At 38.4% G+C, this 144,179-nt stretch overlaps 1 protein-coding gene and 1 long non-coding RNA gene across 5 annotated transcripts; one reads left to right on the plus strand and one right to left on the minus strand.

The window, feature by feature from the left end:
• Positions 1-36,944: 36,944 nt before the first annotated feature.
• Positions 36,945-98,802, minus strand: LOC109148557 (proteinase inhibitor PSI-1.2-like). 4 transcript variants are annotated; one of them, XR_002048833.1, is made up of 2 exons: positions 98,754-98,802; positions 36,945-37,317 (listed from the first exon to the last, which is right to left on the minus strand). XR_002048833.1 is itself a non-coding variant. In XM_019296292.1 (2 exons), the coding sequence occupies exons 1-2, from the start codon at positions 81,968-81,970 to the stop codon at positions 37,121-37,123; spliced, it is 246 nt and encodes an 81-aa protein (XP_019151837.1). In that variant the 5' UTR covers positions 81,971-82,000; the 3' UTR covers positions 36,945-37,120. The 4 variants fall into 4 exon arrangements, 3 of the variants coding, with proteins under 3 accessions (XP_019151837.1, XP_019151838.1, XP_019151836.1); XM_019296292.1 differs by lacking the exon at positions 98,754-98,802 and adding an exon at positions 81,922-82,000; XM_019296293.1 differs by lacking the exon at positions 98,754-98,802 and adding an exon at positions 37,654-37,719.
• On the plus strand, positions 48,855-49,253 carry LOC109148558. Its single transcript, XR_002048834.1, has 3 exons — positions 48,855-48,899; positions 48,994-49,092; positions 49,182-49,253. It is a non-coding gene; the product is annotated as an uncharacterized LOC109148558 (long non-coding RNA).
• Positions 98,803-144,179: the final 45,377 nt, after the last annotated feature.

The raw sequence follows: 144,179 nt of genomic DNA on the forward strand, positions 1-144,179 counted from the left end.
GCATCAGAGGCTAGACCAGGTTGAGGCCAGTTCGAGCCGCAGAGACGAAGATGAGGAGGAGTCTGAAGAGGCCGAGGAGTCGGAGAGTGAGGAGTTCTAGCTAGTGTTGTGGTAATCCCGTTTGCCTTTTCCTTGTTGTTTCCTTTTAGCCGTTATTTGTTTGGTGGTAGTTTGTTGCTTGCCTTGTGTGTTTTCTTGCTTTGCTTGTTACCTTGTTGTTAGCTAGCTTAGTAGTTGGTGTTTGGAGTTAGTTGTCTAGTTCTTGGTTGTTGTCTAGAAGTCGGTGTTGGTGTTAAATCTAGAGTTCGTGATGCTCAATTTAACCCTTTGTTAAACTCTTGCCAATTCTTGATTTGATATAAGCCTTCCTTCTTGTTTGGAATTCTTGTGAAACCTTTTGAGCTTTGACCCAAAGAACTCGTTCTTAAACCTCTTGTCACAATGATGTTTCCTATCACCGTTTGTTTCTAATTCGTCGTACCCAAGCTTTGGGGACGAAGCTTCTTTGAAGGGGGAGAGGATGTGACACCCCAAAAATCCAAATTCAATTCATGGATTAATTGAGTAATTAATCCTATCTCAATTGAAGAATTAATTTCTACAATCTTGAAATTTAATAGTTGGGGACTAGTATTTGACTAGTCAACTCCAAAGTCAAGTTGTACCTTGAGCTTTGAAGGGAGTTTCCTTGTTCCTTACACTTCCTAAAGTTAGTAAGGGTATTCTTGACCTTTCACCAAGTGTTAGTATTGTAACCTAACCTAGAAGACATCTTCATTTCACCCCTTACACTTTCTAAAATATTAGCTCTACCTTCTCTCTAGAAAGGTGAGTAGCTTTTCCTTCAAGCTAAGTTGAGACCTTGCCAAGACTTCAAGATTTGTTTCCAAGATTCAACCTTTCACCTATTTGGGCATCTAGGAGGGTAAGATCTAAGTTCATCTTGTGTTTTTGGTTCCATCTTAGATGTCTTTTTCTTAAAAGTAGGATCTTTATGATCTTTTGGTTTGTTCTTGAAGTGGGTTTGGAAAGTGAGCCTTGTGGGGAGCTTGTTGAGGTGTAAAGTGAAGTCTTTTAGTCTACAAGAGGTAACCCATGCTCTACAAAATCTATTTTTCTTACCTATATGTGATTTCTTGGATTCTACATGTGTTTTGCTATGAAATGTGAGTGTTTATGCATTTGTCTTGTGAAAATGCATATCTTGAGCTTGTGTTTAGGGTTCTTTTGTGCCATTGCTTGGCATTTCCTATGATTCAAGTCATTTTATTGTATTTGGTGAGATTTGGCATGTTTTGGACTTGAATTTGAGCTTGGAGTTGAAAATCCCCGAAGGGATTATTTTTGGACACAGGGATGTACCCGCGGGCGGAACGACGGGCAGAGCCCTACCCGCCGCCCACCCGCAGGTACATGGCCTCGTCAGTGTTGTGATGGGATTTGTTCCCCGTGATTCTTTTGACTCGGTATTTGATCATTTGACTTCCCGATGTTCTTTTGTGGAACTATTTGAGTGTCTTCTTGATGTTTCGTATGTCTAGAACTATATGGTAGGTATCCATGTAGGACTTTGGTGTCTTGAATCGTGCTAAGTGTTCAACATTGTGTTCGTTGAACCGTGGTGAGTCTTGTGTGTTCTTCGAAACTACGTTTGGTTTACCCGTTTGATAAGCATGCTAGTTCGGTGTCTAAATGCTAGCGTGCGTGTTGTTTGTACCTTCCGATTGGTTGATGATAACTTGTGTTATTCATCGTTGTTGTTGTTGGGCTGTGACCCATTCCTTGATTGAGTATGTTTCATACCTTCGTTGCAACCCGTTGATTGATTCTTGTTGAAGTGTGATGCGTGTGTGGCTTTACCTGGATTGCACAATTAGTGGTATGGGACACTAGTCACCAAGGTATTGCAGCGGTCCTCGTGGTGGCCGTGACGTGATTATGGAGTTGTGGCCTAAGTGATGGGTCCACGTATTTCTTGGGAAGGCATGTGTTGCCTTGTGTGTGTACGGTACCTTGTGTACTATGAAATTGGTGGTCTCGTTGGTGGTCGTTGGTGGGGGACGACGGTCCCGGAGGGAAAAGGTTGGACTAAGAAGTACAGGGGTCCTGGAGGTAATGGTTGGAATGAAGATACAAGGTTGGGGGTAGCCATAAGGTTGGAACAGGGCATAAGGCAGGCATACCAACTCGTGATGGGTGATGTCGCGAGGGCTATTGTAGCCGGTGTTGTGTGTTCTTCTCTTGTGACGTGTGTAGTCACAAAGGCATGTGTGGCCTTGGCATGTGTTTCCGGTTGTGTGAGTCTTATTCTTTCGCGTTGTACTTGTCGGGTTTTGATCTATTGAGTGATGATAGATCATGCTTGACTCTTTTGTAAGTCGTGTTGTTCTTGTGGTCTTGGGATGTGTTCCCGTGTTGATGGTTGAGAGTGTTGAGTCTTATGTTGGCTTTGACTATTGGGTTTTGACTTATATATATGTATTCCGTTTCGAAAATGGTTTGACAATTTATATCTTACCTATTTATGTTATTTCACATGTATTGGTGGGTTACCAGCATTATTCGCTGACCAAGCGTCGTCCCATGTTTATTTGTGATCTTTCAGGTGATGTCTAGACGAGAGCGGAGTCTAGTGCCCGATAGTATAGTACCTTTGGTTGGTTTTACGGCCTGTGAGCCGATGTAGTGATAGACCTATGAATTTGGGATAGTTTTATGCCATGCAGATTTGGCCGTAGCATTTATCATTGTTGGTAAACGTGGCATAACACCCCCGTTTTGGATTTACTTTTATCCAGTTCCCTTTTATCTTCCGATGTGCCAGTGTTTTGTTGTGATATCTGCATGTGTTAAGGCTTTTTATATAGCATGTTTTGGGGGGGTGTTACAGTCTGGGCGACCTGAGTCAGTTGCTATAGGTTCTGAGCTAGTGATTCGTGGGCAGAGTGTTCAGGGGTCCTTGATTGACTCCTTGTTGGCGCCATTCTGGTGTTCTACAGGACCAACACCGGTTGTAATGGTAAGTTAGGGGTTCGCATCCTTACCTTGATGCTATAATTATGGGGAATTCTTAAGCCAAGCACAGAATAGAGTAAGGAGAAGTTAAGAAGATAATGATAGGTAACTCACAGTCTCACCGCGCGTCCTAAGATTCCTAAGTTCTAGGTATTTAAACACCTAGAGTTAAAGCTTAGCATCCTAAAGTCTCAAACTTAGAGTACTATCCTAGCTGCAGCCTAGATTATTAAAGTCTAACTCTTAACATCCCAAGTATGTAAGTACCTAGAGTTCAAGCTTAATGTCCCGAAGTCTTATCCTAAAGGCATTGTCCTAGGGTCGAACTTAGTCTCTGATACCAACTGTAAAAACCCTAAATCTTGAGATATTTAAAACTTATAAAATAAAGCGAATCTATCAATTAAATCCCAAATAGAGCATAAAGCTATCCATAAGTGTCGGGGTGCTATGCCACACCTAGGTTTGAGAACCTAGGTGCACAGGCTAAACTAACCAAGCATAATGAATCCTCAAATCAATATTGAAATACAATCCCAAGGCACGCAAGCCAACTACAATACTAAGGCTAATTAAGCTAAGTCCAAGGTCCTGACTAGCGTGCTCCGAAGCTACTGCTCATTACCTGAAAAACATTCGGTATAACAACAGTCAGCGAATAATGCTGGTAACCCACTCCAACGCGTTAAGTACAATATATATAGATATAAGAAACTCATTTTGAAACTGGAATACATATATACTTACGAGACTCTAATTTAAATCCAAATTGAGACTCAAGACATGTTAACGCACTCAACAATATATAATAAACATAAAGACTAACATGCATCCTAGGAACGCAATACAAGGCATAACAGACAGATAAGCATACAAATAACAAGTAGAGGCAACGAAGGCATTCAATACAATCAATTAGCAAGTACTCATCAAAGCACACAATTCATCATCCAACCTTATACAAAGTTAAAACCTTGTAGCTCCCCTCTGTCCTTATATCAGTTCCAACCTATACCTCTAGGCCACCCTTATATCACCACCCCTTATGCCTCCGGGCAACTACATGCCCCCACCGACAAACCGCCTATCAACCACCAACATATAAAGATGGTGCCGCAGTGCCATTCAATGATCCGCACCTCTAGTGTCAATATCAAGGGGTTAGCGCATATAGCTCTAACATTACACCACAACACTTATAACCTGACCCATGCTCAACAGCAAGCAAGTCTAAGGTGAGTGTGTACCTTCAGCACAGTCACCGCTATGGCCTGTACCTTTAGTACAATGACCGGGCACAAGTGGTGCCAATCTCCAACAATTCAACACCACCAACCACAATCTCATCATCATCATTATCAGTCGCACCGGCCATTGTGCAACGACCACGATATTCATCATCACCCAATCAATTAACAAATAATCAAGTAACAATCAAGACACAACAACAACAACACACATTACACATAAATTCCTAGAACGATACCTAAAACACCGAACGAGACTCATACACGACAAATGGGGTACAACAGGACACAACGGGACACGGGGAAACAACAAACGGGGGAAAAGATCACGAACCACGACTGATTTCCAGCGTGTAGGTTGCGGATGGATGACCACCCGCCAGCCACTCGCCATTCCAACGGGTGGTCAGCGGGCAAACCACCGCCCGCCGGCTGCCCGCTGGAATAGTGAACGCAGGCAGCGGGTAGGTGGCCGGTGGTCAGTCCCCCCACCTACCCCCCCCCCCCCCCCCACCACTGATACACAGCCAACTTTCGGTCCCGGGATCACTCGTGGAACCGGAAACCATGTCCAGACACATTCAAACACATAACGACAACACCACGTATTCAATTAACGGAAACAAACCAAAAATCATACAAAATACGTTCTAACACGATTCCTAGACATGCCAAGACTCAATACAAATCATATAACGGTTCAAGAGCACCCTGAACCACAGGAATATCAAGAAATCTATATGCAAAGTTCTAAACACAAGTCCTAGGCTAGACTTAACACCCGATCATGCATAAACCCACCCAAATATACTAAGCGCACCTTAATACGAAATTCACGTTATAAACCCTAGGGCTCTAGACATAATCAAAATACAATATCATTCATATAATCAATCATAATATCAAGAACATCAAGATCATCACATAAACACGATATAAACCCTAAGCAAGGTTCTATCAAGACTCAATCACAGAATCACACATACGATTATCAAAGGAGCCAATGAATAAGATATATCAAGGAAAATAGGTTTTGTTGAGACACGGGTTACCTCTTAGCCCAAATCAATATCCTTGGCTAGAAAGGTTCTTCTCTAAGATTTCCCTCCAGTGGATTCCTCTACGTTGGGTGGCAGGGGATCCCTTTGTAGGTTTCTCTTCGGGAATATCTTGTGTGGTAGGATTAAATGTGGTAGGGTTTCTAAATGCTTCCTAAGTACCTATATATAGATTCAGGAGTCCCAACTAGGGTCTGAATGGTAAAGGTCCACTTATCCTATTCCGTATAGGATTAAGGACTTGGTTAAGGATGAGGGTCCATGGTCCATTGTGGACCACGCTGATTAATTGATGAGGATTCTAGTCTAATTAAATCATTCTTAATTATATGGTAACGTGATTAATTAAATAATTAATCCAGATTCAGAGGCCGTAACACGGGGTGTTACAAAAACCCCCTGAAACCTATTTGCTACAACCTTCGCAAGAATGCGATACACAACATTACTCAAAGAAATAGGCACAAAATCAGTCATCACGTCAGGGTTTTTTTTTTCTTGGGTATCATTTTTACAATCAGACAAATGACTAGTGATCAAGAAAGATTGACAACGAGGACTACCTCATTGCCAACAGTTTCCTAGTGAGTTTGGAAGAAAGCCAGGGATAGCCCATCGGGTCCCGGAAACTTGTTTGGATGCATTCCAAAAAAATAAAAAAAGCTCGCTTGACCTCATCGGGTGAAATAGGCCAAATTAGCTCCCTGTTTTGATCATATGAAATTCGATTGCCCAAGCAAGCTAAGACCGGTCGATTATCTCCCTCCTCTGTAGAAAATAAACTCTGGAAATAATCAACTGTTATTGTTGCTTTGGCCTCCTCCCCATATTCTGGTTCACCCTTGGAGTTTCGGCGCTTGCAATTTACAAAAGCATGGAAGAAACGTGTGTTGCTATCCCCACCCGAGTACCATAATTGTTTCGCCATTTGCTTCCAACGATCACTCTGAGATTGAACTAAGGCTAGGTACGGCTTATGAACTTCACCAAACACCCTTACACTTGCTTCATCGCTCAGCCCCCGGAGACAACCCAACCGCTGAGTACAATGCTGCAACTCCACATTCTCATCCCTATATCTCCGACTACCCCAACCCCAAACATCCCTTCCACACATCTCCAATCTCTCCCCAATAGGCACAGTTGAAAACTGCACCCATGCATCCCATACTACCACCTTATAGTCGGGTATTCTTCCCCAAGCATTCTCGTACCTATGTCGCCTAACAAAAAACCCTAATCCCCACTGCCTCAGTAACCAAAAATAGTGATATATGGTCACTATAACTACCCTCCACCAACCAAGCTTTTGCATCTGGGAACATATCATGCCAAGGACCTGACATTAAACTTCTATCCAGCTTCTCACGGACCCAATTTCTAGAACCCCTTCCCCTTTCCCAAGTGAATTGACAACCTTTAAACGCAAAATCAAACAATCCACTCTCTCTAATCGCCTCGCAGAAACCCCTTCGTAACCATTCGGGATGCAACACTCTCCAGTGTTCTCCCTCTCACTCATTATATCGTTCATACCCCCCATTAATACCCACTCTCTCTAATCACCTCGCAGAAACCCTTCGCAGCCATTCGGGTTGCGAAACTCTCCAGTCTTCTCCCTCTCACTCATTATATCGTTCATACCCCCCATTAATACCCAAGGTAAGCTATTTAAAGAAGATAAGTACTTAAGAGGTCCCATGAATTTCGGCGACGAGACCACTCCAGGTAGCCGTAATAGCCCGTAAACCTCCATTGCGGAGCTGATCCCCGGGGCGTAAACACCGTATCTATGTAGTGATTCGAGTACCCCATTACCTCGACGTCAACTCCCCCATTCCATAGAAGAGCCAGACCTCTACCTCTGCCTACTGCGTCTACTATAAAGTAATTGTCGTATTTGAGACGGATCCGAACCCGCTCCATTCTAGATGCATTACTCAAAGTCTTAGATAAGAATAATATGTTAGGCTATTTTCGAAGGACAATGCCAAACAAGACTTGAACTGCAAATAGGTTTCCAAGCCCACGACAATTCCAACTAAAACAATTCATTGGGCCCGGTGGGCTTGGGGAACAGGACCCACTTCTTTAGAAAAATTTTGGTGATCATTTTCAACCACCATTGGCATGTTCCCCTCACTCGGCCCACAGTCCTCACTTCCCTCACTACCTACCCGCCTTCTTTTCTGATCCACATAAACCACCCCTTCTCCCTCATCAATAGCATTGAATACACCCGTCTTCCCTTCTTACCCCACTACACGACCACTCAACTCAATCCCCCAAGCAATGGACTTAGCTCATCCTCTTGCATTAAGTTTCCCATCATTACAATCTGTTATTCCGCCCTTCCCTCTACCGAACGGTGGCATAGCCACCACCGGATTGTCTAACACCAACCACCTATTCGTCGGCACCAGCACACTCTGCCGGCCCCCTACTCTCATCCATGAGCGAAACAGTTTCTCACTTCCTGCCACCGGCTTATCAATATCCACCAGAAAAAACTTATTGGCATGACCGATAATACCACAGGAGAAACAAAACGAGGGCAATCTCTCATACCTGAGATCGATCCAAAACCATTCCCCCCCCCCCCCCCGGCTTTTTCATTTTCATCTTTGCCTTCAAAGGCTTCTCAATATTGATATTCGTTCGAACTCGAATAAAATTTTGGCCAGTACCATCAGAATTTCGTTGGTCCGCCTGTTCAAATTCACCAACGTGATTTCCAACAACTTTAGCTACCTTTTTTGACATAAATCCCCCTGGGAGATTATGAACTTGTATCCAAAAAGAAGCTCTATCCAAGGGAACGGCCACCCGGTCTTCCCCCTCAGGTCCAAGGGCCGTCCATCAAAGCCCTCGAAGTATCTCTCTCACACTCACAATAGAAGAGAAATAAAAACCAATTAGAGCCCAAGTCCTGAACCATAACTCCCTTGACCGGCCGCCAAGCAATAGCCATGATATCCCGAAAAACCACATAATTCACCGACCCGTCCGTAACAACACGGCCTACTGCTGCAAACCGATAATCAAAAGTGTGAGGAACATCGTCAACTTCCACAATCACACCGTCATCTCCATCAACAATGGTCAAGGCTTCAATTCGCAAGCCTCGGTCAAGGCTTCGCAAGCCTCAGTCAAGGCACTCGTACTCCCTTTCTCCATAACTCAGACAAACAGAACACAACCACAACAAACACTCACAAGGAGAGAGGGAAAAGAAAGAAACTCTTCACGCTAAGACGGAGAGAGGAAAATTGAAAAACTGTGTTATAATTCAGTTACAGACTTTCCTAAAAAGAGTGACTGAGAGGTTTTAATGGTCTTAGAAACATCTTTTTACAAGTCATTCACCTAAAGAAATTATTGAGAACCAAAGCATACATTAGCCATGTATAGGCTTTAATTTCCAAGATAAAATTGCACTTTTTTTTTTTTTTGGGTACTAGCGACAGATTTTGTTGTAATTGATTGTTTACAACAGCTTATTCAAATACTGCCATTATTTTGCACACAAAAGTTTTGTAAAGCCCAAAATAGCGTTACATATAAGTTTTTTTTTTTTCTTTTTTCTTATTTCCCTGTACAGATTAGTGATCCACTAGCACGATAGAGTTTGCAGCCCTTTTTCACGGTACAACAGTTAACGCAGGATGGACGAATCTTTTTGAAGTTTGGTGGGCATTTGGTGTAAGCCACTTCCATACACTGTTGGATGCAAACCTTGGCTTCTACCATGCTTCCCACCACAATAATTCCTATCATTTATCAAATAAAAAAATAATATGTTTCAGTCCCTCAATTATATATCTTTAATTGGGTTTTTTTTTGACCTTATTACAGTATCTGTTCAAATGTGCTTTCTCAACCTATGGAAACCTACATAACAAGTCAATACCGCTTCCACTGAAGCTTGAACTCATGGCCTCTTATTTGGAAGAATCACTTCATGACGCTTAACTACAAGATATTTAACTCTGTAATTAGGTTAATTATTGTCTTTTAGTCGTTACAAAATTCATGCATCCATAATATTATTAAATAATTTCAATTTTTGTTATTTGAATAATAGAATTTAATTTATATCACAATTGCAATTTCATTCTCTCTCCTTCTCTATATAGTGTATGGGCATAGCTCAATGGTTCAATAGGCAGTATTTGAGACAAGAGACCAAAGTTCTTCGGTGACGACAGTGTGGGGATTATTATGCCTATTGTGGCAGATCCCTTCTGTGCACCGGCATTTGGTCCTGTTTGCTGAGTCATTGAGTCACCGTGATTTACATCCTCCAACATGCTCTGTCGGTTGGGCGTGGGAGGCCCTTGGGGTTGGGGATTCAACCTTTTTTGGGAGAAGCATGTGTTTTTGGTAAAAATAACACATGAATCTAATGATTTTTTATTATTATTATTATTTTTTTGTTAATGAAGATTTATAGTTTTGTTGCTTGCTGGATGAAAATTGAAACTTTAAAAAAAAAAAATTAATGATGTGTTTTGCAATGGTTAAAAGACAAGTCTTAAAACGAATTTTTTTTTTACAATGTAATTGAAATACTAAAAATATGTCTTTCGCAATCAAATATTATAGAAATCGCTTTGCTTAGCAATTCAAAGGATTTGGCCTTAAATGTTACATTATGATAATTATTTGATATGCGTATGATATTAACTTTTTATGCGGTTATAAAGGTGTTTGAATCATTTGTTTAAGGAGCCTTAAGTTCAAACTCAGATTTAGTTTATAAATATAAGGAATAAGGGTCAAATAAGCCATCGAACTGCACAAGATAATGCAATTAGGTCATTGAACCTAAAAAATCAACAACCGGGTCCCTAAACTAACCAATTTCAAACAATTCTTCTAATTTGTAGGTTTCCAACAAGTTAACAGGTCATCCTCCCAAATTAATTATTTTTTTAAAAATAAAATTCAAACATTAATTATTTAAGTAATTTAAAAAAAAAATAGAAACGGCCGGAGACGAAGAAAATTCTTCGTCTCCGGCCGGTTTCTTCGTCTCCATGGTTGGAGACGAAGAAACTCTTCGTCTCCATGGCCGACTCTTCGTCTCCACGGCCGGAGACGAAGAGTTTCTTCGTCTCCGGCCATGGAGACGAAGAGTTTCTTCGTCTCCAGCCATGGGGACGAAGAAACCTTCTTCGTCCCCATGGCCGGAGACGAAGAAACTCTTCGTCTCCGGCCGTGGAGACGAAGAAACTCTTCGTCTCCGGCCGTGGAGACGAAGAAACAGGCCGGAGACGAAGGTTTCTTCGTCTCCGGCCGGAATCTGTTTTTTTTTATTTATTTTTTTATTTATTTATTTTTTAAATTTTAATAATTAATTTTAAAATTTTATTTTTTTAAAAATAATTAATTTGGTTGTTGACCTGTTAGAAACCTTCAAATTGGATGAATTGTTAGGAATTGGTTAGTTTAGGGACTCAATTGTTGATTTTTTGAGTTCAGTGGCCTAATTGTATTATCATGTGCTGTTGGATGGCCTATTTGACTCTTATTCCTAAATATAATAAAGTCTCTTATTGTGTATTATACGATTTATTGCCCATGAATCGAAGTATGAAATGAATTCGGAAGAAGTTTTCAAAAAAATGAATTCGGAAGAAGATGATTAATTTGTAGTTTTATAAATTTTAAAAACTTCTAAGTTTCATTATTTTAATTTGAAAACAATAACAATAAAATTATTTTAAAAAGAAAAGAAAAGAAAAGAAAAAGACTTACCACACAGAAGCAAAGTTAGGAGCCATACTTTGCTTATAGCACCCATAATCCTTAGCATGTATGGTTTTGCTTGGCGAAGTGTGTGTTTATGCGCAAAATGAAACAATTTAATTTATAGGCATTCATCAAATAAAAGCAAATATCGATCAACTTGGGTTAGTGATGGTCGATGGGACGACGACTTTGTGCACAATTCATTATGATATTCTAATATATATATTAATAAAGTGGCAAATCACGATCCATACAATTGTGTAGATCACGGTCCAAAACGAGGTCGTTTTAATGTTAAAAAAAAATATTTTCTTGCTCCGTGCGCGTGTTAGAATAATGAGCATTCTGAGTTAAGATAATGTATTTTATGAGTTAGAATAATGTAATTTATATGTGTTAATTAGAATAATGAAATTTATGTGTTAAAATAATGAAATTTATGGGATAAAATAATCAATATTATGACTTAAAATAATGTACTTTATGTGTTAGAATAATGTATTTTATGAGTTAGAATAATGCATAATGTATTTTATGTGCTAGAATAATAAAATTTCTGGGTAAAATAATGAATTTTATAAGTTAAAATAATATACTTTATGTGTTAAAATAATGTATTTTATGAGTTAGAATATTGTACTTTATATATTTTTGGACCATAATCTATACAGCTGTGTACGGACCACAGTCCACGCAACAATGATTGTAAATAAAGTTGAGGAACAGTTTTGCCATTTACTCAAAAACAATATTTTGGAAAATTCTAGGTTGGCGCCACCTATTAAATCAACTAACTCGGTTTTTTTTTTCTCTCTTTCTTTTTTTTTTTTTTTTCTTTGAGATACAAAGGATATGATATACAATATTGTAGATGATCGACGTGACATTTTAAATGGAAATCAATATCATATCATTTAAATTGTGAAAAAGAATTTAGTGGCCGAAATATTTTTTGAGTACACTCAGGCCTATTAATAGTATATCAGTTAAACAGGCCTAAGTATGGGATCGACTCAACACTGAAACTTGAGGCAATTTATATCGTGCACCAGGGCGCACATTGCATTGTGCGTCCTGATGCAAAACGACGTTTTATATAATTATATAAAAAAATACATATAATTGTATAAACAAATACACATAACTGTATAAAAATACATATAATTGTATGAACAAATACACATAATGATATAAACAAATACACATAATCACTTCGACTCCTTTTTGCGCATTCCAAAACGACGTCGTTTTGGGAGGCGCGAGACGCACAGTGCTACGCGCGCCGTGGTGCAGGGTATAACGATTGGAAACTTTCTATACGGAGAGCAACACTGATGTCATCAAAGTACAAGTATTTAGCAATTTAATGAACAAAATATTAAATAACAATTATTGGACATGCTTAGTCGAGTTGATTGGCATATTATGGCCTTCTTAGTTTAAACTCATCAATTATGAACAATTTAGGCTAATAAATCTAAGGCTGGTCCTAGCCATTTGCGGAGAGTGCGACAACATAGGGCTTCCAATTTTTGGGGACCCAACTTAAAGAGAAAAATTATATACGATCAATTATTTTTATACTTGTTAATTACGTTTCTAGAATTCATATATTGGTTTTAATTACAATTGAAAATAAAATTTTAGAAAAAATTGACATCAAAATTTTAGTGAATAATTTTGCATCTAAATATGCATCAAGATGCCAAATACCTTATGCTCAGTTGACAGCTCTATGACAATCGTATTGAACAGATACTAAGTTGTAATAGAGTCAATAATACTAAAAAAAATATGCATAAAGAGTTTTTATGTTATATTTGTACTCAAATAATAATAATAATAATAATAATAATAATAATAATAATAATAATAACAATAATAATAATAATAACAATAATAACAATAACAACAACAACAACAATAACAACAATAACAACAACAACAACAATAACAACAATAACAACAATAACAACAACAACAACAACAACAACAATAATAATAATAATAATAATAATAATAATAATAATAATAATAGAAGTTCCAAATTTAACTATTAGATATGACCCCTATTTTTTTTTTACGGAATGGCCCTGAATATTAAAAAAAAAAAAAAAATAGATACTCTCAAAGCTAAGTATGCTCGTATTAGTGTTATTATAATTAGCTATTACCTCAACTTAAAAAATCAAGATCAAGACTCAAGGCACAACAACGAGTTGACTTCACAAAGATACTAGCATGCATCCTAAGCTCGCACGATAAGATAATAACAATGCTCAATAATAACAAATAACGGCAACAATGGGGTTCAACAACAATCAATATAATCAAACAATCAACAGAGGGCACATCCACTGTAACACTCTGTGTTACGACCTTCAAATCCGAATTAATTATTAAATTAATTCCGCTAACTAAAATAATTAAAAGGGGATTTAATCCAATTATAATTCTCTCAATTAACCTGAGTGGTCCACGATGAATCGTGGACCCTTATCTGAACAAGGAACCTTAAACCCATATGGAATGGGGAAAGCAAGCTTTATTACTCAGACCTTGAATAGGTTTCTCTTAGACATATAAATAGGAGATTAAGAAGCAAATAGAACCCTTCCTCTCCTCTCCCTCACACGAAATCACTCGCAGGAGCCCCAGCCAAGGAATTCCCCCACCAACTAGCCTAGGAAGATCAATTGGGAGACGAATCTTAGAGAAGGACCTTAGTAGCCAAGGATATTAATTAGGGCTAAGAGGTAACCCATGTCTCGACAAAACCTATTTTCATTGCTATATCTTATTCATTGGCTCCTTTGATATATGATTTTGTGCTTGAGTCTTGATAGAGCCTTGCCTAGGGTTTATATTGTGTTTATGTGATAATCTTGATGTTTATGTGTTAATCTTGATGTTTATGCGATAATCTTGATGTTCTTGATACTATGATAAATTATATGAATGATCTTGTATTTTGACTATGTCTAAAGTCCTAGGGTTATAACGTGGATTTTGTATTATGGTGTTCTTGGTATATTTGGGTGGGATCACTACTACAGAATTGAATATATAAGTAGTACTTTGCACTACACCTTCAAGGTGAAGGTGTCTTGGATAGAAAAAGGGAGAACTTTTCGAGGCACCAATTATAAAGAGGTGCCTCGGATATTTTATTATTATAATAATAACATGCGAATCTGCGGCACCCACCCGGAATGGGTGCTGCGGATATAATATTATAATAATAATAATAATATTAGAATCCGCGGCACACCCCTAAACGGTTGCCGCGGATATGATATTATTATTATTATAATAATAATATCGGAATCTGCGGCACCATCTAGGAAAGGGTGCCGCGAATTCCAATATTATTATTATAATAATATTGGAATCCGAGGCACCTACTTAGACCGTAGCCTCGGTTTCCCACCCAAAAATAACCCCAACTGGTCAAAATTTCAACCTAAGTAAAAAAAAAACACCATCGCGATCGATCTATTTTCCCTAAGCTTCAATTCATCGCCGCCACAGATCTGGAAACTCCATCGCCGGCCATCGCCTAAGCTCTCCATCGCCGGCCACGCCGTCCGGCTCTCCACCTCGCCGCCTCCGGTGCGTCCCTCGTCTCCCTCGATCTGTAGACAGCAGCGACGGCCAACCGCCTCATCGCTCGACGGACAACAGCAGCAACCTTCGCCGCCTCGCTGCTTCGCCGGTTCGCCCCTCGCGGTAAGTTGTGCTCTGTCTTTTCTTTTTTTTTTTTTTTAAATTTATTTCAAATTTTTATGCTCGATTAAAGGACACAAGGGCAAATCTGCACAAGCTTTGTCATGTTGTCATGTTGAAGGTAGGTGAATAAAAGAAATGTTACAAATTGTTCTTTGATCAACGACCTAATGTCTAAGCAGGAGTTCGGTCTCCTTAAATAAGGTCTTGGTTTGAACTTTGTAAATAGATGTAGGGAAGTTTACTAAACTAGAAGAAATGGTAAAATGACAAATACCTTGATTGATGATTGAACAACAAATTGCAAACCACGAACACCAGAATCATACCTACAGTAAAGGAAGTTTAGCTTCATATGAATTAAGTGGATGAAATTTCTGACAGATATACAACAAATTTCACTGAATGGGAAAGGTTTAACGGTCCAGGGAGAAAAAACAAGAACAGTATCCACATACATCCTATTCACAATCTTTTGTCTAAACTTGTCTGTATTGAAAGTTTGGAGTTGTATGAATGTGAAGCAGTAGACCAAATTAAGATCTCAAGTCCATGCCTCAAGGGACTATCTTTAAGCTATTCCAGTAGCTTTTTTCCTGGTGCTATTATAGACCTTCCAAATTTACTTGAGCTATACTTGAATGCTTCCGGTGAATGTAACTCAGATTTTAAGTTCAGTTCTTTGAATATCCCAAAGGTTGAAAAATTTCACATTTCGTTTTCTTCTAAAAGCTTCTGGAGTTTTTAATTTTGTTAGGATCTAGGAGTCTAGGTTCTTTTAATTTTGTAGGAAAGTCCATTTTATCGTATCTATAAATACTCAGACCACCAGACATCAATGACCACTTAGAGATATTATAACAATTGTCTTTCTACTTGCAAATTTAATGTGTACTTATTCCATTTCATTTTGGCACCATATCATCAAAAGTAAGTATTTTACTTAACTAATTTATTATGTAACTTAATAACTTTATTTGAAGTGGTTGATATTAGAATTTTAACATATATATATATATATATATATATATATATATATATATATATGTTTTGTAAATGTAGTAATCATTGGATATTGCTTGTGATTTGCGCATCTTCAAAAGCGGTGTATGTGTTTGATCTTTTGAAAAATACAAAGCACTTTGAAGTCAAAATTTATTTGAATATGTAAGTAAAATCTTAGCACAAATACTATGTATATATTTTAAATGATATTATATGTTATTTTTACATCGATATAAATGTTTATTACTAATATAGGGCATTTCGATCTCTTTCTACAATTGGAGGAAGAACTAAAGCGATTGATTGGAAGCAATGCAAAGTATGAAGTTAAAATTAAAGTTTTAATATGATATTAACCTTTATTTTTATTTATTAATATGATATTAACCTTTGTTTGTATTTTGTAGTGTCCACAAAAGCCGGGGGGCACTGAATGTGGATATTATGTACTAAGATACATGTTAGAGATCGTTACTAAGTATTCAAAGGTTGATTGTCTACATGGGGTAAGTAATTTAATTAAAATTATATGTATATTTGAATTATAATTTATTAATTAATATGTTTACTAATTTGAATAATTAAAATTATTATGTAGATATTTGATAATGAAGCACCCTACTCCTTGAACGACATAGATGAAGTTCGAGAGTTGTGGGCAGAATATTTTCTAGAAGAGTGCGTGTAAATTTATTTAGTTTAAACAGTAACTTATGCTTAGTTTAGGTTTGAATGTAGTGTTGATTGTTATTATATATTGTGTTGATATTATAAGTGTATTGTGGTATTTTATTGCGTTGATATTATATATAAGTGTATTGTGGTATTTTATTGTGTTGATATTATAAGTGTATTGTGGTATTTTATTGTGTTGATTATTACATGTGAATTATATATATTGTTGTGTTTGGGTTTATAGTTATTAGTGTTACTTATTAGTTGATTTTAATTTAATTATTGTTGAATATTCATAGATAGTTTAATTAATTGTTATTCTTTTTTGATAAAATTTTGTGTGCATTTGGTGAATTTAGAAAATTCGGTACAGGTTGAATCAATAAAATTGGGTAATATTCAATTTTTAAATAAAATATTAAAAATATATATATATAAAACCGTGTCACCCTCTCGGAGTAGGGTGACGCGGAAAGTAATAATAATAATAATAAAAAAATAAAAGCTTTTCGCGGCACCCTTCATGTCAGAGGTGCCGCGGAAAAGCAATATTATAATATTAATAAATGAGTATCCGAGGCACCTGCTCCGCTCCGCTGCAGGTGCCTCGGATACTCTGTATTAAAAAATTAAAAAAAAACATCCTCTGCTTTTCGAGTCACACTTTACGGGTGACTCGGAAAGCGGAGGAGAATCACAGTCTCCAAGATCCGAGGCACCTGTATAGGTGACTCGGAAAGTGTTTTATGGGTGACTCTAAAAGTTTTTTTTGTACTACTGTCGATTTTGCATGATAGGGTGCTGAGTCTAGCCTAGGACTTGCGTTTAGGACTTTGCATATAGATTTCTTGCGATTCCGGATATCCCTGGATCGTTATATGGTTTATGTTGAGTCTTGGCATGTCTAGGAGTCGTGTTAGGATGTATTTGGTGTGATTCTTGGTTTAATTCCGTTAATTGAATACGTGGTGTTGTCGTTATGTGTTTGAATGTGTTTGGACATGGTTTCGGGTTCCACGAGAGATCCCGGAACAGAAATATTACCTAGGAGTCAGTGGGGGGTAGGTGGGGGAAGGGGTGCCCGCCACCTACCCGCTGCCCTTGCCCGATCTCCAGCGGGCAGGCGACTGCCCGCCGGGCACCCGCTGGATGGTGGACCGCCGCCAACGGGTGGCACTCCACCCGCCGCCCACCCGCTGGAAATTGGCAGTGCGTCGTGATGTTTTCCCCCCTTTGTTGTTTCCCCGTGTCCCGTTGTGTCCAGTTATACCTCGTTTTTCGTGTATGAGTCTCGTTTGATGTTTTAGGCATCGTTCTAGGATTTTATGTGTGATACGTGTCGTTGTTGTTGTGTCTTGCTTGTTATGTGTTTATGTGTTAATTGATTGGATGATGATGAGTATCGTGGTCATTGCGCACTATCCAGTGTAACTGATTATGATGATGAGATTGTGATTGATGGAAAATAAACTGTTGGCGGTTGACACCACTTGTGCCCAGTCATTGTACTAAAGGTACAAGCCATAGCGGTGACTGTGCTAAAGGCACACACCCACCTTCAACTAGCTTGCCGTTGAGCATGGGTCAGGTTATAAGTGTTGCGGTGTCAAGTTAGAGCTACATGCGCTAACCCGATGATATTGGCACTAGAGGTGCTGATCATTGAATGGCACTGCGGCACCATCTTGATATGTTGGTGGTTGAAAGGTGGTTTGTCGGTGGGGGCATGTAGTTGCCCGGAGGCATAAGGGATGGGGATATAAGTGTGGCCAGGTAGTATAGGTTGGAACTGATATAAGGACGGAGGGGAGCTACAAGGTTGGAACTTGGTATAAGGTTGGAGGATGATTTGTGTTCTTTGTTGACTACTTGCTAATTAATTGTAATGATTGCCTCCGGTTCCAATACTTTGTTATTTGTATGCATATCTGCCTGTCATGTCTTGAATTTCATACTTAGGATGCCTATTAGTTCGTATGATTATTCTATGATATCAAGTCTGTGAATATACCTTGAGTCTTGATCTTGGATTTAAACTAGAGTCTCGTAAGTATATATGTATTCCAGTTTCAAAATGAGTTTCTTATATCTACCTACATTGTACTTAACGCGTTGGAGTGGGTTACCAGCATTATTCGCTGACGGTTGTTATACAGAATGTTTTTCAGGTGATGAGCATTAGCTTCGAAGCACGCTAGTCAGAGTCTTGGACTTACCTTAGTTAGTCTTAGCTCAGTAGTTGGCCTGCGTGCCTTGGGATTGTATTGAATATCAATTTGAGGATTTCTTATGCTTGATTAGTTTAGCTTGTGCACCTAGGTTCTCAAGCCTAGGTGTGGCATAGCACCCCGACACTTATGGATAGCTGTATGCCCTGTTTGGGGATTTAATCAATGGATTCACCTTCATTTTATAAGTTTTAAATATTTCAAAATTTAGGGGTGTTACATCCACGAACCAACCTTATACCAAGTTCCAATCTTTACTCCTCTCCATCCTTATTTCAGTACCATCCTGTACCTCCATGACACCCTTATAACGCCTCCCTTATCCCTCCGGAGCTCGCATGCTCCCCACCGACATACCACCAACAAATCCACCAACATGGTAGCACCGCAGTACTATTCGCATGACCCATGCCTATAACACTATAGTCAAGGGGTCAGTGCCTGTATCACTGACATGGCACCGCAGCGCTTATAACGTTATCCATGCCTTTAGCAAGCAAATCAAGGTTGGTCTGTGCCTATTGCACAATGACCGAGCACTCGTTGTGCAAACCGCCAACAAATCTTTTCCACCAATCACATCACAGTGCCCATCATGGCTAAATCAATCACAACAACCGGTGCACCGCGATAACAACCAACAACACTCAATCAACAACGATAATCAATGTTCAACAACAACAAGTTTTAAATATCTCAAAATTTAGGGGTGTTACAGTTGGTATCAGAGCCTAAGTTCGACCCTAGGATAAGACCCCTAAGGACACGACTTTAGGGCATTAAGTTCGGAGTCTATGTACTTCAGTACATAGGATCTAGGAAGTTTAGGACACGCGGTGAGGCTGTGAGTTTATCTGACATTATCTGCTTAACTTCTCCCTAATCTATTCTGTGCTTAGCTTGAAAGTCCCCCATAAACTATAGCATCAAGGTAAGGATGTGAGTCCCTAACTTACCGTTACGATCGGTGTTGATCCTGTAGACACCGGAATGGCACCATCAAGAGATCAACCAGAACACCACACACACGATCTCCTGACTCAAAACCTGCAGTGATTAACCCAGATCGTTCAAACAATGAACCACGCCTTAGCAACCAATAATGATCCAACCCCGATGGGTGGAAACCACGCCTTAGTACGCCGAATCAAGGAATATGACCCCCCTTGGTCCGCCGGCGAAGAGGATCCTGAGACACTCGAGGAATGGGATCGGACTTTCAATAAGATCTTCGAAATAACGGATTGTCCAGGGGAAAGACGAGCCCAGATAGCCTCATTCTACCTTCGGCATGAGGCCGACGAATGGTGGGCCCAGACAGAGCTAGATATGAGCTGGCTGGCCTTGCAAACCAAACTGAGAGAGCCTTTCCATCCCCAACGCATCCGTACGGCCAAGGGCGAAGAACTCCTACGCCTGAGACAGGGAAACTCCACCGTAGAAGAATACCATAAGAAATTCCTAGAACTGATCCGCCTCGCCAACGGGTTGGTCCCTACCGAAGCCTTCAGAGTGGAAAGGTTCGTGGCCGGACTCAACTTCGAAAGCTAAAAGGCCTTGATCATGCACAAACCAAAGACACTCGAGGAAGCCTACGCTAAGGCAGCCAAACTCCAACAAATACCACGCAACCCACGGGGGACACACGAGGGACACAAAAGGAAAGTCGAAGGAAGTCACGCAACCCCCCCACGGAAAACAAAGGTTGACAGGGCCACCCTGCCCCAAGACCGGGAAAAAGCAATGGCGCAAGTCCCAGAGGAGGGGGCGAAGGTCACCCAGGGAAGGATCCTTGCCATGAGTAGAGCCCGAATCGGAGACAACGACGTAGTCACCGGAACCTTCCTCGTGCACACCGTTCCTGCCGTCGTGCTATTTGATTCAGGAGCCACCAATTCATTCATAGCAGACGAATTCGCCATAAGCCTCGATTTAACCACAAGCACAGGGGTACAACTAAGAGTCAAAGTGGCATCGGGCGAAGTAATGAAGTGTGATCGCATGTACATGGACATAATGATCACCATCGGTGGAATAGAATTCCCCAGCAACCTAATCCAGTTCAAGTTGGACGGAATACAAGTAATCTTGGGGATGGACTGGCTAGGGAAATTCAAGGCACAGATCCTATGCGACGAACAGAAAGTGGTCTTAAGGGGACCAACGGGAAACGGGTGTCCTACCGCGGATCCCCCAAGAATTCAGAAATCAAACTAGTGAACATGATGAAAATGAAGAAGTACTTAACCAAAGGGCACGAAGCCTTTCTGTGCTCAATCGAGGATTTGGATGCCAAAAATAACGAACCACAGATAATTCCGGTAGTGGACGAATTCACAGACGTTTTTCCAAGTGAGATCCCCGGAGTACCTCTGCACAGGGAAGTAGAATTCACCATAGACTTGGTGCCAGGCACTGCCCCTATCTCAAAAGCCACCCTATAGGCTGGCCCCAAAGGAAATGCAAGAACTGAAAACACAATTACAGGACTTGTTAGATAAAGGGTACATACGCCCTAGCACCTCACCATGGGGAGCACCGGTACTGTTCGTCAAAAATAAAGATGAAAGCATGCGATTATGCATTGATTATCGGGAACTAAATCAGGTTACTATAGAGAACAAGTATCCCCTCCCTCGGATAGACGACTTGTTCGACCAACTCAAGGGAGTAGGGGTGTTCTCGAAAATCGATTTGAGATCCGGATACCATCAAATAAAAGTGGTCGACCCCGATATTCCAAAGACAGCCTTCCAAACCCGCTCCGGCCACTATGAGTTCACAGTAATGCCATTCGGGCTAACCAATGCACCCGCAGTATTCATGGATCTCATGAACCGTGTATTTCGACCCCACCTGGATGACTTCGTGATTGTATTTATTGACGACATCCTGGTCTACTCGCAAGACAAGGAGGAACACGAGAAGCACCTCTGCACAACCTTACAAACCCTGAGGGAAAATCAGTTATACGCCAAACTCTCCAAATGCGAATTCTGGAAGGACAACGTGGCATTTCTGGGCCACGTGATAACCAAGGATGGGATCAGGGTAGATCCAACCAAGATCCGCGCAGTCAAGGAATGGCCCACACCAAAGGTAGTTCCAGAGGTTAGGAGCTTCCTTGGGCTGGCCGGTTACTATCGAAGATTTGTACCCGATTTTACCAAAATAGCCCAACCCCTGACAAGGCTCATGAAGAAGGAAATCCCCTTCCAATGGGACGTCAATTGTGCTTCGGCTTTCCAGAAACTGAAGGAGAGGCTGACCACAGCCCCAGTATTAGCACTACCCTCGGGAATAGAAGGATTCGAAGTTTTCAACGACGCTTCTAAAAAGGGGCTGGCATGCGTGCTAATGCAAAATGACAAGTTAATAGCATACGCGTCCAGACAACTCAAAACCCATGAGGAAAATTACCCCACACACGATCTAGAACTAGCCGCCATTGTATTTGCCCTAAAAATCTGGAGGCATTATCTATACGGGGTGCAATGAAAGATCTACACGGATCATAAAAGCCTGAAATACATCTTCACTCAAAAGGATCTGAACATGCGACAGCGACGGTGGTTAGAACTCATAAAAGATTATGGCTTGGATATTCAATACCACGAATGGAAAGCTAACGTTGTGGCAGACGCACTAAGTCGAAAAACGAGCCACTCCCTCAACAACACGTGGGTACTATCAGATGAACTATGTAAAGAATTCCAAAGGTTAAAATTGGAAATAGTGGAGCAAGGACGAACAGATTTGGAAATCCAACTATTTAATCTCAGAATCATACCCACACTATTCGAAGAAATCAAAGCCGGACAACAACAGGATCCCGAATTGGATAAAATCTGACTCGACCTGACTCAGGGAAAGGACGGGCCATTCAAACTATCTAATGATGGCAGCATCCGCTATAAGGAAAGATGGTGCGTCCCTACAACACACCCCCACCTAAAACGACAAATCCTAAAAAAAGGGCATAGTTCACCTTACTCCGTGCACCCCGGAGGCGATAAACTGTACCAAGATGTGAAGAAGTTGTTTTGGTGGCCCAACATGAAGAATGAAGTAGTAGACTTTGTGAGCAAATGCCTTAATTGCCAAAAGGTGAAAGCTGAACGATGCAAACCCAAGGGACTCGTACAACCCTTCAAGATACCCCAAGGGAAGTGGGATTCTATCTCAATGGACTTCGTAGGAGGTTTTCCCATGACACCAACGGGAAAAGACAATCTGGGTAATAGTGGATCGGTTAACCAAAATAGTGCGGTTCATTGCCATGAAAGAAACTTGGACAATGACACAGCTAGCCAAAGCCTACATAAGTCGGGTAGTCAAATATCACGGGATTCCACGAAACATCGTTTTTGATAGGGATCCCAGGTTTCTCTCGCAATTCTGGAGGGCCTTACAATCGGCCATGGGGACGAGACTGAAATTGAGCACCGCCTTCCACCCCACCACCGACGGACCGACTGAAAGGACGATCCAAACCCTCGAAGATATGTTGAGAGCCTGCATGCTAGACTTCCAAGGAACAAGGGAAGAACACCTAGATCTGATCGAGTTCTCCTACAACAATAGTTATCACGCGAGCATCCGGATGACACCCTACGAAGGACTATACGGCTAGAAATATAGAACCCTCGTACGTTGGGAAGACATGGTCAACCCAGTGACCCTGGGACCCCAGTACCTACAAGACACCATAACGAAGGTCAAGCACATACAAGAGAGAATGAAGCAAGCCGATCTAGGGAGGAAGCAAGCCGAATTTTCTGCAGGAGAGAAGGTCTGGCTAAAGATCTCGCCAACCAGAGGGGTGATGAGATTTGGAAAGAAAGGAAATTTAAGCCCTAGATTCCTCGGCCCCTACGAAATCCTGGAAAAAGTCGGGAACCTAGACTATCGCCTCGCATTGCCAGCCGAACTAGAGCGAGTGCACAATGTATTCCATGTGGCGCAACTAAAGAAATATATACATGATGCAACCCACATATTACAACCTGAAGTCGTGAGCTTAGACGACGCCCTATCCTACGAGGAAAGGCCCGTAAAAATCCTGGACACGAAGACAAGAGCAACCCGCCAGAAGACCATAGAAATGGTTAAAATCCTCTAGTCCAATCACGGGACCGAGGAGACAACATGGGAGCTCGAAAACGCCATGAGGGAACGCTACCCCGAACTATTCGCACAAGGTAACTTAGACTGAACCTTAGGCCAAGGGAGGATGTCCGACCCCATCACGTCTAAGCTTCAGGGACGAAGCTTTCTGTTAGGGGGGAGGGTGTAACACCCTGTGTTACGACCTTCAAATCCGAATTAATTATTAAATTAATTCCGCTAACTAAAATAATTAAAAGGGGATTTAATCCAATTATAATTCTCTCAATTAACCTGAGTGGTCCACGATGAATCGTGGACCCTTACCTGAACAAAGAACCTTAAACCCATAGGGAATGTGGAAAGCAGGCTTTATTACTCAAACCTTGACTAGGTTTCTCTTAGACATATAAATAGGAGATTAGGAAGCAAATAGAACCCTCCATCTCCCCTCCCTCACATGAAATCACTCGCAAGAGCCCCAACCAAAGAATTCCGCCACCAACTAGCCTAGGAAGATCAATTGGGAGAAGAATCTTCCATCTCCCCTCCCTCACATGAAATCACTCGCAAGAGCCCCAACCAAAGAATTCCGCCACCAACTAGCCTAGGAAGATCAATTGGGAGAAGAATCTTAGAGAAGGACCTTAGTAGCCAAGGATATTAATTAGGGCTAAGAGGTAACAAAACCTATTTTCCTTGCTATATCTTATTCATTGGCTCCTTTGATATATGATTCTGTGCTTGAGTCTTGATAGAGCCTGATCTTCTTGATACTATGTTGGATCTCAGCGCTGGACTATGCTTACTTCCTAGGGGGTCACCCATCCCGGGATTGCCGGAAGTCAAGCACGCTTAACCACAGAGTTCTATGGTACCTGGTTGCCATATCCTACTTAAAACCAATTGGTGATAAGTAGGTGGACATTAACCATTTAACCACATCTCTCCATGGTAAGCCACAGCGCCACGTCTCGAATCAAGCAGAGGCTGAACTCGGCCAACCCGGCCGACGCCCAACATACTATGATAAATTATATGAATGATCTTGTATATTGACTATGTCTAGAGCCCTAGGGTTATAACGTGGATTTCGTATTATGGTGTTCTTGGTATATTTGGGTGGGATTTCGCATGATCGGGTGCTGAGTCTAGCCTAGGACTTGTGTTTAGGACTTTGCATATAGATTTCTTGATGTTCTTGCGATTCCGGATATCCCTGGATCGTTATATGGTTTATGTTGAGTCTTGGCATGTTTACGAGTCGTGTTAGGATGTATTTGGAGTGATTCTTGGTTTAATTCCGTTAATTGAATACATGGTGTTGTCGTTATGTGTTTGAATGTGTTTGGACATAGTTTCGGGTTCCACGAGAGATCCCGGGACCGAAATATTACCTAGGAGTCAGTGGGGGGTAGGTGGGGGCAGGGGTGTCCGCCACCTACCCGTTGCACTTGCCCGATCTCAGGCGGGCAGGCGACTGCCCGCCGGGCACCCGCTAGATGGTGGACCGCCGCCGGCGGGTAGTCCTCCACCCGCCGCCCACCCGTTGGAAATTGGCGGTGTGTCGTGATGTATTCCCCATGTCCCGTTGTGTTCCGTTGTACCCTGTTTGTCGTGTATGAGTCTCGTTTGGTGTTTTAGGCAACGTTCTAGGATTTTATGTGTGATACGTGTCGTTGTTGTTGTGTCTTGCATGTCATGTGTTTATGTGTTAATTGATTGGATGATAATGAGTATCGTGGTCATTGCGCAATGGCCAGGGTAACTGATGATGATGATAATGATGATGATGAGATTGTGATTGGTGGAAATAAACTGTTGGCGGTTGGCACCACTTGTGCTCGGTCATTGTACTAAAGGTACAGGCCATAGCGGTGATTGTGCTAAAGGCACACACCCACCTTCGACTAGCCTGCCGTTAAGCATGGGTCAGGTTATAAGTGCTGCGGTGTCATGTTAGAGCTACATGCGCTAACCCCTTGATATTGGCACTAGAGGTGCGGATCATTTAATGGCATTGCGGCACCATCTTGATATGTTATTGGTTGAAAGGTGGTTTGTCGGTGGGGGCATGAAGTTGCCCGGAGGCATAATGGGTGGGGATATAAGGGTGGCTTGGAGGTATAGGTTGGAACTAATACAAGGACGGAGGGGAGCTACAAGGTTGGAACTTGGTATAAGGTTGGAGGATGATTTGTGTGCTTGGTTGACTACTTGCTAATTGATTGTAATGATTGCCTTCGTTGCCTCTACTTTGTTATTTGTATTCATATCTGCCTATCATGTCTTGAATTGCATACTTAGGATGCCTATTAGTTCGTATGATTATTCTATGATATCGAGTCTGTGAATATGCCTTGAGTCTTGATCTTGGATTTAAACTAGAGTCTCGTAAGTATATATATGTATTCCAGTTTCAAAATGAGTTTCTTATATCTACCTATATTGTACTTAACGCGTTGGAGTGGGTTACCAGCATTATTCGCTGACGGTTGTTATACAGAATGTTTTTCAGGTGATGAGCATTAGCTTCGGAGCGCGCTAGTCAGAGCCTTGGACTTAGCTTAGTTAGTCTTAGCTCAGTAGTTGGCTGCGTGCCTTAGGATTGTACTGAATATCGATTTGAGGATTTCTTATGCTTGTATAGTTTAGCCTGTGCACCTAGGTTCTCAAGCCTAGGTGTGGCATAGCACCCCGACACTTACGGATTGTTGTATGCCCTGTTTGGGGATTTAATCAATGGATTCACCTTTATTTTATAAGTTTTAAATATTTCAAAATTTAGGGGTGTAACATCTACGATCCAACCTTATACCAAGTTCCAACCTTTACTCCCCTCCATCCTTATTTCAGTACCAACCTGTATCTCCATGCCACCCTTATAACGCCTCCCTTATCCCTCCGGAACACGCATGCTCCCCACCGACATACCACCAACAAATCCACCTACATGGTAGCACCGCAGTACCAATCGCATGACCCATGCCTATAGCACTATAATCAAGGGGTCAGTGCCTGTAGCACTGACATGACACCGCAGCGCTTATAACTTGATCCATGCCTTTAGCAAGCAAATCAAGGTTGGTCTGTGCCTATTGCACAATGACCGAGCACTCGTTGTGCAAACCGCCAACAAATCTTTTCCACCAATCACATCACAGTGCCCATCATGGCCAAATCAATCACAACAACCGGTGCACTGCGATAACAACCAACAACACTCAATCAACAACGATAATCAATGTTCAACAACAACAAACAAACAAAGCTCAACCACAATAATGACCACGACATATAACTCGTAAAACGGTACTCAGAAACACCCCATGAGGCACATAAACACCAAACAGGGCACAACGGGGCACGGGGAAACAACAAACGGGGTAAAACAGTACCCCGCCCCGCCCGTACCAGTGGGTGGTACTGTGGGTGGTCAACCACCCGCCGGCTGGCGGCACTGTACCAGTGGGTACACGGCGGTTGGTCGTCCACCCGCCGTTCACCCGCTGGTACGGGGACGGTACCGGCGGGTGATCAGGTGGGGGTTCGTCGCCCGACCGACCCCCCACTGGTACGATGGTAATCCGGCATTTTCCCCTTCGGGAATTCATCAATTAAACCCGAAATCAAGTCTAAACACATCCCAAAACATATCAACAACGACATGGATTCGAACAACAAGAATTAAACCAAGAAACACCACAATTATACCCTAAACACAATCCCTAAACATGCCAAGACTCGAGATAAAACACATAATGGTCCAAGAGCATCAAGAACCTCAATATCATCAAGAAATATATATATATATATATATATATATATATATATATATATATATATATATATATATATATATATATATATATATATATATATATATATATATATATATATGCAAAGCCCTAAAAACAATCCCTAATCTTGAATCAACATCCGAGTATGCATAAACCCACCGAAGAACATCACAACAACAAGATTTACAATATAAACCCTAAGGACAAGCTCTAAACATAATTAAATATAAGAACATACCAAGACCACACACGGCCACCAAGAATATCAAGAATAACAATAATCCACATCACAAATTCCTAACGACAAGCTCTAACAAAGCACAAATACAAAATCATACATTCAATCATTCAATAGACCCAATCAATAAACAATAGCAAGGAAAATATGTTTTGTAAGACATGGGTTACCTCTTAGCTTTAACTAATCCTCCCTTGGCTATTAAGGTTCTTCTCTAAGATTCTCCTTCGATTGATCTTCCTAGGCTCGGTGGTGGGGAATCCCTTTTTGCTAGGTTTCTTGGGCAAATTCGTGTAACAGAGTTAAGAGAAGTGAGAGGGTTCTAATTGCTTTCCAATCCCCTATTTATAGAGTTAGGAAGTCCTAGTTAGAGTTTGAATGGTAGAAGGTGTACACTCATTGTTCTTATCCAACTTAAAGTCTTTAATACAGACGAGAGTCCACGATCCATGGTGGACCGCACTAACTAATTAGGGGGGTCCTAACCAAATTAAATTCTTTTTAACCATTTGTTAACGGAATTAATTTAACAATTAATCTGGATTTGAAGGCCGTAACACGTGGTGTTACAAAGAGCATCAAGAACCTCAATATCATCAAGAAATCTATATGCAAAGTCCTAAAATCATGCCCTAACCTTGAATCAACACCCGAGCATGCATAAACCCACCCAAGAACACCAAGAACATCACAACAACAAGATTTACAATATAAACCCTAAGGACAAGCTCGAAACATAATTAAATACGAGAACATACCAAGACCACACAGGACCACCAAGAATATCAAGAATAACAATAATCCATATCACCAATTTCTAAAGACAAGCTCTAACAAAGCACAAATACAAAATCATACATTCAATCGTTCAACGGAGCCAATCAATAAACAATAGCAAGGAAAATATGTTTTGTAAGACATGGATTACCTCTTAGCCTTAATCAATTTTCCCTTGGCTACTAAGATCCTTCTCTAAGATTCTCCTCCGATTGTTCTTCCTAGGCTTGGTGGCGGGGAATCCCTTTTGCTAGGATTCTTTAGGGAATTTCGAGTAATAAAGTTATGAGAGGTGAGAGGGTTCTAATTGCTTCCTAATCCCCTATTTATAGAGTTAGGGAATCTTAATTAGAATCTGGATGGTAGAAGGTATACTCTCCTTATTCTTATCCAGCTTAAAGTCTTTAATATAGACAAGGGTCCACGATCCATGGTAAGCCGTACTAATTAATTAGGGGAATCCTAACCAAATTAAATTCCTTTTTAACCATTTGTTAACGGGATTAATTCAATAATTAATCTGGATTTGAAGGTCGTAACACGGGGTGTTACACCTTCCCCCCCCCCCTTACGGAATGTTTTGTCCCCGAAGCTTGGGTACAGTTTATTCCCCTAGTCCCCGGACACAACGTAGGTTCACAAGCAATTTTGGAAATCGTCATACATGTTCATTTTCTAATAGGCATAAGGTAAAGATTTGATCAAGTCGGAAGGCAAGTAAGGTTTGAGATTTAGGTTTACCTTGGTTTCCCGCTCTCGAGCTTGAAGCTCTGCGTGTGCCTAGCATGGTCTCGATCGCCAACACCCTTCAGCCCAAAGAGCTTGTCGCGAAGATCAATGACGAGAATCCTTCTTCCATAATCCTGTTTTGCCTCATGAGTTGCGCGAGGATGCGTTCATTGGTCGATCTCTCATCCTGGTCCTCCTCGGTCCTCCTCCCCCTTGCGGGTTCCGGGTGGTTCAGCTCATCCTCCTCATCTTCCTGCTCCTCTTGCTCCTCGTTTTCTTAAGCGGCTTGCTTCATCTTTTTGTTTGAAATGCCCAACTGCTCCACTAGCAATCTCTGTTTGGTTGGGGGCTTCAAGCATACCTCCTCGAGGGTGATGCATTGTCCATCTCCGACATTGTAAATGTCGTTGCGGCGGAGGTTTTGGGCGTTGAAGATCATCCCACCTATGGGCTTGGCTTCGGTCTGGCCTATGTCTACCCCTTTTCTTTCCATAATCCAACTTAGGATCATCCCATAGGGTAGGCTGAGCCGATTGCTAGACTAGCAAAACTCCATGTGTTTTAGCATAAGGGCGAGTAAGTTGAATTTGGCCTTATGCTTAAGGAAATAGGCAAAGGTGCACTCAAGGCTTCCTACATCCTTGCTTTTGTTGTTGTTGGGCAACAGACTGTCTGTCACAATCATGACAAGGAGTTTCTGTTCAGCGGTTAATAACTTCTCAATTAGCCTCGTGGCCGAAGTGAAACCGTCCTCCCTTCCCAACAAATAACTCAGATAGTCTTTGTACCCCACGTTTTGAGAACCAATCCAAGCCTTCCGGTCATACTCCGATACGCCCGTGGCGGTCAGTTTTAGGAGTTTGGTCAGACGGGTTTCAAACAGTACTATTTCTTTATCCCGAACTTTGGAGGTGATCTCCAATTTGTCCCCATGCCTTGTGGCTACCAAGTGGTGGTAGAACTCTTTTACCAACTCGGGGTATGCATCGTTCTTTATTCTAAGAACATTCCCAACAATCCTTGAAACTTAAGCATATCGACCATTTCTTGAGAGAATTGGTTGGGTTCGAGCGCTTTACCTCCCAATACCGTGTAATTGGCATTGTTCCATTCCGGGATTCGGACATTGGCGGGTCTCCTCGGCATTGTCTGGGTGAACGGGGAACCGGTTGCGTCTCGAGCTTGGTTTTTCCGGTGATTTTTCCGGCGAGCACAGCGGCGGCGTGTTACGGGAAGGGGACATCGACGACAGTGGGGCGTGGTCCTCGGCTTCACGTCGGCTGGAGGGGGCAGCGGCGGTGAGCGGCTAGGAGATTGGCGGGCGTTTGGCGGTGAGTGGTTGGGTGGGGTACGGCCGAGAAAGCAAGAGAGAGAGAGAGAGAAGAAGAAGAAGAAGAAGAAGAAGAAGAAGAAGAAGAAGAAGAAAGAAGAACGAAGAAGGGTTTTTGATTTGGGAATTTTGGGATTTTGGGATTTTAGGGATTTGAAATGGGGTTAAGAAGGTTTTGTCTCCTTTAGGTTTCAAGAAATGATTATGGTTTAATGGTTAAAGAATAGTTTTGGGAGTGGGGGTGTATGGTTCGAATTCCACTAGTGACATTAAAGTTTTTGGTGCACTCCTTTTATGTTGTTGAGGGCTTTTTACCATTCGTTTGTCTCAAGATGGGAAAAATACCGAGTTTAGGCTTTCTAATCGCGGAAATGGGAATTAATTCCCATTTACGCCAGCCTCATGGCGTGAGCATGAGCATGAGAGTACATGCAAATACAAGGGATAATTATCACCCATTTACGAAGCCCGTGTGTAAATCGGATTTAATGAAGCCGGACGAAGCGCAACATGGAAGGAGAATTATTTCCAATTTACGCCGGCGTCACAGTGTGACACCGTGCGTAAATGGGAGGCTGAAGGAAATGCTCTATTTAAGGGCTAAAATTCTGATTTGAGAGGAGTTCCACAAATTTTGAGAGAGCGTTTTTATAGGGTTTAGACAGTTTTTAGAGAAAGATTTTTATACCTAGATTAGATCTATCTTTCCTTTCACTAGATTTTAGCCAAAATTGCTTGATTGTACAAGAGATTTGGAGATTTGAAATCAAAAGCTTTTGGATCTTCATCATCTTCTTGGCATTGAAGGGATCTAGCTTGCAAAGTGGGTAAAATCTATCCATTGTTCTTCTTTGATAATATTTACTTTTGCAATTGGGTGTCTTGATTTTAATGATGATTGGCTAGAATTCTAAGGATTAGGATTGTTGTATAGATTGCTATTGTGTTGATGAGTATGATTTGATTGATTATATTGTGATGATTGGTTGATGTTGTTATGTTGATCTCGTTGTTGAGGATTGATCTTTGTGACTTCTTTGGAGTAGGGCCCGACTACTTGGGAGGTTTGGATTCATTGATTTAGGCAAGAGATTGCTAAATCAAGGTAGGCCCCTTCATCCTCTACATTCCCCACCGTAGATCCGAGAGGATAATGGTCTGGGAAGGAATGTAGGTAAGGTGTTCGTGAGTTTGCCCCTTAGGAAATATGAACACCTGGGTGTCATACTTCGCTAAGGGAGGCATTTATACCGATATGGCGACGCACTAGCAATGTTTCTCTTGACTCGTAACCCATCAATCAAACCCCCACAACCTCTCAATTGCGGGAACAACCCATCACACAAAGCAATTGAAGTACAATCCTAATCCGCCTTTCTCTCTCTTGTTTCTTGTATCTTTCTAGTTTGTTATCTCCCCTTTTCCCAATCAATTTTCACTCAATATCTCTTGAATCGAGTCGATTAAAGCCTTTTCAACCTCACCGTAGCTTTTGCTGAACTTCCAAGTTGTCATTCATTGAGTACGACACTCGGGGTGGTTCTCACTCCCCGTTTTATCATGTCATCCACATTTTCATATACGACCCTTGCAAACTTAATCTTTTGACGCCACTTCATAAGGAGAACCATAAGCTAAAAGCGGTTCGATCAATAAACATGGCTAGTAATGTTATATGTGATTGGGAAACTTAAATATCATTTCCTCGAAAGATATCTATAAGTCCCTCTTGAAAATATCCTAAATATATCCTCTAGTACATTAATTTCCGTCCAAATATCTCGAAATAGCTAGAGAAAAGACCATCTAGATAATGAGGATATTTTTTGGACTAGAAGTCCATTACTTCATTGCTAAGTGGATATATTTGAAGGATAATAGATATTCGACCCACGTATGCTCTAGAAGAGTCACGAGATAATAGTATAAAATGATAATTTCTAACGACAATCCTGAAGATTGTACTATATCCCCTCTGTACACCTTTTGAAACAATGACTTTACTTTAAGCCATGTAGAACTTGAAGATTGTTATCTTCAGGTGGAGACGGGAAGTACATTCATTCGAATCAATCCTGGAGATTGGGTCTTAAAAGACTAACAATTGTACTTATTTACAACATATACATACCATGTACTCTTTTCCTCAGATCACTAGGTTTTTTTTCATTGGGTTTTTCTAGTGTGGTTTTTAACGAGACATGAGTATGATATAGCAATGTCAATGGGGAAATTGCAAGTAAATACTTAAATAGACAAACCCCAAAATCCTGAAGATTATGCCTTGAAGGCTTATAGTTGTACTCTTTTTCCCCTTAACTATGTTTTTTCCACGGGGTTTTCTTAAGTTAAGGTTTTTAATGAGGCAACAAATAAATATATGATTCCTACATATATTATGTACTCTTTTCTTCAACTAGGTTTTTCCCCACGTGGTTTTCCTAGTGAAGTTTTTAACGAGGCATGAATATATTTTTTTTTTTGAGCAAAAGGCATGAATATATTTAAATGTACTATCCATAGTACTCTCTTCTTGTCTAGGTTTTTCCCACAGGATTTTCCTAGCAAGTTTTTAATGAGGCAAGATCGTGGCTAAATAATGTCCAAGGGGGGGGGGGGGTTATAAATAATATATTTAGTGTGGCCATTATTATTATTGATTATGTAACGGTTAGGAGATTAATGACTACATTATGTCTTCCCTTATATTTAATTTATATATTATATATGTTGTGGTTGTATGTAATATGAAGAGTAAATACCCAAAATGGTCCCTCGACTATAACTAAATTCACAAATTGGTCCTCGACTTTCAATTTCAACCAATTAAGTCCTTAACTTTGCAATTTTGACACGATTTGGTCCTCCATCTATTTGACCGTTTGTTGACTGCGATCTTTGAGGATATATATGTAGTTTCACGTGCAAAGCTCAAGAGAACGCTCTTGGAGGTGACATCGTTGTTTCGGATGGGGAAGTGCTTCTCCGCTTGCTGCTTGGGGATCACAAGCCGGTTCAGCTTAGAGAACGCACTTGGAGGTGACATCGCCGTTTCAGAGGGGGGAACTGCTTCTCCGCTTGCTGCTTGGGGATCCCGAGCCGGTTCAGCTTGCCTACATCGCTTGGAGTCATGGCTTTCTCGAAGAGCCACTCCAGGGACTTCAGCGATCTATCTATCAAAAGCTATAATCTCTCCGGCATGGGGTGCAGCGCCAGCAGTGGATTCAAATGTAACAGTGCGGTCTAGAAATGCAACCGGAACCTTAAAAAACCGATGATGGACCATGAAATTACATATATATCCTAAAAAAGCGCAGTCAACAAACGGTCAAATAGACAAAGGACCAAATTGTGTTAAAATTGCAAAGTTAAGGACTTAATTGGTTGAAATTAAAAGTCGAGGACCAATTTGAGAATTTAGCTATAGTCGAGGGACCATTTTGGGTATTTACTCTAATATGAATGACACAGATGAATAATAAGATGATCTTCTTGCCTTGTCTCTTACTTTCCCTTTTCTGTAATTCCTTTGATCATGACATATATGAATAATATGACATATATACAACCACACGTGCACTATTTTTTCTTTTTCAGTAAGTCGCATAGGCGTCCGCCTAGGCGCTACCTTACCACCCGACTAGCGCCTAACGCCTACTGCAACCATGTTTATGATTGAATCATAATTTAGAATGAGATTTTAGAGGCGGAGAGTTAGAGTTTGGTAATTATATATACTTGGGGTTATATTGTGAATATAAAAATATATTAGGTATGTATGTATGTATGTATCTATATAAATAGGCCAGACTTGTAGGCTTGAAGGTCGAGTCTGGTATATATAGGTCTAACCTGTTTAGTTTAATAGGCTTTCAAATTGGTCTAAGCCTGGCCTATGTACTAAACAAGCTAGACCTTAATTATGCCAGGACATAGGCCCCTACAAGGGGTCTGGCCTATTCCCACCCTCAGTTGTAGTTTAAGTTAAAAGGGTAAAATAAAAAAAATAGAAATGTAATGATGTTCAATTTAAGAAATCGGACAATATTTTGAGATGGATGAAAAAGTAAAGTAAGACAAACAAAATGGGACGGAGGGAATACTAATAAGGAATAAAATGTCTGTTACTTATTATAAGGAGAAATGTAATACTTTTACATTTTTTATGTAAAAGTATTATATTTTCCGTCTAAAGCATTACATTTTCCTTAATAAGAAATGTTACGATGGCAAGTGTTTGTTACTTATAAGGAAAAAATATAATACTTTCGCTGAAAAAATGTAATACTTTTAAGTCAAAATGTAAAAGTATTACAATTTCACTTAAAAGTATTATATTTTTCTCATATAGGTAATAAAGATTTTATTCATAATTAATATTGCATTTGTGTGTATAAGTATTACATTTTTATCTTGACTTGATCGATCCATCTCACAGACTCACAGTGAGACGAATTCACATAAGTTTTTTTTCAAAGTAAAAAGGAATAAGGGTCAAATAGGCCACTGAACTACACACGAGAATGCAATTAGGCCATCGAACTTAAAAAACCTACAATTGGGTCCCTAAACTAATCAATTTCATTCAATTTGTCCATTTTTCAAGTTTCTCAAGTTGCTAACAAGTTACCCCTCCACCTAAGATGCATATGTGTCATTTTTTTTAAAATAATTTATTTTTAAATTAGTTTTTTTAATATTTAATAAATAAAAACTAAAATAATTTATTTTTAAATTAGTTTTTTTTAATGTTTAATAATTAAAAACTAAAATAATTTTTTTTTGAAAATAAAATAATTTGTTAAGACGTCGTACATGGCTTGGATTTTATTTTTTTTTTAAATTATTTTAGTTTTTATTTATTAAACATTAAAAAAATTTAATCTAAAAATAAATTATTTTAATTTTTATTTATAAAACATTAAAAAAACTAATTTAAGGTTTTCAAAAAAAAAAATTTTTAAAAAAAAATTTTTTAAAATGCCACACATGCATTCTAGGTGGAGGGGTAACTTGTTTGCAACTTGAGAAACCTGAAAAATAGGCAAATTGAATGAAATTGGTTAGTTTAGGGACCCAATTGTAGGTTTTTTAAATTCAGTGGCCTAATTGCATTTTTGTGTGCAGTTCAATGGCTTATTTGACCCTTATTCCAAGTAAAAATATATGCACCATCGTGACAACTAGCTCAAGAACATTCAAGTGATTGAAAGTGAGCGACATTTCGTGGGCACGTGTCTCACAGGGATGCACCTTTGTAGTTACCACTCAGAGTTGACCAAAGACCTATCCCCACAATCAAAGTACGTAGTTGACCTTCCCAAATCCCAACCTCTTTTGCTCTCTCTACCATCGTCTTACCTAACAATATAATATCTCATGCAATTTAATTGAGTCAAATATATAGACAGTGTTACGTTACTAATTTTCAAATTAAATTTTGTACTTTTTGAAGCAATGTTATTTATATAATTTAAAAATTTATTCCAAATACCATTAACACTGTATTTGTATAGTATGTGTAGGGTCTTGTCTATTTGTCATCATATATCTCCTTAATTATTTTATATTGTTCCGTACAATGAGAGTAATATATTATTACAATTTAAACCAAATGATAAGAGACCAAGTCCTCCTTAAATGGTTGAAAATTCCACAAGTATAATAAAATTGTTAAAGCATGAAACAAAATTCCTGCTTAATGCACCAATCAACTATTGTTTTATATATAATATGTTCCTTTCTTTCTATAAGTAATTATCAATGACAAAAGTTAGAGAGATCGAAATTTTTCATTAAATATTTTGTCATATATATAGCATGATAATAAAATAAAATAAAAATATTATTTTTTGATTACCATGAATTCATTAACTCTACCCACCTTTTAAAAATAAATTTTCTTATTAATTGAATACGAATTATATATTATCATGTTTGGTGAAAAATTTTGATTCATTTAACTTAATCAATTATCAACCAATGTGTTATAGAAGAATTTCTCCATCAATATGCTTGTACGGGTTTAGCTCACTGGTTCAGTAGATACTATTTGAGACAAGAGACCAATGTTTGAAACTCGACAGTCACAATGTGAGGATTATGTCCAAAGTGAACAGATCGGTGCACTGACATTTGGCAATGTTTGTTGAGCCACTGACTTACCCAGATTTACGTCCTCTTGGGGACAAGAATTTCTCCGTCAATATGTTACGAAGTACTTTGGATAGATAAATTACAATTAATTCAAGAGTTGATAATAATATGGTTTTTATTAACTGAAGAAGCCCGTATACTTAAACACACGAATTAAGCCTTTAATGTACTGAAAGTACAAGCATGTAATGTAACATGAATACTAAGAGTGAGAAATAGATATTCTGTTGGCATATGTTTTTGAAAGATCAATTTCTTGAAGTAAACGGAGTCCATCTAAGTTCCAGTGCAGAGTAGAGATCCATCAGATCTGAAGAGTTTGCAGCCCGTTCCGGCAGTGCAGCAGTTGACACACAATGGACGAGTTGGCTTGTTTCCTGGTGGGCACTTCATCGTCGCCACTCGTTGCTCGCAGACTTGGGCGCACACTTTGCCGCCATCATACTGCCCATCCACCCTAATCAAAACAATTCCTAGTATCCAAAAAAATAAAAAAAAAAAAGTAAATTAAAGTTATATATACTCCAAAAATCAATAATTCACAAGTAGAAAATCTCAAATTTTCGATCATAGAAACATCAATCTGGGTTGGGTATTCAAAAACATGTTCATCCATATCTCCCAACACCAACCAAATGTGGTGGGTAACACCAATCGTCAATAAAAGTTCATTAGAAAAAATTTCAAATAAGAAGATTACAACTTTAACGATTAAAATGTGTTTGAAGCTTTTCATCTATACGACCCATAAAATAAACAAAATAGCGTTCTAAATTAAACAAAGGAAAGTTTGAGATAAAACAGCTTACCGTACACAAGAAGAAAAGCCAGGAGGATCCCAACTTTGTTGACTGCCATGTTTCTTTGTTCTTTGATGACTTTTGGGGAGTTGTTAGCCCTCTCATTTATAGCATACAAATGCTACTACAAGACAAGAAAATATCGAAATATGATAATTAGAGAACCAATTCAAGCTGGCCGGATATATGACTACTTTTCGTATCACATTAATTAATTAATTAATTAATTAACTATGACTACCTTTGTCCATTTGTAATTTAGTAACAAGCTGGATATAGACCAAGCTTAACTTCTGGACTCATATGGAAGGATTGTTTGGATCACATTGGCATTCGTCTATGACAAATTATGCTGTGGAACTGTGTCCACCTTACCTTGCAAGCTAAACACGATTTCAAAAATGTTCATAATTATAGATATATAGTTCAATAATTATGAACATATAGTTCAATTCTATAATTATGAACATAGAATTGTGAACATAATTATGAACATATAATTATGTAATTATGAATATAGAGATTCAATAATTGTGAATATAAAAGTTCAAAAATTATGAATATATAGCTTTATAATTATGAACATATAGTTCAGTAATTATGAACATAGAGTTCTGTAATTGTAAATATAGAGTTCAATAATTATGAATATGAAGTTCAAAAAGAGTTCATACCATTTGAGGTCATCCGAGTATAGTGATTTTGCCACGTTTAGTCCTAAACTTTCAAATTGACCATCTGTAGTCCTTCGACTTTTAAATTTAACCATTCGTGGTCCAAGTTAACCACCCATGGTCCTTCAAGTTTTGAAATTTAACTAGTCGTAGTGCTATTGAAAGGACCTTGGTTGGTTAAAATTTAATAGTTGAAGGACCATGTGTGGTTATCTTGGACCACAAATGGTTAAATTTGAAAGTCGAAGGACCACATATGGTCAATTTGAAAGCTTAGGACTAAACGTGGTAAAACCACTATACTCAGAGGACCCAATGTGGCATTATCTCAGTTCAAAATTTATGAATATATAGTTTTATAATTATGAACATATAGTTTAGTAATTTTGAACATAGAACCGTGTCCATCTTGCAAGGTGGACATGGTTCCACAGCATAACGATTGTTCATTCATCTAATAATATTATTATTTGCTTTTATCATAATTTATTAACATTTTGTACATATAATGCGCAAAAATTCATACGCAATTATTAAAATATTCATAATTTATTTCTCTCACTACCGTTCGCGAGCTCTCTAACCCTACTTTTCTAGGGTTCCGGCGTCTTCGAAGAAGTCATGGCTTCTGACAATGTTAACGACATCTTGCACCTGTGTACGAATTTGACTCTAGCTGATGTTGATGATGATGATATGGCTATGCAAGTTCCGAATGTCCAAGTCGAAAGAGAGAACCAGGGAGCAAGCTTTTACGCGGTTGGCAGAGTCGTCACTAACAAGCAGGTTAAGTTTCTGTTTTTCCAAGATACTATGGCATCAGTATGGCAACCAACGATAGGGGTGACCATGAGACAACTACAGCATCAACGCTTTCTCACCCAGTTCTATCATGAAACGGATCTGGCTAGGTTTTAAGGGATGGGCCGTGGACTTATGAGCAGAATCTACTTGTCATGAAGAAGGTCGAGCCGGATGATGACACTGAGACTATCCCTCTTAACCATGCTGAGTTCTAGGTACAAATACATACTTTGCCGGCCGGACTCTGTTCGAATGCAGTGGTCTCTGCAATTGGATCATTCCTGGGCACTCAAATATATATTGATGAGAAGAATTTCGGTGGATCGATGAGGACTTATTACTGTGTGCAAAAGGCAATAGACATCACCAAGCTGTTGAAAGAAGCCAAGAAGGGCATTAAGGACAAGAGTCAAGAGGGGCACTAAAGTCCTTTTTCATTTGTATTCTGTTTCAACCGTTCTTCCCCATGTGCATCTTGTATATAGCTATAGTTTTTTTTCCTTCTAGCTGTATTCTTTTTTTACGCAAAACAGATGAAACAATGCAGTAAGTTTTTCCTTTTTTCACGTTCAGTTTTTCCCTTTCCGTCATGGTATCAGGGCCTCCACGGCGCAGTAGTTGCGCCGGCGCCGTCTCCGATGAGCCAAGTCAAGACAGGCATGCAGCATCGCCAGTCAATCGCTCGCCGGCGTGGCCTTCTTTTACGATAATTCCGCAGCGGAATCTGATCTCTCAACCAAGAAACTATAGCCTGGAAAATCCTCTTCTCCTAAATGCGAATGACAACACTAATCTTTTTCTCGTCAATCCTCCGGGATGGATTCCGGGATACAAATCGAAAGGGAAGCAAACTACAGCTGTGAGCTCATCTTCTAGCACTGTTAAGCCCTCAGGAACGCCCTCTGATCAGTTGGAGAGACTGATCTCTCTTCTCCAAGCCCAGATCGAACAGTCTTCGAATCAGAAATCGAATCAGAAAACCATGGGGGCTGTCTCACTGGTTCCCAACTTCAACGAAAATAGTTCTGGAGGTAACGACAAGTATTCTTCCTATCTTATCACCTTCTACTTGGATCCTTGACTCTGGAGCTACAGACCATATAGTCTGTTCTATTGATTTCTTTCACGATTATCACATCACTGATAACACTGAAGTGAACTTGCCTACTGGAGAGTCTATCAAAGTAAGACATCTGGGTAATATTAGACTCAATGAACAATTATGGTTAAAGGATGTGCTTCATATTCCAACCTTCAGATTCAATTTGATATCTGTGAGTAAGCTTTTGCAAGATACATGCCATAAACTTGTTTTCTCATCTGGACATTGCTTGATTCAGAACACCCTTGGGAAGACAATTGGTTTGGCTAAACATGTGAATGGTTTATACTTACTGTTGGATTCACCAAAGATGTAGGATGTTGTTCATAGAAGTGTTGCAGCAACTTGTAATAATGCTGAAATTTGGCATCAAAGACTAGGTCATTTTCCAATGAATAAACTACACTTCTTGAATGATATTAAAGCTTCTGTCATCAAAAATTTTGCTTGTGATGCATGTCATTTTTCCAAACACAAAAGATCTCCTTTCCCGTTGAGTGTCACAACCACAAAAGGATGTTTCGATTTAATACATGCATATATATGGGGGGCTTTCCCGGTTTGTTCATTGCAAGGAGAACATTATTTTCTAACATTAGTTGACGATTACTCCCAGTTCACTTGGCTTCATTTAATGAAAAGAAAGACTGAAGTTAGACAACATATAATGAATTTTCATGCTATGGTCTTTACTCAGTTTGGGGCTTTGATCAAAGTAATCCGAACTGACAATGGAGCAGAGTTTAGTATAGAGGAATTCTATGCCAAGAAAGGGATCATCCATCAAAAATCTTGTGCCTACACACCACAGCATATAGTGAATATTTTTATTACAAAGAAGAGTTGAAAAGATGATAAGCTGAATAGACTGGAATGGCCTCATATTTAACGTCATTTAAAAAGATTTGCTGTTGGAAGATAAAAAAAAATAAAAAATGATCACGCTATAATAGTAATACGACCAATGAAAAATATTTTGAAATTTTTTTTTTTTAAGTATAATAATGCATATAAATTTAGGACAAAAAATATAATTAACTCTAAACAAAATATGCATAGTCAATCCCATGATGTTTGTTGCACAATACTTCTCCAAACGTCTGTCGCATTAACTGGTAAACATATGTTTGACAGTTTCTAAATTTGACATTTTTTGAGAGCAGCCGGCGAACGGTTGTAACTCTTTTCCTGGCCGGATACCCTCTTTCAATTTAATTATAACCCGGTTGTTAGCTGTTAGCTGATTAGGTTAATTAGATGATATAATTAAGTAGTTGATAATATTAGTTGATTGTAGGGAGATGTTTTGTAAAATAGCTGTTAGCTGATAGCTTTTTGATATAATTTCTTTTCTCAAAAAGCTAATTTGATCAGCTTTTTGAATTTTAACATTTTGGAGTTGATTTTTTAATCAAGTTAAACAATTAATAGTGGTCAAATAAGCTAAAATTAATTTAATGGCTAACATTTTACCAACCACGACCTATATCATCAATTTGAGCTTACTAATTTGTAATATCTGATTGCCCATTTGCACATACGTGGATAACTAATTTTCTATTTAGAAACATTTTTCCAAATTCATTATTAATTATTTTAAAATGTATGATTGTAATTACTAAAATGTCAATCGAGTTATTATTATTATTATTATTATTATTATTATTATTATTATTATTATTATTATTTTAGTTTAGTCATTAATTTTCTTAAATGGACGAATGAGATTAACACATTCCTACCGGGAATATTTCTTATTTTAATCACAATCTCATATATTTCATTTGATTTCAATCCTATATATATGAGAGGATTGATGTGAAAACAGGTTTTCATGTGTAAAATGTGAAAATTGATTTGATCGAACCATTTTTGTAGATCAACAATTGAATGTTGTTGAAAAATAAAGGAAAAAAATGATGCGATCAATTTTATAAATATTACAAACTTAAAAAAAATATAAAATAGACCTTGTATTTTTATTTTAAATTTTTTACTTAAAACCTCAACCATTGATCCAACCATTTTCATAGAACACAATCCTCAAGTAAAAAGTGAGAACTGAACTTAGCCGACAGCCGCCCTCGAGATTCATAATGGTTGACAATTTTAACAAAAAAAAAAAAAAAAATTCTTTAAAAAAAAAAAACAAAGTTAATTTTATAATTATTAAAAACTTTCAAGTTTTCAATATTTATAAAGAGAACTCCACAAATTTTCCTTATATTCTAGCAATTTTCAATCATTAATTTACCCAGATTAATGGATTAAGGGATCAAATCAATCGTCACTTTTCATGTTCTCAATTTTACCCTCTCCTATATATATATATATATATATATATATATATATATATATATAGAATCGCACTCAAGTGCGAATGCTTCGCCCAGGCGCGAAATAGGAATGAATTTTGTTCGTCCACGTGTCCAGATCTAATGGATGAGAAACACTGATTTTTTTAAAAAATACGGTGGCATTTTCGTAAATAATTGAACATCGAAGTGCAAGTAAAATGTATTACAAGTGCATGTAAAATGTATTATAGGTGCAAGTAAAAATTTACACTGAGTATCCATACTTAGTTGCACCTATAGTTCTAAGTAGTTGCACCTATAGTTCTAAGTAGTTGCACACATAGTTATAAATAGTTGCACATAGGTGTATGAATGTTTGCGAGTGGTTTTCAGGGGTATTACTACCCGCTGAACTCAGATCAATGAATGTTAACAAGGCAAAATTACATGCACTTATAGGTGAAAGTAGGTGCACCAATAGTTATAAGTAGTTGCACCTATAGTTATAAATAGTTGCACATATAGTTATAAGCACACCCAGGTGCATGAATGTTTGCGGAAAGTGAATGCTAACAAGGCAAAATTACATGCACTTATAGGTGAACGTAGGTGCACATATAGTTATAAGTAGTTGCACATATAGTTATAAATAGTTGCACATGTAATTATAAGCACACCCAGGTGCATGAATGTTTGCGGAAAGTGAATGCTAACAAGGCAAAATTACATGCACTTATATGTGAAAGTAGGTGCATTTGTAAGTGATTTTACTTGCACTTCGATGTTCAATTATTTACGAAAATGCCACCGCGTTATTTTTTTAAGTTATTAGATCTGGACACATGTCGCGCGCTGATTCGTTCGCATTTCCCTCCTGAGCATTTATTCGCACCTCAGTGCATCCCTATATATATATATATATTGATGAAGTCCTAACAAATAAAAGACTAGGTACTGATTAAAATTTGAATTACGAATTTAATATTTTAATCTTTTATGTCAATATTAAAAAATTATATTAAATCTGTAGTTTGACTACAAAGTTAACCGGAGTAGGGTGGAGTTGCTGGGACAGAGAGTATAGTTGCCATCAAAACTTGGAAGTTAATGTGATGATGCTTTTATTAGCAGGGATGATAGCTCAGTTCGGATAGTGTCAGACTGAAGATCTAAAAGTCATGTGTTCGATCCATGTTCACTGCAACGTAGTTTCTCTATGCTTTTCAATTTAAACCATATATTTAGAATTTAATATGTTTTCAAACAAGTATTTTGTTGTCGTCCAGCGGTTAGGATATCTGGTTTTCACCTAGGAGACCCAGGTAGAAAACGGGTAAATGGTGTAAAAATTTGTTCTATATATCTTAATATATAAATTGATTAATTGTTGAGTGTAAAGTTTTGCTTGATGTAGATTTTAATACTTAAAAAATGTTTAACACAACATCTAAATATTAGAAAATATGTTTAACACAACATCTAAATATTAGAAAATATTATCATACGTTTATCAATTGTTTAATTAATCAAAATACAAATAAAGTTCACCAAAATTACAATAAAAAATTATCCAAAGCCAAAGTCATAATATGAAGTATAGATCTTAAAAGTAAAAATCAAAATATTTGATTTGTCTCAAGATAATTTATATTTTTTTAGTTTGAAAATACGAAACGGATCTATATAATATTGTAGTTTTGTTTTGTTCGGTTCGGTTCAATTTTAAAACATGAATATTCTCTAGTTCTTTAGTGCACTTAATTAATTAACTAGTAATTGACCCGTGCGATGCACGGACTAAATATTTGTAATATTATTGTAAAACTTCATATGGTAATAAAATTTTGTTTAATGAAAAACTTATATTCATATAAGTTTATTAATTTAATTAATAAAAATTAGAGATTTACATGCAAGAAAAGTAATAAACAATTACTCATTTTGTAAAAATTTAAATGCAAAGAATTTTAAAATTACAAAACAAACAATATAATTACTATTTTTCTAATAAAAGTATATTTTTAAAAAATATTACAATAATTCAAGATTATTCAAACTATAATATTAAAGACGTAATTTTTAGTTCGAATAAACTAATTCCTGCTCTCTATTTTTCGATTCTAAACAATTGAATTTAGTTGCTCACACTTTAGCTTCAAAAGCCTCCACTCAGGCTAGTTCTTTGTACTGGGATTCTGTCCCTCCTGACTTTGTTTCTTCACTTTTACAGTTGATGGTTTTTGGGTTTTCAGGCCCAAGGAGGTCCAAAACAACCTTCGGCTGGAGGATACACCTTTCAATAAAAATGTATGCCTATATTGGGAATAATGCTAGCGCTCGGGATCTCTTTGGTATTCTCCCCTCTCCGGGTATTCAATCGTCTGTCCTTTTACAAGAGTGGAGGAGCCTTTAAATAGTGGCTCCTCCTCTACCGACTTGAAGGCCCCTAATAGCCGACTTCAAGACTAATCAAGATATGGAGCCGTTGGACGCCATTACTTGGTCGACCAACGGCTCTTCCAGGCTTGTAACAGCCTGACCGAGTCCTGCTTTCAATGCCCTAACGGCTCCCTTTTAAACGAGCCTCTTCAATGCTCTCAACGGCTCCTTGAACCGAGTCTTTCCCTGGGCTTGGGCCTTGGTCGACTCCTTGTCTCAGCCTAAGCTCCCACTGGACTCCTCTTTAGCAGTTCTGAACCGGGCCCCGTGCTTGGGCCTGGACCGACTCCAGGGCTCTGCCCAATTGCTCTTCGGGCTCCCCGGACACTGGCCCACTTCTCCTGTCTCGAACCATTTTCTTTGGGCCCCTATCTCTTGGGCCGGGGTCCTTACCCCAACTAGTCCCTCACTTTTTCATACCCGGTACGCTAGCCTGGCACAAGTACAAAACAGGGCATAGGAGACTGGCATTTAGCTACTGTTTTTAAAAAAAAAGTAGTGTATTCTTAATTCAAAAATTCGCGGTGGCAATTTCGTAATAATTGAAATAACGCTTTAATATTTCGCTACTGTTTCTAGTTAAAACAGTGGCAAAATAGAAAAATAAAATGCCACCGTTTCTCTTTGAAACAGTGGCGGAATTTATTTTTTTAAAAAAAAATTAAAATTCATTTCAAAAAACAATAAAAAAACCCTATCCCTGCACCTTATGCAACAATAACAAATTGAATGAATTGAAAATTAAAAACTTTCGATCTCAGCTCCTCCGGCGAACGGCGAACGCCGCCACAGCCATCTTCAACGGCGAATGCCGCCGCAGCCATCTTCAACGGCGAACGCCTCCACATCCGCTGAACGCCCTTTCCTCCGCCACAGGTGCGGACGCGACGACCGTCACTGCCTCCGCCCGCCATAACCACTGTCAGTCTGTCACTGTCTCCGGTCGCCATAGCCGCCGTCACCGTCTCCGCTCGCCACAGCCGCCGTCACCGTCTCCGCTCGCCACAGCCACCGTCCATCTGCAATAACCACGTTAGTTTGTTCTTCACGGAGATAATAATCTAGATGTGCAAAGTGTTTGTTCTTAGACATGCCTTTCTTTCTCTTCTTCCAATTCCCTATTTAACAGATTCTATGAAGATAAATTGCTCTGATATTATAAATCACTATAGAACTTGATGTTTTCCCCTCCTTAAACCATGTAATTAAATGTTGAGTGGACTCTATTTGGCTGAACCAGATTCTATATACGCTAGGTGGACAAGAAAATCTTCAGACAGCCAAGAAATATTATGCATCAACTGTAGACTTAACTGGTGGCAAAAATACTAGAGCCCTTTTTGGTATATGCTTGGTGAGTGCATTTTATCTCTCAAGTGTGTTTCTTTATGCATAATTGCTTTTTATTAGATCCCAGTTTGTTTAAATCCATGTCAATTTGAGGTGTTCTTGTGATTTTCCATTGATCCAGCCTATAGTCTCTGAAGACTGTAGAGTTTTGTTAATAAACTTCATCTAACTAGTGTTATTAAAACCAAACTGTAGATTGATCCGTGAATATTAACTTTATGTTTCTACGGAATATTAACTGTATTTATTCATTTTTTAAGATAAGTCCATAAAGCTGCCCTGAAAAGGGTCTCTTTGTTGGCCATTTGGAAAAAAGATGATGAAAAGAAAAGGTGTTATAAGGAGGTCAGTTTAAAAAGCTAAGTGAAAAAAAGAATGAATAGGAAGTGAGTTGAAAAATGGATATGAGGGGGATATAAGTTAGGTGGATAGTTTTGGTTATTGGAAGAACACCCTAAGGATATTCAGTTGAGGGGTGTTGTATTTAATGTTAAAGTAATAATAAACCCCAATGATAGGTTGCTTGGCTTGGCAATCTTGAGGGGTAAAAGAACTTGGTGAACTTGCCTAGAAAACTGAGAAGCTGAGGCTTGTTTGCTAGGATTAGGATGTTTGGTTTATGAAGCTGTCCAGCTGAGACCTTCATCATGGCACTCGGATACTTTAACCCAATGATGGGCTGCTAGCTGGGCAGTCTCTGAGGGTTACAGCTTGTTGAGGGTACTGGCAGTAGAAATATTGTGCAGCTTTTGTTTGGTGGATCTACATATGTAGAGATGAAGCCATTTAATTGTTTTGCAGGTAGGTGGAAGATTGAAGATTGATGTTGAAGATCCTAGGAGTTTACACTACTACAGAATTGGACATATAAGTAGTACTTTGCACTACACCTTCAAGGTGAAGGTGTCTTGGTGTCTTCGTGAGTACATGGTACAATCTTAAGTATGCTTGTGTGTCAAAAATTACAAAACCTGAGAATTCCATTGTTTATGAATAGAAATGCAGTAAAAAAGACCTTACATTGCAGGAAAAAAAAAAGAAAAAAAAAAAACAGTGAGTAGTTTTAAACACATGGGGACCATTTCTTAGTTTGACATATTGTAGGTAATTTCTTATGCACTTCCTTAGGCAAGTCCATTCCATCAAACCCTTCTATCTATTTCACATGGAAATCATTCTTTTAGAGGATAGTTCTAGTGATGAGAGTTGGTTGATTTTATATTGCTAGTCATCCTTGGTTTTTCTTTACTTCTCTATTTCAGGTTGCCTTTTTGGCATTTTGCTTCTTCAAGGGGTATTATAATAATAATAATAATAATAATAATAATAATAATAATAGTAATGATTATTATTAAATTCATAGTAATAAGAGTTAGAAAAAGGTAAGAAAAAGAAGAGGTTGATATGAACTCATTTGTTGATGAATGAAGGCTTTTGAGGTGTAAAAGAGTTGTGGTGTTCAGCAAATGAAATGGCAAAATCAGATACTATACTTAAAGCCCTTAGCTTTAAGGATCTATCAGGAATGAAAAGTGAAGGGGCAAGCCAAGCCAAGCTTCAATTCTGTTCTTGTTCAATCTGCAATGGGATCTCATCTATCTGCTTTTATCTTTTACATTATTCTATTTCATTTCAGTGCAGTGAATGCTAGCTGCCTCACAAGTTAAGATAAGCAGAATATAATTAAAGTACATGCATGCATATATGAAATGGAAACCTCTGGTAGGGGTAACATTATTACAGTTTATCCTACCAAGATTATCACCACTCATTATTACAGTTTATCCTACCAAGATTATTAATGAGAATCTGGGCTATTATATAAGGCCTTTGTCAAATTGACACTATTAAAATTGTTTTTGTAGTGTAGTTAAAACATGAGTTCATATCAATCTCTTCTTTTTCTGTTGGAGTTACTGGTCAATAGTTATACATTTTGTTTTCTGCTTCCTTGTATAGGGAAATTAACTGGAGGGATTTTAAAGTAATGTTTTTTCTTTGATGTCAACTTAACTTTGACTTGATGTTTCTTTTAGGTGGATCTAGATCTTGGGAACTATGAGCATTCCTAGATAATAAGCTGACGCGGGACAACAATATAACTACTGGGAAAATTTACCAGGCATGTATTTACATTCAAAGCGATTTTACACTGCCCAGCACCTAATGTTTATTGAAAAATCACATTATATTCTGAAGCAGAATCAGTTTCCATTCAACATAAGCTTCAGAGCAGCCCACATATCCTGCTTTGGATTGTTATTGGTTTAAAAAAATCTTAGAGAACCAAGACATTGGAAGTTAATCCACTAGAGTGATTCTAAAATTTACCATCTGCCAGGCTTTGTTATAAACCTAAGATTGGTGTAGTTATCATCTTTTCTTGATAGTAATATAGAAGACTCTACCATCTTCTAGTGGATTAACTTCCAATGTCTTGTCATGTGCATTCATTCATGTGATAAAATTTAAAGAAATTGGCACTGTTTCATGTCTCAAACTAACCAATGGTTATTCTGAATGTGGCAATGACACAATAGTCGAGGAAGCCAATGGTTATCATCAAACTAACCAATGGTTTCATGCAAAGTATGTATAGAAATTGAATTTAAGTTTTAATTAGTGTGATATTATGAATAACAATAAATTGCTTAAATTAATAATATATATATGTATTTTGTAGTGCCCGATACAACCTGGAGATTATGAGTGTGGATATTATGTCATGCGATACATGTTTGGTATCGTGACAAAATATTCATCTATTGATGATTTGGATAAGGTAAGTGAATTTAAATGCAACAATGTATAGTACAGTTAAGTTATATTTTATTAATTAACATAAATTTGATTACTTAATTTTTTTTGTAGGCATTTGAAAGCGATAGTCCGTACTCCATCAATGACATAAATGAGATTTGGGAGCAATGGGCAAAATACTTCTTTTCGGAGTGCGTGCAACTTTTGTTTTATTGATAAATAGTTTTGTTTTGATAATAGTATTGTTTTGTGCATGTTTTGATGATATTATTATATTAAAGTGTAATCGAGGATATAAAGTAGTATTGTGTTTTGATGATAGTATTGTGTTCAAGTGCATTTTGTTAAAGTATTGATGATTGTTTTGTGTTAAAAGTATTGTGGTTCTATGATATTAAAATGTGGTGATATAAAGTAGTGTATTGATAGATAAATTGTGTTGTGTAGGACTTTTAACTGTAACAGGTACAAGAATTATTAAAAAAAAATAGTGGATTTAACAAAAATAAATTAAATAATTAAAATAAAAAAAAAAATCCGCGACTGTTCTTCCTTTAGAACAGTCGCCGGGATATATATTAAAACGAAAACAGTCCGCGACTGTTTCTATCATAAAACAGTCGCGGATGACCACTGAATAAAGAAAATGAAAAATAAATAAAAATAAAATCCGCGACTGTTTGACATCAAGAACAGTCGCGAATTAATACCCAATTCGCCACTGTTCCACAACAGTCGCGTAATGTCCGAGGCTTTTTGTGACGCTGGTATCTGCGACTGTTGTACAACAATAGCTAAATGTCATTTACAACAGTAGCAAATGACCAGATCTGTACTAGTGTGGGTCTGGAAAAGTAGCAACTGTCCATCGCCTTCGATCACCGTATCCACGCCTTGAATAGCCTTTTGTAACGTCCGGATCATCAGCCATTCTCTCCGGATCTCACGGTGCCGTTTGAATTCTTCTGTCTAGACTTGACACCTATAAATGGCCTCCTCCCTTCTTTCTTTCTTCCACAAGTCCATCATGGGTCGTTCTCCTCTGAAAGGAAAACGAATTGACTTTGGGTTCCCTTGGCGTCCGCTGCCTTCCAAGCGGACTCGGCCTGAAAGGGAACACAAAAAGAAGACTCCTCGCCCGGCTTCTCAGAGGTCTCCTGTCGGCGCTACTCCTTCAGCTTCTCAACCGCCGACTCCTCCTCGACGTGAGGTCGCTCCATCTTCACGCCATCTGTCGACTCCCACAACTGCCCGAGTGACTTCTCAAGACGGGTCCTTCGTTGAGGTGGCGGTTCCAGAGCAACTTACTTTCAGAATGACCTTCTCAATCCCGCTGAACGACCTGGATGGGCCAGTTACGGGCCTAATGAATGATGAGGATTACGCCCGCTACCTGGAGGCGTATCCGGATGATGAGGAGCCAATTGCGCCACCACTCATGCCAGCTTTATGGGACTCGTTCTGTCCCTCCCCACCTGGACCACCGGGGGGATTCTTTGGGGGCGACTCTTCCTCGCCCGGCGAGTGATCATATGTACCGAAGTCGGCCATAGTTCGGAGGAATCTTTTTTAGGAGCATTTTCATATTCCTTGTTATAATAAGCTCCTTGCTACTTGTATCCTCCTTTTATAATAATAATAAAAAAATGCTACTTTCTCCTTGCCTTATGTTTTGTCGTGTTCTGTTGCGTATCCATCCGGACGACTGGTCAAGGAGTCGGTCACATCATCAGACTCTTTTTCAGTCTGACACCTGCAAGATTCCCCATATCTTGGGCGAATCCAATCTTCTCTGTGTTGACGTGCGAATCTTGCTCTTCCCGAGCGGATTTGATGGAACTAATCTCTGACAGTGATTCGCGTCATCCGTCTAATCCGGCTCAGCTATGTCAGTTATAATCTCCTCCGTGATTATCGCCTAGATATTCGTCTTCACTAGGCTATATAAAGACTCTTCTCAGTTGATGCAAATCACAACACTCTTCATTTTGCGAAAACACGGCGCTATGAGTTACAGGGATGGTGATCGTCGCTGGTCCATTCGCAACAAGGAACATGCTCGACTGGAGCAGTTGAGGCAGAAGAGGCTGGCTAATGGAGGTCGTTTGGTGGGCGACTCAGCTTCAGACCCCATTGTGGTGCCTCCAGACATGCTGGACCTGATGTGTAGGGAGCCTATCGATGTGGAGATGGAGCCTGTGGTGGAGGATCCAGAACCAATGGTGGAAGAAAAGTGGGAGGCTCCTCCTCTCTTTGGTGTTGCCATGTCGCCGAGCGCTCTGGAGAGGCCCTTGTAAATGATCGATGACGGGAAGCCAGCCGTGTATCTGGACGAAATGCCTGAGCCAGAGCCGAGTCCTCCGCCTTTCCGCTCTCAGTACCTCCTGGAAGGCCCTCCGACTGCTCGCCCGTCGACAGAGAAAGAAGCCAAGCCTTGAACCGTTTTCCTCTTGTAACTTGCATCGGCCGAGTCCTGGGCCTTGTAATCTTCGTACTTATTTAAATAAACTGTGTGCTTTTGTGTCCGACCCTACTTTTTCTTATTATTTGTTGCCCGACCTCTGATCTATGGGACTGATTCCTAGTATTGCTACGGCGAGACCCTCTTGGCAAGAGAGTCGCCGAGTCTGCTTGCCGACCTGGCGACCGGAGTCTCTTCGTGAACTTGGCTGATATCATCTGATGGGCCGGGTTCTACCGGGTTGTTCTAGAAGTTTCTAGCTTGTACCTCGTGGGCCCAGAGGCCATGGCCTATGATGGGCTTCCAGCTTAGCAGGCCGGGTCACTGACGTCCGACCCTAGCCTAAGGCAGACGCGCCGTCTGCAAGCTAACCCTAGGCCTGAACCGTCGCCCCGCCTTTTGAGGCATTAAATACGGTGTCTCTTCACATCCCGTCACCTCCACTTCCTCCAACGATAAGGTGACACGTGGCCGTCCTTTGGAATTCCTCCCCCTTTAAATAGCCACTTCGTCTTTCTTTCCATTCTCTTCTCCAGTCTTTCCTTTCAACCTCAACTCGAGATTCTCCGGCCACTCTACATTTCCTCCGTTCTCTCACCTAACTTAGGTAATGTCTTCTTCTTCACATTCTTCTTCTTCCCGTCGTTACTCGGTCAATAACCCGGTGGCGACTTCCCCCTCTTCTTCTTCTCCTTCTTCGTCTTCTTCTTCTCCTCCCCGTCGTATGGAACTTCCGGCGGACGTTCCATCGACGTCTTCTCTTCCTCCGACCCCCTCTTCTTCGGGGGTGGTTACTCCGATGAGCCCCGCTCCTTTAACGACAGTGGCGGCTCTGCCGGGCGGCATCAGACGGCCGCGAGGCAAGTTCGATTCAATCGTCCGTCCCTCCGGGCCACCGTCCGTCGTTAATGCGGCGGACCTGGAAATGGCCCAATACCTTCTTGGGCCTTCAACCATAGTCCTTGCCCCGGAAGGCCGACAAATTTACGACCCCCCCGAGGGTTATGTCGGCATTCACTTGCACTCGGTCGCCTTTGGCTTCCGAGTTCCTCCGTGTCCTTTCCTTTCCCTCTTTTATCGCTATTACAATTTAGTTCCGGGCCAATTAGTGCCCAATTCTCACCGACTCCTCACCTGCTTCGTCAACCTCTGCTACTGGTGGTTGTGTGAGCCGGATCTGGACCTGTTCCAGTATCTTTTTACCGTGAACAAGGTCGGCTCGCACTCGCCAGGCTTTGTTCAAGTTGCCGCTCGCCCGGGGCGACAGCTTTTCGAGGGGTTGTCCGACTCCATTAAGGACTGGAAGCTCCTCTATTTCTTTGTCCGGCCTGCTTTCTCTTCCTTCACCTTTCCGACCTTGTGGCCGGCCGCTCTATTCAAGCCTTGCTCTCGGCGTGTCGTCCCTCCCAACGATGCGGTCCTGGGCGGCGAGTTCTTGAGGGGCTTTGGGCCGTACTCCGTCAAATACTGGTCCCGAGTCCGAGCCATGGCTAAGCGTGGCTTGCTGCCGGAGGGTGCGGCCACCGTAGGTAGTCTTCGTTGCCTCTCGTTCCTCTCCTTTTTATTCTATCACATTCCGACTTGGAATACTTATGATTTTCCTTCCTTTTGCAGGTCCGTACGACTCCGACTCCTTCAATTCCGACGAGGCCGCTGAACCGACTCCAGAGATGACGGACAGAGCCGAAAAGATGAGGCGTCGGTTGACCCAGCGCACTTCCGGCACTGCTGCTGCCTCTTCCTCCCAACTGTCTCCGGCTCCAAGGTCGACTCCCCCACCACCTCGTAATGTGGTGGATTTGACTCCGTCACCCACTCGACAGCCGCCTCCTCCTCAGATAGAGAGTCCAAGCTCTAAGCGTCCGGCCGGTCAAACTGATGAGCCGACTCCGAAAAGGATCCGGCTGTGCCACGAGGTAGAGGAGGATTCCCAGATCTGGATGGGCGCCTCCTCCGTCCGCAAGTGGTGTGCTAACGTCCTTCTGCCTAAGGACGTGGCGGCGACTCATGCTCTGGGAGATGAGTACATCATCGAGGCCTCGCTGCGCCAGTCGTACCGTGTAAGTGTTCCCGACTTAATTCCTCTCATTCGTTCTTTCCTTTTATTATCTGACTCGTGGCCGTTTCACAGAACCTCACCTTCCAGATGGAGATGAGCAAGCGGCTGCAGAACTTCAGGACCGAGATGCGGTCTATGGCCCTCAAGTTACGCCAGACGGAGGAGGCCTTTCTGGAAGAGCAGGCGAAGCACCTCAAGGTGGTGGAAGTGCACAACTCCGAGATGCTGAGGGTCACCCGTTAGTGGGAGGAGGAGCGGGACAAGGTGGCGACGATCGCTACGACCTCCGTTGAGGCTTACAAGAAGTCGGCCGTCTTCGAGACGGATGTGAAGGCGGCGATAGAGGCTCGCCAAAAGGAAATCGCCAAGGAGTGGCTGTCGACGCCGGATGGTGACGAGTTCCTCCTGGACTTGGGCGAGCGTGACTATCGCCTTGGCTTTCGCGAGGCGTAGACAGAAATCCATTCTGCCTTGCTGGTCCGCGACTCCTCTTTCACTCCCGAGGGCTGGGGTCTCAAGCCCGTGATAGACGCTCTTCCGGCGACTGAAGGACCGTCGGCGACTGTTGACCCGGCAGCTCTTCCGACTGCTGCTGATCCGGCGACTCTTCCTGCAGCAACACCTCCTGAGCTCGCCGAGTCCTCTTTTCAGGCTGAAGACCCTTCTTCTGTTCCCCTGGCTGGACCAACGGTAGGGGCTCAAGTTGAAGGGATTGATGTCGACACCCCCTCCCCAGTAGTTTAGGGCTATTCTTTTAGGATAGTCCCTTTTGTAAAGGCTGGCCTCCTTCTCGGGCCTTTTTTAATTTTAATAAAATTCCCATTTTCTCTTCCTTTTCGTATTATCTTGGGCTTGACGCTTTTTCTTTAACCTTCAACGGTTCTGTAAATCGAAGAAGTATTCTTAAGGCATCGGACCCTGCTAACCCTGCTAACCCTCGGACCCTGCTAACCCTGAGGGACGACTTAGGATCGCGTCCTTGTTAACTCTTCGGGTGCCAGTCGAGGTGACTTCCTTTAGCCTTTTTCGGAAACGACTAAGGGTCTGGGCCCTTGTTTCCTAACTCTTTCTCGCCGAGTCCCTCAGTCGAGGCTACTCCTTGGGATTTTTCTTTCTCAGAAACGTTTAGGGTCAGTACCCCGTTGTTTCTTTAAATACTTGCCGAGTCCCTCAGTCGAGGCGACTCCTCTTGGCTTTTTCACGGAAACGACTAAGGGTCTGGGCCCTTGTTTCCTAACTCTTTCTCGCCGAGTCCCTCAGTCGAGGTGACTCCTTAGGCTTTTTCTTTCTCAGAAACGTTTAGGGTCAGTGCCCCGTTGTTTCTTTAAATACTCGCCGAGTCCCTCAGTCGAGGCGACTCCTTAGGCTTTTTCTTTCTCAGAAACGTTAAGGGTCTGGGCCCTTGTTTCCTAACTTTCTCTTGCCGAGTCCGGGGTGTGATCAACTGTAACTTGTACTTTTATTCGAGTCTTTCAGGACCCCTGGGCCCGTACATGTTTTGTGCCTTTCTATTGATAGAACTTTTTTAGGTGGATGACGTTCCAAATCCGGTCCACGGGCTTGCCCTCCATGGTTTCCAATTTGTAGGTTCCAGCTTGGACAACCGCGGCAATGCGGTATGGTCCCTCCCACTTAATCGCAAGCTTGCCCCCCTCTGTGGGCTAACTGGCTTGTCGATCCCGTAATACGAGGTCGCCGACCTGGAAGGCTCGCGGACGAATCCTCCGATCGCGATATCTTTTTACCGCTTGTTGGTATTCAGCCATTCGCGCACTCGCGGCTTCCCTCTTTTCTTCTAAGAAATTTTTCTCAATTCGAAGACTCTCTTCGTTATCCGTGTCTGAATAGGTACGGACCCGGTGAGTGGGCTCGACCACCTCAATTGGAACCTTGGCCTCAAAGCCGTACGCGAGTGAGAATGGACTCTCTCCAGTTGCTCGCCGTTGGGTAGTGCGATAAGCCCATAGGACTCGGTCAAGCTCATCCGCCCAATTCCCTCGAATATCTTCCAATTTCTTCCGAATCCCATCCACTAGCGTTCGGTTCACGTTCTCGACTTGTCCGTTGGCCTGTGGGTATGCCACCGACACCTTAGTGTGGCGGATATCGTGTCGGCGGCAGAAGTCGGCGAATGCCTAACAATCGAACTGCCGCCCGTTGTCGCTGACAATGTGCTCGGGCAGGCCGAAGCGGCAAATCACCCTTCTCCACAAAAAGCGTCGGCATTGGTACTCGGTTATGGTAGCCAGTGGTTCCGCCTTGACCCACTTGGTGAAGTAGTCGATAGCTACGACACAGAACTTCAAGCCTTCGGGGGCGACTGGTAATGGCCCTAACAAATCAATCCCCCACTTGGCAAATGGGATGGCGGTGGTGACCGGCGTGTAAAAAGTAGCTGGCCGAGTGTCTTTCTTGGCGAATGCCTGGCAAACGCCGCACTTGGATATCCATTCAATATAGTCCCGCATCATAGTGGGCCAATAATATCCTTGGACGACTAACTTCCGAGTGAGCGTGTGGGCGCCCTGGTGCGCGGCACAGATGCCTCTATGGGCTTCATCCATTATTTTCTCGGCCTCGGGCCTGAGCAAACATCTTAACAGAGGTCCTCCGAACGACCGCTTATATAATTGCCCATCGATGATTTGGAAAGAGGGGGCCTTTCGTCGAACCTTTGCGGCGACTCCCGGATTTTCCGGTAACTCGCCTTTTTCTATGAATCGCCGGATGTCCTCTATCCAGAACATCTCGGGGTTTTTCTCTCGGTCCCATTCCTCGCCAGTCACTTGCTGGATCCTTAGCGGTGTTTCTTCAACGCTTGGTCGACTTAGCTCCTCCTTCTGACAGATTTTTGCCAGGTGGTCCGGTACTCCCTCCAAGGCAATTTTGGACAATATGTCAGCTTCTATGTTATCCGTTCGGGATATATACTCTATTTCGTAGGCTCCAAACTCTTTTAACATCTCAACCGCGCGCTCTCTATATAGAGCCATCCGGGCATTCTTGGCCTCGCACGTGCCTGAGATCTGCCCGACTACCAACCTAGAGTCAGTCTTGACTCGTAATCTTTCGACCCCTAAGGCCCTGGCGAGTCGGAGGCCGTTTAACACAGCTTCGTATTCGGCCTCGTTGTTGGAGGCTTGGAATAGGTAGCTCAAGGCATAATACAGTCGGAATCCTTCGGGAGTGATAAGCACAACACCACCTCCACAGTGCTGTCGGCTTGATGCTCCGTCCGCATGCATTTCCCACCACTCGCCTAAGCAATTCTCCGTGGCGTGTTCCTTCTCTTCCTCACTCGCCGTGCATTCGACCAAGAAGTCGACCAAGGCTTGCCCTTTTATGGAAGGCCGGGGCTGGTACTCAATCCCATACTGGGTTAGCTCTACGGCCCATTTTACCAGGCGGCCGGATGACGAAGGGTTTCGCAAAACGCTCCCGAGCGGTTGGTCCGTCAGTACTCGTACGGTGTGGGCTTGGAAGTAGGGCGCCAACTTGCGTACGGTGATCACCAACGCATATACAATCTTTTCCAGGGCGATATACCTTGACTCGGCAGCCTTCAGGGAGCGGCTTACGTAATAGACCGGGTGCTGGACTCGTTCTTCCTCTCGGACCAACACCGAACTTACCGCCTTGCAGGAGGCGGCTAAGTACAGAAATAAAGGCTCACCCGCCTGGGGGGTAGACAATACCGGGGGTGTCGAGAGGTTTTTGTTTCAATTCCTCAAACGACTGGTGACACTCAGGGGTCCAAGCGAATCCTTCCTTCTTCTTCATGGCTTCGAAGAAAGGCACGGTCTTATCTGCCGCCTTGCTCAGGAAGCGGCTAAGGGCGGCCAGTCGGCCGGTCAGCCGTTGCAGGTCATTTACAGTGCTGGGAGGCTGCATGTCGACGATGGCCTGTACTTTCTCAGGGTTAGGCTCGATACCTCGCTTGGTAACCATGTAGCCCAGGAACTTTCCACCTTGCACGGCGAACGCGCATTTCTTAGGGTTCAGCCGGAGGTTGTACTTTATCATCACTTTAAAACAATCGGCCAAATCTTCTGCGTGTTTGCTCTCCTCTCGGCTCTTGACGAGCATGTCATCGACGTACGCGGCCATCGATTTTCCCAGCAGGTGCTGGAATAATCGGGCCACCATTCGGGTATATGTGGCTCCGGCGTTCTTGAGCCCGAAGGGCATGACTCGGTAGCAATAAACTCCGTCAGGCGTCAGAAACGCGGTCTTTTCTTCGTCCGCCGAGTGCATAAATATCTGATGGTACCCCCTAAAGGCGTCCATAAAGCTCAACAGTGCCGATCCCGCCGTCTCGTCGACCAGTTGGTCGATCCGAGGTAAGGGAAACGGGTCTTTTGGGCAGGCCTTATTAAGGTCCGTGTAGTCCACGCACATCCGCCACGCCGGGGGCTTGGGTACAAGGACCACATTCGCCAACCACTCCGGGTACTTAACCTCGCGGACGTGCCCGGCTGCTAGTAGCGTGCTCACTTCCTTCTTCACAAATTCTCTTCGGTCGCTGGCCAGGTATCGCTTCTTCTGTATGACTGGTCGATGCTCGGGATCCACGGCGAGTCTGTGCGATATGATCGATCGTTCGACGCCAGGCATATCCTCCGGGCCCCAGGCGAAAACCCTCCGGTGTTCCCGGAGCACCTTTACGATTTCCTCCTTTACTGTCTCAGGGAGGCTGACTCCAATTCGGACCCGTCGGTCCGGCTGTGTGGGGTCGATCTCGACTTCCTCCAACTCGACGGCAGGCTCCGGGCGAGGTATTATCGTCTTTTTTGGGGGCCTCTCGGTGATCTCATGGACCTGTATCTCTCGTTTGCCCATCCCTCTGCATGCCTGTAGATAGCAGTCGCGGGCGACTTTACAGTCACAGCGCACCGTACCTATCCCGTTTGGCGGGCGGAATTTCAAGCAAAGATGCTCGATTGAAATCAGAGCTCCTAGATCCTCGAGACCCGGTCGGCCGAGTATAGCATTATGCAAACAGACCAAGTTTACCACAATGAACTTCATGCTGAGTTTCTGCACATCTGGATAACTGCCAATCTGAACTGGAAGTGTGATCGACCCTTCCGCCTCCACCGAGTCCCCTGTGAAACCGGCGAGGGGAGTTTTGACGGGATTCAGCTGCTCTCGAGTCAGCCCCATTTTGATGAAGGTTTCTAGGTATAGCACATTGACGCTGCTCCCGGTGTCCACCAGGATTCGTCGAACGACAACGCCACTGATGTCCATGGCTATAACCAACGCATCTCGGTGCGGTATCTCTCCGGCCGGTAAGTCTTTGTCAGTGAACACTATGGGCTCTCGGCACACTTTTTTAGAGTTCTCCTCGCGCCCGTACACCGTCCCGACGTACAACTGTCGGGCCCAGGCTTTTCTGGTGTTCGCTGAGTCACCACCTTCCGGCCCGCCGACTATCATGTTGATAACCGGCTTCTGGCGCCACTGAGCCTCATCTTCTTCGGGAGCCGGCTGCTTGCTTCGACTGTTTTCAGCAACGGCGGCGGGATCCTCATCCCCTTGATTGGCCGATCTCCGCCTCCACTGATTAGGAGGCGGGGTTCCTTGCTGAATAATATCCTCCATGATCTTCTTCAGGTAGAAGCATTCCTCCATGTTGTGGGTATAAGATTTATGATAACGACAGTACTTAGAGGTCTTACCGGTCTCTTCGTTCGTTGCGCGATCGTCGATTGGCGGAGGCGGAGGCGGGGCAACCGCTTGTATCTCGTGGACCGGCCGTTCGGGAGCCGACCGATAGGCGTGGACGACGGGTTTGTCGTATGATCGTCTAACTTCGGGTCGCCGAGTTATGTCCGGGCGCCTTTCCTTGGTTTCAGCTCGCGTCCTCTTCCCGCTGGCGGACCCGCCGACTTCGCGCTGTTGCTTATGCTTCATAACCTGCTCTGTGTTGGCCCTCTTGTTGGCCATATGAATGGCCTCTGCGTAGGTAGCCGGGCGATTGTCCCTTAAGTCTCGGTATAGCTGGCTGGACCGCAAGGACTCGATGAAGAAGGTGAGCGCCGTCTGGTCCTCAACCTCCTCTATGGACTGGATTTCTTTTTGCCAGCGGGCCAGATAAGTTTTCAAGGACTCGCCCTCATCCTGATGGATGTCGCCCAGGTGTGTTAGGTCCTTTTGTGGTTTGATATTAGCGGCATAGTGGCTCATGAAGCGGTCCGCCAGCTCTTCAAAGCTGTGAATCGACCCCGAGGGCTGCGCCACTAGCCACCTTTGTGCTGATCCTTTCAACGTGGGTAAGAAAGAGCGGCACATGACCGGATCTCGCACCCCCAAAACCTGCATCTTAGCCTGATAGCTCAGCAAATGCTCTCGGGGATCGCCGGTCCCATCGAATGTGGCCTGCTCTGGGAACTTGAAATCACCCGGTATCTTAAAGGCCATGATCTTGTCCGAGAATGGTAAGGCGGTTAATAACGTACATCCCGGGGATTTGGCTTTTCCCTCCATCTGCTCTCTCAGATTTCGCACTTCTTGGACTAAGTTTGCCATTTCGACCCTCTCCCGGGTGCGATTTCCTGTGGATTTCGTGCTCTCGCCGACTTCAGACTCGGCCGGTTGGTCGTGGTTGCGGAGGGGTTGCTCCACGCGGCGAGTCTCCGTCCTGGCTCTTTTGGTACGGTTCTTCTCTCGTGCAGCTTGCCGATCGCGAGCAACTAACGGGGCACGATTGGGTTCCTTCCGACCCAGTCGCTCTCTTGCCGACCGCCGCCCGACACTGGGACCCAGCCGAGAATGAATGGACTGTACCGGTTGGCTTTCGGCCCGTCGGTTCTGTTGCCGGTTGTCGGGCCTATGAGGCGGCTGTGAATCGCGTTGTGGCTGGCGAGTGACGGACTGTTCTCTCACTCCTCGGCTTGCTTCGGCGTAGGCACGCCCGATTGCTCGTAGCTGCTCTGGGGTGAGCTGCACCTGGGGCAACTGTTGGTTTATCGGTGGTGTCGGCGGCGGTGTTGTCTCGTTTTCCCGGCTCCGGGTGTTTCTCCGATTCAGCTGGCTTCTCAAGTCTGCTTCCCGTCCACTGTCATGACGGCTTGATTGTTCCTCACTTCCTGCCATGTCAGGAGCTTTTCTAATTCGACTGAGATTCTAATTGTCGTTCCTTGGACTCGCCTCACTCAGGAGGACACGTGACTCTTAGTCTCGATCCCCACAGATGGTGCCAGTGATGGTTTTTGGGTTTTCAGGCCCAAGGAGGTCCAACACAACCTTCGGCTGGAGGATACACCTTTCAATAAAAATGTATGCCTATATTGGGAATAATGCTAGCGCTCGGGATCTCTTCGGTATTCTCCCCTCTCCGGGTATTCAATCGTCTGTCCTTTTACAAGAGTGGAGGAGCCTTTAAATAGTGGCTCCTCCTCTACCGACTTGAAGGCCCTTAATGGTCGACTTCAAGACTAATCAAGATATGGAGCCGTTGGACACCATTACTCGGTCGACCAACGGCTCTTCCAGGCTTGTAACAGCCTGACCGAGTCCTGCTTTCAATGCCCTAACGGCTCCCTTTTAAACGAGCATCTTCAATGCTCACAACGGCTCCTTGAACCGAGTCTTTCCCTGGGCTTGGGCCTTGGTCGACTCCTCGTCTCAGCCTAAGCTCCCACTGGACTCTTCTTTAGCAGTTCTGAACCAGGCCCCGTGCCTGGGCCTGGACCGACTCCAGGGCTCGGCCCAATTGCTCTTCGGGCTCTCCGGACGCTGGCCCACTTCTCCTGTCTCGAACCATTTTCTTTGGGCCCCTATCTCTTGGGCCGGGGTCCTTACCCCATCAATAGTAATTCAATCTCTTGCTGTTTGCTTTCAAAAAAAACTAATTAATATTAAATGAAATGTGAAAATATAAAACTAACCTCTAATGTTATTATTAATGTAAATAATACAGTACATGTTAATACTAATTAAAAAAAAAAACAAATAATTATAACATTAATAATAATAATAATAATAATAATAATAATAATAATAATAATAATAATAATAATAATAATAATAACAACAACAACAAAGTATCAACAACAACAGAGATTAGACACCTATCTTCATTTCCCAATGTCTGTCTCTCTCTAAAATGCTCAAGCCATAAGTTACTTCTCTTCAGGATTTCCTTCACTCCAAGCGCTTAATCTTTGATTCTGGCCTAGAAGTTTAAAGATCCTTAACTGCATGCTCGATTTTGGAAAGAATCGAGCAAATTTACTGAAATCTTAGCTGACCTAGTTTATGATATGCACTAACAATGTTTCTTTCTCAAGTGAAGAGTTCGCCGACGTTTATTTATTGGCGAAATCGGAGGGTGACTTATACATCTTGAACCAGAGATGATACTACATAGTCGATGTCCAGTACTAATTTTTCTCCTACTTCGATCTATGGTTCTGGAAACACAAAGGTTCATAATCTTAGTCATTCTTCTTTAATCAGTACATAGATCCTTAAATATTGAAAGATTGAAGTATGATTCTGCTTAATAAACTATCATGCAAGGTGACCTATATATGGATCTACGCTAATCTTTTTTTATTTCTCAGGTTAAGAGTTCACCAGAATTTTGTTACTGGCGAGACTTGAGAATGACTTTTACAGGTTTAAAAAGTTTAGATACTTAACTGTCAACGAATATTCATTGTACCTTTAAAAAGTTGAAGGGACTAATTGACTTTTTAGCAAAAGTTCGAGGGCATATTTGACACTTTTCCCAAAAAATTACAATATTTTTAATGACATACACCTCTACAGTAATTTGTATATGTGTTCTAATTTACAATTGTAATAAGCATGCATATACACCTTAAGAAGTATATAATAGAAGTTAGAACACACATTACCTTTGTTCTGCTCATGATGCTTTCTCTTCAAACCAATAGTAGTGTGTACTCGCACTTTCTTTAAAATCGATTCGCTACCTTCCGATGGTGCTAGGAGCGTTGTAGCATCAGTCTTCCGTGTGTGTGTGTGTGTGCGGGCGTGGACGCGTGTGGGCGTGTGTGCGTTATATATATATATATATATATATATATATATATATATATATATATATATATATATATATATATATATATATATATATATATATATATATATATATATATATATATATATATTATGTATCGATTTATTCTCCAAAACCAATAATCTTAAAAACGATCTTTTTGGTGAATTAACGTTGATGGCTCCCACTATTGTTGTAAGTGGTAGCATGAATGTTGCTCGTGGTGCACATTCGTATGGCTAGAACGGCAACGTAGTTACACATTCCAAAACCCCGGTGAACTTTGGTTCGGAGACTGGTGGTGGCATCAAAGGGTATATCCCTACGTTGAAGGTGCCTATGATGGTACCAAGTGGTTCGGTCGAAAGACCGTGGTAATTCAAGAAGTTTAATTTCGAAGGGTGGCAACTTAAAATTTTGTACAACCTAGTCATTCTCGGCATGTCATGGTTCTTGATCGAGATGGTTCCTAGTGGAAAGGAACATGAGTCTAACGTTCAAATCGTTAGCGAAGTGGGGGTTTTAAAATATTTGATTTTTCTATGCCTAAATTATGCTTTAAATGGTTTGTGTGACTCGTTGTACAGTGTATACTATAAACTGGAAACAGATAAAAAGCTATTGGAATCTTTGGACCTAAAGTATATGAGTAGTGACGCTAAGACAAATATATATGTCGTTAGCCAATTTCTTGAATACAAGATGGTGGATTCCAGGATCGTCCTAAGTCAAATTTATGAAGGATTGATCGTGTGTGAAGCCTTTCAAGTGGAACCTAGTATCAATTTATTGCCATTGGGCAGAAAGGACTTCGATAATTACGAGAAGCAATTCCACGAAAAATGTTTCTATTGTGGCCACAAGTAAAACACTTAAAGAGGAAGAATAATAATTCCGAATCTAACGTGGTGCGGGTCAATTAGAATGAGTCTGAAATCGTCATCTCGGCAATGGTGACCAAGGTAAACCTGGTTGGTTCGAAGCAAATGGAATGGTTCATTGATACCGGTGCACCCCGGCATACATGTTCCAACCATGAGTTGTTTACTATCTTCGAGACTACTAATAGTGAGAAGGCATGGGAATGCTGCTCAGTCTGCTGTGAAAGGCATGGGCAAAGCGGTTTGCAGGATGACCTCAGGGAAAGAGCTGACTCTGAACAACGTCTTGTACGTACCGGAGCTATGGAAGAACTTAGTTTCTGGTTCATTGTTGAATAAGAATAGTTTCCGGTTAGTGTTTGAGTTAGACAAGGTTGTTTTGTCAAAATCAGGAATGTATGTAGGCAAGGGTTTTGTACTAGATGGGTTTTTTAAGCTCAATGTAATAACCACAATTAATAAAAGTGTTACTAATTCACCCTACTTACTTGAGTCTTCGTGTTTGTGGCTTGGTAGACTGTGTCATGTTGATTTTAATTCTATTCGTAAATTAATTAACTTTAACCATATTCTTGCATTTCAAATTATTAATAAGCACAAATGTGAGGTTTGTGTTGATGCAAAACAAACGAAAATTTCTTTTAAATCAATTGAAAGGAAAACGGAACCCCTTCAGTTAATTCATAGCGATATATGTGATTTTAGATCAATACAATTACGCAGTGGTAATAAATATTTTATCACGTTTATTGGTGATAGCATACGATACTGGTATATGCATATGCTTAAGAGCAAAGATGAAGCCGTTGATAAATTCATTCTTTGTAAGAATGAAGTGGAAAACCAACTTAATCGAAGGATTAAGAAGGTTAGAAGCGATCTAGGTGGTGAGTATGAAGCACTGCCTATTGGTGACTTCTACGCGAGTTTGGTATCATACACGAGTGTACGAAACCTTACGCATCGCAATCAAACGGTGTTGCCGAAAGGAAAAATCGCACATTGAAAGAGATGATGAATGCGATGTTGATAAGTTCGGGCCTACCTCAAAGTATGTGGGGTGAGGCGGTTTTGACAAGCAATTACCTTTTAAATAAGGTTCTCCGCAAGAAGCTCGATAAGATTCTTTATGAGTTGTGGAACGGTAGGAAACCTTCCTACAAGTACCTGAAAGTGTGGGGGTGTCTTGCCAAGGTATTGGTGCCAACACCTAAGAAAATAAAGATAGGTCGTAAAACGGTGGACTGTATCTTTATTGGCTATGCACATAATAGTAGTGTGTATCAATTCTTAGTACACGAGTCCCATAATCCAGACTTACATAAGAACACGATAATTGAATCAAGGAATGCATCGTTCTTTGAAGGTGTATTTCCATGTAGGTCCAGTGAGCGACCTAGTACGTCAAAACGAACATTCGACGAGGCTGTGGATAACGGCAGTGGAGGGTTTGAAAAAGAACCCGAGCTCAAATCTAGACGTATCAAGCGAGCTAGAATCGAAAAATCCTTTGGTCTAGATTTTTAGACGTACATGTTAGAATGTGATACGCATATTCTAACTTGTTTACTATAAAATGAACCAGATTTTCTGACATGTTTGTTAGAAAATGAGCCTCGAACGTGTGTAGAAGCCATGACTTTAACAGAGGGACCAATGTGGAAAGAGGCTATTAAGAGTGAAATGGATTCTATTCTACAGAATCACACTTGGGAACTAGTTGATCTTCCTCCAGTAGTAAGCCCTTAGATCCAAATGGGTCTTTAGACGGAAGTTGAAACCTGATGGTTCCATTAAGAAGTATAAGACTAGGCTTGTAATTAAAGGTTACAGGCAACGCGAGGGCTTTGATTACTTCGACAAGTATTCTCCTGACGAGAATAAATTCCATAAGGATGATACTTGCCATAGCCGCACTACGGAATTTGGAAGTTCATCAAATGGATGTGAAAACAGCTTTCTTGAATGGCGAGTTAGATGAAAAAATCTATATGGAACAACATGAGGGTTTTGTAGTTCCAAGCCAAGAGAAGAAAGTCTGTAAATTGGTTAAATTGTTATATGTTTAAAAACAAGCGCCTAAGCAGTGGCACGAGAAGTTTAACCATGTGATGCTAACCAATGGGTTTAATATAAATGAAAGTGACAAGTATGTCTGCGTTAAAGAAACAATAGACGGAGATGTCATTCTTTGTTTATATGTGGATAATATACTCATCGTGGGTAGTAAATATCGAATGATCAAATCTACCAAGGACATGTTAAATTCTAGATTTGACATGAAAGATGATAAGGAATAAAAGCTAATTGAGGAAACAAAATATTTCACAGGAAGAAGGGAAACAAATATCACTGCATAGAATCAAGGAAATATTGAAAGGAATCATTATGATATCTTGCCTTTTTAATTCTCCTTTCTCTTTGTATATAAGTTTGTCCTATATTATGAAATATGCAGAAATTGAATACAATAATATTAAGTTTATAAGAGTTTTTCATGGTATCAGAGCCTTGAAACTCGCAAGCATCAAGAGCCCGATTCCTCCTTTCTTAATATTCAGTCATGGAAGAATCCAAGCTTACATTACAATCAATCCATCAGTGTGCCAGTTCGATTTCAATCAGACTAGGCTCCAATAACTATCTCATGTGGCAATCACAAATCCTTCATCTGGCTCGTAGTCTTGGCGTGCTTCATCATTTGGAAAAGAATGATGACAAACCTGAACGTTTGCTAAAAGATGGGGTTGTGAATCTAGCCTATACCTTGTGGTTAACAAATGATGGTGTTCTTATTTCATGGTTGCTTGGCACAATAAAAGAATAAGCTCAACCATCCATGGCAGAAGATGTTAATGCTTATGATTTGTGGAGTTCTTTAGAAGAACAATTGTTGCCAATCACAATTGAAAAGGAATGTCTTTTGAAAAATATGTTGATGACCATCAAGAAAGGATCATGATCCGTAGATGACTACACAAAAGAATTCAAATCGATCTGCGACAACCTAGCCGCTATCAAGAAACATGTGGATGATCTTGATAAAGTCTTTCAATTTGCACGTGGACTAGGAGCAAAATATGAAAGCTTCCGTCAAGCTATGGTAACTAAACCTCCTTATCCTAAATTTAATCAATTTTTACTTGCTCTTTAGGGGTATGAGCAGACCCTAGCCTCTCAAAAAGAAGAAGAGAAAACCTATATTGAATATAATCAAGCACTCTTTAGCCAACGTGGCCGTGGACGTGGACGTCGCGGGAGTTTTAATTCAAGAGGTAGAGGATTTACTCCGGCAGGACGTTACAACAATACTGGTTCCAATAGCTTAAAAAAGAATCAAACAAATGAAATTGTACAGTAATCAAAAGGTGACAAACCAACATGTCAAATATGTGGTAAGCTGAATCACATTGCTCTTGATTGTTGGTATAGATTTGACTATTCCTATCAATCAGAAGATCTACCGCAAGCATTGACAGCTCTCACCTTAAACAACAATGATCCTTCTTTTTACATGGACTAGGGAGCTATAGCTCACATGACCAACAACGCAAGTATGTTGTCTTATACAAAACCATATAAAGGAAATGATGTTATCTATGTTGGAAACGGAAACAAACTTGATATAACACATACTAGAAATGCATGTGTTGGAGAATTAAATTTAAAAGATGTGCTTGTTGTTCCAGAACTGAAAAAGAATTTAATTTCGGTAAGTAAAATCACTAGTGATAACTTTGGAACTGTTGAATTCACACCATCTGATTTTGTTATTAAGGATCAAAACAAGAAAACAATGGGGAAGGGGCATAGACAGGGACAACTCTATGCTTTGGAACCTGGTTTTCAAGAAGCTTTATCTGCAATAAAAGGGGACAACTCATTTTCTTTGTGGCACCAACGCCTTGGACATCCAACTGCAAATATTTTATCTCTGTTAAAAGGAAAGAAAGTCATTGATGTCACTAATTGGCAAACTAAGTCATCTATCTGTGCTAGTTGCTAATCTGGAAAGAGTTCTAAATTACCTTTAAATTTTAATAATAATATGTCTAGTTATCCTTTAGAAAAAGTTCATTGTGATCTTTGGGGACCAGCTCCTACTGTTTCAAATCAAGGATTTCGGTTTTATGTTATATTTATAGATGATTTTTCAAGATTTTCTTGGTTATATCCTTTAAAGAAAAAGTCAGTTTTTTTCTTTATTTTCAAAAGTTTCAAAAATTAGTAGAAAATCAATTTGATAGAAAAATAAAAAAATTTCAATGTGATGGTAGTGGAGAATTTAACTCCTTTGATTTTCTCAGTCATATTAGTAATTGTGGTATTCAGCTCCAGGTTTCATGTCTTGGAACACCTGAGCAAAACGGAGTGGCCGAGAGGAAGCATCGGCACATTGTTGAGACAGGTTTAACTATGTTATTTCATGCTAACTTACCTTTATTTTTATGGGTTGAAGCTTTTATTGCAGCAGTCTATTTAATCAACAGAATGCCGACTTCAGTTTTACACAATCAATCTCCATACTCTAAACTATATCACAAAGAACCAAATCACAAAAGCTTGCGAGTGTTTGGATGCTTATGCTTTCCTTCTCTAAGACATCAAGGAGGTAATAAATTTGTTAAGAAAACTTATCCTTGTGTATTTATTGGTTATAGTCATATTCACAAGGGTTATAGGTGCTATGAACCTCGAACAAAAAGAATATATATATCCAGACACGTTGCCTTCGATGAAGGTAAATTCCTCTATAAACCCCCTCCTCAAGAATCGATCCTGTGCCATTAGATTTTGTTGAATATCCAGCACATGATGAATGGTTTAAAGTCACTCTTGAAGCTGAACCTCCAAAGGTGGGAACAAATGCAGAGTCAGCAACTCAAACATCTATTATAACTACTACTGGTTGCTGTGATAAAAATAATGATCATGACGGATGTTATAATGATAATAATGTTGAATCTCCTGACAATGATGGAGTTTTGCCTGATGTTAATGTGCGTTATGCAGATGAAACCTTAGTTGTAGTTGAACCGGCAGATACACAAACTCTCACTTTGCTAAATGACTTGCCTGGGCATATTGTTGATACACATATTGACAATAATGAAAGTGAAAATTATGTTCATTCTCAACGCCATAGGCAACCTCCAAAACATCTACAAGATTATGAATGATATCTATCTCAAGTCGAGTTACCTGTTGAACCTCGAAATTATCATGTTGCTCTAAAAGATCCTCGATGGGTTATGGATATGAAAGAGGAACTATAGGCCCTTCACTCTAACCAAACCTGGCCACTAGTTCCTTGACCCCAAAATGTAAATGTTGTTGGGTCAAAATGGATTTATCGTATAAAGTAACGAGAGGATGGATATATTGAGCCCTTCAACGCTCGCCTTGTTGCCCGTGGTTTTACACAAGTCTCAGGTATTGATTTTGATGAGACTTACAGCCCATTTATTCGTCATACTACTATTCGTCTTGTGATAGCACTTTCAACTTCTCTAAATTGGCACATGAAACAACTGGATGTGAAGAACGCCTTTTTTGCATTGAAATTTAAAAGAGATTGTGTATATCGAACAACCCCCTGGTTTTGTGGATCCGCACAAACCTGATCATGTGTGTCTTCTTCACAAGTCTCTTTATGGGCTAAAGCAAGCTCCTCGAGCTTGGTTTGATCGCTTATCTCGGTTTCTTCTTCATCTTGGTTTTTATTGTAGTAAGGCAGATTCTTCTTTATTTATTTATCGTCAAAATTCTGTTACAATATTGCTTCTCATCTATGTATATGACATATTGGTGACTGGAAATAATGACTCCTTCATCTCTAACTTAATTCATCAATTAAGTGCAGAATTTGCTATAAAGGATCTTGGATGTCTAACATTCTTTTTAGGTGTGGAAATTAAATACTTCAATGGAGGAGTAATTCTCTCTCAAGACAAATATATCAAGGATCTTCTCAACCGTACAAGGATGACAGATTGTACTCCTAATGCTACTCCTATGGTTCTCAAAGAAAAAGAAAATACGTCAAAACAAAATGGTGTAGATGCTACTGATTATAGAAGTATTGTTGGTGTTCTTCAATACCTTACATTCACTCGACCAGACATTCAACATGCTGTCAATAAAGTTTGTCAATTGGCGAGCTGTCGTAGGCTCCCAAATTAAAACCTTACAAACGTAGTAGCGGGAGTAAGGATCGATCCCACGAGGAGTAACTAGTTTAACTTTTGTGGTCAAATTAAAGGTAGGGGGTTTGGAATATATCGAGAATAAAGATAAAATAAAAGAGAATTTAAATAAACATGAAATTTAATTGAACGAATAAAGCAATGAAAATAATATATTGAAACACTTATAATAGAAAACCTTAGTTAGTAAAGATCCACCACCGGAATTTAACATTGATCATTTATTCATAAAGTAATTAATATGCAATTGAATATTTGTCGTGAAATTATTTCATTTCCGTTTTCCCTTAGTTGTAGGTAACTAAAGCACACGCGGTTTAATTACCCCTAACTACTAAATAACCTAAGACAAGCGCTATAGATTTAATTTAATAGCAGCAATAGGAACTAGGAAAACCGACAAACTAAATAACACAAGCACAAGCGGTTGCATTTAATTTAGAAAAATATTCTACCCGAGACCAATTATCACTAAGCCGTCAATAATTAACCTCAGTTGCTACTGAATATTAGAATAATTTGTAGCACAACATTATCTAATATAGCAAATAATTATATCAAGTAAATAACTAGTAGGCCTCCCTAGCAATTAAATGATACAACTATTCAAATAACTTAGAAGAATATTTAATACTCAAATGCATAAAAATTATATAATAAAAATAAATAAATAATCTTACAGAATAATCAATTCCGGGGCCTTAATTCACTAAACCAAGCTAAATAAATTAGCAACGAATGGACATTGATAATAACTTTACAGAATAATCGAGAGGGGAAGAATGAACATTGAACAAATGAAATTCTTTTACTATTTATACAATTCTTGATTTATTTTCTTCCACTAACTTCCTATGTTTGCGCCATGATGAATCTTCGGACAAGCTTCGCTCGAACTACAGAATTGGTCTTCATCCTTTTATTTCGTTGCTTCATACATGTGTTGCGTAGGGGGAGAAACAATAAAGTAAAGGTTTAACATATTACTTGCATGTATGCTAGGTTGATTTGAGTTTGGAAACTTATTTAAATAATATATATAAATATATAATGCATATGTATATACTAGTACGTAACATGAACTAATTATAAATAATATGTATAAATATATTATATATTATATATAAAAAGATTTAATTATTAGATAATATTAAATAATTAATGCAAAATTATTATAAAGATGTACGTAAAATAAGAGTGTAAAATATGCCTATCAAATTCCCCCACACTAAAACATTTGCTTGTCCCCAAGCAAAAATATTATTTGCGAAGTAAATTATAATGAAATTCTCAAAACTCATAACATATCACGAACAACAATCTGAAGCACCCTGCAATTAATAAGATAGCACCCCTATCTGAAAATTGAGAAAACTAAATAAGTAAGCCTTCACAGGAATATCACTCATCACTCAAGTGTTTGATGGGTATAAATTTCACTCAAGTTCATTCCTATAAAATTGCTCTACCATAGGCTTGCATATCTTCTCAATCACCACTACAAGAGTCATGCATGACACAAATCATAAGGACTTTCCACAGGTTGTAATGGGGCTAGGGTTAAGGTAGGGAATATTTAGGAAAGTAGCTTAAACAAAAGCTTTCAAACTAGAGGAGCAAATAAATACAAATAATCCAAGATACTTGCTCAACACCAAGTATAGAATACTTCCTCAGTATTACCAGAATTTCCCCTTCATTTATTTAGAAGTAACTTCAACTCAAAATCAATCGCTGATTCTTTCTCATTTTCTCATAAATTTTCAGCAATATTTTTCTTTTTCAAACATATATTCTCCATTTTTTTCATTTTTTCATTTTTTCAATTTCCATATTTTTTGGAATCATGAATTGTCTTCGTTTTCTTTTTCATAGAAGACCAGTGACAAATCGGCAATGAAGATACAACCCACCTCATTCTCCATCATATTAACACAAGAAAGTGACCTCCCCCACACTTCTTCCTCACAACCTCACGTAGATTACACGAATAATTCAAAGTTTGCTCCACTAGTTATTCAGCTGGGTGAAGGCATTATTTTTAGATATAAAAGGCTTGTAATGTGGTTAAAAAAAAAAAGAAAAGAATGGCCATAAAGCTTAAAGTGGTTAACAAGGGGAAATAAATCATAGGACAAACCGGTTATTTGGGTAGTGAGGCTCAAGATCAAATAATGGCCTTAATCACACTTGAATCATGCATGGTCTAATTAGCTTTAAAAGAGAATCAAGGCAAGTTCTAGAGAAACAAAATTATGGAAGAAATCACACAATAGAAAGAAACTAAGACCGAAGTGTCAGTCAATAGCTCAAAACACGCACAGGTTTATTGCTTACTTAATATAGCCACTACATATCAAACAAGAAATGCTAACAAACTAATCACAATTTGCCAAACTATTTATTCAATTACATTGTGAATTTCAGGAAAAGAAAATGTAATTTTTTTTCAAAATAATACTTATTTTGCATAAAATACTAGTAAAATATTTGTGAAAATTTTTGAAAATTTTGACATAAGCAAACAAATAATAAAACTAAATTCCCTCCCCCACACTTATTATCAACATTGTCCTCAATGTTGAATAAAAAAGCACAGAAAAAAGGGTTATTGAATGAGAATATGAAATAAAAGGGAAAAAAAATGGAACAAACACACCTTAGGTTGCCTCCCAAGCAGCGCCTTTGTTTATCGCCGTTGGCTCGACTTATGATATTTCTTTAAACTTCCCTCGTCTTTTTGAGTACCTTCGATGATTATGAATATTCAAAGAAACAGTCCCTTTATGCAGATTAGTACTCAAAGATGATTTATTATTTCTTTCTTTTTCTTTCGAAGAAATTTCATCAAATGTAACAAAGTTCAAAGAATCAACAAAAATTGCAAAATTATCATCACTAGGAGATTTCATGGTATCATAAATATTGAAAGTCACAAGTTTACCATTAGACTCCATAGTAAGCATACCACTATGAATATCAATTTTTGTTTTTGCAGTTTTTAAGAATGGCCTTCCTAACAAAATATGATTATTATTTTCCATATCAAGCACATAAAAATCAGCAGGAAAAACCAAGTTATCAACTTCAACAATCAAATCCTCAATCACACCCCTAGGATATGTAGTAGATCCATCAGCCAATTGAATTATTATACTAGATTTATTCAGGGGTCCAAGATTTAAAGAAACATAAACAGAATATGGCATGACATTAATAGAAGCTCCTAAATCTAACATAGCATTTTCAAATTTCACCCCACTTATCATGCATGGAATAGTAAACATACCTGGGTCTTTGCACTTTTCAGGAAGATTGCTTTGACTAGCCATAGAGTCATTCTCTTGCACTTTCACTTCCTCAATTCTTTCATTATTTCGTTTCTTTTTCATAGTGCGTACCTCTTTTAGAAAATTTGCATAGCGAGGTACTTTTTCCATAGAATCTAAAAGTGGTTTATTAGCATCACATTCACGAAAGGTCTCATACAGATCATTATTTGAGTTTCCTCTTATTGGTTCTAAAAGAGCTTGAGGAAATGGGGGTACTGGTTCATAATCAGAAAAAGATGAAAGCTTACATTGGGACTTCTCTTTATTGTTGGCAATGATTCCTGCACTTATTTCCTTGTTTAAATCAACATTCTTTTCCAGCGACATACTGTCAACACTAATTGCACTTATACTCTCTTTTGGATTAACCACTGTTTGAGAGGGTAGTTTGCCAGAACTCTGTGCTTCCAACCGACTAACCGTAGTTGCTAGTTGGCCCATTTGCCTTTCCAAGTTTTGAATACTAGCCTTTGTTTCTTGACGAAATATTTGTGTTTCTTGTTGAAACTGCAAAGTGTTAGTAGCAAGAGATTTAACAATATCTTCTAGATTCATACTTGAGCTAGAGCTTTGGGTTGGTTGTTGTCTTGAAGGAAATGGTTGTCTATACTGTTGAAAATTAGAACGATTCTGAACAAACTGGTTCCCTTGTGAGTTTCCATAGCTAAGGTTTGGGTGATCCCTCCATCCAGGATTATATGTATTGGAAAATGGATCATACTTACCTTGAGGTTGTCCAGGAAAACCTCCAGCCATGTTGACTTGTTCAATAGGTTCTTCTTGAAGAGTTGGGCAGGCATCAGTTTGGTGCCCAACTACCGAGCAAATTCCACATGCTTTTACAGTTTGTATATTGCATACAGCTAATTGACGAACAAGAGTAGTTAAACCAGAAATTTGTTGTTCAAGAGAAGAAATATTTACCTCATTCACATGCTTAGACGGTTGGACAATTCTATTACCAAACTGTTGAGAGTTTGCTGCCATGTTCGCAATTAGAGTTCTTGCAGCGTCTGGTGTCTTGTCAACTAAAGCACCACCGCTTGCAGCATCAATCATGCTTCTATCCATTGGACAAAGTCCTTCATAAAAGTACTGAATGAGTAATTGCTCACTAATTTGATGGTGTGGGCAGCTTGCACAAAGCATTTTGAAACGCTCCCAATATTCATATAATGACTCTCCATTGTTTTGCCTTATACCACAGATTTCCTTTCTAATGTTGGCCGCCCTTGAAGCTGGGAAATATTTTTCAAGGAATAGTGTCTTTAAGTTATTCCATGTGGTGATGCTTCCGGAAGGTAAATAATATAGCCAATCCTTCGTTGAATCTTTCAAAGAAAATGGGAAGGCTCTCAACTTGATTTGTTCTTCAGTAACCCCTGTGGGTTTCATACTTGAACACACCACATGGAAGTCCTTCAAGTACTTGTGAGGGTCTTCACCTGCAAGTCCATGAAAAGAAGGCAAAAGATGAATTAATCCAGATTTCAATTCGAATTGTACATTGGCATCCAGAGCAGGAAAAGTGATGCATAATGGTTGTTGATCTAAATTTGGAGCTCCGAGCTCTTTTAAGGTCCGATTTTGAGCCATGGGTTCCTCTTCTAAATCAGAGTTGGTAGAATCGGTAGCTAGATCACTAAGCTCTAATTTCTTCAAAGCTTGTTTCCTCCACCTGCGTACAGTTCTTTCAATTTCTGAATTGTATGGCAAGACTTCTTTGTTAGCAGATCGAGTTATAGGCATAAACCGTTAAAGATAGTGCAGCAATTATGTAAAAGTAATGAAAGAAAATATTTTTTAAAATTTTTTTTTTGGGACAAATGAAAAACAAATAAACAAATAACAAAATAAATAAATAAACACAAAATAAGCTAGAAAATCTCCCCGGCAACGGCGCCAAAATTTGGCGAGCTGTCGTAGGCTCCCAAATTATAACCTTACAAACGTAGTAGCGGGAGTAAGGATCGATCCCACGAGGAGTAACTAGTTTAACTTTTGTGGTCAAATTAAAGGTAGGGGGTTTGGAATATATCGAGAATAAAGATAAAATAAAAGAGAATTTAAATAAACATGAAATTTAATTGAACGAATAAAGCAATGAAAATAATATATTGAAACACTTATAATAGAAAACCTTAGTTAGTAAAGATCCACCACCGGAATTTAACATTGATCATTTATTCATAAAGTAATTAATATGCAATTGAATATTTGTCGTGAAATTATTTCATTTCCGTTTTCCCTTAGTTGTAGGTAACTAAAGCACACGCGGTTTAATTATCCCAAACTACTAAATAACCTAAGACAAGCGCTATAGATTTAATTTCATAGCAGCAATAGAAACTAGGAAAACCGACAAACTAAATAACACAAGCACAAGCGGTTGCATTTAATTTAGAAAAATATTCTACCCGAGACCAATTATCACTAAGCCGTCAATAATTAACCTCAGTTGCTACTGAATATTAGAATAATTTGTAGCACAACATTATCTAATATAGCAAATAATTATATCAAGTAAATAACTAGTAGGCCTCCCTAGCAATTAAATGATACAACTATTCAAATAACTTAGAAGAATATTTAATACTCAAATGCATAAAAATTATATAATAAAAATAAATAAATAATCTTACAAAATAATCAATTCCGGGGCTTCAATTCACTAAACCAAGCTAAATAAATTAGCAACGAATGGACATTGATAATAACTTTACAGAATAATTGAGAGGGGAAGAATGAACATTGAACAAATGAAATTCTTTTACTATTTATACAATTCTTGATTTATTTTCTTCCACTAACTTCCTATGTTTGCGCCATGATGAATCTTCGGACAAGCTTCGCTCGAACTACAGAATTGGTCTTCATCCTTTTATTTCGTTGCTTCATACATGTGTTGCGTAGGGGGAGAAACAATAAAGTAAAGGTTTAACATATTACTTGCATGTATGCTAGGTTGATTTGAGTTTGGAAACTTATTTAAATAATATATATAAATATATAATGCATATGTATATACTAGTACGTAACATGAACTAATTATAAATAATATGTATAAATATATTATATATTATATATAAAAAGATTTAATTATTAGATAATATTAAATAATTAATGCAAAATTATTATAAAGATGTACGTAAAATAAGAGTGTAAAATATGCCTATCATCAATTCTTCAACTCCACCACAGAACTACATCTTAAAGCAGTCAAGTGAATTCTTTGCTACCTTAAAGGTACACAAGACTATGGCTTACGGTTCATTTCTAAAAGTCATCTCTCTTTGTATGCTTTTTCAAATGCCGATTGGGCAGGTTGTCCCTTAACCAGAAGAAGCACAACAGGTTTTTGTGCTTTCCTATGTGCTAATTGTATTTCCTGGAGTTCAAAGAAGCAACCTACAATTGCTCGATCTAGTTCAGAAGCAAAATACAGGTCCATGGCTTCCACCACAGCTGAATTAACTTGGCTCACCTTTTTATTACGTGACATTGGCATCCCTTTGCTTCATGCTCCACAATTATTCTGCGACAATCTCAGTGCTCTTCATATGTCGGTTAATCCTCTTTTTCATTCGAGGACAAAGCATATCGAAATAAACTACCATTTTGATCGAGAAAAAGTAGCCATGGGTCACCTTGTCACAGGGTTTGTGCCATCTTCACACCAAATAGCAGATATTCTCACCAAGCCCTTATCAAAGGCACCTTTTATTTTCCTTCGCGACAAGATGGGACTCCACTTACACTCCGTCTCCAACTTGAAGGGGGCTGATAAGGAAGAAAAGCTAATTGAGGAAACAAAATATTTCACAGGAAGAAGGGAAACAAATATCACTGCATAGAATCAAGGAAATATTGAAAGGAATCATTATGATGTCTTGCCTTTTTTAATTCTCCTTTCTCTTTGTATATAAGTCCGTCCTATCTTATGAAATATGCAGAAATTGAATACAATAATATTAAGTTTATAAGAGTTTTTCAAAAGATATGGATTTGACGGATTTAATCCTCGGGATTAAAATCGTGAGAAGACCTGATGGTCTCGTGTTAAACCAATCTCATTATGTTGATAAAATCTTTGCAAAGTTTAATAAGGATGATTATCAAGTAGCTAGGACGCCGTTAGATACTAACGTTCATCTGTCCAAAAATTGAAGAAAGTGTATTTCTCAAGTAGATATTTCTAGAATATTATGTTACTTTATATAGTTTTAATTATTTAACATGTGAATTTAATTTTACACATGTTAATAAAAGAAGCGAAGATGAAAATGACTATTTGCAATGGAATAAGCTGATTTGATCACAAGAATCTAATGAATATGAAAATGAGAATGATGGGGAAGCAATTTTCATACTAGTTCATAACAATGTCGAATACTAAAAATATTAAATAATGCACATATTAATTTAAAAACTATATTACTGTGGGAGCACCCAAAAAAATGATAAGAACAATATAATGTGGTATTATATAAGTAAATGAAGCTAACTACTATGTATTATGATAACACATTTTATATCATTCAAAGTGGGTGGTCATATGATCAAATTTGAATCTCAGTTGTGGAGACATTAATTCTTTGAGCTTATTGAAAAAGTATAGAACATATATTACATGTAAAGAATCATTAATATTGTAAAAGAAAATAAGTAAATGGAAAAATGAAAAATGTATTCCAATGTGATAAAATTGTCACATGTTTCCATGGAAAATTAATAAAAACTATTATATATTTTAATAAATTAATTAAAATATGCCACATCAATTAGTTAGAAATAAAAAGTAAAAGGGTCACACTTGTCTGAGATCTTCTTACGGATCTTTATTCGTGGATCGGGTTGGGTCAGGATGCAAATATCATACTCCGTACTTATATGCTCAGATGTAATACTAATTAGGAATAAAATGTTTGTTACTTATAAAGGAAAATGTAATACTTTTACATTTTAATGTAAAAGTATTATATTTTTCATCAAAAGTATTACATTTTCCATAGTAAGTAATGTTACGTTGGCAAGTGTTTGTTACTTATAAAGGAGAATATAATACTTTTGAGGAAAAATGTAATACTTAGATCAAAATGTAAAAGTATAACAATTTCCTTTAAGGGTGAGTTTGGAAATCTGGAAAATGATTTCTGAAAATCAATTTTCAGGCTTCCAATGTTTGGCTAGAGGGAAAAATGGAAGTCAATAGAAAATAAGGGTGCGGTTAATGGAAAATATAGGGTATTTTTATAAAAAATGACTTCCCTTTTTTTTTTGGGGAAGTCATTTTCCGTTTGCAGTAGTGGAGCAGCCAATCACCCGCCGCCTCAACCATCACCACCACCACTACCCCCAACACCACCACCACCATCATTGTATATTTTAAATATTTAAAATTAAACATAATTATGCTTATTTTCCAGAAAATGAATCAAACACACCAAGGCAGTTTTCTGTAATACAACCAAACAATGAAAAGGAAAATATTTTCTGAAAAATGAGTCAATTTTCAGAAAATATTTTTAGAAGCCATCTTCCTACTTTCCAAACAAACCTTAAAAGTATTACATTTTCTCATATAAGTAATAAAGATTTTATTCTTAATTAATACAAAGTAATACATTTGTGTTTTAAGTATTACATTTTTATCTTGACTCGATTTCACGCATCTCACAGTGAGACGTTTCACATAAGTTTTTGCCAAAGTAAAAATATATGCATCATCATGACAACTAGCTCAAGAACATTCAAGTGATTGAAAGTGAGTGACATTTGGTGGCCACGTGTCTCATAGGGGATGCACCTTTGTAGTACCACACAGAGTTGACCAAAGATTGATCCCCACAACCAAAGTAGTTGAACTTCACAACCTCTGATCTTTTGCTCTCTCTACCATCGTCTTACCTAACAATATAATATCTCATGCAATATAATTGAGTCAAATATATAGACACTCTTACATTACTGATTTTTAAATTAATTTTTGTATTATTTTTTTTTTAAATGTTACTGGCTCTATTACAATGTAATATCTGTTCATATACAAAGAACCAATAAAGCCTCCATTAAGGTTTGAACTCATTAACCTTCCAAATGAAAGTTTAATCCGGGTATCATTAGACCACATATTCTTGGTAATTTTTGTATTATTTGAAGCAATGTAATTTATCTAATTTAAAATATATATGTACTAACTGCAAAGTTCATGAATAAGCAATGATTAATATATAAAGATCATTATACTCATTACAAAGTATATTTAATGAATAATTTACTCAAGTGATATACAAAATTTATTATATAATTATACATTCTCATAATAAATTTTACAATTATTTTTTAAAAAAAATATAAAAATATATGAGATTTATAATACTATTCACAATAAACTATTACAAAAATAAAATTTACAAATTTTGAAAAACTTTTTATATACAAAATTTATTATATATTAAACAAAACCAAAATTTTCAAACTCTTACAAATTAAACCTTGATAATATTGTCAAAGACCTTATGGTCGAGCGGCATAATTGTGTCTTTCTCAAATGAAAGGTCACATATTCAAACTCCAGTGGGAGAGTATTGACTCATTGTGTTTCAGAAACAATCTCAAAGACTTGATCTCGAAATAACTCACAATTTTTTTATCCATAAATTCAAAACAGTATTTATAAATCATTGACGGTTCATTCTAAATGATTAGCTTGTATTTAATAATCAATTTAACAAGTTATATATAGGGATTATTATACTCATTACAATGAAAATTGTAATAAATGCCCCTCTAATATGTCAATTATCAATGTCATCCCTGAATTATAAGTAGTGTAAATGTTGTCCCTCAATTATCAAAATGGTACACATATAGCCCCTCCGGTAACGGACCTGTGGTTCAGACTGAAGCAAAGAAAGTAGAGTTGACAGAACGACAAGAAGCGAACAGAGAGCGTCGAGAAAAGAAGAGAGAGCGTCGAGAAGAGAACAAAATCTTATGCATAAGTTTAGATTCAATTACAAATCCAATGGTGCGTGAGTCTATAAGGAATGAGCAACTACAAATTGTTGCAAAGAGAGCTAATGAGCAAACACATGGAGGAGGGGTTGAATCAAGTAGTCAGTTTAATCAATATTTTGATAATATGGGAGGGAATGGAAGTGGTCTTGGAGACTATTAATTTTAAGTATGTTTTGTTTAATTTCGGATGTATTCTGTTTAATATTATGAAAATTATGTTCTATGCACTTTAGTTTTTAATTAATCTATAGATAATATTAGGCTTGTTTTAATCGTCTTGATGCGATCTTTCAAATGATATAATTTATTTTTTATTATTCAAATTTTATGTTTATGTATTTAACAAAATATGTAAATCTATAAAAACAAAATAGGAATACAAAAGAAATTAATAAAAAAGGCCAAGGGCAAAGTGGAAATTAAATTTATTAACTCCATTTGGCGTCAAGCTACAGTGGCGCTGCACTGTAGACAATCGGCAAAATGACGCCACATTTGGCACTTCATTGAAGTACTTCAGAGTCAAAAGTAGCACCATTTTGGCGTTTGAGGGAGCAAATAACGCTCCCTTGGAAAAGGTCTTAATGCATCAATCAACGTAACTATTATTAGTTTCTTTCTATAAGTAATTATCAATTATTAAAGTTAGAGAGATCCAAATTTTACATCAAATATTTTGTCATACCGTTCATATGACATGATAATAAAATTCTTTTGATTTTTTATTACTATGAATTGATTAACTCCATCTCACCTTAAAAAATAAATTTTCATTTTGGTGAAAATTTTTGATTCATTTAACTTAATTAATTATCAACCAGTGTGTTACACTAAAATTTCTCCGTCAATATGCTTGTACGGGTTTAGCTCATTGGTTCAGTAGGCAGTATCTGATCTGGAACAAGAGACCAAGGTTTGAAATTCGACAGCCACAGTGTGAGGACTATGTCCAAAGTGGACAGATCCCCCCATGACATTTGACCATGTCTGCTGAGTCACTGAGTTACCGAGATTTACATCCTCCCAAATGTTCTGACAACCCAGAAGCCCTTGAGGGTTGAGGATTCAATCTTTTGGGACAAGAATTTCTTGGTCAATATGTTGCGAAGTACTTTGGATAGATAAATTATAATTAATTCAGGAGTTGATAATTATAATATGGTTTTTATTAACTGAACAAGCCCGTATACTTAAACACACGAATTAAGACTTTGATGTACTCAAAGCCAGATATTCTGTTGGCATATATATGTTTTTGAAAGATTAGAGATCAATTTCTTGAAGTAAACGGAGTCGATCTAAGTTCCAGTACAGAGCAGAGATCCATCAGATCTGAAGAGTTTGCAGCCCGTTTTGGCAGTGCAGCAGTTGACACACAATGGACGAGTAGTTGGCTTGTTTCCTGGTGGCCACTTCATCGTGGCCACTCGTTGCTCGCAGACTTCGGCGCACACTTTGCCGCCATCATACTGCGCATCCACCCTAATTAAAACAATTCCTATTATCCACAAAAAGAAGTAAAGTTATATATACTCCAAAAATCAATAATTCACAAGTAGAAAAATGTTCATCCATATCTCCCAACACCAACCAAATGTGGTGGGTAATATCGATCGTCAATAAAAAATCATCAAAAAATTTTCAAATAAGAAGTTTAAAATTAAACTTTAGCGATTAAAATGTGTTTGAAGTTTTTCATCTATACGGCCCATAAAATAAACAAAATATTGTTCTAAATTAATCGAAGTTGAGTGTTACTGGCTTAATTGCTGCAAGGTATCATGGATATTATATTAGAGACAAAAAAAAAAAAAAAAAAAAAAAAAAAAAACAAAGGGAAGTTTGAGATACAACGGCTTACCGCACACAAGAAGAAAAGCCAGCAGGATCACAACTTTGTTGACTGCCATGTTTCTTTGTTCTTTGATGACTTTGGGGAGTTGTTAGCCCTCTCATTTATAGCATGCAAATGCTACTACAAGACAAGAACGAGAAGAAATAAGATCAATTGTTATGTCATCGACCCGGATCCAAAATGACACCATCTGAATTTTTTTTTTTTTTTTTTTAAAATGCTTCATTCTTTGCCAACTTTATATTCACAAAAAATAAAATATCATTGAATTGATTGAGGAAACGTTGCCACTAACGGCACCGTTATGAATATTGAGTTTTGTGACGTTTGTCTTCAGAATTCGTTCATCTATATTCATAAATTTTAAACTCTATATTCACAATTTTAGAACGCTCTATTCAGAATTTTAGAACTGAATATTCATAATTTTAGATCTCAATATACAAAATTAGTAAATTACAAAACTCAATATTCACAATTTTTGAACTCTATATTCACAATTACAGAACTCTATATTTACAATTTCATAACTCTATATTTAGAATTAAAAAACTCTATATTCACAATTACAGAATTCTATATTCAATAGTATAACACAATTTTTAAATCTATATTCACAATTTTTGAACTTTATATTCACAAAAAATAAAATATCATTGAATTGATTGAGGAAACGATGCCACTAACGACACCGTTATTCTACACGCGTTTTAGACTTGAGTCCACTTTTCAAGTGGACCCGGGTCCACAGCATGATTTGCCAAATACGATAATTAGAGAACCATGCTGGATATATGACTACTTTTCGTATCACATTAATTAATTAATTAATCAATTATGACTAACTTTGTCCATTTGTAATTTAGTAACAAGCTGGATCTATGACCAAGCTTAACTCCTGGACTAATATGGAAGGATCGAAGGATTGGTTGGATCACATTGGCATCGCAAATTATACCATGGAATCGTGTTCACCGAGAATGGTGAATACAAGGCAAAACGACGTCGTTTTTAGGCAAAAAAAAAAAAAAAAAATCGCGGATGTGGAGTTAACGGCGCGCGTTTGATCAAATTATGAATTTTCTGTTATGAGATTATGAATTTTATGAAAATTCATAATCTCATTACAGAAAATTCATAATCGCATAACAGAAAATTCATAATCTCACAACTGAAAATTCATAATCTCATAACAGAAAATTCATAATCTTATAACAGAAAATTCATAATCTCATGGTTCCAAAGTGAATGTGTAGGCATGGTTCCAAAGTGAATGTGCAGGCATGGATTCATAATTTATGAATGTCCGTGATTTCGGACGGGAATATGTAGGCATGGTTCCAAAGTGAATGAGGCATGAATTCATAATTTATGAATGTCCGAAATTATGAATGTAATGAAAATTCATAATCTCATAACAGAAAATTCATAATCGCATAACAGAAAATTCATAATCTCATAACTAAAAATTCATAATCTCATAACAGAAAATTCATAATCGTATAACAGAAAATTCATAATCTCATGGTTCCAAAGTGAATGTGCAGGCATGGTTCCAAAGTGAATGTGCAGGCATGGATTCATAATTTATGAATGTCCGTGATTTCGGACGGGAATGTGTAGGCATGGTTCCAAAGTGAATGTGCAGGCATGAATTTATAATTTGTGAATGTCTGAAATCTTTGTTCACCTCAAATTAAAGTAAAACCGCAAAATGTGAAAATAAAGAAGAAAAGTCACGCAATTAATTAAGAAAAAAAAAAGAAAAAGAAAAGAAGATAACGGTGTACTAACACCGTTGGAACCATGGTGAACACGGTTCCATGGCATAACGTCCCCATTGGCATTCATCAGGCCATCTAACAATATTATTATTCGCTTTTATCATAATTTATTATTAACATTTTGTACGTGCATTGCGCAAAAATTCATATTTAATATTAAAATATTACTAAATAGAAATTATATATATATATATATATATATATATATATATATATATATATATATATATATATATATAGACTTGCACTCGGGTGCGAACGGCTCGCTCAGGCGCGAAATAGGAATGAATTCTGTTCGTCCACGTGTTCAGATCTAATGGATGAGAAACACTGATTTTTAAAAAAAACGCGGTGGCATTTTTGTAAATAATTGAACATCGAAGTGCAAGTAAAATGTATTACAAGTGCATGTAAAATGTACTATAGGTGCAAGTAAAAATTTACACTGAGCATCAATACTTAGTTGCACTTACAGTTCTAAGTTGTTGCACCGATAGTTCTAAGTAGTTGCACAAATAGGTATAAGTAGTTGCATCTAGGTGTATGAATGTTTGCGAGTGGTTTTCAGGAGTATTACTGCCCGCTGACTCAGATCAATGAATGTTAACAAGGCAAAATTACATGCACTTATAGGTGAAAGTAGGTGCACCTATAGTTATAAGTAGTTGCACACATAGTTATAAATAGTTGCACATATAGTTATAAGCACACCCAGGTGCATGAATGGTTGCGGAAAGTGAATGCTAACAAGGCAAAATTACATGCACTTATAGGTGAAAATAGGTGCACTTATAAGAGATTTTACTTGCACTTCGATGTTCAATTATTTACGAAAATGCCACCGCGTTTTTTTTAAGTTATTAGATCTTGACACGTGTCGCGCGCTGATTCGTTCGCATTTCCTTCCTGGGCACTTATTCGCACCTGAGTGCGTCCCTATATATATATATATATATATATATATATATATATATATATATATATATATATATATATATATATATATATATATATATATATATATATATATATATATATATATAGGCTTTGGTTCCCATGAGGTACCTAATTAAAATGAGATCATGAGATCCCATCACTAGCATTCACTCATTTAAATTTGATGGCTTAGATTAAAAGAGATTTAGGAAATAATTTTGGTCAGATTATAAGGATAGGGAGTTTCACGTAATTTTGAATGTGTATTTATTTTTGGGTAGAATATTAATGAATTATTGTGCATAGTAATAGCCAACCTAAGAATGGTAATAACTATTACTGCCATGTGATTACATAGCTACAGCAATTCCAATTAACGTAGTGACCGGGGAAGGAAACGCTGGTGAGGGACTGTGCATGCCGAGCTGAAAGGGTGTAGAAGACGGCGTGGTGGCTTGTGCATGGCGTGTGCAACATTGGGTATGTGGTCCTTAATTGGGTTTTTAAGTTGTTTATTTACATAGTTTGTGCATATGTAAGTTATGGCGTGTGCAATAACTGCGTAGTGTGGTCCTTAATTGGTTTTTTAATCTGTTTATCTTCATAGTTTGTGCATTTGTAAGTTATGGCGTGTGCAACAACTGAGTAGTGTGGTCCTTATTTGGGTTTTTAATCTATTTATCTTCATAGTTTGTGCATTTGTAAGTTATGGCGTGTGCAACAACTGAGTAGTGTGGTCCTTAATTGGGTTTTTAATCTATTTATCTTCATAGTTTGTGCATTTGTAAGTTATGGCGTGTGCAACAACTGAGTAGTGTGGTCCTTATTTGGGTTTTTAATCTATTTATCTTCATAGTTTGTGCATTTGTAAGTTATGGCGTGTGCAACAACTGAGTAGTGTGGTCCTTAATTGGGGTTTTAATCTGTTTATCTTCATAGTTTGTGCATTTGTAATGTATGGCATGTGCAACAACTGAGTAGTGTGGTCCTTAATTGGGTTTTTAGTCTGTTTATCTTCATAGTTTGTGCATTTGTAAGATAAGGCGTGTGCAACAACTGAGTAGTGTGGTCCTTAATTGGGTTTTTAATCTGTTTATCTTCATAGTAGTGTTGTCCTTAATTATTGGTTACCCATGCATACTTGACAGGATGTTGGAAAGACTACTATGACTTTGAGGAATTGATTCTTGAACGTGAGAATAATAACTCTTGTTTGGACAATAATTACTCTGCAAATAACTGTGTTGTCATTTCATGTAATGCAGAATCTCAGTGTGTAATATCCTCCATGTTCATCAAGTATGAGATGTATTATTTGTAATTAATAAATAATATGTTTTCCTAACAGCAAAAACAAGAATGGAAATGACTGAAAAATATTTGTGGTCTTTGATAAAGAAGCTTGAAAGCTATTCAAGAAAATCCACTGGCTTCAAAGCTACATGGACTATTTGTCTATTTCAGATGAGTGTTGTTGAGAAGTGGAACCAACACATTGTTCTTCCTACCAACTAATCTCAATGTTTCTTCCTGCTCTCCACATCCCACTTCTATATAAGCTTGCCCAGATACAACCCCAAACCATAATCCAAGCTGAAATAGAAACAAAACATCTTCACCACCAAGAATGGCTCATCATCTCAACCCATCCTTTCTCCTGCTTTTCTTGATCTCTCTGTCACCGGCGCTCGAGTCCAGAGACATTCTGGAGATGACATTGCCAAAGCCTGAGCTGCCAGAAATTCCAAAACCAGAGTTACCAACATTCCCAAATCCTGAAATCCCAAAACTAGAGCTTCCAACATTACCAAAGCTTGAAATCCCAGAAATCCCAAAAAAAAAAAAAAAAAAAAAAAACAAGAACGAAACCCTAACCCCATCGGGCGACTCGCACACGCCGCTACACGCAGTCGCACACCCCGAACCAGATAACCTACCACTGGCCGCCAACCATAACCCCCAAAAAATGGGGAAAAAAAAAACCAACACACAGAAAAACTAACGAAAAAAAAAAACCAAACGACGAACCAAGCCGTCTACTGCTAGACCCCCACCGCCGGCGTCGACCCCCATCCCCACACCACTGCCACCGCCCCCCGCTCGCCCTCCTAACACCACGGCCACAGCACCCAACCGTCTCGCCGGAACATGCAGCCGCCGCAAAACCCAAAAACCGACAACACCAACACCCATTTAGGGCGGATATAAACCCCCTGTAACATCGACACACTGAACACACACCATCCCACAACCACGCCTACCACATACACCAACAACCTAAAAACCTAAATCATTATATAGAATGAAAAACTAAGCAATAGACAAGACCGTACCTTGAACCCCAGCAGAGGAAGACCCACGCCAACGCAATGAACGCCTGGATGAGGAAGATGAGGAGCCGTCCATGGAGGAACACGGTGAACGAAGACGAGAGAGAGAGACTGCGATTTTGCTGGATGTAGACGAGCGAGAGAGACTGATAGGCTACCAGATGAAGAATGGAGATACTGAGGGATGTTTGTCTAGACGAGCGAGAGAGACTGATGGCCTTACAAAAGGAAAAAAAGATACACGGCGAATCAACTTCAAAAAAGGCAGGAAATTAATGCATATGGCTAATTACATTAGTACCCCCAAATTAAACACAGCATCTCATTCTAGGCTTAATCTTGCCTCCAATCGCAGCCGCTCAAAACCAAAATTAAACGCACAGGATCAAACCTCATTTGAACTCATTTTAATTAGGTACCTCACCTGATCCAAAATCTATATATATATATATATATATATATATATATATATATATATATATATATATATATATATATATATGCGTGTGTGTGCGCGTGCACGCGTGTGTGCATGCATGCATGCATGTATGTATGTATGCAGTTGCGGAGTCAGGATTTTTTGTCAGTAGGGGTAAAGCATTAGAACAAAAAGGATAGTTTGAAACATATCAAAAGTTTATAAAAATATTCGTAAGAAGTATAAGTAGTATAATCATACATATTTTTGGGTATGAATAAAAAATAAAACATATATATCAAAACTTTATAAAAATATTCATAATAAAATATGAAACATAATTAATTTGATAAAATAATTAGAATAGAATATATATATATATATATATATATATATATATATATATATATATATATATATATAGAGAGAGAGTAAGGTTCAGGTGCGGTGGGTGCTTACGGTGCGGCGTCACCAATACTTCAGCACATATACATCACCAACGTTAAAAAATACACCACAAAAAATACAAACAAATTAGGTTCACATCACCAAAAACACACCATTAGGTGTGAGTAAAAGCACCATACAGTGCTCGAATTTACTTATGGGGTATTTTTTTGGGTGTGTTGTGTATTTTTTGATGTTTTTTTCATTTCACAGTTGGTGTATTTCTGGAATCCCGCCGCACCGTAAGCCTCCGCTGCATAAAGTGATCTACCCACTTTGGGCATAATCCCCACACTACCGCCGCGAAAGTTCGAACATTGGTCTCTTCTCCCAAATACTGCCTACTAAACCGTTAAGCCAAGCCTGTGCTGGCTAGAAATATATGTATATGTATATATATACACACACACACACATACGGAGCTACGTTATGGGGTAGTTTGGCCCTGCCCCCCTCCCCCACCCCCACCTCACCCCTCCCTCACCCTAAATTTTTTAGTAAATATCTATGTATATATTGATATAGTAGAGATAAAATACATTTTTGACCCCCTCTATTATTTTTTTTAAATAAAACAATCTATTATGTTATATTAAAGGAACTCAAAATATATATTAAAATTCACTATTTTTTATTAAATAAAAAGAAATAAATCAAATAATTAAAGTCGCCATTTTTCTTTATTATCTTATTTCTTTTTCAAGATTTTAATAATGATGGACATCAAGTATACATTTTAATTTAAAAAAATCTCCAAGTTAGAGATATATGATTTGGTTTTATTAGTTATGTTGATGTTGATTAATTAATTAGTGATTTATTGTGTGTTTCAATTATTTATTTACATTTTTAAGATGTAAACCCTACTGAAGCACGAAGAGCCAATAACCGCTTCCACTGAGGCTCAAACTCGAAACGTCCCTGAAATTTTGCATTTCCTCATTTTTAATCAAATTAACAAGATTATCCAACTGATGAAAAGGACTGACTGATTCAACGATGATGTCAATCAGTAAGGCAGATTATTTAGATGTTTATAGAAAGAGACAACGACACAAAGCAACACACAAGATGTTTACCCAGTTCGATACAGTGTGTATCTACGTCTGGGAGACGATCACATAAGCGTCCAATCTACTAAATCATAATCCAATGTACAAAGGTAGAGAAACAACAATCTCACCCGAGTGTCCCACACAAGGTACGTACCCAGTCTACATAGGTTTAGTGGATGGTTGAAGATGGAGAGCCATGCATACAGAAGTCCAGTGAAATCCCTTCACTTGGAGAGCCAACTCTGATGCAGTCCACTTCAATAACGCTTTTCTCGGTTGTTCCCACAACAGTGTGATCGTAGCATTCTTTCGTTTAAGCAACAATAATTCTTCTCAAGTTCTTCATCATAATCACCATGAACATGTTGTATTGAGAAGAGGCATGATAATCAAAGATCTGATATCATAAATGATAAAACTGTATTGGAGTGTTTTTTTCTTCTTGAAAGTGTAACCCTAATTCTTGTCGAATATGAGTACTTATAGTTCCATAGTGCGAACACTCTCCATAGATATCTTTGATTGTAGATGGTAGGCCAATATTTGAAGAATGTAATCATAGAGATTCGGTCCATAATTTTCCAAAACAGATACGCTGATCTTCTTTCCAAATCTGTCTTCTTTAAACCGCGTACAGGCTTTAAGGAAACAGCTTCCTAATTCAGATCTTCAGTGTCAGTCCCTCTGTTGTTGTATCTGACTGATCAGTCCTCTGTAAGACAATACCGACACTAAGCTAATCCTATCTTAGTTTGCCATAATAATATTGCCAATTATAAGTTGGGGTTTTTTTGAGCAATTAAAACACTAACAAACTCCCCCTTTGACTATTATTTGGCAAAACAACTTGACTACGCATAGAAACAAAAACTGAGAGAACTAAGATAGGCTAGCATAAAAACCAAACCAAATATCTGATTACAAAGCATAGCGAAAAAAAAAACAGCATACAAGTCATGCTGGATCAAAACATTCTTCAACCAAAAGAAGTGGTGCCATCACAATCAACGCCCAGCCAGGGCCAGAAGGTACACAAAAACACATAAAACTCCCCCTGAGTTTCATACTCTCCCTTTTTGCCAATGATAGCCAAAGCATGGTCAAGCATTGGAGGGAGTTTCACTGTCAGACTTCGCAGTTTCACTGTCAGACTTCGCAGGTTCAGCAGCAGTAGATTCAGACAAGCTTAAACGAACAAGAATGGTGGCCAATTCAGTACGAGCCCCTGTCAGTTGCCTCGTTATTATGCCATGAACAGTCTCAAGCTCAAAGACCCTTGCCTTCAACTGAATAGAGAGTTGGAGATCCCTTGCATGCGGCGAATCATCAGCCACTGTATCAGCTTCAGAATTGGAGGGAGCAATCACCGGTGTAACATCACAAATATGGTCTCCAGTCAGAAGACGACGGTCAATCGTATAGAGCAGAGTCGGACTTATCACCTCACTTGGCATTGGCTCAAGGCCCTGAGTTGTTAGAACCCCAAAGATCAGATTAGGGAAGGGTAGCCTTACCTTCTCTTCACGTGGATGGATCAAGGTGATGATATGATTATAAATCCAAGCACCCAAATCAAACGCCATTTTTGTGCCAATTCAATACAAGAGACCTGCCAATTGCTTGCCCACGGTATGGAAATGAGCTGATGGAAGCCAATTGTGAAGCGCAAGACGATGCAATATGACATATTTTGAGGTGAGCTGAGAGCTAGGTAGATAATCCTTGTCACCAGAAGGCTATGTATCAGTCTGTCCACCGGTTAGGGTCTTGGCCACTGAATCCCAGTCAGTGATTGCTTCTTCGTGCACCGCTGACAAGCCATAGTATTCATTAATCATGTCAGGACCAAAGACGTACCATTTACCTCGAATGAAGATTTGCATTGGTCGTGGCCCAATCAGATTGTCTATGTCTTCATTGAGATTACAATAGAATTCATACGTGAGGAGCTTCGAATACGGACAGATAGAGGAGACAGTCTTCAGCAAGACCACTTCACTCAGCAGTGGCAAGATGTCGCAAACTGAATTCATATGGTTTTCATTAACAGACCGTTGAACAATGAGATCTCTCCTGACCATGGTGGACCATTTACCTTGAGCAGTGAATGTAACAAACTGAGGCTTGTAAATAGATGTGTCAGAACTCTCAACAGGTTGAACCTCAGGAGTGATACTCCGACCTCTGGAACGAGTAGATCGTTTCCCCTTTCGGGTAGAGGATGTGGGAACAACAGCTGGTTGAGCAGCAGCAAGAACTTTTTGCTTAACAGACGACCGTAGTGTCTTGAACACTTGTTGAACTGGAGGATTAGCTTCAGGTTCGATAGACTCACTGGACTTTCTTCTCTTCTCAGGCTGATTTACAACAGCATTGTCATCACCCGTCTAAAAAACAACCTTCACAGGAACATTCTTTCGTTTTGATCTTCTCGTCTCCTTGGATTGGGAATGAACAGGAGACATAGAGTGACTGGAATCAGGAACATGGGCAGAAGAACTTCCAAGAAGATTTGTGACTTTTCTAATTTTGAAGGTGGTGGAATCAGGATGAGCAGTAGCCTCAACAGTGGGGGGCTTAGGTGCATGAGCTTGTGTGCCATAGATTTCAGCAAGGATCTTTTCATCATCACTCGAGGACTCAGAAGGATGAATCACACGGTATGGTTCTGGAATGGAGGCAGCAGGTAAACCAGCAAAATGCCGGACATGTTCAAGACTTTCAGCCAAAGATGAGGAGGTGTAGACTAGGACTCCGTCTATTCTTTCAGAAGCATGGGTTCTTGAGTGTTTAACAGACTCAACTTCAATAGGCAAACCAGAGAGATTATCAGAGGGACAAATTTTATGTGGGACACCAGCAATCGCAGAAGGAGGCAGAGCAACATGAACAGACGAGTAAACAACCAAACTTAGATTGTTGGTCTCCTCAGAGGGTTTATCTTTCATATCAGACACAACATCAACAACTTCCTTCAAAGGCTCAGGCTTTGTAGGGGGGATGCAAGGGGGATCATCAGACATAGGGGATTTCACAGATAATAACTCATTTACAGTATCAGACACAGTGGGCACAGCAGACGGAATATCAGCAGTTACAAAATCATCAGGCTTATCAGGAGAAATTTCAATAGGAGAATCAGAAGAATTTGACCTGTTACGAAGAATCTCCATTCGGTGTCTGGCTTCCTTCTCAGCAGCCTGTAGGTATAGGGGTTGTGCAATTGCTCTACGACGCGAGATCTCTTCTGATTCAAGAGCCCTTTGTGCAAAATATTGGAGAAACGCTCCGGCCCGATTTCCATCTGAGGGCTCTGGAATAAATGCTGGAGACATCTCATCACTAGCTTCGGAGGCTAGCAACAGGAGCTCATTGGTGTCTTTTGCAGACCAGTCGGCGTAGAACTCTGGATAATCCGACATTACTGTGACCATAATCTCGTCATGAAGAAGGGGATCAAGCTTCAACTTCTTCTTCATAGCTAACTGGAGCAGGGTTTGGACATGCTTGGTGGTTGTCTCTTGTGAGTGAACCTTTCTCCCAAGCATGATGATAATGTTACGAACAGCATCCGCCATTGATATGAAAAGTAGGAAGGCGGAGAAAGAAACCCTAGGTAGAAGAACAAAGAGAAATCAAACGGTGAGCAGAGATATTTTTTGAATTTCTTCGTTCTCCCAAGCCTGACCTGATACTCAAATATAGACCCAAGGGTGAAGTACCCTAATAAATGCAGCACATCAGATTACATGCAGAGCCGATGTGATTGACGTAATGGTATGCCTTCTTTTTATGCAGGAAACGGATGCGGCGAGGATTTGAAATTTGAAAATCGAATTACTTTATGGAAAAGATAGTTTAAGATATTCTCTTAACAAAATAGAAGAGCGTTTTAAAAGGAAGTCAAAGCTGGTTATTGACCGGGAAACTTAATTCCATATACTCTCCTTCTGTATTACTTACTGCCTTATTAATCAATCCTGCAGATTCCCAGAGCAGATCTGAGAATCTCAAACCGATTTGCATCTAGGGGCTTAGTCAGAATGTCAGCTAATTGCTTATCTGTTTGAATATATTCCAACTCAATCTCCTTTGATTCTACCAAGTCTTTGATGTAGTGATGTCTAATATCAATATGCTTCGTTCTGGAGTGTTGAACAGGATTCTTTGAGATATTGATAGCACTGACATTGTCACAGTAGAGTCAGACCATAATCTAAAAGCATCTGCTTCATCCATACCAACTGAGTGCAACATCCACCAGCAGCGATGTATTCTGCCTCTGCAGTACTTAAGGAAATTGAATTTTGTTTCTTACTCAGCCACGATACCAAGTTTTTACCAACAAAGAAGCATCCTCCAGAAGTACTCTTTCGGTCATCAATATTTCCTGCCCAGTCAGCATCACAATAAGCAACCAGACTTAGTTCATTGTCCTTGGAGTACCACAACCCATATTGAATTGTTCCTTTTATATATTTCAGAATACGCTTAGCAGCAATCAGGTGTGATTCTTTTGGATCAGATTGATACCGTGCACATATTCCAACACTGAACATTATGTCTGGTCGATTGGCTGTCAAGTACAGCATACTTCCTATCAGACTTCGGTAGACTGTGTTATCCACTGATACACCAGTGTCATCTTTAGATACTTTTGTAGAGGTGGAGATAGGTGTCCTGGATGGTTTGCATGATTCCAGATCAAACTTCTTGACTAAATTCTTAGCATACTTTTCTTGTGAGATAAAGTATCCTTCAGGACTTTGCTTTACTTGCAGCCCTAGGAAATATGTCAGTTGACCAACTATGGACATCTCGAATTCTTCCTTCATGACTTTTACTAACTCATCAGTGTATTTCTGTAAAGTTGATCCAAACACAATGTCATCCACATAGATATGAGCAATGGTGACATGACCTCCAGTGGCTTTTACGAAAAGCGTTTTGTCGACACTTCCTCGTTTGTACCCGTGTTATAGCAAGTACTGTGTCAGGCGTTCATACCATGCTCGTGGGGCTTGTTTAAGACCATAGAGAGCTTTTCTAAGCTTGTAGACATGGGATGGATAATCTGGATCTTCAAAGCCTTTAGGTTGTGCCACATAAATATCTTCATGCAGATACCCATTCAAGAACGCTGTCTTAACATCCATCTGAAACAGTGTGAATCCCAGAATGCATGAGACTTCTAGAAGAATTCTGATTGACTCTAGTCTCGCCACAGGAGCAAACGTTTCATCATAGTCAATTCCTTCTATCTGAGTGTATCCTTGTGCCACTAACCGTGCTTTGTTCCTTGCAATATTCCCAGCTTCATCAGTTTTATTTTTGAAGATCCACTTTGTTCCAATTATGTTGACACGATCAGGTCTTGGTACTAAATCCCAAACATGATTTCGGTTAAATTGATGTAGCTCCTCCTGCATCGCCTTGATCCACAAATCATCCTGTAAAGCTTCTTTTACATTTCTTGGTTCTATCTTTGAGGCATAGCAAGCAGATCCGGATATTTCTATCAGATCCGGATATTTCTATCAGATTATTTCTTACTCCGAAAAGGGAAACTAGCGCGCTCCAGTGTCTACTCATCTGTGCCTGAAAGCCAAATATATTTGTTCAGCGAGAGATGCTGGTAACCCACTCCAACGCGTTGAAATACATTATAAATAGATATATATATAGATATACAAAAATCATTTTGAAGCAGGAAGATACATATACTTAAGAGACACTAGTTTTAAAAACCGGGAATAGACTCAGGAAATAGGGACAGGCACATCAAACAATAATAAATAGTTAAGTAGAGATAACATCATAAGGAATACGCATCTAAGGTCAAAGATCACTTTCCAATTCCAAACACATTATCATTCAATCACCATTCATATCACATAATCATTGATGGCGCCACGGGACCAATCGCATGCTCCGAACATGAGGGTTAATGCTTATAGCATTAACGCGGCCCCGCAGCACCCTACCTCAGTACCGTGGTATGAGGGGAGTTGATCACAACCAACCCTTTGAGAAATGCTGACAAACTCAAAGTCGGACCACGATCCGACACACCGCTGACGCACCCAGTCGCTGGACCGTGATCCCCTTTACAAGGGGGGACTTACGACCCTACACACCGTCGATGCGCACAGTCGATGGACCATAGCGGATCAAGCCCGGCTTACTGCTGAGCTATACTCAGTCGGTGGGCGAAGATCCTCGGAGACTATAGCTCTACACACCGCTGTCCCATCATTCAGTGGATCGCAGCCAGCCGTAGCCCTACACACCGCCTGATTACTCAGGTCGGTGGACTACAGCCTTCCTCGGCTTATTGGCCCTACACACCGCCTGGCGCGTTCAGTTCGGTGGGTCATAGCACCGAGGCCCATAGTTGGACCGCAGTCCAAGAAGTGTATCAATTTGGCCTTAGCCACTTCTGAGCCTTAGCTCGGGAACAATCCATTGGCCTTCAGCCACTTCCGAACCTTTAGTCCGGGATCAATCCATTCAGTCTTCAACCAACTTCCGAACCCTAGTCCGGGAACAATCCATTCGGTCTTCAACCGACTTCCGAACCTTAGTCCGGGAACCACCCAATTGGCCTATAACCAAAATGGGGGATCATGCAACACATAACACATAGGAGCACGTAGTAGCACATTGGGAGAGGAATGACATATAAATAAAATTACGTGTGATCATTCACTTACTAAGAATAGTCCTAAGGGTTCATACAACTTCCACCTAGGTCAACGGGTTACCAATTCAACTAGCATGCAATTCCTAAGACTTATTTAACCTACGAATGGTGCCCGAGATATCAAACTAGACTCAAGCACGACAAACGGGGTCCGTTGGGACACCATGGGGAGCGGGGAACATCAAACGGGGAAGCCAAAGACCCGGGGAGGGGTACGGATCAGCGGGTAGCCGGTGGGTGGGGGTCACCCGCCGGCTGCCCGCTGCCGGGCAGTGCCCCTTTGGGCAGCGGGTAGGTGGTGGGTTCCCCTACCCCCACCTACCCCCCACTGACTCTTTTCTCATATATTCGTCCCGGGAACCTTTGTGGAACCCGAAACCATGCTTAGACACTTTTAAATGCAAATAACGACACTACGTAAGCAATTAACTAATCAAAAGCAAGAATCATGTAGGACTTATCCTATTACGACTTCTAAATATAAACAACACCCGAACATGCGAATTCCCACCCAAATATAAATCAAGAACATCACAATACAAATTCCCAATCCAACCTAGGGCTCTAATCCCACCCAAATCATCAAGGACATATTTTATCTTTAGCATCAAGAAATATCAAGATTTGTCAAGAATCATCACATCATGATGAAGAACTTCTTTTTAACATCAAGATCATCAAGATTATCAAGAAAGCATATAAATCATCTTATCAATCATCAAAAACATAACACAATTATCATAGAAGAATTCAATCAAGACATAAGAATATAGAGGGAGGCCAAGGAGGAGATTATAGCGAAGAAAATAGGTTTTGTTGAGACATGGGTTACCTCTTAGCCTTAATTAATTTCCTTGGCTATGAAGGGTCTTTCTTTAAGTTTCCTTCTTTCTTGATTTCTCCTAGGGGGATTCTTGGAACTTCTTGTGTGGTGAGAGATTATTGTGGTAAGATCTAGGTGCCTCCTATGATCCTATATATATATATATATATATATATATATATATATATATATATATATATATATATATATATATATATATATATATATTCCTAAGAGTCCTAATTGGGGTCTAAATACTATGGGCTTGCTAATTCTATTCCTTATAGGACTAAGTAGTTAGTTATAGGGATGTGGGCCCATGGACTATGGTGGACCTTCCTTAGTTGATTAATGGGTTTTTAATTCTCTTTTTAGGGTAAGTGATTAAATATTCAATTAGGGTTAGGGGTCGTAACACGGGGTGTTACAGAACTAGTCTATGCATATATTATTCCTCCTTATATATGATATTGCGGCAATCAACGTTGCACATGATGTTGTGCATGAGTGCACATAGTTGCCCATAGCTGATTGCACAACACAATACCCTCATCTATTGTCCTCTATTCTACGTATTTGTCTCACTAAATTAAACCACCGAATATCAGCAAAACAATTAAATTTTTCGATGATTAAAGTTAGAGAGATCAAAAATTTTTATTAAATATTTTGTCATATTAATAAAATTGTTTTTATTTTTTGATTACCATGAATTGATTAACTCCAACCCATCTTAAAAAATAAATTTTCTTATTAATCAAATACGAATTATATATTATTATCTTTTGTGAAAATTTTTGATTCATTTAACTTAATTATTTATCAACCAGTGTGTTATACATAAATTTCTCCGTCAATATGCTTGCACGGGTTTTGCTCATTGGTTCAGTAGGAGATCAAGGTTTGAAACTCGGCAGTCACACTGTGGGGATTATGTCCAAAATGGGCAGATCCCCGCACCAATATTTGGCTATAATGTCTGCTAAGTCACTGAGTTACGGGATTTACATCCTCGATCTCAAATGCTCTGATGAGCGGGAGGCCCTTGAAAGTTGGGGATTCAATCTTTTGGGACAAGAATTTCCCGGTCAATAAGTTATATTATGAAGTACTTTTGATAGATAAATTATAATTAATTCAAGAGTAGATAATAATATGATTTTTATTAATTCAACAAGCCCGTATACTTAAACACACGAATTAAGCCTCTGAAGAGATCAATTTCTTGAAGTAAACGGACTCAATCTATGTTCCAGTATAGAGCAGAGATCCATCAGATCTGAAGAGTTTGCAGCCCGTTTTGGCAGTGCACGAGGCAAATTATATCGTGCATCGCGGTGCATAATCGATTATGCACCACGCATCAAAACGACGTCGTTTTATTTAATGAAAAGAAACAAAATTCGTTTCACGCCGTTTCGCAAAAAAATAACTATGTTCTTCAGTTCCATTTTGTATACACTACAATTTCAGTTCAATACAATTACTGTTTCATTTCGATATAACTACAGTTTCTTTCAATATTTATACACTCAAATATGTGAAAATGTTATTAATTTTATTTTATAAACACTATAGTTTCATTAAAACACAACGACATGATTATTTCGATATAATTACAGCTTCATTGTACAATATACACTCAAATATGTGAAATGTTATTCAGTTTCATTTTATATATACTGCTGTTTCATTTCACCACAACTACAGTATCATTTTTATATAACTGCAGTTTCATTTGATAATATAAAAATAATACGTGAGGCAGTGTCGGTTTAGATACACTATAGTGTCACTCCGTTAACACTAACAGCGTGCCGTTTCTTTACTTAAAGAAATGACGTCATTTTGATGCGCGGTGCATAATCGATTATGCATCGGAGTCCACGATATAACAACTGGACGAATTGGCTTGTTTCCTGGTGGGCACTTCATCGTGGCCACTCGTTGCTCGCAGACTTGGGCGCACACTTTGCCGCCATCATACTGCCCATCCATGCACCCTAATCAAAACAATTCCTATTATCCACAAAAAAGGTAATAAAGTTATATATACTCTAAAAATCAATAATAAAAAAGTAGAAAATCTCAAATTTTCGATCATTGGAACATCAATCTGGGTTGGGTATTCAAAAACATATTCATCCATATCTCCAAACACCAACCAAATGTGGTGGGTAACACCGATCGTCAATAAAATATTATCAGAAAAAAGTTTATATAAGAAGCTTAAAATTTTAGCGATTAAAATGTGTTTGAAACTTTTCATCTATTCGGCCCATAAAATGAACAAAATAGCATTCTAAATTAAACAAAGGAAAGTTTGAGACAAAATGGCTTACCGCACACAAGAAGAAAAGCCAGGAGGATTCCAACTTTGTTGACTGCCATGTTTCTTTGTTCTTTGATGACTTTGGGGAGTTGTTAGCCCTCTCATTTATAGCATCCAAATGCTACTACAGGACAAGAAAATATCGAAATATGATAATTAGCTAGAGAACCAAGCTGGCCGGATATATGACTACTTTTCGTATCACATTAATTATTTAATTAATTAATTAATTAATTATGACTACCTTTGTCCATTTGTAATTTAGTAACAAGCTGGATATAGACCAAAGCTTAACTCCTGGACTCATATGTAAGGATTATTTGGATCACATTGGCATTCATCCATCTAATAATATTATTATTCGCTTTTATCATAATTTATTAACATTCTGTACATGCAATGCGCAAAAATTCATACCAAATATTAAAATATTGCTAAATAAAAATTAAGCACACACACATATTAATTGTAAATACGCATTATGTGTGATTGAATCATGTTCAATGCTGGTAGCAGCTGAGGGTTATTCTGCATTGTAGCAGAAAAAAGAGAAAGTAAAAAGAAAGTCAACCCAATGATGGGCTGTGTTTCTGGACAGTTACTGAGGGTGTACAGAATGCTTGGTATTGACAGCAGAAATGATGTGCAGATGTTGTTGGCAAGATCTGCAGCTTATGCTGCAGAAATGAAGCCGTATTCTTTCTTTTTCTTGCAGGTGGAATGGAGCTATAGACTTATACACAAAGCTGAGTTTGATGGAGAAGCTGGAAGCTCATCTGCAGGCCAGGAGAATCTGCAGATTTGCAGACAATCTGAGGGGCTGCAGAACATATTTTGATACAGTTTTGCAGATTAGGAAGCTGAGGTTTTGAAGAAATTTTGATGATGCTTGTGGCTGATCTGCAATCTGTGAATTGCAGAAATGAAGCCTTTAGTTTGTGCTTATAGAAGCTGATCTGCACTACTGCTTAGTGTAGAGATGAAGCTTTTTGTGCATAGATTGTTTTGATGCTCCTAAGTTCTATTAGATGTGCTTGGTTTGGCTGGGGGGTTCTTGCTATCAAAGGGGGCTCTTCTAGTTGATTCTAACCTTGATTTCCCAATTTGGCTTGGGTTGAATTGGAGGAATCACGGTGAGCTCCAAGTATAGCATACACTTTGAGTTGGGAGTGTCTAGAACTTGAGAGATCCCTAGGGATTTTGAAAAAAAAAAAAAAAGATGAAAAAGAGAAAAGATGTTTGAAAGGGGAAGGTTTGAGGAGAGTTTGGTGGAACCATTGCATAAGTCAAGACATTAAACACCTTCCGGACTAATTAAAACACAGTATGCTATGCCGAGGGGGTTGATCTTTAGCTTAAGGGTGGTGGTTGAGGGAGCCATTACTCCTGTCGGGTCCCATAAGCCTCCCCGGACTAAAACATAGTACGCTATGCTGTGGGAGGTGGGTCCTTGGCATGAGGGTGGAGGTTGGTGAGTACCATTGCTTAAGTCGGGACCCTAAAAGTCCCCCTGGGCCTAAAACGCAGTATGCTGTTCCGGTAGGGATGGGGCCTTGGCTTAAGTGTGGTTGGGTAAATGGGGATCTTTTAGTTTAAGGCATCGGTCCCATCCCTAGTGTGGGACGGGGAGCTCACTCGTGATTATGGCTTGAGAAAGTTTTGGAGAGTAAGTTGGCTTATTGAGGATAGGATCTTCTTGAAAACCTTTTTGATATGTTGAACCTCTTAGGCCATTCTTCTTCCAAAAGGTTGAACTCCAACCCTAAGGGCCCCTCACACCCCGTCCCGACTCTTAGGCCATTCTTGCTAGTGCAGCTAGTGCAGGAATAAAGTAGATTAGGAGCATCTCATGGGATGGTCACTTTTGGGCCATCTTTGTAAAGACTTGATGTTTGATTTATGCATTTAAAATAAAAAAAGAATAATGTTCATTGAATTATGAAAAATGTAGTAAAATTAAATGATAGAAATAAATAAAGAAACACATAAATCTTATTGATATTAAATGAAATTTAAATTTTGGATGATAAGAAATATTATTATCTAGTATAAATTTTTAAATTACATTGAACAAAGTAGGTATTAGTTTAAAAAAAAAAATTAAATTTAACTTTTCGCATATATATATATATATATATATATATATATATATATATATATATATATATATATATATATATATATATGATCAAATGAGGTTCTATCCTTAGGTGAGTATGTGAGGACTTATCTGATTCTTTCATTTAAATAAGCCAACGGTTGTGATTTAATTCTACGCAATGGATTTAATTTTATGTACTCAGTTTGTTGTGCATTCGTACTCAGTTTGCTGTGCATTCGTACTCAGTTTGTCGCGCATTCGTTCTCAGTTTGTTGTGCATTCGGTCCTAGTTTGTTGTGCATTCTGTCCAAGTTTGTTGTGCATTCATAGTGTGATTGATATGCATCCATCCCACTTCGTTGTGCACCCTTTTTTTTTTTAGTCATAGCCTTTAGATCACTCCAAATGGATGATCTGGATTAGTCCACACGTCCTCACCTAAGGATAGGTCCTCACTTGGTCCGAAATATATATATATATATATATATATATATATATATATATATATATATATATATATATATATATATATATATAGAGAGAGAGAGAGAGAGAGAGAGAGAGAGAGTTAATTCCACCGGAGGTCCCTTATCTTTGGTTGCAATTCCAAATTTAGTCTCACACTATCATTTTTGCCATTTTACATCCCAGACTATCGATTTTTGGACACTTTTAGTCCTTCTCATGATTTTTTCTATTTTTAGTAAGGGCATTTTTGACTCTTCATATTTTTCTTTTGTTATTTTTTCGATTTCAACCAATTTAATTGGTTTAGGACTTTACTAAAAATTGGTTAAAAATATGGTTACTAAAAATCAGAGATTACCTAAAGTTCTAAACTAATTAAACTAGTTAAAACCGGAAAAATAACAAAAAAAAAAATATGAAGAGACAAAAATGCATTTACTAAAAATAGAAAAAATCATGAGAAGGACTAAAAGTGTCCAGAAAACAATAGTCTGGGATGTAAAATGACAAAAACAATAGTGTGGGACTAAATTTGGAATTGCCAGCAAAGATAAGGGACTTCCGGTGGAATTAACTCTATATATGTGTGTGTGTGTACGTGCGCGCACGTGTGTGTACGTGCGCGCACGTGTGTGTTGATTTTTTAATATTTATTTAACTTTTTATTTACATAGGGTTAGATAATTTTGGTTTGTGTTTTGAAAGCTGGAATGATTATACATGGATGTTAAGCTCCATTTTAGGAGTTGAATTTATGGTAAATTAGAATTTCCTTACTCATGTATTCTCTTTGGTGTGAGGTTATTTCTCTATTTTTCTTTGAATTTTTCTTTTTCTATGTTTTTTTATTTTAAGCCTTGGACTCAATTTGATTTTGTGTTTTTAATTATCTACCGTTTGATTATAATATTATCCATATTTGTGATTGACATATGTGTAGTTTTCATAGATAATGTACTGGTGTGTTGTGGCCTTCATATCTGTGCATTTACACCATTAGTTCCTCACAATTGGGTTTTCGCCGTATGTGTGCACCTCTTCATGGCCTAGTGTACACTTTGTGTTTATGTGATGTGCGTGCATTGTAAACTTGGCATGTGTGCACTGTAGTACATATGCGTGTGCATGTGTTTGTGGTGTGGTTTACATCTAATGATGTGTTTTTGCACTAGTTAGATATGTTAATCAACTAAAGTTTTTTATTCATGTTTTCATTGCTACTGATGGTGGTGTATGATGTGTATGTGTGTATTTCAATGTGAATATGTGCGCATTGCAATATTAGAGTAGGCACAATGCAATGTATAAATGTACACAATGCAATATATATAGAAGTGAGTACATGATGTGGCGGCAATCAACGTTGCACATGATGTTGTGCATGAGTGCACAGAGTTGCCCATAGCTGATAGCACAACACTATACCCTCTTCTATTGTCCTCTGCTCCACATGTTTGTCTCACTAAATTAAACCATCGGATATCAACAATTGATTGATATTTTTCGGTGATTTGGATTGATGATTAGGCACATGAATATAAAGTATTGACTTTTAATCATATCCATTAGTCACTTATTTTTTTTATAGTTACGATTTGTCCAAAATTCTCATGTGACATCAAATACTAAGTCATTATTTTGGTTTTTTTTTTTTTTTTTTTTTTTTTTTTTTTTATACAAAGTGGGTTGAACCGTTATATTTTTATTTTAGTTAATTTCATTTTTTTTGTCCTAAACTCTTATGTGTCATTACACTATTAGTCCTTTTTTTTTTTTTAAAACATCCCCGTTAGTCCTAGTATTATTACGGCATGATCATTTTTGGTCAATTGTCAATAAATTGGTTCAAATAATGGTGTTAAATACGATGTTAGAGTCACAGGTTGGTCCCCCATCGGTCTTTTTTTTTTTTTTTTTTTTTTTTTTTTTTTTTTTTTTTTATACAGAGTAAAAAGTAAGGTGATCTGTTGGAAAATTAGCTTAAAAAGACATAAAATGGCATATTAAGTGACTATTTTGTGGTACAATTATCAGTGGGGTCCACTTCCGATTTGGGTCGGGTCAAAGTGGATTTGGATTCTTCGTAGTAAGAAAAAGAGATTGATATATTGTACGCTCAAAACGGATAATGGGTGAATGAGATATTGATTCTCAAAGTAGACCCATTTGAGTTGGGAAATGAAGGGAAAATAGTGGACTTTGTCCCACATTGGTTTGGAAACAAGATTTGCCCCCCTTATATACATGAGCTCTTTTGAAGTTTGTAGAATTGTATAGCATAGAGGCTCTCTCGCGCGGGGGGTGGGGGGTGGGTGGGGAGGGTGCAAATCAAAATCCAAATCCAACTAGAGGAGATCGAAAGAGCACAAGAGGAGGGGTTGTGGTGCACCCGAGAGCACAACTCTCGTGCATCTGTGACCACGAAAGAGCACAAGAGGAGAGGTTATGTCATTCTTTGTTTATACGTAGATGACATGCTCGCTGATTTAATCCTCGAGATTAGAATCATTAGAATACCTGATGGTCTGGTGTTAAGCCAATCACATTATATTGATAAAATCCTTCAAAAATTTAACAAGGATAATCATCAATGGACTAGGACGCCATTAGATCGAAGCGTTCATCTAACCAAGAACCACGGGGAGTGTATATCTCAAGTAGAATATGCTCGGGTTATTCGTAGTTTGATGTATCTAATGAGCTGTACTAGGCCAGATATTGCTTTTGCGGTTAGTAAAATCAGTAGATATACGAGTAACCCCGGTGCCATGCACTGGACGACAATAATGAAGGTTCTGAGATACTTAAGGTATACTCGAGACCTTGGATTGCACTATGGGAGATATCCTGCTGTACTTGAAGGGTATAGCGACGCTAGCTAGGGGTGAGCAAAATATCGGTTAACCGCCCGATAACCGAACTGACCAAAAAAATTGGTTATCGGTCGGTTTCGGTTATTTCTATAAAAAAATTTCGGTTTTTCGGTGTTTCGGTTATTTTACGGTTTTGGTGTGTCGGTTATCGGTGACCGATAACCGAATTATATATATAATGTATAATTAGTGTTTCAATAATTCAATTTGTCCATGTCTAATAGCTAAATGGCCCATGGCCCATGTCCACCCAAATATCTAATATAATAATCTATTAGCCCAATTAATAGAAAACACAAACCCTTAATTCTCTAAACACTGAATACAGTCAATACACGATCTGCGATTCTGCCTTTGCTTCTCCATTCCACAGCCACAGACGGACAGACCACAAACGACGCACAATGGTTCTCCATCGTCTTCGATTCTCCGGTCTCTCACCACCTTCCTCCGCTGCGCCTCTCTCCCTTCCCCCAGACTGCCCTCTGCCCCTCACGCTCTCTGCCTTGGCGCCCTCGGCTATACTCCGATCTCTCACCGCCTTCAGTCCTTCACCATCTCCATGTATTTCTATTTATATCTGTATCTTCATCTTCAACTATGAATGGACCGACAAATCATGGGGATAAGTAATCTTTCATTAAGTTTTTGTATTTGTATTTGTATTTGAAGATGTATTTGTATCTGTATATTCATCTTTCACCATTTTTGGTCATTGTTAATCTTTCGGATTTTTGGTCATTGTTAATCTGTCGGTTATTCGGTAACCGACCGAAATCGACGGTCGGTTTTTCGGTCGGCTAGACCATATACTTCGGTCGGTTACGAAGGTTAAAAATTCTAGTCGGTTTTTCGGTTTTTTCGGTCGGTTATGTAACCGACCGACCGTTTGCTCACCCCTAACGCTATCTGGATATCTGATATTAAGGACTCCAAGTCCATGAGTGGCTACGTGTTTACACTAGCCAGTGTAGCCGTTACATGGAAATCCTCTAAACAGACCGTGATAGCTAGATCCTCGATGGAATCTAAGCTGATAGCCTTAGACAAATGTTGCGAAGAGGCTGAATGGCTATGCCATTTTTTAGAGGATATTCCTAATTGGGAAAGACCTGTACCTCCAATGTGTGTGCACTGTGATAGTCAAGCCGCAATTGGAAGATTACAGAATCATATGTATAATGGTAAGTCTAGACATGTGCGTCGTAGACATAATACCATTAAACAACTTCTCACAACTGGTGTTGTCTCGATTGACTACGTAAAGTCAATAGACAATATAGCGGATCCGCTAACCAAAGGGTTATGTAGAGTAGCTGTGGAGAAGTGGAGAAGTTGAGACGAGGAATGGGTCTAAAGCCCTTGGTATAAAGTTTTATAGTGGACACCCAACCTAGCTAGCACCTAGGTTCAATGGGACAACTAAATTATGGAACGGAGCGTGTCACTGTGGGGGTCTCGGATTTCCTACCACTCCTCGTTAGAAACAGTGGCTCCCGCACAAGGTTAGCATGTTAAATTAAATTCTTTAGTGATTCGAATGTCGGTTGACATATGTGAGTATGCGGGATACTCGGGAAAGAATCACCTATGTGAGAGAGAAGTGAGGGTCGCTTCAAAGGAGAATTTATGGGCACAATTCTTCACAAACTCTTGCAGAACCAGGAATGGTGACCCACGACCAAAATGGGCACAATAATGAGAACAAAGCATGGTTGAGAGGTTCCTGTGTGAGATATGTCATCGTCTACACAAACGGCAGTCGGTTCAAAGACATCGCGTTCTACCGTATAACCAGTAGAGTAAATGTATCTTCACGAGGGAAGGTTCAAAGGGTGTGACCCTACCTATCCTATGCAGGGATCGACTGTTGAACACAGTTGTTTCCGTTTTAAAACTACCCCGAAAATCAATTTTCATTCATGTGGGGGATTGTTGGAAAAATTAGCTTAAATGGCATAAAATGACATATTAAGTGGCTATTTTGTGGTACAATTATCAGTGTGGTCCACTTCCGATTTGGGTCGGGTCAAAGTGGATTCGGATTCTTCGTAGTAAGACGAAGAGATTGATATATTGTACGCTCAAAACAGATAATGGGTGAATGAGATATTGATTCTCAAAGTAGACCCATTTGAGTTGGGAAATGAAGGGAAAAGAGTGGACTTTGTCCCACATTGGTTTGGAAACAAGATTTGCCCCCCTTATATACATGAGCTCTTTTGAAACTTGTAGAATTGTATAGCATAGAGGCTCTCTCGTGCGAGGGGGGGGGGGGGGGGGGGGGTTGCAAATTAAAATCCAACTAGAGGAGATCAAAAGAGCACAAGAGGAGAGGTTGTAGTGCACAGAGAGCGCAACTCTCGTGCATCTGTGACCACAAGATGTGCACTCTCGGGTTGCACCGCAGCACACATGAGAGATGTACTCTCGTGTTGCTAGTCCTTATGCTCTCGTGTGCACCTGCACCCCAACGGTCTGAAACCCGAAAGTTCAGCCTGTTGTACAGATTAAACTCATCTATTACAGAATTAATATTGTTTTAATTCCAATTTTAAATTCTGAGTTTAATCCTACTTAGTGGGTGGCTGTTACAGGTGTTACACAATTGGTTTTAATACCAATTTAATGGCCATGTTGAATGCTAGCACTCCAACATCCCTATATAAAGAGAGGTAGAGCAGTAGCATTTTAGACATTACACGAAACTAAGGAATTCCAATATAGTTTTGCTTCAAAACTTCTGCTTCTACTCTCTTCTTTACCCAGCAGTGTTCTTGTTCTTGCTTTGTTTGCCGGGTCCCTTGTTTAGGTGCTTAAACAAGGAATCGTAGCACATTTTATCCTGGGAAACCTAGGATACAACGCTCCTAGCATTTGTGGGAGGTAGCAAATAAGGTTTTAAGGAAAAGAACTTTGTGTTTGAACTCGTGCTAAACCTATATCCAAACACTCCACCTTTTCCTTCCCAGATTTTTCTGTTTTCCCATATAATATTAATCTTTTCGTAGGATTATTATTTTTGGGATTTTTCAACCATATTACCCAACATGATCCACTATATATATATATATATATATATATATATATATATATATATATATATATATATATATATATATATATATATATATATATATATATTGGAAAATCCCTAATTCACAAGTTAGAGTCATTTGTCTTCTTCAATATAATTTGTCCTTCCGCAATGAATGTATGATCAGTGTATATGGCTTGAAGATGTAGAAGAAAAAGAGTGTGCACATTTGTATTGTTTTATTATGAAAAAAAGAAAAAATGGAGATTTTGATTTTTGAGTGGTTTATGAAAGAATATACTTTAACATCATTTTTAATGTAATTTAAATAGATTTGTTGACAGAGGAACAAATATAGTCATACTACAGTAATGCTAGGACCAACAAAAATATTTTAGGAAAAGGGCATTCTAGACCTTTCCTTCTTGTCTGTTATAACTGCTCTTTCTTCTCTGTATATAAGGAGCAGTTTTCCCTCCTTTCCCTTTTTGTAAGAATAACAGATTGTAAGAACAGCTATTGATCTCCATTTTTACTGCTAAGCTTTGCTCTCAGTTTCCTTTCCTGTTTTGTTTATCATGAGCTAGAATGAATCGAACATGGTTTCATAGCGGCATACAAGCTATGCAACAGTTGTTATGATGAATGATCAAGCTAGACATACAGATGCTTCATCAGCTCATCAGAATCCGAATCCGATCAACCAAAGTCCAGCTCCTGTTCAACGAACAGACGTATTCGATGATCCGATGTACCTGCATATTACAGAGAATCCAAATTTGGTTCTCGCTTCTCCTCTCTTGTCCGAGATCAACTATGCTTCCTGGAGTAGGTCAATGAAAATGGCTCTGGAAGTTAAAAATAAATTCGGATTTGCGAATGGACTCATTCCAGATCCAGGTGTAGATCATCCGAAGCACACAGTATGGAGAAGATGTAACAATATAGTTTGCTCATGGATTTTGAGATCTCTTACTCCCACAATTGCAGAAAGTGTATTATATTTTGGAAAAGCATCAGATATCTAGAATACTCTTAAGAAAAGGTATTCTCAGGCAGATCCGCATAAGATTGCAGAAGTTCAGAATCAAATCTTCAGTTGCATGCAAGGTAACATGACAATCAATGAGTATTTTACAAAGTGAAATGATCTGTGGGAACAACTGAATGCTATGAGGCCTTTGCCTGTTTGTGAGTGTGTGCTAGGTGTTCATGCACTCTTCTAAAGTGGTCGAAATTTTCGACCATCGGTGGTCTGAAAATCAGGACCCGCCTAACTATTCTCTTGGTCATTTTTTCCGACGGCCTTAGAAAAGTGGTTATTCTTTCCGACCACTCTCTCTGGGGGTTGGAAATAGCTATGGTGATTTTTCCGGATACTCAAATTGGTTGAAAAAGAGGTCGGAATAGGCGTTTCCGACCTAATTAAGGCCATTTCCGATCACCCGACCACTTTCTGGTGGTCGAAAAATGACAAATTTCCAGCAGTGTTGACTCTGTGTGCTTCATTAGATTGAGAAAGTATGTTTGAACAGATACTACAATGTAAAAAAAGAGTTCAAAAGATGGTAAGCTGAATAGACCGAAATGACCTCAAATTTAACATCATTTAAAAAGATTTGTTGATGGAAGATTTAAAAAAAATGATCACGTCACAATAATAATATGACCAATGAGTAATATTTTGAAAAAAATAAATTAAAGGATAATAATGCATATAAATTTAGGACAAAAAGTATAATTAACTCTAAACAAAATATGCTTAGTCAATCGGATGATGTTTGTTGCACAATGCTTCTCCAAACGTCTGTCGCATTAACTGGTAAACATATGTTTGACAATTTCTAAATTTGGCATTTTGTGAGAGCAGCCGGCGAACGGTTGTAACTCTTTTCCTGGCCGGAAACCCTCTTTCAATTTAATTATGGCCCAATTTGGTAAATGCATTGTGGACACGAGTCCAAAACGACGTCGTTTTTAGGAAAAACGTGACATTGGAGTTATTTTTATTTTTATTTTTTTTTTTCACCGTTAATGCAGTTATTCGTTTGTGGAGTTATGAATGTACAGTTATGGAATTATGAATGTACAATTATAGAATTATGATTGGAAGTTACGAAATTATGAACACAGAGCTCTGATATTATGAACTTACAATTATGAACATATAGTGATAAAATTATGAACATAAAGCTCTAAAATTGTGAACATAGAACTTCGAAAATTATGAATTTACAGTTATTGAATTATGAATATACAGTTACGGAATTATGAATGTACAATTATGGAAGTATGAATGTACAGTTATGCAATTATAAATGTACAGTTATGGAATTATGAACACAGAACTCTGACATCATGAACTTACAATTATGAACATATAGTAATAAAATTATGAACATATGCTCCTTAACAAAGCGGTCTGAAATTTTTTTTAAAAAAATGGTGGAAGATAACGGTGCCACTAACGGAACCGTTACCGTGTCCACAATGTATGCTGGACACGGGTCCATAGCATAACGATTGGTTGTTAGTTGATTGGGTTAATTAGAGGGTATAACTAGTTGATAACATTATCTTATTGTAGGAAGGTGTTTGGTAAATTAACTGTTAGCTGATAGCTTTTTGGTATAATTTTGTTTCTCAAAAAATAATTGAAAAAAGCTCATTTGATTAGCTTTTTGAATTTTAACATTTTGAATTTAATTTTTTAACCAAGTCAAACAATTAATAGTGGTCAAATAAGTCAAAATTAACTAAATGGCTAGTATTTTACCAAACCGGACCTATATCATCAATTTCAACTTACTAATTTGTAATATCTGATTGCCCATTTGCACATACCTGGATAACTAATTGTCTATTTAGAAACATTTTTCCAAATTCATTATTAATTATTTTAAATTGTATAATTGTAATTACTAAAATGTCAATCGAGTTGTTATTATTTTTTAATTCAGTCATAAATTTACTTAAATGGACGAATGAAATTAACACATTCGCACAGGGAATATTTCTTAGTTTAATCACAATCTTATATATTTCATTTAATCTCAATCCTATATATATGAGAGGATTGATGCGAAAACAGGTTTTCATGTGTAATATGTGAAAATTGATTTGATCGGACCATTTTTGTATATCAATAGTTGAATGTTGCTGAAAAATGAATAAAAAAATGATGCGATCAATTTTATAAATATTACAAACGTTAAAAAAATTATAAAATAGACCTTGTATTTTTGTATTTTTTTTACTTAAACCCTCAACCATTGATTCAACCATTTTCGTAGAACACAATCCTCAAGTAAAAAGTGAGAATTGAACTCAGCCACCCATCTAGATTCATAATGGTTGGCGCTTTTAACAAAAAAAAAAAAAATTCTTAAAAAAAACAAAGTTAATTTTATAATTATTAAAAACTTTTAAGTTTTTAATATTTATAAAGAGAACTCCACAATTTTTCCTTATATTCTAGCAATTTTCAATCGTTAATTTACCCAGATTAATGGATCAAATCAATCCCTATCTTCATTTCTCAATGTCTGTCTCTCTCTAAAATGCTCAAACAAGAAGCTACTTCTCTCTACGATTTCCTTCACTCCAAGCGCTTAATCTCTAATTCTGGCCTAGAAGTTCAAAGATCCTTAACTGCATGCTCGATTTTGGAAAGAATCAAGCAAATCTACTGAAATCTTAGCTGACCTAGTTTATGATATGCACTAACAATGTTTCTTTCTCAGGTGAAGAGTTCGCCGGCGTTTATTTATCGGCAAGATCGGAGGGTGACTTATACATCTTGAACCAGAGATGATACTACATAGTCGATGTCCAGTACTAATTCTTCTCCTACTTTGATCTATGTTTCTGGAAACACAAAGGTTCTTAATCTTAGTTATTCTTCTTTAATCAGTACATAGATCCTTAAATATTGAAAGATTGAAGTATGATTCTCCTTAATAAACTATCATGCAAGGTGACCTATATATCAATCTGCGCTAACCTTTTTTTTATTTCCCAGGTTAAGAGTTCGCCGGAATTTTGTTACCGGCGAGACTTGAGAATGACTTTTACAGGTTTAAAAAGTTTAGATACTTAACAAACTATCTACGAATATTCATTGTATTTTCGTCAATTTCGTAACCTAGGACGGGTTGATGTATATCCATTTCGTATATTGATTGGTTTAAATTTACATGTTTGTCCATAATATTGTATATAAGCTTAATTTATTATTTTATAAGATTTTAAATAACGAGGGAAAAGAGTCAAATAAGCCCTCAAACTTTTGCTAAAAAGTCAATTAGCCGCTTCAACTTTTTAAAGGTGTAATTACACTTTTAAAAAGTTGAAAGGCCTATTTGACTTTTTTCCAAAAAAACTACAATATTTTTTTTTTTTTTTTTTTTTTTTTTTTTTTGTGAAACCAAATGAAAAAAACTACAGTAATTTATACTATATGTGTTCTAATAATTTACAACTGTAACAAACATGTATATACACCTTAAGAAGTATATAATAGAAGTTAGAACACGCATTACCTTTGTTCTGCTCATGATGCTTGCTCTTTAAACCAATAGTAGTTGAACTTGTAATCTTTCTCGTATTCTTTAAGAATTGATTTGACAAACTGCTGCCAGAAATGTATTTTGAATATGTAAACAGTTGCTTTTATACTTGTCTTCTGTAGAAATTATTTGAAAAAAAAAAGAAGTAGATCAGAGTTTCATGTATTTAACATTGTTTCCTCTATTTTGTATCTCGAATTCTAAAAGGTTGATGTGTCCTAATAATGTTAAACATTAATGTTACTATCTTACTCATTGCTTAATTAGTGTTTTAATTACATATAATTAATCAAATGCAGATCGAGTTGATATGTAATTTCATGCAAAGCCCTCAAATTCCCTGTTGATTGTTAGCAAAAGGATCATTAATAATAAGCACACCATACTCGGGTTTAATGTATAAATTAGATAAGAAGTAATGTTGGTTAACTGTATTAGAGGATTATGTTAAGGTCTTACTAACTTACATGGCAAATTATGCTATGGAACCAAGGTGGACACGATTCTAAAACTGTTATAACCGTGAATATAAAGTTCAAAAATTATGAACATGGAGTTCTATAATTATGAATATAGTGGTATGAACATAGAGTTCTATAATTATGAACATTGAGTTCTGTATGTAATTGTGAATATAGAATTCAATAATTGTGAATGTGAAGTTTAAAAATTATGAACATAGAGTTTTATAATTATGAACATAGAGTTCAGTAATTGTGAACATAGAGTTCAATAATTGTGAATATAGAGTTCAATAATTGTGAATATAAAGTTAAAAAATTATGAACATACAATTCAGTAATTATGAACATAGAACACGATTCCACGGCATAACAATTTAACTTACATATATATGTTTTAGATTAACATTAGAATTCAAAATACATTCAATGTATACAGAGAAAAAATATCCATTTATATCCAGTCAAAACAAATAAAAAAAATAAAAGGATAGTTTTAAACAACTATTCATATTGAATACAATACCAAAAAAAAAAAAAAAAAACGTACTGCAGTACAAACTACAAAAGAAATAAGTGGTTGTTCATATCTGCAACACAACTTCAATCACTGAATGTGTTGCACTACCAGTAAAAACAGATATTTTATCCAAATCCAAATAACATATAATAGATAAGTTCATAATAACAAAATCATTCAATACAACTCATTTTGTTGAGTTGTATAACTGAACCTGCGATCATTAACAGTGAAAATCACTGAAAATGGTTGAAAAAAAAACTATAAATTATAATAGTGAATTAAACATATGCCATGCAGGCATAATTGTCTATCAAACTCTGATCTGCCATTCATGGCAGAATTGTCTTAAAAAACCACCAACAAATACCCTAAGTAAATGAAAATATGCCATACAGGCATAATAGTAAATAACAGACAAAATATTAAATGATCTTTGCCTTCCAAGGAAGAATGTCTAAAATTCCACAAACGTGTCAACCCCAACAAATGTTCACAAATCAGCCACTTTTTCTATCTTCACAACATATTCCTTTGTTTTTTAGAACTCTGCGTTGATGAAAACTCATCAAGCAGGCATCTCTTAACTGCTCCATTATCAGTAACATCTCCACAATTGACATGGCCAACAACAGCTAAAGGGCTCTATGCTTCATCAAGGGTCAAAAATTCCTTCAAAAACATAGAATACATATTAGATTAAACCAAGAAATTTTTAACCCCATACACTCTACCTTCTCTAAATCGGTTAAGGAACTTCTCAACACGTTCTTTAGGAATGTGAGCATGAAGAAATGAGCCCTGGGAATGTTATGCTTTAGTGGAAAATATAATCTATATATAACTGAAAATAAATAACTGTAAACTGTAAAATAGAATAAAATGACACCTCTTGCGATCGTGAAAAACCACCTCTTTAGATTTTATTGATGAAGAACCTTTTCTTTCAAGAACTTCATATGTTCTAACAACATGGAGGCGTATTGCACTCCTAGTGTTCATCGGAGAGATTTCACGTGCAATGATGTACAATGGATACATTTTCTGAGTTGGAAGAAAACAGTTGGAGAGATTACTGCTATTGGTAGTGTTTGCTTTGAAAACAAAGTCATGTATTTATTGTTACGTTTTGGCCTATCAACTCGTTGGTTCTCGCGTGATAATTGCACGGTAGTTTGCCCGGAGTTTCGTATATATATATATATGCTTGTGTGTTTGTATACGTAAAGAGAGGAAAAGGGAGAAGAAGAAAGAACACCAAAGTTTAGAGCATAACAACCATGTAGGTGTGCCATTTCATTAAGCCTTCAACTCTTTATATAATAATCCATACAACCCTTCAATTCTATAACATAACAATTGATTAAATAGAAGGAAAATGAAGGGACTAATATTTTAATGGGCATTATTCTAAGTAATTATAACACTCCCCCTTGGCCATTAAATAATTATAGTCATGCCTCGTTAAAAACCTCGCTAGAAAAACCCTGCGGGAAAAACCTAGTTGAGAAAAAGAGTGCATGTAGTATCAAACATGTGTTGCATTGGTTGCCTCGTTAAAAACCTTAGCCTAAGAAAAACCCAGTGGGAGAAAAACATATCTTAGGGAAAAAGAGTAGAACCTTAAACCTCCCGGGCATCATCTTCAAGATTTAAAAAGTCTCATGGGCCGAGTTTTTCGCTCCTCCTGAAGACAACAGGCTTCCTAGCCTCCGCATCCCAATTTTATAAACATACTTCTCAAAAGAGGATGTAGGCAGGGACTTAGTGAACAAATCTGCCAGATTTTCACTAGAGCGAACCTTTTCAATGAGTATTTCACCACTCTTCTGGAGTTCATGGGGGTAAAAGAACTTAGGAGCAATATGTAAGACCTCCTTTAACATACCCATTACTCATCTTGTGACACCCCGTAAATCTGGATTCTATTTAGGGATTAATTAAGTAATTAATCCTAATCCAATTGGTAATTTAATTCTTTAAATTCCTGAAAATTTAATAGTCGGGGACTAGTAATTGACTAGTCAACCCTAGTCAAGATGTTTTACCTAAAGCTTTGTGAATAGTTCCCTTGTTCCCTTACACCTTTTTCATCTTAGTAAGGGTAAAGGAGACATTTCCCTTATGATTGTATTCCAAGCTAACCTAGAAGACATCTTTAATTTCTCTCCTAACACTTTGAAATCAAAAGCTCTTCCTTCTCTCTAGAAACCTAGCTAGCTTTCTCTCCAAGCTAAGTTTAGGCTTTCCCAGATCTTCAAAGTTTGTCTCCAAGATTCCACCTTTCCTACTTTTGAGCATCTAGGAGGGTAAGATCTATGTTCCTTTTGTGTTTTTAGTGTTTTCTAAGGTATCTTTTCCTAAAGATGAAATCTTTATGATCTTTTGGTGTGTTCTCAAAGTGGGTGTTGAAGGTGAACCTTGTTAGGGGCTTTGAGAAATGTTTTAAGTGAAGGTTTTGTCTTCAAGAGGTAACCCATGCTCTACAAAATCTATTTTGTTTACCTGTATGATGATTTCTTGGATTCTACATGTGATTTTGCTATGAAATGTGAGTGTTGATGCATTGTCTTGTGAAAATGCATATCTAGAGCTTGTTATTAGGGTCCTTGTATGCCATTGCTTGGCTATTCCTTTGATTCAAGTCATTTTGTTGTATTTTGTGTGATTTTGGATGTTTTGGACTTGAATTTGAGCTTGGTGTTGAAAATCCTCGAAGGGATTATTTTGTTCAGGGTTGTGTACCCACGGGCGGAACGGCGGGTAGGGGTCCACCCACCGCCCCGCCCGCGGGGTAGAGGCGTGTGGAACATTGGTTCCCGCGAGCAGAACCACGGTGGGGGTCCACCCGTGGCCCCACCCGCGGGGTACAGTATGGTGGTTGTGCGGGGATTTGTTCACCGTGATTCTTTTGACTTGGTAATTGATGTTTTGACTTCCCGATGTTCTTTTGTTGGGCTTTTGAGTGTCTTCTTGATGTTTCGTATGTCTAGAACTATATGGTAGAATTCCATGTAGGTTTTGGTGTCTTGAATCGTGCTAAGTGTTCAACTTGTGATTCGTTGAACCATGATGAGTCTTGTGTGTTATTCGGAACTATGTTTAGTCTACCCGTTTGATAAGCATGGTAATTCGGTGTTGAAATGCTAGCGTGTGTGGTTTGTTCTTTCCTGTTATGGATGATGACTTGTGTTAATCATCGTTGTGGTCGAATTGTGATCCTTCTCTTGTTGAGTATGGTTTCATATCTTAGTTGTGATCCGTTGATTGATTCCTAAGATGGTGTTGTGTGTGTGGCTGTACCTGGATTGCACAACTAATGGTATGGGACATTAGTCACCAAGGTACGACAGTTGTACTCGTGGTGGCCATGATGCGATTATGGAGTTTGTGACCTGAGTGATGGGTTCACGTATTTCTTGGGAGGCATGTGTTGCCAAAATGTGTGATTGGTACCCTCGTTTACTTTTGTTGGTGGAAATTGTTAGTGGTTTGTTGGTGGATGGGGACGACGGTCCTCGGAGGAATAAGGTTGGACTCAGAAGTACAGGGGTCCTGGAGGTAAAGGTTGGAACTAGCTATAAGGTTGGGGTAGCCATAAGGTTGGACCCGGGCATAAGGAAGGCATATCAATTCGTGATGGGTGATGTCACGAAGGCATGTGTTGCCGTTGTGTAATTCTCTATTCGTGACGAGTGATGTCGCGAAGGCATGTGTTGCCAATGTGTGTCTCTTATCCTCTTGTCTTGTGCATGTCGGGTGATATTCTACTGAGTGATGACAGAATACACCTTGAGTCTTTCTTGTGTGTCGTTGTCACTTCTTGATGTCTTGGGATGTGTTCCCTCATTCTTATTGAGAGTGGTATAGAGTCTTGTGGTTGACTTTTATCCTTGGTTTTGAACTTATATATACAATATTCCCTTTCGAAATGATTTTGTATATAGTACCTATCTATATATGCTATTGACATGTATTGGTGGGTTACCAACATCATTCGCTGATCGGGCGTCGTCCCATTTATTTATGTGCTTTTCAGGTCCCGAGTAGTGGCGAGCGCGATCTAGTGATGGATAGTGTAGATCCCTCAGACTTATTAGCTTTGTTTTGGGCCTGTGAGCCTTTGTGATGAACAGTAGATTGTTGTTGTTTTAACCTTGTGATAGGAATATTTTTGTAAGTTTTGATGAGCCAAATGTACTTTAGATCCCCTTGGGTTTTAGGTCTTTTAGTACATGCATCATAAATTAGAATATCGAGTCAAAAGGAATCTACCATAGGAAGAACAAAATTAATTTGATAAAATTAATTTTGGTCTTACGAGTATTCATCCGAGAAAGAAGCATAAAGGAATGGCGTTGCAAAGAATAACTGGATGAGCCTAACGGTGAAATGGTAGAAGTCTTTACTCAAAACGATCATAGCCGAGATCGATTCCTCTTAAGGACTTATTTTTACAAGTCAAGTTTTCAGACAAGCACAGTGCTACCAAAAGAGCACAATGTATTAAAAAGAGCACAATGTGCTAAGGAGCACGATGTGTGCTGACAAGCACAATCAGCACGTTTGGTTCACGGAATGAAATCAGCACGTTTGGTTCACGGAATGAATTTGGAGGGAATAGGAATGTGTGCTAAGGAGCACAATGTTCAAAAGAAGCACGATGTGTCCAAAGGAGCACAATGTGACCAAATCAGAAAAACACAATGTTCAAGTCAAGGAGCACGATGCTCAAGTCAAAGGAGCACAATGTGGCAAAGAAGCAAGATGATAAGAAATTGGATAAATTCGAAGGAATTTATTCTAAGTCTACCCACATGCTACAAGAATCCAAAATTGCCTGAAAGACATTTGATCAGAACGGAAAAATATTTATGAAGACATGAATATAAAAACTTATCCTAGAAATAAATTCTATCAGATGAATTTATTTCAAAGATACGTTGGATATTCAATATGACAACAAAATAATATTTTGAACAAATCAATTGGAGATAAGATATTATCTTGTCAGGAAAGTTGACAATCAAATCAAAATTAAAGACCTACTATTGTCAACAATATCAGGCTATGAAGATTCAAATTTCAAATATCAAATTATCCCACTCCAACGGATATATTTGATTGCCTATAAAAAGCCATGAAGACTTGAAGACAGAAGCAGAGGTGAACAAGATAGATCAAGAGATAGAAATAAAAGTGCAAAATTCAAAAGTGCAAGTGCTCAAATATTCTTAGAGACTTAGTCTGAATAGTCTCAAAATTAGTTGGAGAGAGATACAATTACCTTTGTATTTGTAATTGTAAAAAGAGTATAGCTGTGTGCAAAATACTCTTGTGAGTGTAGCTGTGTGCAAAACACTCGTAGTTGCTATGTGTAGCTGTGTGCAAGACACTTGGTTGGCGTTGAGTATAGCTGTGTGCGAAATACTCGAAGTTGAGTGTAGCTGTGTGCGAGACACTCGGAGTTGGGTGTAGCTGTGTGCAAAACATCCGGAAAAAGTGCTTGTGTAACGCTTATTCACTATTGTAACTGTGTGTGGAAAATAGTGAATTTCTCCTAGACGCGAAAGGAGAAAAGTGGACTAGGAAGATTACGCCACTTCCGAACCACTATAAATTGCCTCTCACATTTACATACTGCACTTACATAATTTGTTCTATCTATCTATCTTATCCGACTAACCCGTTTACTATTCACAGTCAATCTTAATCGTTCGGGTTTGACGTGTTGCATGTAACATTCGTTACACGGTCAACGTGATACGATATTTATTTACAATCTTGAATATTGTTATTATATATTGAGTGAACCATCTCCTTTATATATTCCAGATATCTCTGTCATTTACATCATCTGTACCCATCTTACATGCGCATTTGAATTATTGATTGGGCATAACTCTTTACATACTACCTATTCCGCTGTGCAGTTTAAACTTACTCTATTTACTTGTTACTTAGAGTTGAAGTTACCAAAGAGTTATTTAGTTTGAAAAAGCTTGAAAGTCTATTCACCCCCCCTCTAGACTTTCACCACCCTATCGGGACCAACAATTGGTATCAGAGCGGTTGTCTATTTGAGTCAATTTTGACTGCTAGACAGATCTCGAAAAATCAAGATGATGAAAAGAGATATGGCTCTTGCCCAAAACTTATTGTTTTCCTTAGAAAAATTTGATGATTGGAAAATTCGCATGCAGGTACATTTATCCGCGTTACATGATGAAATGTGGGAAGTAGTTACGAGTGGTCCTATTGAGATTTTACAAGTCAACACCTCATCCGTACAAACAAGTGACACTCCACAATACATTCCAAAACCAAAAGCGGAATGGTCTCGTGAAGATAGAACAAGAAATAACTTGGACAATATTGCCAAGGATATTTTGTTTAAATCTATCGATGACACGATATTTCCAAAAGTTCGAAAGTGTCAATCCGCGAAGGAAGTTTGGGAAACGCTCATTCAAATTGGTGAAGGAGACGAGCAAGAAAAGGATAATAAGCTCACTATAGCATTAAAGAAATTCGAGGATTTCAAAATGCTAAACGGCGAGAATATTACCGACATGGAAACAAGATTTGCCAAAATCTTAGGAGAGATTAATGATCTTGGAAAAGATATTAATCAAAAAGAAATTTCACTCAAAATTCTACGTGGTCTACCATCTACATGGGACATGAAGGTCACGGCCATGAGAGATCATAAGGATCTAAAAACCCTATCAACCGATAAGCTCTTTAGTGATCTAAAAGCTTATGAATTTGAGATGAAATCAAAATTAGAGGAAGATCATGAAGAAAAGAACAATGCGCTTGTAGCTGAGCAACCATCAACTTCAAGGTCAGTACAAAATGTTGAATTATTGCCTAATGATCAATTTGCTCTCTTTGTCAAAAAATTTAGGAAATTCATGAAGAGAAGCAACTACAAGAAAAATCCACAAGAGAAATCGTAGAACGCAACAAAGAATTCGAAGAAAGAAATTGTTGAGGAAGATTCGAATTTATGCTACAATTGTAGAAAGCCTGGACACTTTGCAGCAAGTTGTCCACACCCTAAGGTAAGTAAAAGTCAATATACAAATGTTTCTAACTCTCAACAGGAAGAATTCAAACCCAAAGATAAAAGGTTCACAAAGGGGAGAAGAAAAGCACTTATTAGTGACCCACTTGAGATGAGTGAGTCAGAAGAATCTTCAAGTGATGAAAGTGACACCTCACAGGATGACAATGCAATGTTTTGCATGAGCATCTCCAACAACTCACCTTACGAGGACATGTGTCTTATGGCAAATGGAAATGAAGAAAATGAGGTAACATCTCACTCTCAACTCAAAGAGCGCAATTGTCTTTTGATTCTCGAAAAAGATCAAATAAATGAGAAATTGCAAAATGCTCTACTTGAAGTGAAAGACTTGAAAGATAAAATTATTTGTCTTCAAGAAGAGTGTAAATCAAGGGAAGTGAGAGAACACAACCTTAGAGAGGTTATAGCAACATTTACACATTCATCCAAAATAATGGACAAAATGGTAAATATGCAAAAACCCTCAAGTGATAAAACCGGACTCGGTTATGATCCATCGTGTTCTCAAGCCTCCAAGAACTTGGCCAATTCTACTACTACTTTAAATAATAAAGTCCAAGTAGTAAAATTTATAAAAGGTCAAGAAAGCACAGTGAGACAAGGAATTGGTCACCAAACTAATGTCAAAATTAATGCTGTTAGGCCGAAGCCTCAAAGAAACAATATTTCGCCTAAACAGTATACAAAAAGGCAAAAGTTTGTTCCTCAATGGAAATACGCCAATGAGTCTAGTGCACAAAGCCCTCATAGGAAAATGGGAAGGAATCCAAGAATTGAGGCAGGGAGATTTTATCCCTCAAAACAAGGTTGGGTTGGTTATATTAAACCATGGACTAAGTCCAGATTTAATGCCTATCCTAGGCCCAAACAATCTTCTTCCCACGTGCCAAAAAATCGAGTAAATTTTCAAAAACCGGCACAAAAATTGTTTTCAAAAATTAATTATGATTATAATGTGTTTAATGGTTACCAATCACCTAAACTTAGATTAGTGAGTACAAAGTGGATTTGGGTACCAAAAATGACTAACACCCAAGGACCCAAATCAAGTTGGGTACCTAAAAATGTTTAATTTATTTGCAGGAAGTTTGGTACTTCGAAAGTGGATGCTCTAGACACATGACTGGAAATAAATCTAGTCTTGTGAATCTTAAAAATATCGAAGGACCAAAAGTCGTATTCGGTGGAAATGAACGATACGACATAACAAAAGGAATTGGTACAATATTTCGAAATGGTTTGAAAATCGAAAATGTATCCTTTGTTGAAGGTTTAAAATTTAACTTGTTAAGTACAAGTCAATTTTGTGACAAAGGATATCTAGTAGAGTTCTTCAAAGATAAATGCCAAGTGAAGAATAATTCCTCGGGAGAAGTTGTGCTCGAAGGAATAAGGAAGAAAAATATGTATGTTGTGGATTGGAACACAACAAAAGAATCAGTGTGTCTACTAGCAAACAACTCACACGCAACAAGTTGGGAATGGCACAAGAAGTTGAATCATCTAAACTTCAAGACTATCAACAAGCTAGCAAGAAACAAACTCGTTGAAGGTCTACCCGATATTGTCTACAAGAAAGATCAAATATGTGATGCTTGCCAAAGAGGAAAGCAAGTCAAGTCATCTTTCAAATCCAAAGCTCAAGAATCTACAACAAGACCGCTAAGTCTACTACACATGGATCTATTCGGTCCAGTAGACCCAGTAAGTCTAAGTGATGTAGGAATATTTTTGGGATATTCATCTACCAGCAAAGCATTCGGAGTATTGAACAAGAAATCAATGGTGGTAGAAGAATCAATTCATGTTACATTTGATGAAGCTCATAAGAAGAAAACCCAGAGCAACAAAAATGATCAGGAAAGTTGTCAAGTTGAAAAGTCATTTAATGATACTGACATATCTTTCAAAGATCAAATTATACAGGGTATGGAGCAATTGGACATTGATTGCAATAGTGAAGGACACGTGGAAGCCAATGAAGATCCCCACGTGGAAAGTCAAAATTCTCAAGTTGAAACACAATTTGGAGATCAATCTGATGAGCAAAATGTGTCTACCTCCAACTTACCTACTGAGCAAGGAAACGTGGAAAGCCCATGCAACCTACAACCTGACTTGAGAAAATCACCGTCCAGAGCTAGTGATTGGAGATCCACGAGAAGGAGTAAAATCAAAGTCCTCAAATATACATACTTTATTTTCTTGTTTTCTTTCTCAGGTGGAGCCCACAAGCATTGAAGAAGCTCTAAGTGATCCAGATTGGATTAATGCAATGCAAGAAGAGCTCGATCAATTTAAAAGAAGTGACGTATGGGAATTAGTTCCAAGACCTGAAAATTACAATGTAATTGGAACAAAATGGGTCTTTCAGAATAAAGCAAATGAGGATGGAATTGTCATACGAAATAAAGCACGTTTAGTGGCAAAAGGATATTCACAAGAAGAAGGCATAGACTTCGACGAAACGTTTGCACCCGTTGCAAAACTAAAAGCCATCAGAATATTCCTAGCTTATGCCGCATACAAGAATTTCACTGTCTATCAAATGGACGTGAAAAGTGCATTTTTAAACGGCTTACTTGAAGAGGAAGTCTACGATGAGCAACCTCCCAGTTTCGAGGTAAAAGGTGATATTAATAAGGTCTACAGATTAAAGAAGGCGTTATATGGGTTAAAACAAGCACCGAGAGCTTGGTATGACACTCTATCAACGTTCCTAATTAACTGTGGTTTCACGAAAGGCCTTGTTGATAAAACCTTGTTTAGAATTCAAGAAAATGATCACATTTTATTGGTACAAATTTATGTCGATGATATTATCTTTGGTAGTACTAATAAAACTTTATGTGAGAAATTTTCCAAGCTAATGCAGAATAAGTTCGAGATGAGCATGATGGGAGAGTTGAACTAATTTCTTGGTTTACAAGTAAAGCAACTCAACGAAGGAATATTCATCAATCAGGCCAAATACACGAAAGATCTTATAAAGAAATTCGGTCAAGATGGAAAATCTTCAATCAAGATCCCGATGAGCACATCTTTAAGATTGGATAAAGATGATGAAGGCAAGGACGTTGACGAAACAAAATATCGAGGAATGATTGGATCATTACTATATCTCACTGCAAGCCGACCAGATATATCTTACTCAGTGGGAGTATGTGCTAGGTTCCAGTCAAAGCCAAAAGAAAGTCATTTTCTTGCTACCAAGAAAATCATCCGATACCTAAAAGGAACAGTCAATGTGGGATTATGGTATCCCAAAGAAGGTAATTTTACACTAACTGGTTTCTCAGATGCAGACTTTGCAGGATGTAAAATCGATCAAAAAAGTACCTCAGGGACATGCCAGTTCTTAGGGGGAAGATTGGTATCATGGTTTAGCAAAAAGCAAAACTTCATAGCCACGAGTACACCCGAAGCTGAATATATAGCCGCTGGGAGTTGTTGCGTACAAATTCTTTGGATGAAACAACAACTGAAAGATTATGGCGTGAATTGTGAAAATGTCAACATATTGTGTGACAATACAAGTGCCATAGCTATAACACACAATCCCGTGTTACATTCAATAACAAAACACATTGATGTGAGACATCATTTTATCCGGGATCATGTCAAAAAGAAGGAATTATCATTTGAATACATCCCGACCGAGAATCAAATAACTGATATTCTCACAAAACCTCTGTGTGAATCAAGATTTTCGAAATTAAGACACGAGATGGGCATGATTGAATTGAGCTAAGTTTCTAAACTCTATTTAAATTAAAAGCTCAAATTTTTTTTATCTGAAAAATTCGTTACTATCTTATTTATTTAAATCTCTTTCGTGCCTATGTGTCTCACATGTAAATTTGTCACATCCTATATATTTAAGTCTACATTAAATGTTGAAAAAGCATATATTGCATGCATGTCTACCCGTTTATCTATCTATTTACCTCTTACACAAATAAAAATTATTAAGATTTACACAATCTTACCATTTAAGAGTTGACAAGATGGTATAATGATGGGTTATCTTAAATGTGTACATCTTTTTATGGTAGTTGCTCATAATAAATGGTCTAAAAAGAATCAATTCTTTTTCTTTCTTCCAACTACATAAAAACGTGTATATGTATACATGCACATATAATTTTCGGAACAGATTTAGTGCTCTATGAATTTTATTTCAGGTAAAATCAGTCCGAGCATCTAAATTTTTGGCGCCACATCAGCAGACAAATTGGATGGAGAGAATATAACCTAAACTAACTATCAGTTAGGTCAAAGGTTGGAAATATTGAAATATCAAAAATACCCTTCACTTATTAAAAGTCAATCATTCAATTGTGAGGATATTTTTGTAAAAGACACCTCTTTTTCCACCCAACCGGTCGAAGAGCCCCCATTACACTCAAAACTCTCAAAATCTTTCCATCTTCCATAGCCGAAACCTTTCAATCTTCATCTCTTTCAAAATCTTCAATCCCTCAATCTCTAAAAATACCAAGCACATTATGGCTACCATTGGAGATTCAAACTCTCAACCGAATGAAGAACACTCTACACAACTCAACCTCATGAAGCTAGCAGTTGGAATCAAGGCCGGAGGAAGTTTTGACCCTCAAGGATTTCTCAAAGAAGCCGAGAACTCTCAACTCGCACAAAGAATCATCCATGCACTTCAACAAAGTAATCTCATGAGGTTATGTTCTTATCCATACTCAGTTTTTATGATGAAGATGTAGCAGATTTTTATGTGAACGCCAAGGTTGTTGAATGGACTATTGAGTCCACCGTAAATGGAACTCTCATCACCATTGATGAACAAGAGTTGCACACAACTTTTGGTTTGCCTATATCTAGTCCAGAACAACCACTGTTGGACTTAGATGTTCACACATATGATCACACGGAAATTTGGACAGAAATTCGGAATGAGAATGCTTCTCTCGAACCAAATCTTTCCGGTCAAAAATCTGATTTGAAGTTTGTTGGTCCCAAAAGAGGTAAGGTGAAAGTCTAGAGGAGGGGGGGGGGGGGGTGAATAGACTTTCAAACTTTTTCGCACAGCACAACAATTGCTAAGCCAGAGGTAAACCAAAACTCTTAACTAGATTGTTAGAGTATGGTGCACATCGGAAATAAATAAACATAAAGTGTGTGTGAGATTGTGTGAGCAGTATATCTCGTGTAGAGCGAATATGTAAAGAGCGGTAAGTAAAGAAAGCAGTAAAGAACACAAGACAATTATAGTGGTTCGCGAGGTGGTGTAATCCTCCTACTCCACTTGCTCTTTTCTCCAAGAGCCAATTCACTATGTCCACCACTTCTTGGTTCCAAGATACAATGAATTCCGTGATCTAGTGCTTTGATCACCAAGCCCGCACTAATCACGCCCAGTGACACCACACTGCTGCTTCGGGTTTCACGTCGCCGCGCTACTATCCCAGGATTTCACGACTCCGCGTTACTTTCCCCCCGTCTTCCACACTCCGGTAGAAACTATCCCGTGATCTGGTGCTTTGATCACCAAGCCCACACCAATCACGCCCAGTGCCTCCGACACTGCTGCTTCGGATCTCACAGCTCCGTTTGACAATCCAGGATTTCACAGCTCCGTGCTACTTTCCTCCCTTCTCTTGTTTTGCTCCAAAACAAGTGTTGTCTTGCTTCCAACTTCTGAGACTCTGTGGATGATCTTCAATGATGCGCAGGTCTCTTTGATGAAGATAAACACTCTGGAATGATTTCTCTTGATAGCTCTGAGTGTTTTCTCTCTGTGAATATATCAAGTAAAGCACTTGATATTTTTGCTCTGCTTTGCTCTGTTTAAGAACTCTCAGAATATTTCTCTTTTGAAGCTCTCTGAGTTCTTTTTCTTTTCTCACTTCTCACTTGAAGATTTTTGGTATGCTTTGTACCAAATGAGATTTTTGCTCTATGCTCTTTTCAAGCTTAATTGCTCTATTCGATCTCTTGATGAGTTTCGAATTTTCTGCTCTCTTGTTCGTGAGTTCCCCATCTTCAAGTCTTCATATCTTCATCATTTTATAGCTGGTAATGAGAATCTGTCCGTTGGAAAGAGACGCTCTCATTTTTGAAATCTTGTATCTTTTTGTCAGAGATCTTATCTTATCTTCTGCAAAGATGTCAGAAAGGATAAGCTAGCCGTTGTTAGAGCTTCATCAACATGTAAATGGGTTCTTGAACTTCATCTGATATTTCCTCTGGTTTTACGTTGAGTGGAAATATCTGGGTGTAGAACGGCTTCTCTGATTAGCTCTGAAGTGGTCTTTGTATCTTTGGGATTTAAAAATATTCATCAATTTAATCTCATACTAGTTAAACTAGTATTTTTCCTTGTGAGAATATTTTCACTGGAAGTTCATCTTCATCTTCTTCATTCTCACGTCTGGGTGTTCTCAGACTTCAAACTGGCTTTGAACTTCCACCCAATTTGAATTTATCCTTTGTAATTGACACCCAAATTCAATTGGCTTGTAATTGGCACCCAAATTGAATTTCTCCATTGTAATTGGCTCCCAATTGACTTTGACTTGCAATTGGCTCCCAAACTGCTCCTGGTGCTTTCAATTGCTTCCCAATTTGAATTGTTGACTTTGACTTCGAAATTGGCTCCCAGACTTCTCTTGGTATTGAATTTCATCTCAATTCAATTTGATCTCCATGTCTTCTTTGAATCGGTCCCCAACTTTGAAATTGCATCCCATACTACAACCTCAATTCAAATTGATCTCCATGTCTTCTTTGTCTTCTTTTAATCGGTCCCCAACTTTGAAATTGCATCCCATACTACAAACCTCAATTGGCTCCCAATTTCAATTGCTTCGAACTAGCTCCCAATTTCAATTGCTATGAAATCGGCTCCTAATTCCTTTGAATTGGCTCCGAAGTGCAATTGCAACCACCCAAGTGGGAAATTGCTTCCCAATTTCCACTTGTAATCGGCGCCCAAAGCTTAAACTAGCGCCCAACTCCATCAGATTAATTTAATTTGGCTTCTCAAATTTTACCTTGTAAAATTGTTAATGGTGAGTTTCAAATTTGAGCCATTTCGCATAATATATCAAGCATCATCCACTTTGTCCGTACAACTTTTAATTAAATTTCCAATCATATTTGATGTACTCCTTTCTTTCCATAGATGCTTGATCTCCAAGTCAATTTCATGCATTCTTCCAACATTAATTTTCTTCACGAAAATTCTTCTGGGATATCTTCTTTGATTAGCATTGACGTGAATTATTGTATCATTCATCTTCTTCTTCAATTTGTCATTTTCTCCAGACAAATTCTTGATTTTCGGCTTTATATCTTCTTCTTCTATTTTCATCCATCTTCCTCTGTTTATCTCTTTTCATAATTGAATAATTTCCCGATCATGGTCTAAGACTCTACTAGACCTATAAAATAAAATTGGGGGATCTACAAGTACAAATTTGGCATATCAAAACCATTACACTTTATTCCTAACAAAGTTTGAGTATGAGATGCTAGTTAAAATCCTCTATAAATGTGTATTGTGCAAATTGAATAGTATGGACGATATACCACCTGTGAGAATTGGATATTTGCATGCTATGATGAATGATGTTAGGGGTGACTGGGGTAAACTCATTTTAAGCCGGACTGCACATTTTGTGAAAGGTGCAAAAATTAGGAATTGGAAGTTCAACCGTATCCTAGGATTCGGTCTACTTATTGGTGAAATTATAAAAATAAAGGGGTTACCAATGAGATCAAGAAAGCCTTTTGGAAGTAACCGAATACTGTTTAAGGATCATGAAGAATCAACTGATTTGAGCTCCAAGAGAAAAAGGAAACCGAGAGGCATTCCTGCTAGGAAAAGGCCAGTTGTAGAAATTCTTGGTTTATCTTCTCAACCCTCAACTCAATCCCATGAAAACCCTACCTCAAGCCAAAATCCAAACACAAGCCAAAATCCAAACACAAGCCAAAGTTTCATGAATCCTTTTTCCCAAATTGCCGAAATAGAATCTATGATGCATGAGGAGATTTAAGTCTTTGAAAAATAATCTTTTTGCTCAATTTTATTTGACAAAGCCAAGATGAGTTTAACAGATGGTTTTCTAGACACAATCAAAAGAAACTTGTGAATTAAATTTTTAGACAAGCTCCTAAACGCATCTTGAATTATTTTTTTTTTATTTTCATCATCAATTTTTAATTTTGTTGTGCGTTTGACATATTTCTTGTCTTTTAATTCACGAAAGTCTAATTACATTAAACAAATAAAATTAAAGACTCAAAATAGACCACGGGAAATATTTATTGTTATATTTCGAATTTATAGAGAAAAACGCAACAGAGGTTCGAAAATAGAGAAAATATCAGCTCAAGAGAATTTTCAGATTACCTTCTGGGTTTCTTCACACCAGAGTCTTTCTTCAAAATTTCCTTGACATGTTCTCTGAGCTTGAAGAAATCATCTTTGAACTTTGCATTCTGAAATTTCTTTGTAAGCTGTCCGGCCATATAATGTCCATAAGCTTCTTTGATATTGTTGTCCGGAAGAACTCCGTTTTCCCACCATAAGACACATTCTTCGAAGCTTCTTTCTTCTCCAAGATTCATGCCCATATTTCCGGTGAAATCTCTTAGTTCATACCACATCTCGGTTCTTTTCCTTTCGCCTTCTTCTTCTTTATTCTTCTCCGAGATCCATTGGGCTTGATCGGCTGCAGGCCATTTCTTGATCATGCTTGGTAAATTTTCCTTAGTCCATATTGTTGTCTGAGTGGCGGTACCCTTAGAGCATTCAAACCAGCCATGCTGTTCAGCAACCTTTGATGTACTCGTACCAAGACTAGGATTCGCGAACTGAGCAAAACCAATCTGAGATGGTCCTTGTGAGGATTGTCCGCGGCTTCGGCCTCTACCTTGAGTAGACACTACTGGCTGTTGTTGACTTCCAAGAATAAATTCTTGTTGTTGCAAAGCCATGTGACTGAGAATTTCTTCCCCCCTTTTGGCGTTATCAACCAAAAATGCAAGGGTCTTAAAATCTCGGTCTTGATTTTCCTTCACAGTTTCAACACTGTTGTGTGTTTCAATGGAAACGGTTTGCACGTTGTCAAGCTTGTTTGTTGTAACTGCGAGTTCAGCTTCAAGTTTGTTGATTCGGCTTTCTTGATCTTGAATCGCTTTGATCTGTCTCAAGTGACGTTCGTTGTGAATCTTTTCAGCTGCTTCACGTTCCTTCTTCATGAGCTGAATCACTTCAAGTAAGCCTTTTGTCAATTCTCCTTTCAAAATTCTTTCTGCTTTGTCAATCTGGGTCTTCAAAATGTTTTGATGCTCCATTAATTCCTTCAGATTGACTCGTGTATCCGTGTGTTGTTGATCCATCTTTTGATTTTGTTCAACCAACTTTTCTCCAATTGCTTGACAAACAACATCACTGGATTCGGCTACTTTGGCAAATAAGGATGAAAATTTGCCATCATCTTGATCATTCATCTGCACAAAGTTTTGAGGGGATCCGAATGGACTTCTATTCGGATCTATGAGAACAACTGTATCAATAAGTTGCATCCCTTCTTCTTCAGGTGATTCGGCTTCTTGATTGAGATCACCAACTTGTTCTTCTAAGACTTCTGTTCTTGTGTAGTTGTCTGCAAATAATTCTTCATTTTCTAGAACATGGTCCATGGTAGGCATGGTAGACTCAGTATGGTGTACCGACAATACACTGGATAAATCCTTTGTGATTTGTAGTCTATTCTCAGCAGCAACTTCTGCTGCAACTTCCACTGGTATATCTCTTCTTCTTTCTTCTGACACTTCTCGTACTGACACTTCGGCTTCATTGGATCCCACAAGTTGGTCATTGCACTCAAGATTCACATTAGTTGTTGTGAGGGTCAGATCAGATATTAATAAAGAAGCATCATGGACTTTCACAGGTATGTCCATATGATTTTCAGTACTTATGATTGGTACATCAATGAGTGCCGTCCCTTCAGTTCTTTCATCAAAAATTTCATTATCCACAAGAGATGTGTTACCTGGATAATGATGTGTGTCATAAACTGACCTTTGCAGAGCTAACTGAAGTGAAATTTCATTCTGTCGTTCTTGTTTGGCTAAACGGTCTTGAGCCGTACTGCCTCCCTTTATTGGAGCTTTTCCTTTTTGTCTGGCTGCCTTCTCGTGTAGTTTCATGTGATACATTTGATTTAAATCCATGTTGAGTGCATCTAGCATTACGTTTGTTCCGCACCATTCCAAGGAAAAATCTTCACTCCGTATCAATTATGGGGTGATTTTTGATATGAAAGAATAATATCTTTCAAGTTTCCATTCTCTCCAAGTTTGCACCATTATCAATTCTTTCAACAGCTCCGGATCATCTTGAATGAGAGCTGAGTCAAAAACTATAGGTCCTGCACTTCCTTCGGCTGCAGATTGACTCGAGAGCCTTCTTTGTAGATCATTCGAAATTTGCACATCAACTCCTGCAAATTCCATTCTTGTAGTATCGTCAACTCCTTTGGCCAACAAGTTTGGTTCGGCATATTTGATCGGAACAACTGCCATAGCCGTACTGATGGCTTCCTGATCTCTTCCTGACCGATTGCTTGATCCCATTTGATTACTTGAGGTTGAAATTGCTTTGCTGTGTCTCGGTCTGGAACTCCGAGGTGTTTTTGAACTTGTAGAACTCCCACCTTCTTGTCCTCTTCTCTGACTTGACCTTTTACCAAAATTAGGACTGAATTTTCTGAAGAGAGCTCTGTAAATTCCAATATTTTTGTGTTTTCTCATTGGAATTGTCTTCTTCCTTAGCAGTTCTCCAATGATGAGACCATATCCAACATTTTGATAGAATCGATCCACTACAGCAGGTTTCTTCATTGGTTTAGCAGCATGAACAAAAATAACCATCTTCCTGTAGATAAATTTTGCCCATTTGAATTTTATTCCTTTCATGATTTCGTCTATCAGGCACACTGTCGATGCAGTCAAATCTTCAGTACTTCCCAGTTTGTGTTCAAGAATCTTGTAAATCATGTCCACCAACATCTCATATTCAAACTTCAATACATTCTTATGAGCGGATACATCAGAGAAAATTGGAGCCGTAGGACCACGAATCTCGTTCCAAAAATTTTGAACAACATAGCTGTGAGATTCTGGCATTATCTGACATTCAGGAAAGTTGAAGCACTTGTGTATGTCATCTTTAGTGATCGAAACTTCTGATCTCCAACTTTAGATTTAATTGAGTCCTTTTCAACGACTGCATGTAGATAAAATTCGGCTACATCTTCTTCAAAGGTTCCAAAGTAGTTGTAGGTGAAGAAATCAAACAGTCCACAGTCTTTTAACGCTTGAAGAATTTTCTCGGCCGTGTCCTTGTCGGTAGAACCTAGTTTGAAAAACTCAGGATTGAGTACCATCCCATTCGTCACTTGTTGAGAGAGGGCGAAAATAGGATCAGTTTGCTTTCTTCCAGATTGGGCCATGATGATCAGATCGATTGATCGAGGAGAGATAATTTGAGAGAGAGAGTTTTCTGATATTATGAAGGTCTTGAAAGAGTTTTTGAGGTATAAGAGAGGGGTTTATATGAGGAGGATGACTCGAAGGGGTTTTTCGAATTTAAGAGAGAGATGAGACTTCTCAATTGTACCCTTTGGTTGAGGTGTGTCGATTGGGTGAGTTTAGGGTAGATGAGTTATCTGATAGAGAGTGTTACGAGGAAAGAGAAAATGTCATCATGAGCAGACAATAGCATTTAATGCTCACACCTCTTTAGAAATACCCAATGCACGTAAGGTGTAGAGGGTGGAGATTTGAAGAGACACTTAGGAAGGATTTCGGTTCTGATCTCCTTGAGATTTGTTTGTGGGGATCGATTAAGAGAGTAGATTTCTGACAGGCGAGATGGGGGTGTCGATTGAGAGAGGGGGAATATCAGTTTGGAAAGATTTGATCTAGGAGAGGATTATGGGGGGAGGTTTAGAAAGGGTAGGAGTTTATGGGTGGAGGTTTGATGCCCAATTAAACTCTAAATTTTCCTCCTTTATCTCCTGATTTCCTTCTCAAATTCGTGTACCACAAACATAATAACACTCAAACATCTCGTTAGTAGCAAAAATTACTCCACAAATAATTAATCACACATACCAATTATATTAAACTCATACACGGTAATTTCCAATCAAAAATTAAACACATTTTGGAAATTAACAAAATTAACACACATATTCCTAAATTATAATTAGAAACAACTTTATATAAAAAAGCACATTAATCAGATTCTAAAAAAAAATTTAGAAACTAATAAAAATATTAACTTCTAGATTTCTAAAACATTTTATAGCAAATTATATCACATATACTGTATATACACGAAGACATATATATAATTATCACTTTAAATCACATTTTGCACATAACACATATACATTATTAAACAAACATGGTAAATCATTTTTAGAGCAAATTGTTCATGCAAACAAGTTAGTTAATTTACAGAAACATGAACACATACTCAAAAACTGATTAACACATTAAAACATGCAATTTTAAACAAATTATCAAATAAATCACGAATTGCATATTTTATCAAATTAATTTGCATGGCATATGATCTCACGTTAAATAACACATGCAAATACACAAATAAGATCCTAACACATATTGCAATTTTATCACATAAAAATTTCGAGTAAAAACATGCATATAAACACATAAAACAATTTATTCATATAAAACAATTTATTTTGAGCACAAGTATCAATTTTAAATAGAGAGATTAAGTCCAGTGATACTTAGCTCATTTCGATCATTCCCAACTCGTGCCTTAAGGTAGAAAATCTCGTTTCGCATAAAGGCTTCGTGGGAATATCAGCAACTTGGTTTTCCGTAGGGATATATTTGATCTTCAGATTTTTCTTTTCAACGTGATCCCTTATAAAATGATGTCGAATGTCGATATGTTTGGTTCTTGAGTGAAGCACCGGATTGTGAGTGATAGCGATTGCACTAGTATTATCACAATAAATACTAACGTCATCACAATTAACTTCGTAATCCTTCAATTGTTGCTTCATCCACAAAATTTGCGCGTAACAACTTCCTGCAATATATTCGGCCTCGGCGGTACTAGTTGCGATGGAATTTTGCTTTTTGCTGAACCAAGAAACAAGCCTTCCCCCCAAGAACTGGCATGTCCTGGAAGTGCTTTTTCTGTCTATTTTGCAACCTGCAAAATCCGCATCTGAAAAACCCGTTAGAGTAAAATCTGTACCTTTTGGATACCACAATCCAACATTTATTGTGCCTTTCAAATATCGTATGATCTTCTTTGTTGCGGTGAGGTGGCTTTCTTTTGGATTTGCTTGGAATCTTGCACACACGCCCACAGCATAAGAAATGTCCGGCCTGTTTGCAGTAAGATATAGAAGTGAACCAATCATTCCTCTATATTTTGTTTGATCAACATCCTTTCCATCTTCATCTTTGTCTAGCCTTGTTGATGTGCTCATTGGAATTTTGATCGATGATTTTCCATCAAGGCCAAACTTCTTTATCAAGTTGCGGGTGTACTTTGCTTGATTGATGAATACTCCTTCTTTCAGTTGTTTGACTTGTAAGCCCAAGAAGTAATTCAATTCACTCATCATGCTCATTTCGAATTTATTCTGCATAAGCTTCGAAAATTTCTCACACAAAGAATTGTTAGTGCTTCCAAAAATAATATCATCAACATATATTTGCACTAATAAAATATGATCACCATCTTGAATTCTAAATAGAGTTTTGTCAACAAGGCCTTTGGTGAATCCACAGCTTATCAAGAACATTGACAAAGTATCATACCAAGCTCGAGGTGCTTGTTTCAACCCATACAATGCCTTTTTAAGTTTGTAGACTTTATCACCTTCGCCTTTTACCTCAAAACTTGGGGGTGTTCGACATAAACTTCTTCTTCGGGTAGACCATTCAAGAATGTGCTTTTCACGTCCATTTGATAAACAGTGAAATCTTTGTGTGCGGCGTAGGCTAGGAAAATTCTGATTGCTTCAAGTCGAGCCACCGGTGCAAAAGTTTCATCAAAATCCATTCCTTCTTCTTGAGAGTATCCTTTTGCAACGAGCCTTGCTTTATTCCTAACAATCACGCCTTCTTCGTTTGCTTTGTTCCGGAAGACCCATTTGGTTCCTACAACATTGTGGTTCGCCGGTCTTGGAACAAGTTCCCAAACATCATTTCTTTTGAATTGATCGAGCTCCTCTTGCATAGCGTTTATCCAATCCGGATCATTGAGAGCTTCGTTAATTTCTTTTGGTTCAATCTGAGATAGATAACACGTGAAAAATGCTTCCATGGTAGATGATCTTGTTTTCACGCCTTCATGAATATTCCCAATAATTAATTCTGGAGGGTGATTTTTGAGCCATCTTAAATCTGGTTCAAATGGGTGCATGGTACTGGGTGGATCCATTTGTTGTGTACTGGGAGAGTTGGTTCGAATTTCCACATTTAATTCATTTTGTAATTGACCACCAACTTCACCAGTAACTTGATCACTAATTGGATCACCAACTTGTACTGCATCCTCATTCTCACGTGAGGCATCACTCCCAAAATTATTATTAAAAGAATTTCCAACTTCTTCTAGATGAGGGATGGGATTTTCTAGAGAATTAATTTCCAACTCATCCATTCCATGCAAAAACATCATCTTCACACGTATCATTAGTATCACAAAAATCAATATGACACTTGTTACCATTTTGTGCAATTTCTTCGTCCAGTGCATCATTTTTGATCTGTGATTTTTCATCAAATACCACGTGTATGGATTCTTCAACCACCATTGATCTTTTATTCAAAACTCTGAACGCCTTGCTGGTAGTCAAATATCCTAGAAAAATTCCATCATCTTCACGCTCATCAAAAGCTTTTAGATGCAATTTATCATTAATATGAATAAAACGTTTGCATCCAAAAATATGAAAATAACCAATATTTGGTTTTCTCCCATTATAAAGCTCATATGGCGTCTTCTTGTACTGCTTATGGATCATGCTTCGATTTTGCGTGTAACAAGCAGTGTTGATAGCTTCCGCCCAATATCGTTTCGGGAGACCGGCAGCACTAATCATCACTCGTGCGGCTTCTTTGAGCGTCCGGTTTCTTCTTTCGGCAACACCGTTTTGTTGCGCTGTTCTTGCGGCAGTTAATTGATGAGAAATTCCATGTGAATTGCAAAAAGCATGTATAACTCCATTCACGAACTCGGTTCCACGATCCGTTCGTATTTTTGATATTTGCAATTCTTTCTCATTTTGTAGTTTCTCATTTTGTGTATGGATTCTTTCTCATTTTGTAGTACCTGGAAAAATCATCAACAACAACGAGAGTATATTTCTTACCACTTACACTTATTGGATCAACCAGAGATAAACCAAAACTCTTAACTAGATTGTTAGAGTATGGTGCACAGCGGAAATAAATAAACATAAAGTGTGTGTGAGATTGTGTGAGCAGTATATCTCGTGTAGAGCGAATATGTAAAGAGCGGTAAGTAAAGAAAGCACCAAAGAACACAAGACAATTATAGTGGTTCGCGAGGTGGTGTAATCCTCCGACTCCACTTGCTCTTTTCTCCAAGAGCCAATTCACTATATCCACCACTTCTTAGTTCCAAGATACAATGAATTTCGTGATCTAGTGCTTTGATCACCAAGCCCGCACTAATCACGCCCAGTGACACCACACTACTGCTTCGGGTTTCACGTCGCCGCGCTACTATCCCAGGATTTCACGACTCCGCGTTACTTTCCCCCCGTCTTCCACACTCCGGTAGAAACGTATCCCGTGATCTGGTGCTTTGATCACCAAGCCCACACCAATCACGCCCAGTGCCTCCGACACTGCTGCTTCGGATCTCACAGCTCCGTGTGACAATCCAGGATTTCACAGCTCCGTGCTACTTTCCTCTCTTCTCTTGTTTTGCTCCAAAACAAGTGTTGTCTTGCTTCCAACTTCTGAGACTATGTGGATGATCTTCAATGATGCGCAGGTCTCTTTGATGAAGATAAACACTCTGGAATGATTTCTCTTGATAGCTCTGAGTGTTTTCTCTCTGTGAATATATCAAGTAAAGCACTTGATATTTTTGCTCTGCTTTGCTCTGTTTAAGAACTCTCAGAATATTTCTCTTTTGAAGCTCTCTGAGTTCTTTTTCTTTTCTCACTTCTCACTTGAAGATTTTTGGTATGCTTTGTACCAAATGAGATTTTTGCTCTATGCTCTTTTCAAGCTTAATTGCTCTATTCGATCTCTTGATGAGTTTCGAATTTTCTGCTCTCTTGTTCGTGAGTTCCCCATCTTCAAGTCTTCATATCTTCATCATTTTATAGCTGGTAATGAGAATCTGTCCGTTGGAAAGAGACGCTCTCATTTTTGAAATCTTGTATCTTTTTGTCAGAGATCTTATCTTATCTTCTGCAAAGATGTCAGAAAGGATAAGCTAGCCGTTGTTAGAGCTTCATCTCCATGTAAATGGGTTCTTGAACTTCATCTGATATTTCCTCTGGTTTTACGTTGAGTGGAAATATCTGGGTGTAGAACGGCTTCTCTGATTAGCTCTGAAGTGCTCTTTGTATCTTTGGGATTTAAAAATATTCATCAATTTAATCCCATACTAGTTAAACTAGTATTTTTCCTTGTGAGAATATTTTCACTGTAATTTCATCTTCATCTTCTTCATTCTCACGTCTGGGTGTTCTCAGACTTCAAACGGCTCCCAAACTGCTCCTGGTGCTTTCAATTGCTTCCAGACTTCTCCTGGTATTGAATTTTATCTCAACTTTGAAATTGCAATTTCTCTGAAATTGGCTCCCGGCTCCCAACAATTCCTTTGAATTGGGAGCAAGTGGAATTGCTTCCCAATTTCCACTTGTAATCGGCACCCAAAGCTTAAACTAGCGGCCAACTCCATCAGATTAATTTAATTTGGCTTCTCAAATTTTACCTTGTAGAATTGTTGATGGTGAGTTTTGAACTTGAGCCATTTCGCATAATATATCAAGCATCATCCACTTCGTCCATACTGCTTTTGATTAAATTTCCAATCATATTTGATGTACTCCTTTCTTTCCATATATGCTTGATCTCCAAGTCAATTTCATGCATTCTTCCAACATTAATTTTCTTCACAAAAATTCTTCTGGGATATCTTCTTTGAGTAGCATTGACGTGAATTATTGTATCATTCATCTTCTTCTTCAATTTGTCATTTTCTCTAGACAAATTCTTGATTTTCGGCTTTATATCTTCTTCTTCTTTTTTCATCCATCTTCCTCTGTTTTTCTCTTTTCATAATTAAATAATTTCCCGATCATGGTCTAAGACTCTACTAGACCTATAAAATAAAATTGGGGGATCTACAAGTACAAATTTGGCATATCAAAACCATTACACTTTATTCCTAACTAAGTTTGAGTATGAGATGCTAGTTAAAATCCTCTATAAATGTGTATTGTGCATATTGAATAGTATGGATGATATACCACCTGTGAGAATTGGATATTTGCATGCTGTGATGAATGATGTTAGGGGTGACTGGGGTAAAATCATTTTAAGCCGGATTGCACATTTTGTGAAAGGTGCAAAAATTAGGAATGGGAAGTTCAACCGTATCCTAGGATTCGGTCTACTTATTGGTGAAATTAAAAAAAGAAAGGGGTTACCAATGAGATCAAGAAAGCCTTTTGGAAGTAACCGAATACTGTTTAAGGATCATGAAGAATCAACTGATTTGAGCTCCAAGAGAAAAAGGAAACCGAGAGGCATTCCTGCTAGGAAATGGCCAGTTGTAGAAATTCTTGGTTTATCTTCTCAATCCCATGAAAACCCTACCTCAAGCAAAAATCCAAACACAAGCCAAAATCCAAACACAAGCCAAAGTTTCATGAATCCTTTTTCCCAAATTGCCAAAATAGAATCTATGATGCATGAGGAAATTTATCAAGTTGATGGACTTGATTTGGTATTAGTGAATGAATACCGAAAAGTCCTAAATTGGAGAAAATGGAAACTTGGTTCTTATCAAGATTTGATGACAAAGGGACCGAGTATGCAAGAAGAAGAATTATTTTCCTTGAATTGGATTGGTAATTTTGATGTTGGCCATGCAACTTTGATGTCTACGGTGAATGGAATGTTTGTGAATAAATTGAAAGCTTAGTTGGCCGAGACTACTCTTGATGGCACAGTCCAAGGAGATATGCCTACCGAAGATGATTTCCTAGTTGATATTGATGAATTTGTCACAAGGAATGAAGAAGAAGAAAATGTCACATATGGTGCACATTTAATGGACAGTGGCTTATATGATGTGAGTGTGTTGAATCTCACTGAAATAAGTCAAGATCAAAATTCCATGCAAGTTAGCCAACACACGGAGGAAATTCAATCCATTCATGCAGAAAGTGCACAGGGTGACACGCACGTGTTACACACACCGGAAAGAGAAGGATATCAAGTGGAAAATCAAGCACAATCTCACATGCTTGAAGTCAATTCTGCTCAAGAAGGAGCAAGATGTGTTCCCACAACCCGAGAAGAGCAAGACATTGATGGCACAACCTCAAATGAAAAATTGAAAAATTTGGAGAATGTAGTACTAAGCCTTGTTGACCGAATGGAAAGCATGTTTCAAGGCATCTACACTCATGTGGATCATGTTGTCAATACTCAAGGAGGAAAATTCGAAACATCTTTTGATGAAAATCGGAGGAGTCAACAACATTTGATCGACACACACCAAGCACTTGAGAGACAAGTTGGAGGATTGAATGCAAATGTCAAGGGGCAACTCAATGAGTTCTACATCCAACTCTCTCAAATCCTCAAGAATTCTGGAAAGGCAAATGAAGCAATTGCCGTGAACCAAAGCCAAGGAATTCTCAATGTTGTTCATCAACATGAGAAGCAGATTAGTGATGTCCACACAGATCTCATCTCTGTCAATACCAAAGTGGGCTGCCTTCGAGGTTCATATGAAAATATTTCCGAATATATTTCATCTCTTCGTGAATCAGTTTATAAACTCCTTGATTACGCCAAAAAGGGGGAAGAGAGATTCAGTCATTTGGAAGGCATGCTTGAGATGATGATGACTGCCATGACCACCCGAAATGTTGGTACAAGCAGTAGTAGAGGTGGAGGAGGCAGATCTGCTGGCAGAAATGTTGCTAGAAGAGGAGGATTGGAATATTGGTTCGGTGGTGGTGAGGCTGGCAGTCCAGGAGGATCAAGCAGCGCAAATACCACTAACCGTTCTTTTCGTGACATTGTTTGTGCAGGTGGAAATATTGAGCAAATCAATTGGTATAACCGTGCAGCTCTCTATTTGGAATCCACACCAAGAGATGGTAGAGTTGAAATGCCAAAGTTGGTGACTTTGAATGATCTACCAAAGGGAATGAAGAAGAGTGGTCCAAGTGATCAAAATTTGTGGGTTTCGAATGAGAATTTCAGGAGAATCCAAAGCTATGCTAGAGCTTTGATGATCATGGTTCTAAAGGACTATATCAAGGTCAACGATGCCGAGCTACAAAATGGAAGAAGTCTAGAAGAGTGCATCATATGGTATGAAGAAAGTATACTGCCCGGAAGCAACATCATTGAAGCATTCAACTATTATTCAGTTGGGCAGGTATGCAACAATTATGCCATTAGTGACAATTTCATTGATGTTCAAAATCATATAAATCACGTGCTTAAAGAAAGGAGAAACAAAGTAATTAGATGATTTGTATGATTGTCACATTTGTTTTTGTATGGTCCATGAGAACATGAACCCATGAACAATTTGGAACAATTTGGAATGATTCGAATTATCTGTTTATGATGCTACTAGTTTTCCTTGTTATTTATTGATATTTTATTTGTCTTGAAAGGTAACATTTTTAGCTTAGTTTGTATCAAATCGCATAAATTAGAAAAATGCAAAAATTCATTATTATTAAAGTCCAAAAATACGAATAGGAATTTTAGTTGCTAAAAATACGTTTCTTAGAGTCAAAATCAAATGTTAAACTCGTCTTGGCTATGTCTAAGTTAATAAAATCTCTTGAAAAATAATTGTTTTTAAAAGACAAGCCAAATGACTGAGTATAGGTTTTGGCGTCATCAAAAAGGGGGAAAATTGATAGGAATATTTTTGTAAGTTTTGATGAGCCAAAAGTACTTTAGATCCCCTTGGTTTTTAGGTCTTTTAGTACAAGCATCATAAATTAGAATATCGAGTCAAAAAGGAATGTACCATAGGAAGAACAAAATTAATTTGATAAAATTAATTTTGGTCCTACGAGTATTAATCCGAGAAAAAAGCATAAAGGAATGGCGTTGCAAAGAATGATTGGATGAGCCTAACAGCGAAATGGTAGAAGTCCTTAGTCAAAACAATCACACCCGAGATTGATTCTCCCCAAGGACTTATTTTTACAAGTCAAGTTTTCGGACAAGCACAATGTATTAAAAAGAGCACAATGTGCTAAGGAGCACGATGTGTGCTGACAAGCACAATGTGCTAAGGAGCAAAATGTTTAAAAGGAGAACAAAGAAGCACGATGTGTCCAAAGTGTCACAATGTGACCAAATCAGAAAAGCACAATGTTCATGTCAAGGAGCACGATGCTAAAGTCAAAGGAGCACAATGTGGCAAAGAAGCAAGATGATCAGAAATTGGATAAATTCGAAGGAATTTATTCTAAGTCTACCCACATGCCACAAGAATCCAAAATTGCCTGCCACAAGAATCCAAAATTGCCTGAAAGATATTTGATCAGAACGGAAAAATATTTATGAAGACATGAATATAAAAACTTATCCTAGAAATAAATTCTATCAGATGAATTTATTTCAAAGATACGTTGGATATTCAATATGACAACAAAATAATATTTTGAGCAAATCAATTGGAGATAAGATATTATCTTGTCAGGCAAGTTGACAATCAAATCAAAATTAAAGACCTACTATTGTCAACAATATCAGGCTATGAAGATTCAAATTTCAAATATCAAATTATCCCACTCCAACGGATATATTTGATTGCCTATAAAAAGCCATGAAGACTTGAAGACAGAAGCAGAGGTGAACAAGATAGATCACGTAACACCCCGAAATTTCAGAACATTTAAAACTTATAAAATAAAGGTGAAGTCTTATTAATTCTCAAGAACGAAGCATAAAGAGTACGGGGTGCTATGCCACACCTGAGCTGGAGAACTCAAGTGCACAGGCCAACTAACTAATATCCTCAATAAAATAAATGCACAACGTGGCACGCAGGCCGAAAAGGGAAACTATCTACTTCTACGCTCCAAGATCTAGCGCGCTCCAGTGACTTATTCTTCTGTGCCTGAAAGCCAAATATATCTGTTCAGCGAGAGATGCTGGTAACCCACTCCAAAGCGTTGAAATACAATACAAATATATATATATATATATATATATATATATATATATATATATATATATATATATATATATATATATATTGATATTGATATGAATATTTTTGTAAGTTTTGATGAGCCAAATGTATCTTTAGATCACCTTAGTTTTTAAGTCTTTAGTACAAGCATCATAAATCAGAATATTGAAATCAGAAGGAATCTACCATAGGAAGAACAAAATTAATTTGAGAAATTAATTTTGGTCCTACGAGTATTCTTCCGTGAAAGAAGCATAAAGCAATGGCGTTGGAAGGAATGACCGGATGAGCCTAACGGTGAAATGGTAGAGGTCCTTACTTTAAATAATCACACCCAAGATCGATTCCCCCCAAGGACCTATATTTTTAAGGCAGATTTTGAAGGAGCACAATGTGTGCTAAAGGAGCATGATGTGTCCGAAGGAGCACGATGCTTACTAAAGAAGCACAATGTGACCAAATCTGCTAAGGAGCACAATGTGACCAAATCTGCTAAGGAGCACGATGCTTACTAAAGAAGCACAATGTGACCAAATCTGCTAAGGAGCACGATGCTAACTAAAGAAGCTCAATGTGGCAAAAGAGCAAGATGATCAGAAATTGGATAAATTCGAAGGAATTTACTCCAAGTCCACCCACATGCCACAAGACTCCAAAATTGCCTGAAAGACATTTGATCAGAACAGAAAAATATTTATGAAGGCATGAATATAAAAACTTATCCTAGAAATAAATTCTATCAGATGAATTTATTTCAAAGATTCGTTGGATATTCAAATTGACAATTAAAGTAATATTTTTAGAAACAACTAGAAAATCAAAGTTGTGCTAAAAATAATTACTTTGTCAGGCAAGTTGACAAATCAAATCAAAATTGAAGATCTACTACTGTCAACAATATCAGGCTATGAAGATTCAAAATTCAAATATCAAATTATCCCACTCCAACGGATATATTTGATTGACTATAAAAAGTCATGAAGACTTGAAGACAAAGTGTGTGGAGCAGAGGTGAACAAGATAGACACAAGATAGAAGTGCAATACACACGAAAATTTAAAAGTGCAAGTGCTCAAATATTCTTAGAGACTTAGTCTGAATAGTCTCAAATCTAGTTGGAGAGAGATACAATTACCTTTGTATTTGTAATTGTAAAAAGAGTATAGCTGTGTGCAAAATACTCTAGTGAGTGTAGCTGTGTGCAAAACACTCGTAGTTGCTAAGTGTAGCTGTGTGCAAGACACTTAGTTGGCGTTGAGTATAGCTGTGTGCGAAATACTCGGAGTTGAGTGTAGCTGTGTGCGAGACACTCGGAGTTGGGTGTAGCTGTGTGCAAGACATCTGGAAGAAGTGCTTGTGTAGCGCTTATTCACTATTGTAACTGTGTGTGAAAAAATAGTGAATTTCTCCTAGACGCGAAAGGAGAAAAGTGGACTAGGAAGATTACGCCACTTCCGAACCACTATAAATTGCCTCTCTCATTTACATACCGCACTTACATTATTTGCTACATTTATCTATCTCATCCGACTAACCCGTTTACTATTCACAGTTAATCTTAATCATCCGGGTTTAGTGTGTTCTCACGTATGCATGTGACTCAAACTTCTCGAGCTTAAAAAGTGATTTATTCTAAGCAAGTTTGACATGTTGCATGTAACAGTCGTCACACGTTCGACGTGATACGATATTTATTTACAATCTTGAATATTGTTATTATATATTGAGTGAACCATCTCCTTTATATATTCAAGATATCTCTGTCACTTTACATATCATTTGTACCTAACTTACTTATACCTGCACACTTAATTTACTAGTTGGGCATAACTCTTTACTATTATTCCGCTGTGCAGTACAAACTTGCTCTATTTACTTGTTACTTAGAGTTGAAGTTACCAAAGAGTTATTTAGTTTGAAAAAGCTTGAAAGTCTATTCACCCCCCCCCCCCCCCTCTAGAATTTCACCACCCTATCGGGACCAACAATTGGTATCAGAGCGGTTGTCTATTTGAGTCAATTTTGACTGCTAGACAGATCTCGAAAAATCAAGATGATGAAAAGAGATAATGCTCTTGCCCAAAATTTATTATTTTCCCTAGAAAAATTTGACGATTGGAAAATTCGCATGCAGGTACATTTATCCGCATTACATGATGAAATGTGGGAAGTGGTTACAAGTGGTCCTATTGAGATTTTGCAAGTCAACACTTCATCCGAACAAACAAGTGAGACTCCGCAATACATTCCAAAACCGAAAGTGGAATGGTCTCGTGAAGATAAAACAAGAAATAACTTGGACAATATTGCCAAGGATATTTTGTTTAAATCTATCGATGACACGATATTTCCAAAAGTTCGAAAGTGTCAATCCGCGAAGGAAGTTTGGGAAACGCTCATTCAAATTGGTGAAGGAGACGAACAAGAAAAGGATAATAAGCTCACTATAGCATTAAAGAAATTCGAGGATTTCAAAATGCTAAACGGCGAGAATATTATCGATATGGAAACGAGATTTGCCAAAATCTCAGGAGAGATTAATGATCTTGGAAAAGATATTAATCAAAAAGAAATCTCACTCAAAATTCTACGTGGTCTACCATCTACATGGGACATGAAGGTCACAGCCATGAGAGATCATAGGGATCTAAAAACCCTATCAACCGATAAGCTCTTTAGTGATCTAAAAGCTTATGAATTTGAGATGAAATCAAGATTAGAGGAAGATCATGAAGAAAAGAACAACGCGCTTATAGCCGAGCAACCATCAACCTCAAGGTCAGTACAAAATGTTGAATTATTGCCTAATGATC

The sequence above is a fragment of the Ipomoea nil genome, unplaced genomic scaffold (genome assembly GCF_001879475.1).
Source record: "Ipomoea nil cultivar Tokyo-kokei standard unplaced genomic scaffold, Asagao_1.1 scaffold2144, whole genome shotgun sequence".
NCBI lineage: Eukaryota > Viridiplantae > Streptophyta > Magnoliopsida > Solanales > Convolvulaceae > Ipomoea > Ipomoea nil.

Bases quoted from the DNA above. Each gene is read 5' to 3' on its own strand.
- LOC109148557 (XM_019296291.1), bottom strand. From the start codon at position 81,970: ATGGCAGTCAACAAAGTTGTGATCCTGCTGGCTTTTCTTCTTGTGTGC. The intron at 81,559-81,921 runs GTAAGCCGTTGT...TGTGGATAATAG, and splicing joins GGCTTTTCTTCTTGTGTGCG to GAATTGTTTTAATTAGGGTG.